General features: G+C 34.2%; 6 protein-coding genes across 7 annotated transcripts in view; 2 read left to right on the top strand and 4 right to left on the bottom strand.

The window, feature by feature from the left end:
- LOC118737420 (homeobox protein slou) overlaps positions 1-8,927 on the top strand; it is a 128,552-nt gene extending 119,625 nt beyond the window's left edge. The window contains exon 4 of the mRNA XM_036467894.1: positions 6,662-8,927. Within this exon, the coding sequence (XP_036323787.1) occupies positions 6,662-7,732 (1,071 nt within the window). The 3' untranslated portion in view covers positions 7,733-8,927. The remainder of the gene's footprint in view (positions 1-6,661) is intronic.
- LOC118737422 (DNA repair protein XRCC3 homolog) lies at positions 8,882-10,728 on the bottom strand. The gene is made up of 4 exons (XM_036467896.1): positions 9,954-10,728; positions 9,543-9,886; positions 9,272-9,475; positions 8,882-9,196 (listed from the first exon to the last, which is right to left on the bottom strand). Exons 1-4 carry the CDS (start codon positions 10,141-10,143, stop codon positions 8,972-8,974), a joined length of 963 nt encoding a protein of 320 aa, XP_036323789.1. The 5' UTR covers positions 10,144-10,728; the 3' UTR covers positions 8,882-8,971.
- A 143-nt stretch (positions 10,729-10,871) lies between these two features.
- On the bottom strand, positions 10,872-11,622 carry LOC118737425 (ATP synthase subunit e, mitochondrial). 2 transcript variants are annotated; one of them, XM_036467899.1, is made up of 2 exons: positions 11,523-11,622; positions 10,872-11,401 (listed from the first exon to the last, which is right to left on the bottom strand). In XM_036467899.1, exon 2 carries the CDS (start codon positions 11,349-11,351, stop codon positions 11,106-11,108), a length of 246 nt encoding a protein of 81 aa, XP_036323792.1. In that variant the 5' UTR covers positions 11,352-11,401; positions 11,523-11,622; the 3' UTR covers positions 10,872-11,105. The 2 variants fall into 2 exon arrangements, with proteins under 2 accessions (XP_036323792.1, XP_036323793.1); XM_036467900.1 differs by having other exon boundaries at positions 10,872-11,414; positions 11,523-11,561.
- Positions 11,623-11,859: 237 nt separating this feature from the next.
- Positions 11,860-12,849, top strand: LOC118737423 (RWD domain-containing protein 1). The gene is made up of 2 exons (XM_036467897.1): positions 11,860-12,043; positions 12,104-12,849. The coding sequence occupies exons 1-2, from the start codon at positions 11,968-11,970 to the stop codon at positions 12,769-12,771; spliced, it is 744 nt and encodes a 247-aa protein (XP_036323790.1). The 5' UTR covers positions 11,860-11,967; the 3' UTR covers positions 12,772-12,849.
- LOC118737421 (cysteine and histidine-rich domain-containing protein) lies at positions 12,830-14,496 on the bottom strand. The gene is made up of 5 exons (XM_036467895.1): positions 14,287-14,496; positions 13,863-14,211; positions 13,590-13,806; positions 13,330-13,524; positions 12,830-13,277 (listed from the first exon to the last, which is right to left on the bottom strand). Exons 1-5 carry the CDS (start codon positions 14,345-14,347, stop codon positions 13,008-13,010), a joined length of 1,092 nt encoding a protein of 363 aa, XP_036323788.1. The 5' UTR covers positions 14,348-14,496; the 3' UTR covers positions 12,830-13,007.
- Positions 14,497-37,627: 23,131 nt separating this feature from the next.
- On the bottom strand, positions 37,628-104,350 carry LOC118737419. Its single transcript, XM_036467893.1, has 4 exons — positions 103,620-104,350; positions 61,118-61,250; positions 57,354-57,455; positions 37,628-37,844 (listed from the first exon to the last, which is right to left on the bottom strand). The coding sequence occupies exons 1-4, from the start codon at positions 103,626-103,628 to the stop codon at positions 37,738-37,740; spliced, it is 351 nt and encodes a 116-aa protein (XP_036323786.1). The 5' UTR covers positions 103,629-104,350; the 3' UTR covers positions 37,628-37,737.
- Positions 104,351-120,527: the final 16,177 nt, after the last annotated feature.

Here is a 120,527-nt window from a genome sequence, read left to right as displayed (position 1 = left end):
AGTATAGTTGGAAAATCCCTCAAGGTTTCGAGGATAATCGTAACAATAATATAGAACTGTGAGCACCCTAATTGTTTTTTTTTTTATTATTTTTTTATTTAACACAAACGGAAAGAGTTGATTCAATAATTAATATGCCGTGTTACGCGTAGTTTGGTTAGAATTTTTTTCAAAATTTTTCATACAATCAATATGAATGTTGATGTTCTGATTACAAGAAAAAAACCTTATGAACTCAATAACGCAAAGAGATACATGCATAAGTGGCCAAACTGTGATACTCATAATTTAATTAACACTTTGCTATTGTGATTTGTTTAGCAGGAATTTCAAAGAATATGCGGTGCATGCCACATGCAATTAACTCAAGTGTTTGGCACACCAACACACTAAACAAATGTTTCTGGAATTAGACCTCACAGATCGCGGGCAAGCAGCCCACAAATTGATGTATTTACGATGACGCACATTAAGCATTTTTATTGCCAATTGAAAACATTTCTTGTAAATGTAAAATGTAAACAACAAGAAAAATGCACGAAGAGCAAATGGTATTGCAACATATTTGAATAGACTCAATTTGTAGTAAATATATAGACATTTTGGTGTGTGCAGTTAGCAAGAAGATTGACTATATATGTAGGTATGTATGTACGCACTTAACTGCCCATTTTAGTTTCGCCCATTCGGCATTGCATAGCTCGTGGCACTTATCTTAATCGTTTCGGTTGGTTGTGCATCCAAATGAAATAAATAAAAGCCTCGAAGCTTCGGCAGACTTACATTGAATTCAGTCAGTGTAAGCAATTTAGTAGAACAAATCATATTCTTAGATACTTGCATACATGCATACAAATTTTTTTTTTGTGTTCTCATTTAAGTTAAACGATGTAGGAATTAGAAAATTTTTCACTATTATTTTCCTTCCTTTTCCTAAATTCTAAGTGAGATTAAATGTAGTCGAAAATAAGAGCTTTACATGTCATACATATTTATGTACATACACACATAAAATCAAAACACCTACACAATATTTTTCTTGTGTGGAAAAATTAGGCAACCCCATTAGAGATATGCCCACGAAAAACATTTCACTCATAATCCATCTTCATCAATCGCGCAAGCCATCGAACAAAATCATCAATCGTTTTCTCTTTGGCTAAGTGGGTGGGTGGGTGTGTGTGTGGGTGTGGGGTTATGTTGTAATTGGCCAGAAATATACATACGTTAAATGTAAACAAAATAATTGCCAGAAAGCTAAAGCGCATTCAATGTCTAACTAAGAGCTTTTGATGAGCCACAAAATTTCAATATTCGACATTTCTTTGCCACCACAAACAAACTGGGCGAGAGGAAGTCGCTACACAAATTGCTTTAGTATGAAATGAAAATGATTAGTTATTAATAAACATCAACTCACCGAAGAACATTAAATGCTAATTATCTTTACACACCCTCTTAAATTTAAAGCAAAAACACGAATTAAAGCGAGCAAAAAGTAGATGAATGTATAGGTGTGCATATGTGTAGAAAAACATTGAACTGTTGTGCCCATGAGAAAAGCACGCGCCCTGAGCTCGGGGGAATTTTTTACTTATACCCAGATTTTTTCTAAGTTATAATTTATTTTTATTTTTTTGAAACATCTTCGATTTAAATTAATTGAAATCTTAAGCTGATGCCAGATAAAACTTTGTAGCTTTGCGTGACATTTATAACTTTGGCAGCAAAGCGCCAGACACAAAAGGTATACCACAATGAACGCCAAGAAAACAATTTTGTACCGCTTTTTTACTCGTCAAAGTTTCTGTGGATTTTATATATTTTGCTTTAAAATTATCAGTAATGTAATTAAGTTTTATGTTATGTGTAGATGTTTTCGTTCCTAAGAGCTTCCTTTATCGTGTTGAGACCGACTTAAAAAAGGGCCCGTGCTATCGGAGTAGAGGCAGCAGCCTGTCCACGCAATTGAATGGTAGTGTTCTCAGCCAGAGCATTAAGCCTCTTTATACACGCCAAGACCACTGAGGATTTGATCTCGTAGGATGAAAGAGCCTTGAGTGTCGCCTGGCTGTCGCCTAAAATTACTATCCTCCCGCTTCGCAGGTTAACCTCTGCGCACAACTGATGGCATATACTTCCGCTTTAAAGATGCTTTGAAAGGTTTCTAGTGGCACCAAGAGTTTCAGCCTGGGGCCGTAAACGTCTGCTTCAATACCCTCAGGAGTTTTGGAGCCATCAGTATACCACTTTAGTGGGCTCGCATGGATGTATCTCTCCATGATAGAGGTACTCCAGGTCGCCTTGCTATGTGTTTCAACCTTTCTTTTGAAAACTACTACTTTATGCGTGCCGGCAGTGTTTCTGGATGGCAAAGCATTACCTTTACCAAAACCCTCTCTCGCAAAATTAAGCAGAGTCCGTTTTGCAGCTAATTAACTTAATTCTCGATAATTCAATATTTATTAAACTGATTCAAAAAAATTTACGAATTTTTTTTCAAACCTCTTCAATACCTCCGGGGGTGTCAAAAGGTACCTGTAAAAAGCGCAACCCTTAATATTAAGTTTAAAAGGTCGCGCAACACGGATTTCTATTTTCCATATACAGTGACGAGCAAAACTGTAACATGGAGTAACACTTTTTATTTCAGCCGTCGCTATCTTTCCAAGTTCTAACGACATTCATACTGTTGTTGTATATTTTTATTGGTACATCTTTGCTTCCTCTGTCATAACGATTTGAAGTCAATTCAACAACATTAACAAAACCAGCAGACAAAAATGTAAATTAAGGCAAATGTTACAGTTTTGCACTCATATATTTTTAACAACTTTTTGACAATTTTTACAAAAAAAAAGAATTATTAACACAATGTTCAGTATTCTTTTGCTTTTTTTAGTTCCTGGTTGCAATTTGGCATACCTAATGGGTATCTCTGTAAAAGTTCTGGAGGTATAGCCTCCCATATATCCTTGGTTTGCTTTCACAGCTCATGTACTCCATTGGACGGACTTGGATATTTAGTAAGCTGCGCTTTTAGCTGATTTCGCAAATTCCCGATGAGATTCATGTCCTCGGATTGTGGAGGTCATTTCAAATTGGCAAATTTTTTCTTTTGTTCCAGTCTTTGCGAACATGTGCAGTGCATTTTGGTTGATTTTTCAGCAGAAACTCTAATTTTTTCGACTACATAGTTCAAATTTTGTTGAAACATGAACAGATACTGTTCCTTACGCATAATGCGTACTAACGGACCAACAAAATTTTTGAAATACAACCCCAAGCAATTAAGATCCTACCACTGTGATTCACAGTTTGCAGTACATGATGCGCTTAGGCTTAATTTGGGTCTTTGATTCAATACCATGCCCGGCTATCTGATTGAAAGCGATTAGTTAAGTCTTGTTAGTCCAAATAACCCTCAATTAAATCTTAAAAATGTGTTTTTTATTGCATTCTGTAAGGCATATCCCAATAGGCAACGGTCCGGTTTTCGTGCGATGCAGCAAAACGCTGCCACACTCGCACATGTATTTTGATCAAATTTGCTTTTTTCTTCTTTTATGATCCATTGCGCTCAATTTGGCAATTTTTCGCCTCACTGTCTACTGATTTGCATTCAATTTTAATACCTTAAGCGCTTCTGTAGTAGTGGCTGCTTCGCTACTTGCTACTAAGTTCACAAGATATCGGACTGTAATATATTTTGACAGACTTCCTTTGTCCTTAGTAACACTTTAGGCTATATTTTTTCTCAGTCTTAACATTTTCATGTGGCAAACTTCGCAATTTTTTGCCACTTTCCCTGCGGTCCCGCCTTTCCGCAGTAAATCTATTATTTGCATTTATGTTTCCTGATTAACCATATTATTTATTGGTGATCACTTCTTGAATAAATTACAATACAGAAAAAAGTCATCTGACTTCCAACTAAGCAAAAGATAACTGTAAAATGCAAAACTGAGAGTGTGTGCAAAACTGTAACATCTGCCTTAATTTACATTTTTGTCTCCAGGTTTTTTTATTGTTGTTGGATTGACCTCAAATCGTTATGAGAGCGGGAGTAGGGGTGTACCAATAAGAATATACAACAAAAGTATGAAAGTCGTTAGAACTTTGAAAGATAGCGGTGGCTGAAATAAAAAGTGTTACATCATGTTACAATTTTGCTCGTCACTGTAAGCATGTGCATAAAATATCTAGAAATAAATTGTTTTCAACTTTGGAATTTGTTTTCTCTTCTTTGAATTATCGTACTGAAAAGTGCGGTACACATTTTTGTAGGAAATTAGACGCTCTACAAAAAGCGCCTCTGATCATCTTTTAATAAACCTACTGATTTATTGGTTTTTCAATCTTAAAATTAAATGTATGTCATTATTACAGTTTCTTCTCTTATTTTAGGTAAAATAATTTAAATTATCATTAAATAGTGAAAAAAGTATAAAACAATCTTCCGAACATAACTCAATACAATAGAAAGGATTTTAATTAATATTTCCTCAAAATAGGGTTTTTTTACTAAAATTAATTTGCAAACTTTACAATTTCAATTTTTAAATGTTTTTTTTTTTTTTTTATAGTTGAAAATAACTTTAATTATTTTACCTAAATTAGGAGAAAAAGTTGTAATAATGACATAAATTTAACAACTTTAAGTTTGAATAGTTGTTAAACCAGTAGGTTTATCAAAAAAATATGAGACTTTTTTGTAGAACATCTAATTTTTTTCTAAGTTATTTGTATGGAAAATAGAAATCCGCAATGCGCGACCTTTTAAACTTAATATTAAGGCTTGCGCTTTTAACAGGTATCTTTTGACTGTTTCTCGTTGATTGTCGTTAATATCTTGGCGGAAATGTCATGTCTAGCAATTGTACGATGTAGGTCTGCCTGCACGTTGTGCCAACAAGTGTGTATATGTTCGGATGCTTCGTGCGGTATCAAACGAGAAGAAATTTAGGCATCTCGTTGCCTCTGCCTTACGGAGTGCGGTGTTCTGACAAGTCGAAAGCTTCACCGACTGCGTCCTCCTAATCTCCGTTGATCAAACAGGCGCGGTGTTATTAAGAATCGGCCGATTATATCGAGCACTAACCGCCAAAATAACGTAAGCGAAATTTTCTTCAAAATTTTCTTTTTGATGCATCAAAGAGAAAATTTTGAAAAAAATGTCGCTTACGTTATTTTGGCGGTCAGGGCTCGATATTGCCAACTACGTTTCTTAGGGTTTTCTGTGCACTTTAAGAAGCCTATATAGATTTTTGACATTCTTCAGGCCGACGAGTATGTGAGATTGAGATTTACATGTTTAGACCCTCTCATCTCACGTCACATTGGTTTTCATTTAATTGCAGCACTTTTCTTGAATTATTCATTTCTGCGCAGTTCTTAATTTTTTTCTTTTTATTTCTTTTATTTTCTCGCCCATAATTTTCCACACGAATGTTTTTCTTGACAGATTTTATTTCCTAACACATTCATACACACATATATCAATGCTGTATGTTCGTGTGTCAACAGGAAATGCTCATCACTTTCAGGTATAACATCTCATACAATTTTGAATTTAGCTTCGTGGTTCATCATTCATTCTTTGTTTATTTATAATTTTTTACTTTACACTGCTGTTTTACAAGCTATTGAGATGTTTGGCAGGAGCTGAAGAAGAATTTTTTATAATTTATTGTGCTTTTTTGCTTAGTTACTTGTTTTTCGTATGAAAAAATGTTCGCACATTTGTAAAATATTTGGGTTATGAAAATACCTAGGCATGAAATATGTATGGCTAGAGGTGTTAAGTATTTCGAAGTATATTTGTATTTATGTACATATATATTTAAATACTTCTTGTTAAAATGTGATTTTTTTGTAAGAGAACTCTTCTGAAATAACTCGGACTTCCAGGAATCAGGCCTTCCTTAAGCGGATTTACTAATGCTTACTGTATAGGTCAGTGACGATCGCCGCGAGTTCATAGTCTTCAAAAAGCTTCTCTCACAAAATACGTTTCAGTCGCCACTGATATAGAACAATGACGACCACAGAAAGCTTTCACCCTGAGCGTCCGTATAAAATATTTAGAAAGCTTTAAAAAGCTTATCCTGCGGTATATGTTTTCATCGTTACTGTCACTATTATCGAAAGCTTTAACTGTTTTGGTCGCAATAAGGAAAGAATAGCTACTGATAGTCAAAACTTGTAATTTCTATATTCTAAACATTATTAAATATGTACATAAACTGTATATGTACATTAGACCACATCAACAAAAAAAAAACAATCCTGCAATGCGACATGGACAAGACTCAAATCTTAGCGTGTGGTATAGTAATGATCCTCCATGCATCTCCCCTCTCTATGAGAATCGTAAGAGGTCCCGCGTCGAGCCTTTAGTTTTCCATTCTAATTACACGTAAGAAAATGAGTGATTTCCTTTTGCGGTCAATATAATTTTCTGAGATCAATGAAAACGCTTGAAACTGAAAGAATTCGTTGATCACATGCCATTTAAGTATTATGCAGACTCAGATTATATAAATTGCTAAATTATCCTATTTTAATCCATTGTCCTAGTTGGGTCAAATCTAATATATACCAAAACATACATATGTATATGTTTAGCTAATCCTAATTTTTGTCTTTCTATTTCCTTTAGGTGAAAATCTGGTTCCAAAATCGTAGAACAAAGTGGAAGAAACAGGATAACATTTCCAATTCCGAGGTCGCCGAACACAAGACCACAAACCCTTCAAAAAATGCACCTGAAAACAACGGTAAAACCCAGAGCAGCACCGCATCAACGAGTTCCAGTGCTACTGCTGCAACAACAGCAATGGAAACGTCGGGAAAAAAATCGCAGCACCACCACAACAACAATACAAATAACAGCGCCCCAAACATTGGTGGCAGCAATGAAAAACATCGCACCACAGCCACGAGCGAATTAAGCGCCAAATTGACTGCAAAACAAGCGACCAAAATCAAAAAACAACTAAATGCGCTACTGGAGAAAACCGCAAAAAATTCAACGGCAGCGAGTGTAAACAGCAACAGCGCAGCACTGGTCAACGGTGGAGGAGGCGACAGCGTAACAACACCGAAAACTGCAGGTACCAGTGGGAAGTCGAGCAACAAAAACGTAGAGAATGCACAACAACATCCGCATAATCACCAACAACAACAACAGCACAACCATCACCCCCACCACCACCATCGTGTTGGCCATCACTCGCATTCGCATGCTCATCATCGACAACACGCCATCCCGCTGACTGTTGAGCCAGCCGCACCTTTGGAGCAGACAGAGAAACTCGAAATCAAATTAGAGGAATCGCCACAGCATCGGGAACTGCAATTAAGCCTGTTGCGCGCTGCCAGCAATCATAGTCCACTGCACTTTAGCGACATGGATTTCGAAAGCAAATTGGCCGCCTCGAAAATATCGAATGCGCTACTCAGTGCCAAATTGAATGTGGATAGAACGGATGCAGCTGGAAGACGAAATGGTAGTAGCCTCGAGAAAGAGTTGCAAAAAGCAACGAGTACAGCAGCAAAGACAAGCGAAGAAAACCAGCTAAAGGTGGAGAAAGAAAGTGGGGCAGATATGGCAAAAGAAGAGATGGTGATGGAACAGGAAACAGATGTAAAGTCGCCAATTATCGATGAACATGATTACGAAGAGCATGAGGAGGACAAGGATGCAGAGATGCGCGATGTTGAAAATTAAAAAGGAAGATTTTGTGAAGCGAACTTCCAGTCAAATTGAACTGTGCCAAAAATTAAATAGAACACAAAAATGAACAAAATATACTTTTTCTTGAATTTAAGTATGTATGTATGTAACTGGCTTACAGAACAAACTGTGGGCGCAGGAAAGAAGCTCAATTAATGAATGGATAGATTAGTACCTTAAGTTAAACTGAATAATGTTGTACGTACACGGATGTGCATACATATTATGTATTACATACATACATAGATGTGTAAGAGTTAAGATAAACAAACATTGAACAATCGAATTAAATTTAAATATATAGTTTTGCTAATACTTTTGCTTATTGAAAAGTAGATGTGTAAACATGTACACACATACTTGTACATAGTATATCATTTTCCCATTTCGCTGCAGTTAATCAACTTAGGTAAGTGTTAAGGAACGCTCAATTGTTGCTTAAGTGTTGCCATAAATCCGCTTAAAAAAGTAAAATATACAAATTTATCTTAATTATTATGTAATTGTAAATATAATATCTAACTAAACTATACACACGAAATTCGAATATGAACACTATAGAAATGCAAGTACATACTATTGAAGATATTGAAGAGGGAAAATGAAAGTAAACGAAATCGATGTTAACTTGGGTGTAATGTGATAAATGAAAATATGTAAAAGAATTAGGAAGACAAAAAAATTTAATGTATACGAAAAAGCTGCAGGAGCATATCACACCCTGAATCAAAAATAGTCACAAATGAAAATTTTTCAAGCTTGACTTATATGCATAAAACAATTCACAGATCATACATCTAAGCCTGCTATAATTTCTTCTTCACCACCTTCTTTATGTGCCTGTTTTTGATTTAGGGTGTGATATGAATGTATGGCAATTTGCATGTACGTATTTATGAACCTACAGGCTGCAGCAACAACACAATTCTTACCCAAGCCGAACTTTGCTTACGTGGGAGTTCATTTTCAATTTATTCGATAAAAATAAAATAAAAAATAGTTTGTAACACACACAGTTGTGTGTGCAATTGTACGTGTTTACAAATATTGAATGTATTAAATTACATTATTCAAACTTTAACTATTTATTGAATGTACAAAACATGAGCATTATAAGCTTAACAATAACTATGCGAATAACAAAATTACATATGCGAAAGGGCAAATAAATATATTAATTAAATACAAATTTTAAGTCTTACTTACAAGTGCATTTGGATGATTGTATTTTGACTATACAGGAACATCGACCACGCCACCGGCAGTTATTAAAAACTCAGCCACTTCATTTGGTGTATCTGGCGAGTATACAATTTCGAATCGGCGTATTGTAAATAAATCATCATTGATTTTTACTTCTTTCGGCACTTTGGATAGTTTTATGCGTGTTCGCCCTAAATGAGCCCAAGCTAAACCCAAGCATGGTGTTTCTTTTGCGGCATCACTCGCAGTGGCGACCTAAAGATTTGATTACAAATTCAAAGTAATTGACAATAATTATTTGATCAGCATACATATTAATTAGGTACATACTTGATTCACACAAACCACCGCACAATTATATTTATCAGCGTAGTGCAGCAGGTGGTTGGCTAGGTTGCGCATGTCACGCGCACGCTTAATGTAGTTGTTGTAAGTGCGAAAAATTGCTGCCACTGAGTCTATTATAATAAGGCCAATGCTTACTGATTCCATTAAATTTGCCAATCGGGCGCCCACACACTGCAATAGGTCATCCTGTGGCATCGAGAGAAAGAGAGAATTGAAACAGGTATAAAAGCATTTAGATATCCACTACTCTTACCGCCTCTAATACATGTTCTATGAAAATATTTCCCATATAGTTGGTTTGGTTTTCGGGGAAACGCTTTTCAAATACTTTGGCCAATTGAAATAGACGCTTTGAAGGAAATGCGTCCTCAGTACAAACGAAGGCAACTGCTTTGCCCAAACCGCCAAGATGAGTAGGTAGTTGTACCGTCAAAGATAATTGCAGAAGCAATTGTGTTTTTCCAACACCCGAAGCCCCGCAAATTTCTGTTATACCACGCGTTACGATACCGCCTCGTAAACAGTTATCCAAAGCGGAACAGCCTGTTGTTAAATGCGACCATTTTGTCGATAAGGGCGAGTGCAGTAAAACCGATGCTACAGCGAAATTATGTAATTGACAAATCAAATTTAAGAAGTGTTATGTACATGGTAAATAGCTTACCAGGTTGGGCAACGACTTTGGCGGCTGCTTCCTTGAGCACACGTATATCCGCTTCCGGACAATCCTGAAAAAGTTTTGACTTTGTGAAGGGCCCTGGCGTTGCATACTGCACAGGCTGCTTAACTTGGTTGTTGCTATTTTTGGTACCTCCTACTGCATTAAAACCACCAAAAAGCGAGCTGTTCGCCATGCTACATGTATTGATTAATTTTGCTCCAAATAAATTAGGCGAAATATACTTTAGTTTTATTGATCCAACAATTTTCACTCAAAACTGCAATTTCGCGGGATTTCAACAAGCAGGTAGTTGAGTATCAGAACGCTGCCAGACTAGTTTTTAAATGTATTTGCATAATTATTTATTTCTACATTTCGAAAAGATATGGCAATACTAAGCTGGAACTTGACTGCATGATTGCAATCAGCTGTGGATATCTTATTGGAAACGAATTTGACAAGTAGTTGCGGGTTTTCTGATTAGAGCATTCGCTTAATTAATAAAACTGCATAACTGCAATTAAGATATTTGATGTAACTAACGCAACACAAAAGTAAAGAAAAATGAACTCTCTCAATAACGGATGACTAAATATTTAATTAAAAACTACTGAAATTGCTGTTTTTTGACCACGATAGCAAGTTAGACTATCATACGCCGTCTCCTAGTTTCATTTAAACAGTACTTATCCGCAGTTGTGGCTATAGCAATAACAAAATCCTTAATCATCCCATTATTGAATTTTAAAACCTCATGAAAATGGTTACATATTTTGTACGCTCATCTACCAAGCAAAATTTCTACAGAACTCTAAAATATTAAATGGCATCTTATTTGAGTGTACAATGGTGTTACGTAGCTAAATCTAGATATTCCTCGGATGATAAACGAAGTACCTTTCACAAATAGTTCACCGACGATTTCTTTAAATCCATCACATACACCATACATATATTTCAAAAATCCGTCTGTTTTAAATAAGAATTAATAAACACCGGTCGCAGTACTGCGAAATATAAGCCTTGAATGTCACGATTTCCAAAAATTGGCATGCACAATCAATTGATGTTATTACATATTTTGTTTATTAACTTCGCATCATTTCGATTGTGGTGAGCATAATCTATACTATAAATCCTTCGGGTGGAAATGGTTTATTTCTTTGGAGTTGGCTTGGAGAGTTCCGCCAGAGCACGAGCTTCCGCATCAGCCGCACGTTTCTTCTCTTCGGCCAATTTAGCATCGCGCACCTCCTTTTGTTGTGCTTCGATTTCGCGCACCTTTACTTCCTTCTTTGATAATCTGTTTTGATGGAAGGCACCATAGCCTACGCCTACAAGTAGTAAAGACCACCGGCCGAATTTAATCAATGGCGATACACGTACTGGAGCTTGGGACATTGTGATGAGTTAGTACTGCGTTATGTAATTTGCGTTCAACCACCAAAAATCTGCAACGGAAACGGATTTGAATGCTTACATTTGTCTTTAAATGGTATCGCATTTGTGGAGTTTTGTTACAAAGGAAATTCTGAAATTCTGTATTTAAATATTAATTTATAGAAAAATTACCTCTTCACGGGGCTATCGAAATCTCCTAGCAGCCAACAATTCCAATCGAAAATCGTAACCTGAAAGTTGACAAATAGTGACAATTGGAAATGTCAAATAGGGTAAAGAAAGTGCGCAATTTTCGAGGTATTGCCATATCTGCGTATGGCTAATTCCATAAAATTTAATTTCCTTTTTTAATTTTATAACGTTCCCGGTAATTATTTGAAGCAATGTACCAAAATTTATGTAATTATACATTTTAAAAAATTAAGAACCCAGTATAAAATTTGTTCATCATTTAGCTCGTGAAGAATCAGCACAACATTGGAAAATATGGCAAGGCAATGTGATGTAAACTAACCTTAAAATAAACAGCTGCAACGTCAATGCACTTATTTCCAATTTTGTTTGTAAAATAACTTGTCCGCTTCATTCAGTAGAGTACTCCTTAAAATTAGCAAAAATGAGCAGAAATCATAAGGAAGATCAATCAAATGAAATTGAAGCGCTGGAGTCTATATATTACAGTGAAATGGAAGGTCTATTGATTAAATTTCAATAAGGTTTTGCAATACTAATTTTGTTTTTGTTTTGGACAGTGCTAGAGACGGATCCTTTTCACAAATTCAGCATCACCATTGGCACAGAGCAGTATAACGCTGAAGAAGAATCGAGTGGAATGGCTTGCAAATTGGTATTTACATATACGCCCTCTTACCCGGATCAGGCGCCCGATGTGTCTATAGAAGACCCAGTAAATATGGAAGAACTTTACGAAACGAAATTATTGGAGCACCTAAAAAATATTATTGATGAAAATATTGGAATGGAAATGATATTTTCACTAGTGAGTAGCGCGCAAGAGTGGTTGAATGAACGTTGGGACGATTACAAATTGCATGAGGAAGAGGAACGCGCTCGCAAACTTTATGAATCGGAAGAGGCTGAGCGAAAGAAATTCGAAGGTACACGCGTTACTGTCGAGTCATTCCTCAAATGGAGGACAGAGTTTGAGGAAAGCACAGGTATAGCAGCGAAACGGGAAAAGAACAGTGACAGCAAAAAATTGACCGGCAGGGAATTGTTCATGCGTGACACTACACTCAACGAGTCCGATATTAAATTCTTGCTTGAAGCTGGCGAATCAATTGAAAATGTCAAAATCGACGAAACCCTGTTTCAGGATATCGGCGATTTGGAGTTGGGTGACGATGACGATGACGACTCAGATGATGAAGACTGGGTGCCCGGCGCCGATGATGATTAAATATAATTGTTAAAGGTACCTTATGGTCATATTCCGAAGGAAATAAAATAAAATTTAATACATTGGCTTACTCATCTATTAAACGGTTTAATGCGGTTTCGGAATAGGTATGTAAATGAAAAATCAACATTCAATAAACTCGAATACATGTAAATGCCTACATATTTAGCGGAAGTTTTTTGGCAAAAATAACTTTAAAGAATATGTTCCAGCAGTCAAGATGAATCGAAATATTTCTAGTCCAAATGGTTTTTGTTATCACTTATATCCGTGAGTCTGATGCCAGTATTCACCGTTTCAATATCATCCAAATTGAAACCATCGTCAGATTCTGAGCTCTTTCTTTGATTGGAAGCATTGATTTTATTTTCATTTGGCTTTAGCACAGGTGGCAATTTTTCACGTGGGAAATCCAATTTCGACCATGAACCAGGTTCCGCTTTTGGCATAGTAATCTCCAACTTGGTGCCATACATATGGGCTGTAGTTTTACTGACATCAATTATCTGAAATTTGTTCATGTTAGAGAGAATACACAACACAAAATAATACACTTACCCCACGCAATTCCAGTTCCAAATCGAACTGTGCGTCTTCCTGTTCAGGAAATACAAGATTCACATGTAATCGTATTGGATTCACTTCGACTTTACTAAGCCTGTAATGATACTTTTTGGCATAAATGGATACAATTACATGGGTAGGAGTTTGATGCCAATCGTAGCGACAATTTACTACTTGCTTGTCGTCATCCTGAAATAAATAAAGGGAAAAAAGTTGTGTACTAAGTTTATGCCAGCTCCAAGTTGCGTAATTACCTCTTTGAACCATTTGTGTTCACCGGATGCACAGCCTTTTTGCGCTATAAATGCAGCAAAATCACTTGTTTTGCGTTGACAGCACGACCAATATTTCATGCCTTCGTGGAAAATAGGAACACCAGGATGATAAACGCACTCGCCATGATCAGCCGCAGTTCCAGTAAACGAGCATGTGCAGCCTTTATTTTTACAAGAAGTACCTATGGGGATGGCGCTAAAGAAGGAAACAATTAAAAATGTGTAACGTGCAAGGTTTAAATTATTTTATACCCAGAGTCCGTGGTGGCTTCGTTAGCAACGCCAACTTTCACTTTCAGTGTATCTATGGCATCTTTTAATGCTTGAGCGACTGTTGGTTGTACAACAATCATTGGAGTTTCAATGGGTGGCCGATCCATTGACTCCTTAATAGGCGATCGCACTTCTATAACTTCATTTTTGTCATCATCGTTCCTTTCGGGTTTCTCCGGCTCAGGCGGTTTGATATTCGAATGCTTTGAGAGCGTGCAGCCTTTGATGCTCAAAAATTCTGTAAAATCTACAGATTTTTTATTGCAGCATGACCAACCTTTGTAGGCGTCATGGAAGTAAGGAGCTCCGGGATGGTGACGACAGGATTCTGTGAGAATGTTGCATACAAAAAAAACTCATATATTTTCTTCCTTTCCAGAATGTTCCTGCTAAAAATATTCACCGTCTGAATTTTTTTCTGGGTCAAACGTTTGTCCGCAGCCACGATTATAGCAATGTTGCATTTTTGGTGTTTTCTTGGTTTTACAAATAAGTTTTAATTGATTGAAGATAATTTGTTTTTAATAAAATTGTTCTTCAATTGCCGTTTTTATGTGCAAAAATTTTGATATATTCCATAAACTGTGAAACAAATTTTCAAAGTTCTGAAATGTCAGCTGGATAAATCAACATATGGTCAATCAGTGATACCAGATTGTGGGTAATTTCCATATTTGAGTGACATTTTGCAGCAAAAATTATAAAAAAGGAAATTATAAATACAAAAGGGATTTTTTTTTAACACAATAATCGATGCATAATTGATCAGTATTAAAGAATAAACGGCACTATTAACCCATTTTCCCACGTCATCCTGAATTAATTTGTTCGGTTCCCCAATAACGATCGCGATTCACCCCATTCCCACGGGCACATTCTTAACATGATACAATGGTGTCATGGTAGAAAAAAGAAACCATGATTCAATAATGAAAGGGTTTGTAGGAAAAACTTTCTCTCACTCTAATTTTATCAATGACACTCCCACACTACTTCTAAAAACAAATACAGTGATATTTCTTTTCCAATTTTCTTTGCAAATATTAGGAACATTTTTAAATTTTTAGTAGTGAAATTTTTACTTATTTAAGCTTAGTATCCAGCTCTTAAGAAAACGGTCAAGAAAAAATTGCCATTATTTCGCGTGTGTGTCCAAGGAATTTTGACATTTTTGATAACGCACAGCCTGTTGCCTCACTCTTTCCTCAAGAAATAATGGAACGGGCATATATTTCTGTTGCAAACCTGGGTTGCCTTGTGCTCTTTTTTCACAAAAAACTTTAGAAAACCGTAGTAGAAAGCGTACTAAATTTCTGAAGAACTGCGTACTGCCTTAAGGAAATTTGACTCAAGAAAATTTCTTAGCCATTTCTTGTACGTAATTTTATATGGAGGTTTTGCTTTTCTTAAGAGCTGGATACTAAGCTTAAATTTGAAGAAATGTTCCACTAGGCAAACGGAATGGTCACTATGCAAACGAAGTTCACTGCCAAAGATTACCTTGGCAGAAGTTTCACCCGTGGTTCCATGCAGTGCTGACCGGTATCCCATCAGGAAGATGCGCAAATGCTCTCCCAGGGTTCGGTGTTGAACCGTTCCACCATGCAATCTAATTGGGGATAAAGAGGCGTTGTTCGAGTTTTTCGGATATCCAGTATCTGGCACATCTCTTGCAACACCGCCGATTCAAAATTTCTTCCCTGGTCAGAGTGTAGTTCTATAGGTACACCGTATCTCGCAACCCAATTGTAGGTGAATACCTCCGCTACTGTCTTAGCTTCCTGGTTTGGAATCGAGTGTAACTCTGGCCATTCGCTAAAGTAGTCCATAACCACAAGGACGTTCTTGAACAGTGGGCACTTTTTAGGACTTAGCTTCAGACCAGCCCCAGCTATCCTACAGAAAACTTCTTCCAAATTATTCAGGTGTTCCTCAAAGCTTTTACCCAATACGATAATGTCGTCTAGATACACCAAACATATTTTCGAATACAGTCCCTTAAGCACATGGTCCATAAGTGGCAGGAGCGTTGCATAATCCAAAAGGCCTCACCGTGAATTGCCAAAGACCATCTCCAACTTTGATAGCTGTCTTCTCCCTGTCCTCGTCATATACCTCCACTTGCCAATAACCGCTGTTAAGGTAGAGTGTTGAGAACAACTTTGTTCCAGTCAACGAGTCTAGAATATCTTCGATCCTGGGAAGTGGATAGCTGTCCTCCTTCGTCACATCATTTAGTTTCCTGTAGTCTACACAGAACCGCTTTTGACCATCCTTCTTCTTCACAAGTACTACCGACGAACTCCATGGACTCTCTGATGGTTCAATCACGCCGCTCTCGCTCATTTCTTTTATGATCAGGATTACAGCGTCACGTTTGGCAAGTGGAACACTTCGAGGAGCTTGACGGATTGGCCTTGCATCGCCAGTTTCCCAACGTGGGTTTGTTGCTATCCTTGTTGAATATGTTGGAGTATCTGTGGTTAAGTTTCCTAGAATTGTGCTGGTATTTTCCTTCCAACCCTTCCGACTGACCAAATCAAATCGAATGATCTAAAGTGATGCGCCCGTATCGGTTGGTACTCGCTCATGCCCGTCCACATATTTACCAACAGTAACGTTGCTCGCTTTTCTGCCAATTCTCGAGACGGAAATTATGCGGCATTCAATTGCGGGAAACAGCGCACGCCCCTTCCTGCTGGCTCGTTTTAGTTTAACGACTGATTGGAGTAGGGTTCGTCTCCTTCAGCTCTGCGTTTTCGTCCTGCAGAATTACGAGCCCAAAGGAACTTGCGCTGCAATCGCGGGCGAAGTGGCCTGGCTAGCCACATTTAAAACATTTGCCAAAGCCGTCTTTCATCGCACCCAGTAGCGTGATTAGATTCTTCAGAATTTCATTTATCTCATCCAGTGTCTCCACTTGCACTCGGGTTTTGTAGGTTGGTCTATTTAGGAGTATAGCCGTTTCACGTGTCTGAGCATACGAGATGGTTTCAGCAAATGTTGGCTTTGGATTTGCATACGTCTCTCGCTTTGTATGTCTCGCATTCCGTTGATGAACCTCTGGATTTTTACCCTTTCGAGGTGCTAACCAACCTCTCGATCTCTAAGGCGAATCCACGTAGACTCCCGATGGCTTTTTGGCAGCGATTCTTCGACTTCATCTGGTACATCTGTCTCCTGTGCTCGCTACAATAACGCCTTTCCACTGCACCCATTAACGCTTCGTAACTGTTCCTTTCACAGTCAGGAATAGATTGCAAGATTTCCGCTGCTGGTCCTTTTAATGCAACGAACAGCTCAGCGGATTTATCCTCCATGTTCCAATAATTTGCTGTATCTGTCTTCTCGAACGAAAGCTTAAAGACCAGGAAAGGAATTGTGCCGTCAAAGGGCGATTGGGATCAAACTATCAAATAACGTTAAATTACGGGCATCTAAATTAATTCACCAGCGGGTGACCAATCAAAGTTTGAGCTCTATGACCTACAATCATCCCAACTGCTCGAACTCTCATTTATTTTCCATGCAAATAGAGATTCGAGTAATAGTTAGGGTGTGTGAAGTAATCATTTTACTTTTAGGAATATTCATTTTGTGAATTTGGTGCCTGTGCCAATTACAGTGGCCCCTGTATTAAAACAGTAATATTATTTTGTAAAAAAAACTCAATATAAAAAGTTATACTTTGGGTTTATTAAAGTAATATATATTTACCTATTTCTTGCTTACAGTGTTTGTCAAATAAAGGATATAATTAGGTAACTTAACAACTTTTTTAACGAGAATTTTGATTAATAATAATAATGATAATAATAATAATAATAATAATAATAATGGATTGGCGCTTACGCATATGTTAGTGTTTGGCCGAGCTTCTCCTCTTTTCATTATAATACTTTAAATTGCAAACTCAAGTTTGCGCTTTCCTTTTGCGAGTCTCTCTATTATCCTTTCAGTGTCAATTTTAATATCTAAGTGTACGTGTAAAGGTACTAGACCTATCAGTCTTTCTTCATTCATAGTATTACGCAACCATGTTTTTAACAGGCGAAGGGTTGAAAAACTTCTTTCTGAAGTAGCGTTACTAGCTGGAAGCGTGGTCAGAATGCGGAGAAATTAGTTAGTCAACGGAAAACTATATTCGTCGTATCTACTAAGACCTTCTGCTGCTAATTTTGGGAATTGCTTTTCGCTTACCTTATTTTTCCATTGATCTGGCCACACTTTAAACTCTCCTTCCAAATTGATAGCGTCTTTTTCTAAACAAATTCTTATCGCGTTCGAAAGCACTATATTTTCATATAGCGTAATATATTCCCAATTTTGGATGGAATCAAAAATGTTTAATGTCTCTTTAATTATTAATATTAATATTATGAAATAGCGGTATAAATATTGCCATTCGGTAAAATTCTTCAATGTTAGATGAACGTTAATTAGGCCGATCCTGATATGAAATAAATATATTGCGTTAATATTAAGTTAATATTATTAAGTGGGCATTCTGCTATAGTTCATCCCTTTAATCACGTTGTACATCGGGGTAATTCTGATTAAGCCGGGACTTATTAATTTATTTTAACCGTTAAGAACAGTACTGAACGGTTATGGAAATAGTTTTAATTTTTTAATATATTTTTCGAGTCATTAAAAATTTTTCTAATAGGCATAAAAATTTCTGGTTACACAGTTGAAAGTGAAATTTTCTACGTTCACCGCGGAAATGGATAAAAATAGTACCAGAAAGCTCGATTCGACATACATATCGGTGGCTGAGTGGAAGATCGACATATCTCAGGAGCCAGTTTGAAACCGCCCAATCTCAGATTTTGGTTGAAGAATGCCCTATCGCCCCTCCCTGAACTGCGGAACTTTTTTAGATTCGTGGAAATTATGCTCAATAAATCCTATATTTAAGTCTGGCGACAGCAATGATAATTGCAATTATAGACCTATAGTTAAACAAAGCGCCCTGGCAAAGATGTTATATAGGTAATAATTACAAAAGTATCAGATTTATACATACATGTGTATGTTTATATATACGTTCGTACATAAGTACATATGTAGATACAAAATCATGGCGTTCACGAATACGACCCAGTTTTAAATAAATTAATATCTTCATATGTACATATGTGCGTATGTATGTATGTATGTCCGTACGCTAGTACATATAGCTACATACTTATATACATATATGTATGTATACATATTAAAATACACAAAACTAATCACATCTCAACACCATTTAGTTAATTCAGCATTAAATGTTTTCGCTGCAGGCAAATCGCTCGTCATTGATCTGCAGCAGCCAAGCATGACTTCGCCTTAATTTACCTTGGCAATGATTTTCTTTAATAAGTCATAAAATAAAATTGTAAATATTAAGAATTGGATAGTGTGGAGCTCATAAATAAAATTACTTACGTACATACTACATACGTATGTATGTATGTATGTATTGATATTACATGTAACTATATTGATTTTTACTTCAATACATGCATGTGTTAATTTTAATTACAAAAGTAGATATGTAGATATATATATCGCTTATTTACTATAAAATACATATGAGAAACCTTTAGCTTCCAACTTGCACTACCCTGCCCACTTTTAGTTCATACACTCTTGGCATTTTTCGCGAAGTGGGCTGGTACTTCTACTCATGTGTGTGTATATACCCAACAGGAGGTCAATTTTCAAAAATCCAAAATAACGAATCTAATGTGACGCCCACGAATTATAAAAAATACTGAATTTTTAAGAAATTTGGTATTTTTAGGTTCAAATTTCGAACTAGTTTTTGCAAATATAAAATGCAAAATCCAACATGGAATCCGAGATATAGATAAGTTTTAGAAATTTCCTGACATTTTTTTGCAATTTTGAGAAAACTGAAATTATGGAAATTGCGAAGTTTGTATAAATCAAAAGAGATCCTAAAAAAAAATATTTGGGCCCGGTCAAATTGTTTGGGCTGAACATATAGCAGATGGTCCCAAGTGTCCCCCATTTATAAAAATAATTACTGCTATCATTTCATAATTGGATCATAACTAAGTAAATATGCTTCCCCGAATACAATAAATCATTAATTTTGTTAAACCAATATATTGTGTTAGTCACTTGAAAATAGCAGTTTATTTGACAGCTGTCAACTGAAAAATTCTGAACTTGATATAGAACTTGAGATCAGTTAGCCAAAAAAACCTATTACGTTTAAGGCTTGGGAAATTTTCCTTATTTCTAGAGAAACTGATACCCCATTCGTGAGCTCTCAACGTTTTGATTTGAGGGAAAATTCGTAACTAGCGTGTGCAAAACTTTTATCAGTAGCATTTTAAAAAATATTTTCTTATATTTAGAAAAACTAACCATTTGACCATTTGGTAGCTGTCAACTCTCAAAGTTTTCATTTGACATAAAATTCGAGACTAGCGTGCCTAAAAACCTTTTCAGTGGTATTTTCTAATAGATTTTCTTAATTTTAGAGAAATTCGCAGTTGATTTGACAGCTGTCAACTGTCAAACTATAAATTTTATGGCATATTCGGATTTAGCATTACAAAAATACTACAATCCTACAGTTTTGTTACAATCGTAACAGTCCTTCTAATTTTTCGAGTAAAACATGGCTTCTCCGACTACTGTGCGTCAGAGTGAAAAACTAAAAAACTCAGTTTTACTGTATTTAGCCAATAGTTTCGTGAGTATATTGGTGGTTTCGTGGGTTTTGATTTTTTTGTTTGTTTTTTTTTCGTCGCATGGTGTAATAACTTCACTTGCATTTTCAATGAAATATTTTAAGCTTCGGGGAATCTTTTTTGGGTACTTTGCTAACAGGCACTCATTGATGTAGGGCAACTTCCAATTAATTTTGTTATTTTACCCATTTTTGGCAAGAAACCATTATGACATGCGTTTATGCTGAACTATGTATAAATATTTACATACATATATATATACATATAAATATGTATTTAAAAAAAAATAACTATGTATAGACAATAATAACTCCTTCGACCCATTGTTAGCCTTACGACTTAGAATGCAGTTATCAACAATTAATTGCTATAATATAAAGTTTACGTTTCACAGGCAGTGTACCTAGGAGGGCATGAATTTACCTAGAAACAAATATACATACATAGGTGTGTGCAGGGTGGGATTAACAAGTGTGGGGGTTTAAAAGCCTCTGCTTAATTTTCGAATTTCCATGACAACGTGGACTCAACACCCCGAGGATATTATTTTACTAGTTTTTGTGCATTAAAGCTCACTTTATATTTAAAGGTTGCAATAAAATTTATAGTTGTGTCTAAAATAAATCAAAAATATAAATTTTAATGCGACCTTTAAATATGAAGTGAGCTCTAAAGTTAAGGGTTACTTGAGAAATCGGCTCTAAATAGGTTTGTTTTGACAATCGCAATAATAATGTTAGCTGCACCGCTATTTTCTTTAAATATCAGAGCTGGAATTATTTTCTATTTGCCGCAAATTATTTACGCATTGTCGTATATGTGACCCCGGAAATTATATATTTATGTCGAAAAACTTTAGCTGAGCATCCGCCATTTCTTGTCCAGTGCGGCCACAAATGGGAAGAAATATTTAAAATCGTTTAATACCTTACATGTATGTATCTTATATTGATGGACAATTGTTCTTAGGAGCTTAGTCGATGAAAGAATGGTACCTCGTTATAATGAACTCCGATAAAACGAAAAACTTTACATATATGGCAAACCTCGTGGTTGCGAAATTTTCCATACAATGCTCCAAGAAATAGCGAAGAAATGAAAACCTTCGAAATGTATTGACGGTTAAATTTCCGTTAGGAAAAGCGAATATGTCACATGTGTACATTTGTACAAATTTGCACATTTTTTATATTGAGCTATTGGTACAAAATAAGAAATTTTAAGACTTATTTTTGTAGTCACACGATTGAACAAATTGTTTGTCGTAATTTGGATAAAGAAAAATATTTGCGCATTCACACTATTGGGATACAATTTGCACCAAATTTTGGGGCAAAGGCCCAATCGTGTGACACTGGCTTTAAAGTGTCGTTAGCAAAAACCTCCTCAGCGGCCATCAAATCAGTGAAAGCGGTAATGCTGAGATCAAAGGTTGCACAAGAATGCCTGGCAGCTCTAAACAATATTAGCACCGTCTTCAAGATATGCCTCATATGAGACCCGGGACACAGAGATATTGGAGAAAAGTGCAGGGCCGATGCGCTAGCCAGGAAAGGTACCAATCTTCCACTGTGTGCTAAAATTGGGATCCACATGGCAACCTGCAAGTTAAGAATTAGAAATAAGAATACTCATGAGGCCAATAGGTCATGGCTAAATGAGGGCACTTGTAGAACAACTAGGCTACGAAGTCGAAAGAACTGCTCAGATGCTTTAGAGAGAATATTTGTGTGTCCGATAATTGGCTATTACGTAGGCACTCTGCGAGATTAGGAATATTCTTCCCATGAATATTGCAGAAGTTGTAGAGATGAAGAAAAGGAAGTAACAGTAGAGCATTTCTTCTGCAGTTGCCCAGCTTTGACCAAGAGCAGAGCAGGCCTTTTAGGTAGGTACTTGTTAGCTAGTGGACCAGTATGTGTTCTAAAGCTCTTCTTTTTTCATAATAAAAAAGTAAAACAACATATGGACCGCTTTTTGTAAATTTTAAAATTGTAAAGAAATAAGATTCTACCAAATATTTTGTTGACACATTTTTTTGGACGCTAAGAATTTCCAAACAATCAATTTTTTTTGAGGCGGCCACTGTAGTGTAGTAGTTTGATGTATGCACTACGATTCTCAGGGGAGTTTCCGACATCAAAACATTAAGTACAAAATAAGAGAAAATCTCCGAGTATATTTCTGCAATGAAAAACAGTTTCTCATAAAAATACATACAATCACCATTCGGTGTCTGCGTTAAGCTGTAGATCCCTCCCTTCCCTGAATGTAGGGCCCCTAGGCCGCGGCTCCATCGGTCCATGCTATAATCCGTCCCTGCATATGTTTGTGCATAAGTATATTCTCGTATTATTATTACCACGCGCATGCATAACAATTACCAGCACGCCAGTATTAGTCTTATTGAATTGGCTAATGGACCGTTGCCACTGCAATACAACGAATGGCTTGCTGCCAGCATCTCGCCCGTTGATACTGCTACCGCCCCTCCATTGCTAACTAACTGAGTAATCGGTCAAGCAGACACAGTTGTGTGCAGTGAGGCTGTCTTGTGTGATGGTCAGATGTTTGGTTAGCTGGTGGTCGGTCTACGTGACCGCCTTGAAGCCGTGAGAGATCTTGAGCAAACTCAACGCCATGGACTGGCACATTGGAACAAAAACAATTAGATAAATACATATTTATAGGTATGTACACACATACATATGTATGCCTTAAATTTACTAAATTCGTATGCACATATTTTCCAGTAGTCAAAGTCGACCATAAATTAAAGAAACAAAAAAACATAAACATAAAAAAAAGAGTTTAACAAGAGAGGCAGCGGCGGTAGCGCCTCCGCTTAACTCTTTGGTAAGGCACTTTTTTTTTTGGTCAGCTGTGTTCCAAAGATGTAATGAATGGCATGTGTCTTCGCGTTGTGGGTTGGATTGTGAATTGTTTGAGCGATGTCTTTGGCTCAACTTTAAGACATTCATTGGTTTTTTTTTTGTTTTGTTTTGTTTGGTGAGTCTCCTTCGCTGTGACCATAAATACAAATAAAACTACATATTATGAGTTAATTTTAGCCATGTTGCTAGTGTTAATTGCCATGTATGTATGTATGTATGGCTGCTTGTACTTTACCACCTGTGCTGTGAGCGTTGCCCGGTTAGCATTTGCATTGAAGAATGCGCCGATATTTAATAACTTAAATGTGTGATTATCTTTTCTGTTACAGTTCTTGTTAGCATGTTGGTATGTTGGCCTCTTGCTTAACCACATTTTTAAGTCAATTTATACCTAACACTTATACTAGTTATCATACAAATATGTATATGTATGTACTGTGATAGAAAAAAAGTGCATTTATTTACATTGAATAATAAATTTTCCATAACTAACAGTGCCAAAACGGTATTAATTGTTTGAAATCATATGCCATTAAAATGTGCGGTGAAAATGTATAAAAATTAAAATGTAATTCATTTATGTATTATAAACCAAACCAAATGTTAATAAAGTTAATTAAATAATAAATAAAAAAATTTACATATGTATAATATTTACATACATACAGTGGTCGAAAAAACTTTAGTCGACCCAAATTTGGACCAATTTTCTCAATTATTATTTGTTTTTGTTATTTAATTTGAGTTATTTCTTTAATATAGTTCGTTTTTTAACAAAACTCGTATAAATTCAAGTTTCAAGCTTTGTGCAATATTTAACAAAAAAATCAAAAAGCTTTCGTAAGAATTTCGTGCTTTTTAATTTGATTTTCTAGAATAATTTTTAAAGGTTTTGTAGTCCACTCATTTCTATTATAATAAAGTGCAAGTTTCAAGTGGCTTAAACTTTTCGTTTTAGAATATTTTTTCCGAAGTCGGTTTTCTTCTACATAAAAATAAATTGTCTTTATTCGTTATATGAAAGAAAATGCGACAAAGAAATTTCTAAAAGCTCAACGGTAATTTCCATAATTTGCAGGGTTGCATAATCAGTACTTTTAGTTGCAGTTGCATTTCTTATGCAACTTTTTTAACGCATTATGAAATTATGAAAAAATTAGTGAACATCTAATTCCTCACAAAAATCGGTCCTTTCCCCCATTCCCCACGTAAACTCAAAGTTTCCCGCAAGTCGGGGAATTCCCAACGAGTTGGATTCCCTCTCATTTTTAGGTAACACTCACTTGTCATGCTACTCATTACGTAGCTATGTTTATGATTCGTTTTCTATAAATGATAAGAAGTTTTGTTTCAATCATTTTACATGTTTATTCATCTAGTAGATGTGCCGTACCAAAAGCACCAATATTTCAAATAATTGTCACCCCCAAGTCAATGCATGAATGTTTACATAAGTATGTAAGTATATGTCCATGCTGAAAAGTATTGTTTGAGTTAAACTGCGATTTAATTTGTATTTTTTTTTGTACTAACAACTTAACACGTGCTTATCATTATACATGAACATATATATATTTATATATCTATGTATGTGTATATTATTATTATAAAAAATCGCCAATACGTATTCATATTTACAATCTCTCGATTTTGTGGTCCCCTTCGTATTAACTAATTGAAATTGGGGCATAAAAAGCTTGCTTCCGTTGTCTAATTTTAAGTTTGAAACTGTTATTATTTCTATGTAGATAAGTGCATACTTTTTGCTCTTTTTTACTTATCGCTTTCCGCCTTTTTGGTGGTTCAATAAATTGAATGGCAAATTTTTGTTTCGTTTCGGTTTTATTTTTTTGGTTTAATATATTTGTTTTTTTTTGCACAAATTTAACTACATACATACATACATCCGTACATATTTCCTTTTGTACAATTATACAGGTCTCTGAACTTTCAGCAGGAACTCGTTCGAACAAGCGCAAGCTCGTAAAAACATACACACAGTCATACACAAATGAAAGTACACGAATCAATCACTTAAACTTAAAGCAAATGAAACCGGAATCACTGTGCGAACTTTTTATTTCATTTGAATATTTTCGGTTGAATTGTCTTGTCTTTTCTTATGCCTTCCTTTATCCGCAAGAAGGCATTTAAATAGATTAGTTCAAGGGCAATGTTAGCCGGCAAGCGGAAAGGCAACACTAGGAAAGGTTAATCAAAGCCATAAGAATGCAGAAGTTTGTTGTTTGTTTTTTTTTTTGCTCATAATTATTGATAATTAAAAGTGAAAGCTATTCATTTTCAAAGGTGTTGGAAAGTCAAGGCAAAAGTATTTGTATGCACATATTTTAAGCGCAACTAATCGCCCAAAATTAGACCACCTAGAATGCGTTAAAGTGCATTATTCAGTACAATGCAATTACAATAAAAAATAAATAAAATAATGTTTTTTTTTTTTGGACAACACAACCACAGCTTATTCTCTTGTATTATGCTAGACAAAATATTGCTCAACATTTGACTAACAAATAATATATTGTGCAGCCCAAAATTTTTCCCAAAAAAAATGCGCCAAGAATGACATTGCGCAACCGTTGAACAATGAGCGCAGAATTAACCTCCATAACGGCACACTAATTCAGTAAACAACAGCTTGTTGACACTGGCCATGCAACAATCGCTGTTAAATTGAACTGTTTTCTGTCGGAGATCATGTCATAATTTGTTTTAATTTGAGTTTGAATACCAAGAGTAATGGCAATGCGACATTGGCTAAATGATTTCGAGACAAATTAAGCAACAACCGCTTCAAGAAAGAATAAAGATAAAAGTGACATTTAGCAGTAAACAATTGCTTATTACACAATTTAAAAAAGTATGTACAATTCGAAATGCAACGATAACCTCGCTGACCACAAACCGATCACACGAAACCGCATTACGTTGAGACAAAAAAAAATATATAAATATATATATATTGGAAACCCAAACTTTTTGGCAGTGAAGCATACGGTGAGAAATTGAATACTGTATGTATTTAGTATTTAACGGGTCACTGTGAACAGTTACAAGTTTGAAAAAGTAGATGCGTTTATTTATTTAGAAACCAGAATCAACACCAATAATAATGTCAGCTTTGAAATCCAACGGAAATCACTCTCGGCAACAAGTACTACTTTAGACTGAGTAGGCAATTGAGAAGTGTAAGGTCCTCCCTCCCACCTAGTACAAAAATCACAATCTGTTAGCAATGCTGAATTTGCACTAGGTGCTCTCGGAGCAATGGCACATGGCGGCAGATTTTGGAAGGCGGCAAATTTTGGAACATAAATTCAGACATGTAATTGCATATTTATTTAATTAATGAATTAGTTATTCCAAAGATAAACAGTGCATATGAACTAGCATTTTTACATCTCTAAGCAAATTTGGTGATATAATGAAGCAGACATTCGCACAAAAAAATCTAAACAAAATTACTTGATTTTGAATATATGTAGTATGTACGTGTACATATATATTTTTTATTTGCAGTCAAAGGTAAAAGGGCGACTTTTTTCATATGGCACTGGGCGGCATTTAAAGAAAAATCTCTAGCAATCTATAAGTCAGTCATCATGCCCGTGGTAGGGTATGGCGTGGAGGCATGAACAATGAAAATATCTGATGAAGTGGCTCTTGTAGTTTTCGAGAGAAATACGCGTTGTCGATGGCAAATATCGCAGATGATTTGACGATGTGCTGTATGAACTTTACAACGATATCTTTGCTAGAATATTCATGGATAGCACTTTCTTATGTATTTATCTTATGCTGTTATCTTCATATGCGTCGATAAATTAGTGTTTATAAACATCATAATCGACATATTTGTTGCTATCGTTATCGATATGTTAAGCGATGTCATTATTGATGTTTTTATTGATCGATATTCTTGTTGTATACATAGTTGTATAGTTGTATTATCGATATATGTATTTATCAAGCGTGCACGTAAATTAAGTTAAGGTTTTGCATAAAAATTCCGAATGAGAGTAATCAATAAGATTAGAGACGCGCATTAGCCGATATTGAGTTTCTCGATTTTTATTCAAATATTTACCATTTCTGCACTTAAAAATATGTTGATACGCATGTTGAGGCCTATTCTCAACCATTGCCTTGCCTTTTTACCAAGCCTTCGGCATTTTCTTTGTAATTGTTTGTTTTTCTTAATCTAATACATATGTACATACATTCATCCGGAAGCTAGCGCATTGCAAAAGCAACTATTGTTCAATATACGTAGATTTGAACAACATTCGCTCGGCACTCGGCTAGTTATGAGCGCAAATCACTTCGCTTCAAATAATTTTGATCATATATTACTGCCATTGGCAGCAACAAGACAACAACAAATCGCCTAGCAATCACACAGCCATAAAACGAAGTGGCGTCACGGCCGCCCTCTCACATTAAACTGTTCTAAACTGTCGATTTAACAATTGTTTTGGCGTTTGCTTGTTTTTTTTTTTTTTGGTGTTATTGTTCTTATTGCTGTCCAATGCAAAGTGCTATTATTACGAGCATTATGAATTTGCGGTCTATCGCCTGCAGTGCGCACAGAAGCGCGCAAACGCTCTTAAAACTACACCTCCAATTCATTCGGCAATCGGTTTTTTTTTCTTTTTTTTTTTGTACGTATGAAGTTCTGCGATTTATCATTGATTGACTTGGACACCCAAAGTGTCGTAAATCACTTTTCGCATGGTGCAGTGGTTGGTTTGATTACCTTATGCTGCTACTTTAAAGCGAATATGTTGGTTGGTTCTTTTAATTTTTCTTGATTACCCGTGCGGCATTGATTGCATTGATTCATTTGCAGCAATTAGAATTTCGAGCGTAATTTTTTGTATGGTTGGCTGGCTTGCGGGCTGGTTAATGATTTTGACCAAGTCAAGTATTCAGTGACTCTATGATCATCGACAATTTACATGAGCGCATGGATTACCCAACCAGTCAAAAGTGTTGCAGCATTGTGGTGAACTAAAACAGTACCATATTTAATACAATTATTATCACAGAGCGTTTGTTAACTGTTTTTTTTCTTTCTTTGCACGAACATATTAACATATGTATTAGTATACAATTGAAAACTGTATATTAAGCAATTAGTGTTATATGCTCTCACCTAATGACCTATTTTTTATCCAAATGAATCATAAAAATCAGTCTATTTTATGACTAGCACTTAAAAATTTTGGTGCAACATGCTATGATTCGTGAGTTAGACCGTGCGAATAGAAATCTTATTGTAATATGTCTTCATAAAAAATTTACATAAGTAAGCATGTATGTTGAAATTCTACCTTAGGGTGCATGGCCTTAGGTGAGCGAGAATTGTAAAGTTAAGAGTTCTGCGTTCAAGTTGTAAAAAATAAATTAAAACAACGGCACTGCGGTCCAAAGCATTAACCAACAAATATAAAACATAAATATACAAATGGGTATTTCCAAACTGGTGTGTTGTGACGCTCGTATGAAAAAGGTTAAAAAAAAAAAATAAAAAGTCCAAATTTTAAAAAGCTTTTTCTAAATTTGCAGAGCAATTAAATGTCCCATTATTCAGGGAAAATATTACAACTATTGGTAGTAGCGATTTAAAGATATTAGTAAACATACGCGCTGGCGTGACCTTACGAAAAACAGAAGTGGGTTTTGACTTGGGTTACAAAACTTTGCGAATTGGGCAAGAGTTATTGTATAAAAGTTTTCGTATCTAGTAATATTTTAAATGTTTAAGGTGAATTTTGCAAGTTTTTTTTTGCTTTATTTTTAATCAGCTAAATTATCTGACGTGACGCTACCTGGCATTAAGCTACTAAAATTTCCATTAAAAAAGTTTTGTTAACATTGTTCTTGAGAGAATTTTTAACGGGAAGAGAACATGCATTTTATGTCGAGCGTGCTATTTATTTTGATATCACCACCACCAGTGGCAGTTTTGCAAAACTATGTCTTATTACGTTTAAAAGTATGAAACCAATCAGAGCATAAATACGGCGCCCCCCAACAATTTTTGACAAAAATATGTCTGCTTACATAATCACTACATATATTGTAAATAGCAGCTAAATCGGCCTATAGATAAGCTAGGTAAATCTTTTTTACGCGCAAGACTTTTTGCTAGAATTGCCCATATATATATAAATACCTACAGTGGTCGAACAAATTATAGCCGCACAACATTTTGACAATATTTTATACTTTTTTTGTTGCTATTTAGTTTCGTTTATTTTTTTTACAAAAACATAGTTTATTCTTTAATAAAACCCGAGTAAATTCAAGTTTCAAACTTTGTGCAATATTAAAAAAAAAAAAAAAAAATTAACTCACTTGTGTAAAAATTTAATTAGATTTCCTACCGAAATTCTGAGGTCGCAGTTTTGCAGCTCAATGAAGTACAAGTTTCAAACGGCTAAGAATTATATTGATTTTTAAGAATTTTTTTTTTGTCACATTTGCTTCCATATAACGGAACCCGGGCCCCGTCGTTACAGAGTCTAATGAGGACACACTTCTTGCCTCCAGCCAGGAGACAATCAAAAGTGTTCTCGGTTGTACCAACCATAGTACACCAGAAGCACGATGCCAAACCAGGCATCCCTACAAGCCAAGACCTTCCATTTTACGCCAAAGCTGCCGGCAGTACCACCGTACAACGGCGGCGGGGGCAGAGCGAAAGATGAAGTATCCCCATTGCCGACTAGAAGGAAATTTCAACTGAAAGTTTTTCCTGAAACCTGTCAAAGGAGGTACATATTTACTATATCTGATTGTTTCCCTGATTCGATAAGCTTGACAAGAGTACCACTGTGACCGTGCCGCAGCGCCCTCCAGCAGTATGCCTCTTTGAGTCTTACTGCCGAGGACGCAACAATTTCACGCATGTGAAGTTCTATGGGGTCTAAGTTGATGCAGGATTACATTAAGCGCATCAGATGGACATGACTCCTGCAGCACCTGCACAAGATGTTCTTTGTATACTCCCAATTTCCTGACGTTGTATTGTTTATTTAGTGCTGGCCACAAAACTAGCACCGCGTATGTTATCGGAAATATTGCATTTAGTAAATTTTCCATCATCTTGCACCAAATAAGAAAAGAACAAAAACTAATCTGTTTAACAAAAGTTCGTAACTTAAGTCTTTTGTATATTCATTCAGCTTTTGTGACTATTGAATACGTTACTTTTCTAATTTATTGATTTATCTTAAACATCTTATAAATTTGTTTAAAATAATATAAAAATTAATTAACAAATAAATTTACAATTAATAAGAAATTCATTAAAACTTCTATTTTCAAGTCATTTAAAATTTTAAAACAAGAATTTTTCAAAGAAATTTAAATATTATTAACGTAAACGAGTATGAATAATTTTATATTAACTAAATAAATTAATTAATTTTTATTAACATTTCAACTCTCAAATATTGAATTTATATATGCACCTGTTTTAAATATGTAACTTTTATTATTTAAATTTTTAGTTCAGAGTTTTTTATGTTTTAAATAATGGGGAAATTGTTCCTGGTGTATTAAGAACGAAGAAAAATTTGACACTAGCTATTTGAAAAGTTTCCTTTAAAAAATATAGCCGAATGTCGAGAAAATAAAGCTGTTTTATTACTTCATCTGTTTATAATTTCGGCGGCCGCAGGCCCCCGGTTCAAGCCCTGTTCGACCCAACCTAAAAAAAAAATATATAAAAAGTTGTTTCATAAAGCGGCGGCACACCTCCGAGTATATTTCTGCCATTAAAAACAGCTTTTCATAAAAATACAATCGCCGTTCGGAGTCGACGCAAACCTATTGGTCCCTCCTCTTTGTGTGACAACATCAAGGCGCACACCACAAATCGGAGGAGAAGCTCGGCCAAACACTAACATACATATATTATTATAATCCTTTTAATAGGGTGTCGCTACCTCTGAAAAGAATACATCGAAAAACACGCTGGTATAACGTTTGAGTATTTTGAATGATCATTATTCGTAAGTAAAAAAAATAAAACTCAATCTTTTTATGAAAAAATAAAAACCATCAAATAATCATTATTTTTGAAAGAAAAAATAAAAATTAAGTAATAATGATTTGCTTTGAGCGAAAAAAATAAAACTCAAATATGTTTTATTATTTTTAAACTTTATTGATTAAACTCGAAAAATAAAAATATTGTTTTACGACGATTGCAATTTGTTGATTTTTTTGTTTAAAATTTAAAAATAATGATTATTTTTCAGCCCTGGTTTGCAGAATTCAAAAAAAAATCATTTGTGAAATACCGAACGATAGCGGAGTATTACCCGGATTTTTTTTTTTTTAACGATATGTTTTTATGTTTATTCTGACAGTGTGTTTAGTCTGAATAGTGTACAGATACCCGGATATTCGAATACAAAAATTAACAACAAAATAACAATTGTTTGTGTATTAATTACTAATTTTGCAATTGGATAGATTTAGAAATGTGTAAAAAAAATTTACGAATCCGTTGGAATACTCTTTGGAAAATCCGGATATACGGCTAACCCTTGAGTGGCTATTAAGCGGATATCCGCATTTTAAACGTATACACTAATATCCAAACAGATATCCCCGTTACGGATAGTACCAGCCCTAGTATTCAATCACAAAAAATTTCTAACAAAAATGTGTTGAAAGTAAAAAGTTTCTGTTTCAAAGAACGACATTACATATTAATGTTTAATTTTTTCCTCATTGTGTCTATACAGTCCAAATACGCTTTACTATTTGACCTAAGTACTTTTGTACTTACATTTTCTCTTAAATCCTATTCGTTTCTGAAGTATTCACTAATAATTGGGTTAAGGTAAAAAACTGCAACTGCGCTTATTTAAGGTAAACTTTATTACCTAAAATTATTTTAAATGCTTTCACAAGCAACCAAGGCCACTAAATCGGCTTGACTAATAAATACTTAAGTTGTATGCAATTTTTTACACTTTCAAAGTAAATATTTCACACTTTTCGTTTCATTATTTATGCCACTCTTCAAATACTTAATTACACATTACCTTCTTTTGGTAGCAACACTCTTAACCTACCGCTTCATCGCAGCTTAACATTCTACATAATACTGTTTTGATTTTGTAATTTATTAAGCTACATAGATACACACACACAAAAATTCACACGTACTCCATCTCGCACAAAGCCATGTTTAGTTGTCGGAAAATGCAAAAATTTCACAGCATTCATTTTTTGTTTGTTTCTTAATTTTCCTCTACTGCCACTACATACATCTTTTCTGTTGTGTTGTGTTGTGTTGTTGCTTTTAGCTCGGGCTTTGTTCGCTCTTCATTACCATGCTACGTAATGCAATGTGATATCGACATGACAGTACTCGCTGTGCGCACTGCACTGGCGCTTCACATGCATGCTGTTCAACTTCTATGCATTTAACTTTGTACTATGTATTTAGTATACTCATATGTAGGCACATGCACCGTATGTATGTAGCTATGTGCGTGACAGCTGTTGCGCATGCACTTCTTTCTGTCTGCGTCCGAAACATTTTTCGCATACGAGTATGTATGTAAATGTAAGTAGTCCCAGCGTGGCTGGCATGGCATGTGTTGTGGCTTGTGTAAATATGCGCCAGCTCATTCACAGCTACCAACTGAACGAGTGCCGCAATTGCCACTCAGCTCCGGCTGCATTGAGGCACACGTGATGCGGGGGAGCTAGCCCACCCTCACCGTCTCTACCCAATTCCTTAGCTTCCGTCGATATTGTGTGGCGCGCACATGATCATCATCGTGCGTTCATTATAGCCGCGAAATCAGCAGCTGTTAAATGCTCACTCCACTAGCCGAGTGTAGCCACTTTGGTAGTCTTCTGTGTTTGGCCACAGGGTTCAAAATGTGCAATTTCATGCTACATATTTTTGTGTCGCTAGTAATTTTGTTTTTGTTTTTTTTTATTGTTACGGTTATGGCCGACAATTTTCTTTATCGCAATTGAATGATATTTATGTATTTGTGTACTTATAAGTATCTAGCCATCCGCAGTGCAATTTGCTGACCATTTATGGAAATTACACTTATTTACTTATCTGCATTTTCCCATTTGGTTTGATGACATGAATAAATAATTGGAGAGGAAACCGGAGTATGGTAGTGAAGTGTAGAGTAGCTACATAAGTGAAGCTAATCAATTTGATAAAAAGTAGGTACTTACAGTTAACTTTTTAACGCTTTTAAGGGGCGGAAATTTTGGAAAATGTATATTGAAAAACTGCCAGAATAAGGTGCTGATTTCAAAGATTTTTAACCGACTTAAAAAATAGGTGGTTATTAATTCGTCTGAATATTTTTTTGCATGTGAACCGTTTTAGATACTTTTTTTTTATCATAAAGGTGGTACCTAGAACGCAATTGTGGCCATTTTTTAATACAAATTTTTTTTTTTCTTATGTAATTAACTATAATAAAAAATAAATGTTTTATGCAAAAGATAAACAATAATTTACGAAATATAACCTTTTGAAAATATTGAAAATTAAAAAAGAAAAAATACCGACTCGGTACTAAGTCAGTATTTTCCGACCAGTCTCCCGAAAATTTTCCTATGAATCGTTTGTTAAAATCCAGATAAGCGACAAACGTCACTGTATATGTTTTTGGGGTCGCTGAGACCGAATCCGGGACCAGTTTGGTCTGACGAGGTCTGTAGTAAGGTCAGTTGAAGGCCAAAAAGAAACAGGTAGTTACGGTAGAAGCCTCTAAATCTAAATTGTTCCTATTCACCGCATTATCTTGCTAATGGAAAGCAGTGAAATATGTAGATAGTGCTGCACACTCTCGATTTCATCTACACTCTCGTGACATCTACTACAGAAGTCATTAGACTGCACACCGTTTCTTTTTACGTTTGTCGCCATCAATTAGCGGCCTGTAATAATCCCGACTGCTGCCTAAGTCAGAGAAGTGGGGTAGATATACGAAGGCCAATTTGAAAAGTCAGTCACTTTTTGAATAAAAATACATTTTTCGACAAACAAGCATTCATATTTTCCACGCCTGTTACTACACGAATTCATAACAAAATGAAATAAATTTTCTTATTATAAAATTACCCACTTTTCCGGCGTATCGTAATCCATTGCTGTGGTATATCTATATATTAATACGCTAACATAAATTTTGTCTCCGTTCGTTTGGCAATTCTACCGAACCGATTTCAAAACCAAGAACACCGTTGGAAAAGCATTTTTCCGTAGATGAGCAGAGTTTTATGGTTTCACAATTGGTTGAAAATTACGGCCAAAACCGTTGTTTAAACATTTTCGAAATGTGTATAGATGTTGCTGCAACATGTTCAATTTGACATGTTTCGCCTGTTGTTTCACTACACATTTGAAATTAAGCTTTGAAATAAAGATAAATATGAAGATGAAGAAATAAATGAGAACGATGAAGTAAAAAAAAAGCAAAAGTGAAGATAAAGACGGAAATGGAGACAATGACAGATACGTAAGAATTAGGGTAACTAAAAGGGTAAGATCATTTCTTGAATTTATGAAGTAAACTTCTTTAGCGGCAGTTGGTTGATTGGGAGTAAATTGTCAAATTCAAGGGGAATAATGCACATGGAAGTGGTTCTCAGCGGTTTAGCGGTTTGAGAATAAAAAAAAAAAACAAAGATGCCTAGAGATACAGGCAAAAGAGAAGATCAAGGTAAATTTAAACACTTTAAGGTAAAGGAGAAGAGGAATATGCAAAGATATATATGGAGAAAAGGATGAGGATGAAGATCGATACTGTTAGCGATATAAAACCAGATATTGTTATCGACATGAAACTCGATATTGTTATCGATATAATAATCGATATGTATAATAACACTGTTAGACAAATGGTAGGGTTCAGTGATCGGGAAGGGTTCAAACTACCGAGGAAAGTTATATCGGTAAAAAAGAAGTTAAACGTGTCCCGGCGTTTTGCTGGGTCACGTCTAGGAATCGAGATATATCGATTTGAAGTTAGTAACTATCATATAGGGGAAATTGTCACCTTTGGTGGTCTTTTTTTTGACATAAATCGAGAACCACTAGTCCGATTTTGCTCAAACAAATAAAAAAAAATTAAAAATTACAATTCCTTTAATCTGTTCACATAACGTTTTTCTATATAATCAACAGTTTTGCCGGTAAAAATAAATGTATGAAGAAAAAAAATATTTTTTGCCTAAAATATTAAATTTTTTTATTTTTTAAATTCATAAAAAATCCAAAACGGAAAAAAAGGCAAGTCGTATTGCTTTCACGCAAAGTCACATAACATTTTTAGGCAAAAATAATTTTTTTTCTTCATACATTTATTTTTACCGGCAAAACTGTTGAGTATATAGAAAAACTATATATTAACAGATTAAAGGAATTGTAAATATTAAATCACATGATAAGATCACATGATATTACATCATATAATATGATATCACATCACACGATATCACCTGGCATGACATCATATGTCATATCATATAATATCGCATGACATCACATGATATGAAATCACATAACTTGACATCACATGATATGACATCGTATGACATGATGGCATTACATGACGTGGCATCACATGATATGACATCATATGACATGACATGACACATAAAATCACGTCACATCTTATTACGTCTTCGCACCTCACCTCATCTACGTGAATAGATAAAGAAAAGGATAAAAGCAAAGATATGAAAGATAAAAACAAAGATGAAGACCAAGGTAAATTTAAACACTTTACTTTTCAAAGGACAGAGGGGTATGTATGCATGTATATGAAAGATAAACAAGATAAATTTCTGGATAAAGGAAAGTATAAAAATTAAGATAATGGAAAACTGATTAAGATAAATGTAATAATGATGAAAAGGGTATATGTAGGTAGGTAGGGATAGAGGTAGAAAAAAGATAAAATTCACCTTAAGCTTATAACGTTATAAAAACTAGCCTGTCGTTATACTCACTTATTTTTTATTGAACGCTTTCTCAGCAGAGTTATTAAAGGACTGAGAAAGCGCTTAGATGTATTGAAATAAATTCTGTTAACGAAAATTATCAAGTTAGCGAAATTTATCGAATCATCAAAGTTTATAATTATCGAAATTTATCGGCTGGAATGTATCGGTTATATTCCAAGTCCTGCCAAAGACCTTCAAAGATATAAAAAATTTAAGTCAAGGTTTAGTTCCAAAGCAGGAGATTTTCCGGCAAGTAACATTATACACATTATAAGTTAAACGTTAAGAATTAGAAGAACGGTCGAATTTCGACAGTAGCTGGCACTCTAGTTTTATTTAAAAGAAATCCCGTCTGTTGCAATGGCGGTCAAAAAGAACAATTAAAATGTAAACAAAGAACAGCTGTTTCACTATAGAGGAACTTTCGCCGCAATTGGCAAATAAAACGAGCTTTTCGCTTGTCATTATTGACTGTGCATACCTATGGCAACAGTTGATGACACGATAATGACAATTGAACTGTGACAATTGACGACTGTGACAACGCGCGAATAGGGCTGTAATTTTTTAATTTTGTCATACATTTTGTCATAAAATATAACTGTCAATAACTTGCACAAATATATGCATTTAACAAAATATTTGTATGCTACCATAGGGAATTTAAATACTTTTCAATGTCAAACTTGTTTCAAAAACCCGTGATTTGGTGAAATTTTTGAGATAGATACAGTTCACGTGGCAGCACTGTAATACTTTCTGTTAAAAAGTAGACACGTTCTTGGAACTGGTAGGTTGTGCATTTTATATAATCATCAACTAATTGGATTACTAACTAAAAATCAATACAACATATTCTCTCGAGTACCCCACTTCCGACTTTTTCCTTATCTCAAACCTGTAGAAACTCCTCGCAGTTAAGAGGCCTTGAGAAACCCTATTTTTTGAAGCGGAAAGTCTTTTGACTAAGTGTTTATGTGTAAAACGAATTTTGCAAAATAAAATGCACGAAAAAAATGTGCTTATTCAAAAAGTCATTGATTTATTAAACTGTTCTCGAATTATACAACTTTTTAGGTAATTATAAAAATTTTAATAAAACGTCATCTTCTCTGGCGTTATAAATTTTTTATTCATTTTATATTTTTAAATAATATTTTTTAACTACAACTCTTAGCGTATAACTACATATAACTATGACTGGTTCCGTTTATGCATTCAAAACAAACTAAATTGATGCGAATATGGATTGCTGAAGTAGTTGAACGCTGTGTATGAGGTGGCCGGTACTCGATAGGCGGTGCTGTAGTACACCTCCGCGGAGTCTGAAAAGAAAGATAGTAAAAACAAAAGCAATAACGTCACTTTTTTATTATTCATTCTGCGAACTTTAAGCATGGCAATTAATTAAGCAAACAACTTAATTTTAAGTGTCAATAAATGCTAGTGACCCAATACAAAATGCATAATTAATTTACATATAAAAGCAGAAGTGCAGTCATGCAACACGGATAAGCCAATAATTATTTCATGCATTTACTTAGTAATGTTAGAAACGTGTAGGTACTCGTATGAGTTAACAAACTGGTAACGTTAATTACAGCACAAGCGGAATTAACTGCATACCCGTTTGATGTGCACTTACATATATATGTAAATATAAATACCAGCGTATGTGTGTATGTACATATAGTAGTTTTATGATAATATTATTGCACTTGCAATTCTAGCATCTGTTGCACTTAAATATCTGTTAAGCTAGGTGAATGAATATAAATTTTCTCTATAACATTTTTAATTTGCTTTATTTTCTGCTGCTGCACCTGTCGCTAGCAACATTTACGGCACAGATGTTTGATTGTCGGTGGTCAGAGTGGGCGTAACACTCATAGCAGATTGTTGCTCTTAGCAACAAGGCAATTATAAACTACATTATTTTCTTGTTGTTGTTGTTGTTGTTGTAAAAGCAATCAATAATTAGCAAACACTCTATTAGCCCAGCTTTTGGTATTAAAAATAAAACATAGCGAGCTGTCATCTATGACAATTAACTCTGTACAACCAGGAACACATAAGCACAGATGCCAATTAAAAATGTATGCCTGTATAGAGACGGCAAAGCAAAGGGCATAAAAGAAAACAGGTTCTGCGACGCGAGTTATTACTGATTATTAAATACATATTTATATTAAAAAATTATATTTGACATGGCTTAACTTTTACTTCTAATATTCTTAAGTAATTAGCCGATTAGTTAGTATTGACGTATAATGAAGGGATTACGCGACTTTCTCTATCAATTATAAACAATTTAATTATCATGAATTAATTGCCAATTTGATACATAATTTGTGGTATAACCTTTGAAATATATAGTATAATCGCGTCAAAGAATTTTCGCTTATCGATTTAATGCAACGTGAATGCAGCACTGAGTATGAATAAATCTTTATTGATGCCTGGTTAAAATCATTGAATTAGAGACTATCAATATTTTCAAACTTGATAGCATTTCTGAATGTATTCGGCGCCATTGATGAATCCATCGTACATTCGATTTTCGTGACATCTCGCTCGAATATAATTATTAACCAATTCAAATGCTCGCATAATAACACTTATCGAAGGAGAAATAAAGTAGCAGGCGAAGGTTAATCGATGCAATGCGTTGTTAGTTGCTCTCAGTGGGAAACCCTTATCGATGTAAAATAAAAATTCTTCTCAGCCAAGGAGGAATATAAAAGAGAAATCTACATCTACATACATATATGCTTATAAATACGCCACAATAAAATTTTGAACGAACTTTTTTGAGGGAACCATACACCGATTTAAGGGATATAACTTCCTCTCCGTTATGTAGGGGGCATGACATCAGACATACAGACTAAAAATGAAAGCCGATATATCTATAAAACCAATTACGCTGGGTAACTGAAACTTGGCAAGGGTGCATAAATTGTAAATACCCTACATGCGGTGAAAGATGGCGAATAATGGAAAACGAGGCGTGGCACCTCCCCACAAACTGAAATTCTCATATCGCTTTATCCTGGAACCATTTATGGTAATGTCCTGAAATTTGACACAGCTACATATGTTATCAATATCGTATTTATGGTGAAACGTGATAGGTATTGGAAAAAGGGGGGCGTGGCACTTCCTAATCAAATTGAAATTTGCATACACTGCGGTGCATAACTATAAACGCATTCATTCTTTCGAGCTTACGGCGCATTAAAGAAATTTAGGAAAAAATCGGTTATGCCGAGTTAAGGGCCTTTTACATTGATCAACTTAAAAGAATAAATCTATTTTATAAAGCCTTTCATTAACAAAGTGCAACCAAAAATGTTATGGCGATTTCGTTTTTACAAAAAATGTTGCCTTCTCATCGGGCTCTTCTTAGTGTTTGTATGTAGAGGGCAAAGAGAAGGTTGCGTTCTTCGGTAGAAACGAAATCGGAATTATTTTTTACTGGTGCATAAACATAAACGCATTATTTCTGAGTGCATATATAAGTTTCTTATCTTTCAAGTGTTGATTAGAAGATAACGATTGATTATTGACATCGGAAGGCAAGGATCAGACTCTGAAAAGGATTTTAGTTTACGTTTTGCGGAGTTAACGCCGAAATTCGCGAAGTAATTCGAAGATTTGCGCGATTGAAAAAAATAGCGCGACTTTTTTTTTTAAATATTGAGTCAATTATTTACCGAAAAAAGAAACAAAAGGAAAAATTAGATCCCAATATACGATTAACGTACTCAGATAAAGATAAGCTGGGTGCCCGCACAAAATACCCCTATCCAAATTTATTTTTTTTTAATTTTTAGGGAAATTTCTTTTCCTTCAAAATCGAATTCTTTGCTTTGGCACCATCCTAGGGACTTGATATTTAAGTTACTACCTTCTTATTCTTCTTATTTGGCGCTGTAACCGTCTAAGCCATTTTGGCCGAGTTCAACAAAGCACGCCAGTCGTTTCTATTCTGTGCCAACTGACGCCAATTGGAAATTCCAAGTGAAGCCAAATCCTTCTCCACTTGGGTTCTCCATTGCAGTGGGGGCGTCCCTCTTCCTCTGCTACCACCAGCGGTTTCCGAGATGAATACTCTCAGAGCTGTACATTCGAACGATATGACCAAGCCAGCGGAGCCGCTGAATTTTAATTCGCTGCACTATATCCATGTCGTTGTAAAGCTCATACAGGTCATAGTCGCCATCGCCAACGCGTAAAGGCCCGTAAATCTTCTGCAAAATGTTTCTCTCTAATACTCCAAGAGCCGCTTCATAGAATGTTGTCGTTGTCCGTGCTTCTGCGCCATATACCAGCACAGGCATGATGAGTGACTTATAAAGTGTGGGCTACTTCCTTCATTTTGAACTAAAATACAAGTTTTCAAACTGCATACTGTATACATTCAAACAAAAAAGATTACTTCAGAGTGCCCACAGAGCCCATGATAATCATAAATATAAATACTTCGCTCACTTAAACAACCGTTTTAAGCTTAAGCAAAATAAGTTATCATAAAATCGTTTAACTACCAATTCAAACTTAAATTTTATACTTAGCTTAGCGCTTAAGACAAAACATCTGGAAAAAACAAAATCCACCAACCGCACCTAATCATAAAATTCAATATTGATTTATTATTTGCCTAACATGAACAGAAGGTTGTCATATTAAAAGAACACAATCATCTAAGTAATTTATGTGACTACTTAGATATGCATGTAAGCATTCGCTTACCAACAAAAAAACCACATGTTTTGCCAATATTTATTGGCACTTTAAAACATCAACAACACCCACAACATACAGCTACCATTTAAAATGCTAATAAAAACGATAAAGTGTAGTCAAAACCTAGCTTCAACTCTGAACTGTCATTTTATTAAAACAAGCTGATAAAAAAATAAACAGCAAGCAGCTGTTTCGTTTTAGCTGCCCTCTGGTAAGTACAATCAGAAACGCATATAAAAAATTCAGCGAGTTCGTAGCTTAAGTCTTTCGTTGCTAAGGCTGATAGATAACTACTCTACTTACGCTTGCATATACATACATACGTATATATGTGTGCACTAGGATGGTTCAAAATAAGTAAAGTCGGAACTTTAATGCTCTCACCCCCTAGGATTGTTCTGTAGAGAAATATGCCCCCATTATTTTATTTTCAAGTCAAAAAATATTTAGAGGTCACGCGAAGCGCTCAAAGTTTTCCATGTATTTTATATGGGGGAAAACATAACTTTTCGAAGAAAACGTATAGAACTTTAGAATAGAATAAATATTTTTCGATGGGAAAAACTCTTTTTCTCTTCAGGAGACGTCCAGTAACAATATCCATTGTTTATTCAACCATTTTTTAATACTAAATATTTTTTATTATCCCCCATTTAATTTTTTAGCATTTCTGGATTTGGTGGATCTATGAAATATAGTTACTATATGATAATATAATAATATAATATAATAGAGATACGATTTCTACGAAAAGTGATATTTTTACAATATAAAATACATGGAAAACTTTGAGCACTTTGACCGACCTTTAAATATTTTTTTTTTTCAAAATAAAAAATAGGGGTACATTTTTTCGGTATGGAACAAGCCTAGGCGATGTGAGCATAAAAATTCCGGCTTTTTCCCCCCACATGCTTTTTTTTGGACCACCCTAGTATGCACGAGCAAGTAATGTAAATTTGAAGTTTTCTGGTTAACTGCATTTTTGCGTTGTGTTATTGTAATTGGCTAATTTCATTTACATAAAAAGTGAAGTATTTGATAACGATGCCAACAGGCTGAAATGAAACCACAAAACTATGGCATGAGTAAGCTGGAAATTGGGTGGTGGCAATTGTTGGCTCTCAGAGTAAAAGCATAAAAAAAAGATGAACTTGTGTTGCTTTAAATTATAATCGCTGCTAGCGAATCAGTGTGTGCGACTACTGTGATGTTTACAGCCTCCCCATAATGGGTTTGGGCCAGGTTTGGGGCTATTCCAGGAATCCTTTTAGCGCCATTTTGCGTCCAATGGCGTATCACATACATACATATATATAAGGACGATCAAACGAATGGTCAAATGTACAGCACAAATTAATCTCCTTACAGTGGTCATTCCGGCATTCAACCAGCGACTAGCGCAATTGCCTAGTCGCATAGATAAGTACATATGTACTTGAATTCATAGCCACCCACAGCAGTACTCCAATTACCGGGTTGAGCTGCTGAACACATTTGAATTGCACACACATGTGCTCGCATGCAAATCACTTGCACATTTAAAAACTTTCTGCAGCCAATAGTTGCAAAATAATTTTTTTTTTTTGTTTTGTGTTAATTGTGTCTTAGTTTACCTACCTGTTGCCTACGCTGTGTCAGTCATTAGGTCAGTATGTGCACGCGCAGTCACAAAAAATTAAACGAACAGTGCTTGCAATTTGTATGCTGATGAAAGAGCCGTGATAAGCACATTTTAGCATTCTTGTGCCGCAAAAGTTACACAATTGGCCGAAAAAAAACGAAAATAGTCAATAGCAAGCGCAATGAAATGCTAAAATGCCAGCCAAGCAAAAAACGCATTAATTTTTTAGACACAAGTTTTAAATAAGTAACAACTGTCAATGGCTGCTTTAAAGTTGCAGTAAACAAAAAAAACTTTAAAATAAAAAATCACTAATCAGCCAATGAACAATTGACACACTCGACACTACGCCCAGTCAGTTTTGATTGTGATTGGATTTCTTTTGTTTGACACTCTGTCTTTAAAATGCTTTATGCTACAAAATATTTGTTTACTTAGCCAAAGCGCTCTGCTACTTAGCATACTTATAAAAACCTGACAAATAACAAAATTGAATTTAAACAGGTGCATAAGGAATCTAAAAGTAATTTGAAGCATTGACAAGGTTAATAGTGGTCAATTTGTTAGATATTGATTTTCAGTTCAGCTCACGAAAAAAATACATCACTGGCCGCTCAGATCATTTCTAAGTGCTTTTTCCAAGATTTGCCATTACCTGCCGAGAGGGGAAAACATTTTTTTGACGTAGAATACGTCTTACCTTACGATAAGGAGGCTATGCTGAAATGTTATAGTTGTAATTTTTAGAGCTTCACTAAAACGCTTATTTCACGAGAACTAATGAAGCAAATTCAAAGAAAAGTATGGCGTTTCAAATGTAAAATTCCAAACCCATCAACAGATTCACTTTTGTAAGGAATCAATTCGGTTTCTGTCGTAAAAATAACGGTAAACATTGCCTTATTTTGGGGTAAATTTTGAGCTTTAAAGTGCTCCAGCAACTTATGGTTGGCAAATATAACTTTCATTTTCGGGATGTAGGTTCCTGGAGCAGCGGAAATATTATCGTGTACAAATTTTATATAAATTCAACATATATTGAGCATTTTAAGGCAAAAAATTTTTGAAAAAATTTGCAAATTTTTTTCATTATCAAAATGCTCCAAAACCGCTCGAATGATTTCTGTTTGCTTTAGTCAAAAATTCAAGAGTTTTCCTTTCGTTTGGTATATGGAAAGTATTGGTTGATATCTGCTGTATATGTTTATTTTATTCAAATATATGGGCATAAATGATTTTTCGTCATCATTTTGCAAACATGTGCATGCATTGGAAGTGAGAGAAGGAGACAAAAAGTATGTATGCGTATGTAATGCTGCTTTTGATAAACAGATCGCGCGCTATATATAACCTAATCGCAGCGTATGTACATATGTAAATACATATATACGTACATATGAAAATTGCAGTTAATGTGGATCTGTTTGGTTTTGTTATCGATATTTTTATCGATTTTGTTATCGATTTTGCTATCGGTTTGTTATCGATTTTGCTATCGATTTTGTTATCGATTTTGCTATCGATTTTGTTATCGATATTTTTATAGATTTTGTTGCCGATATTTTAATCGATTTTGTCATCGATATTTTTATCGGTTTTGTTATCGATATTTTCATCGATTTTGTTATCGAAATTTGTATCGATGTTGTTATTGATTTTGGTATCGATATTTTCGGAACTTATCGATATAATGATCGATATTTTTATCGATTTTGTTATCGATTTTGTAATCGATTTTGTTATCACTTTGTTATCGATTTTGTTATTGATTTTATTATCGATTATTTATCGGTTTTGTTATCGATATTTTTATCGCTTTTGTCTTTAATATTTTTATCGATTTTTCTATAGATATTGTTATCGCTTTTGTTATCGATAGTTTTATCGAGTTTGTTATCGAATTTATTACCAATTTTGTAATGGATTTTTTGATAGATTTTGTTATCAACTTTGTTATCGACTTTGGAATCGATTTTGTAATCGATTTTTCGATAGATTTTGTAATCGATATTTTAACGATTTTGTAATCGATTTAGTTAACGATTTTGTTATCGATATATTTATCGATTTTGTTATCGATTTTGCTATCGATACTATTATCGCTTTTGTTATCGATATTTTTTTCTTAGTTTGTGCTTTCGTTTTTGACTTGGATATGCTCTTAACCATACCACGTATTCTACGTTTAAATTTAGCGGGTGTTCTCCGATACAGCCTGCAGACCAAGACGAAGGCGCTGGACTGTTACTTTTTTTGATGTTTTTTGGAGCGGGAATCAATCAAGAAAAATCTTGCCATAAAAATATTATATCTATTATATTTTACTTTTTGCAAAAGCCCGACGTTTAACATCTTACCAAATATATCTTAATATAAGTTTTCGAAAAAAAAATTACAAAAAATTGTCGATTCTCACAAAATAAACCATCTCGTCGTAAAGAAAAATGTTTTAAAAATAGTTCTTGAAACCCCCCCATTTTTTTGAACCACGTTTTTTATAGAGAATTAAACGAGGATTACGATGGTATAATTTTAAATCCCTAATTTATTGGTCTTCACTATGCAAAGCAACTTCAAAAAGTTCAACTGTTAATAGCTAAGTTAGCTTCAGGACAATTATGTTAAGCCCATTTCTTAGCTTTAAAAAAACGTTAAGATGAAGTCTCTACGGTCAGCAGAACCCGATATATAACGATTTTAAGAAGTACATGATTAGTCAGAATCACGAAAAAATGCAAACTTCGACAGATCACAACTCCGAATAAAAAAAGAAGAAAAAAATTCCTCGAACACTTATTTCATGTATAGAACCCACAAAAAAAAAATTGAAGCGAATTGGAGACATGACATAATTTTTTTTACGAAATCCATCCGACTTAAAAAAGAATGGCTCATATGTATATAATTTAGACTCTAACGTGAATTTTTCCCTGTACGTTTGGCGATCCTACTGGACCGATTTTGAAGCCAAAAGCACAATTCGTAAGTTATTTTTCTGCAAAAGACGAGAGTTCCTATGGTTTCAAAATTGGTTGTTTTGTTTTTAAGTTTTATTTAACTGCTCATCCCGCGGAAACTTCCAATCGATTTTAAAATATATTCCCGACAATATAGAGACTCGAAACTTTAAGCATAGTTACAATCACGATCACAATGTTATTTCAAATATAAATTTGTTTGTTATGGCTAACAGGGTGTAATTTGCCAAAGACAGTAAAAAATGCTCTTCCTCTTTATTGACGCTGTAACCGCCTATGTGATTTTTGCCGAGCCCCAAACAGCACCAGTCCTTTCTCTTCTGAACCAACGGACGCCAATTTGAAATTCCAAGTGAAGTCAAACTATTCTCCACCTGGTCTTTCCAATGCAGAGGAGGCTTTCCTTTTGCTCTGTTACCACCAGCGGTTTCCTAGTTGAATACTTTCAGAACCGGGGCGTAGGAGTCCATTCGAACGACATGGCCAAGCCAGCACTATTTCTATGTCTTTGTAAAGCTCATACAACTAATCATTTGTCTGCGGTACTCGCCGTCGCCAACACGCTAAGGCCCGTAAATCTTCCGCAAAATCATTTGCTCGAATGCTCAAAGAGCCGCCCCATCGGCTGTTGTCATTGTCCATGCTTCTACGCCACACACCAGAACAGGCATGGTGAGTGACTTATAGAGTGTGTTTTTCCTACGTCGAGAGAAGACTTTACTCATTAATTGCCTAACTAGTACTAAGTATCACTTGTTGGCAACAATGATTCTCCGTTGAATTTCAAGGCTGACATTTTGATCGGTGTTATTGCTTGTTCCCAAATAAACGAAGTCTACTTTTTCAAACTTGTTACTGTCAACAGTCACGTGGATACTCTCAACGTTTGTTTTACCCAATCAGACCCAATCGCCTTGCTTCCTTATACAACTTAGAAAAATCAGAACAGACTTCGCGGTTCTTGCTACCGATGATGTTAATGATCTCGAGCCAAAAATATTTTATAACTATCACCAGCTCTACGATTTTGTTCTCAGATCTCGTGCCAACTGATTATTGGGATTTTCTGGGAAATCAGCCTTTCGAACTTGTTCATAAAATTATTCAAAATTGTTTAAAATTAGTGTCTAGTTGCCAAAAATGTAAAAAAAAACAAACGCAAAAACCTACATTATTTACAATTTTCTAACACTTCGCTATGGCTTCGGAAGAAAAATTAGGTTCGACAGAAAATTCGATACTCAACGAAATTTTCGACACGGCTTCGATAACTAGCGAAGATCGTAAGGGCCTTAGACTTTGTTGCTTTTTCTGTTTTCCTAACAAACAAATTGTGGTGCAAAACTCAATAAGATTTCTAATAAAATTACCATAGATATTTGGTAAATGGACGTGGCATGTCTCACTTATGACTACAGAAGAGTATATCGGTTGATGCTTTATCGATTTGCAACAAAACTTTATCCAATTGTCTCAATAAGTCTGATACATACAGTACTGTTCGAAATCGGGAAAGAGTCCCATTGTTTTTTTCGTGTAGTCACAGAAAGGTGAAAAAACGATATTTAATACTTGCGCCGGATATACATACATAATTCGGTTTCGGTCGAACTTATACTACTTTAGTTGTTTTCAATTGAAATACATACATACAAAGTATGTATCTAGCTTACGCATTTCCGCAACACGCATCCATTAAAAACTTCATTCTGGGATGTTTTTCCTTTACAGGATAGGTATTAATCATTTCGTTTTGATTTCCATATTCTTCCTATTTTCCTTACCTTTGAAAGCTTTAGCCAAAAAGGTAGTTCTGCCACTGGTAGTGCAACTTCCACATGTTCTCATGAGCAATTCTATGTCAGCAGACCAATTGACAAATATGTATTTTAAATCGGCAGCCTGCACTGCATGCCAAACGAATGCCACAGATTACTACCGTAAAAAATAATAATATATAAAATAATGCAAAAATATCCCTGCAGAAAAAAATTATTGACATAAAATAACCAACTCATAGTAAGGTATTTTGTGTGATCTCGATAAATATCTAACTTTTAATTAACTTTTTACTTTTAGATTACTTTGAATAGAGTAGTTTTCTGCACTTCGCTGATGCTTTCTCGAATTCAAGAGAAATAAAATAAAGATAGAAATTTTATATTATCATTCTGATGTTATGTCTGATAGAATTCAAATATGCGTCCACCAAAAAAATAAAATGTAAACAAATATGTAATGTTAAATAAAGCAATTAGGTAAAAATTAAAAAAAAAAATTAACAAATCGTTTTCATTGATAGCTTATCCAAAAGCAGTAAGCTACAAGTTAGCTGACATCTAATGCAGAGGAAACTAGTTCTCACTTTTTTGCGGCCATAGCCCTTCAAAATTAGTTAGTTACGAACGAAAGAAATAAGTAATAAAAGTCAACTACATAGTTGACTGCTGGGTACTTATAAGTTAGCTATAAACTAGTCCCATTTACTGCAGGGTAAATACGCGTTCACATACATACCCTTGCATGGATGTATTCACTTGAATTCATATAAATCTAGCCATGCATATCAGCGCCATTCACACAACATTTTTTGAATGCCTTTTCTTTATTAGTGCCAATAACCAGAACCAAGAAGGTTTATTTTGTTGGCAATGGCATACCAAACGGTCAGTCAGTAGCTGTTATGTTGTGTAAACAAAAGCGCAAGCGACTTGAAATTTCAAAAACAAACAAAGTGTTAAATAATAAAAGTAATAAGGAATATGTAAAACACTTTGTCTGCTCGACCTTCATGCGAATATGACATATTGCCTGCCATTAATGAATTTGTGTCAGCATTGCCTTCACCTACAACAAACTGAAGCATAGAAGCGTTCGACAACGCACGCAAACTATGCGCGCGAATCAGCTTCCTCGCATTTATTTCGACAACAACAACAAGCAAGCTTCCATTTGCCAAAAAAAAGTGAAATGTATTTGACATCATAGCAGACTGTCGTGCGTCACGTCACTTAACATACATATGATGCGGCTCGTATGGATTGGCGCCACTAGTGTCGCTACCACCGCACAAATACGTCAATTAAATTCGTGCTTCTAAAAACGGACGCGTGACTTCGCTTCAATCACTTTCTTTACAGCCTTCACTGTTCACTCACTTTCTTTCAACAGTTTTGTCAGCAGGTAACGCAAAATCGTGGGCAAATTGTCAAATTAGAAAAATTATCTCAGGCTTAACTGACAACGCATATACATATGTACATATGTATGTAAGTATGGAGTACAAGGCAAAAACATATGAACATACATACTTAGTAGTTATTTTCTTTAAAATTTGCCACAACTCTGAAGCAACCACGATTGACGCTGCCATTGGCATATTGTTGCTTGCAACATGTAAATCTACTAACAAAGCTTGTGTTGTGCATTTTATCAGTGCATTTTTATTATGTCATACAGTGCAAAGCATTTAGCATTTGAAATATTTTGCAAACAAATTTTCATGAAAATTCCCTCACTACGCGATACGAAAAACAAAAAAAACATTGCAAGAAGGTAGACTAGTTATTTGCGCATGCTCGCCAGCGTGTGTTCGTCCACCTGCTACCAGGGTTGCGTGATTTAAAATTAGTTTGGTTTTTAAATCGACATTTAATTGAGAAATCTACTTGATTTCTAATTTGACTCATCAACCAAATGAAAAATAAATTATATTTGTGATTTGATTCGCTAGACAACTAAGAGACAAAATTTGTTTATGATTTATTTTGGCGAACGAATAAAAAATCAAATTTGTTTGTGATTTTATTAACATTGAAAAATCTCGAAAGTTGCACTTGCCTTGCATAAAAAAAAGTATTTTTTTGGCTGGAATACTGCGAATCAAATTGATTTGCTCGGCAAATCAAATCGCAAATAAATTTTATTTCTTATTTGGTTGACGAATCAAATAGCGAATATTTTTTTTTTATCTGTACGACGACTCACAGCACAAGTAAATTGTTTTTTTTTTTTTGGCCCGACGACTCAAATCACAAATGAATTGAATTTTTTATTTGATCGAGGAATTATTTCATGATTTGATTGTTCAAACAAATAATCAATTTATATTTTTTAGGACTTTATAAAACTTTTAAATTTATGACTTAACTAATTCAAAATCACGCAACCCTGCGCGCACAGTTTTCTGAATTTACATATTTTTGTTTTCCATTTTTCTTGCTTTGCCAGCGCATATCCAGCATTCAACTGCTACAGCGCACAGTGGTATTTCGGCGGAAAAAAATACTATTTTTTTTAATATTCCATTTTATATTTGCATGATTTAGCCTAACAAAGCGATATTTGAATAACAAAATGCATTATAACTTTATACGAAAAGGCAACAATACTCAGACAAATTTTATTCAATTAAAACTGATTCAGATTTTTGTTCACTTAAGCAATGTGTCTTTCTTATCATTTTTTGTTTTTATTGTTTGTAGTAATAGAAAACAAATCATGGCAATCGGCCAAATATTTTAATTGATATAAGCAGACAAAAATGGTACTTTATAAATGCTTACTTTGACACTTGATAGACAAACACTATGATTCCTCCGTCTTCCTTTGCCTTCCTACTATAAAAAAAATTAAATATCGGAATATTTCTATCGATTTCTGAAAATAAAAAAAATTGCGCAAATTTGCGACTTTTAGCGTAACCTCATATAGTACTGATGGCATTTATGGTATTTTTAAGGCGTTTTTGGGGTTAAGTTTGCATGGGTGATATGTGTTAAAATAATCCGATTATTCCCATTTTGTTGATGTTAAATTAATAATATAATTACTAATATATGGGCGAAATTTCCGAATGATATATTTAACGGTACGCTTTTTACGGCCTTTTTAAGGCGTTCTGGAGGTTCTGGTTAGGTTTGTATGGGTGGTATGCCTTAACATAAACCGATTACGTCCACTTTTTGAACGTTCACACATAACGTTATTAAAAATATATGGACAAAATTTCGGAGTCATATATTGATTGTTGTGCTGTTTAAGACATTTTACGGTGTTTTTGAGGTTAGGTTTATATGGGAGGTATGCTTTAAAACAAATCGATTACGTTCATTTGTTGGATTTCGAATATAACGTTAAATATAACAAAAGTACGGACAAAATTTCAGACTGATATGTTCATCGAAACCATTTTTATGGCATTTTCAAAACATTTTTGAGGTTAAGATTATATGGAAGGTATGCTTTAAATTAAATTGATCATCCCAATTTTTCCTTTTTTTATTTGTGACTATAAAATTGAGGCTCTAGCTGATTTCTTCTAATTCAAAAAAAAAATGTATGGCGCTGTGCCACTGTGCAGCGCAAGCAAACTAGCAGCTACTACGTGGCTAACAGTGACCATCCAATCTCTGTACGCGTGCTTTTATCCAGTTCAGTGTGTCAGTTCGTTTTCTGGTTGCCGATCAGCTGGTCACCAACTGACCATGTAATGCGACTGAGACGCCGCTCGATGTGAGTTCTTTTGCCAAAACAAATGAGATCTGATCGCCATGCGGAGCGACTCATGAGTGCAGCGGCACGAAGAACCCCATCAATTGCAATTTCAGCTCTGCTGATCTACTTAGACATACATACATGCAAGTATCTGCATATTGTTCATCAGTATCCACATATTTATGCATGAATATCTGTTTGTTAATTTGAATGCATAATGAATGCAACGTACTGCAAATTGACAGGCGGGAAAAATGTTACCGCACAAAAGAAAATTTGTGCCTTACTTGTTGTTTGCAAATTGTCGGCAGATTGGTGCTGTTTTCCCGATGATTGCCTGTTGTTTTTGTTGCTTTATTTTTCAACATTTAGCACATCCATATAAGTGTGCATGTCTGTCTGTGGTTGTGTTTTCATTTACTTTTGTCACATCAACGCCATGCAGTTTGTATTTTGACAGTTTAATTGACTGTTCCTCCATGAAAATAAATTTCCAATGAATCAATTACTGAATTTGTGCCAATCGAAATTTTTTTATAACAATGTCAAATAGTTTTGCAATAAATATGAATGTTTAAATAATAATTTTTCGGAAAAATGGTGCATTTTCTTGGGCCGAGATAAACGTATCCCACCCTAGGCCGTAGTGCGCGATGAAGAATTGCATACTTTAAGAACTGACCCTGTTCCCACCGCACACTGGGAATTTTCCCTCCCCGCCTAATCCAGGGTGTTATGCGCCACCGTGACCACTAAATGGTTTCCAATCACGGGGCTTTCCAGAGGTATTCTAACGGCGCCTCTCGTATAATTGCATGCCCACCTCCGGGAGTAACGGTGGATTACCGCAGCATGGGACTCAGCTCTGGCTGATCGCTTAGTCCCCTTTATTATTCTTCAAGTGTCCAAACGGCTTCGGCTTAGTACGCAGCCAAAGCGAAATGAAAAGCTTTAACGAAGCTTTCGACTCCTTAAGACTAATAATTCCGCCAACGTCAACAGTTATAATAAATGCAAAACTAATTCAGGTACCTCTAAGTCGGTTTCAAGACGGTCTTTGCGTTCATGCTTCGAACGAAGTGGGTGCAGCAACTCACTGCCGCCAGAAGATAGAAATATATAGCTGCCACCGGCAAAAAGCGGGGGAAAGCTAAGAGCAGAGAGACACGATCCATAACTTACCATGGACATAACATTAATAGAGTTCCTAGCTTCGGCTTCTACTCAAAAGAGCAAAGCGGCTCCAAAACTAAAGAAGCAGACCACACTTGAAGTGGGCCTATGGTAACACTAACAGAAGATAGTTTAGACTTAACTTCAGCTAACCTAACTTATAGATCCTATAGCAGGCCCTGGAGTCAACATATTTGTAAAAACCTATTTAAGGTTAAATTTAGCTCATTTTCAAAACATAAATTTTGTGGTCGTCATTTTGCTGTTGCCACACAAATAGAGATGCCTACGTTTTCACGCCGCCTTATAACGACGAAAGGTTTCTATGAACGGTTTTTCATGACAAATTTACACCCGGAGGTTCGCCACTACCTTCGGAGAGAGAGACCGCTAATAGGCAAAAGTTTTTTCTGACATTTCGAACATTTCCCAAAAAATAATATCACTAACTGCAGCTGGAGTCAATATACTCGTATTTGAAAAAATAAAATTTGAAGTAGCCGCGTATTCTGAATTTGTTGTTTTTCTTCGTCTTCTTTATTGACGCTATAACCGCCATAGCGGTTTTGGCCGAGTCCAAAACAGCACGCCAATCTTTTCTCTTCCGTGCCAACTGGCGCCTATTGGAAATACCAAGTGAAGCCAAGTCCTTCTCCCCTTGGTCTCTCGAACGCAGAGGAGGCCTTCCTCTTCCTCTGTTACCAGCATTGCGGCCCGCGTTGAATACTTTCAGAGCAGGAGCGTTTCTGTCCATTCGAACAACCTGACCAAGCCAGCGGAGCCGCTGAATTTTAATTCGCTGCACTTTGTCTATATCGTTGTAAAGCTCATACAGCTCATCGTTAAATCGTCTGCGGTATTCGCCATCGCCAACGCGAAAAGGCCCGTAAATCTTTCGCAGAATCTTTCTATCGAGAACTTCAAGAGCCGCTTCATCAGATGTTTTCATTGTCCATGCCTCCGCGCCATACACCAGCACAAGCATGATGAGTTACTTATAGATGATGACAGCAGATACTTTGTTTTGTCCTCGTTCACCACCAGACCCATTCGCTTTGCCCTTGTTTGTACCGATAATATTGATACCGTTGGCATACGCCAGTAATTGTACGATCTTGCAAATTAGTGTGCCGGGGCGGTTCAGTTCCGCGGCTCTTATTATCTTCTCCAACATCAGGTTAATGAAATCACAGTGAAAGTGTGTCGCCCTGTCTGAAACCCCGTTTAGTGGCGAACGGTTCGGAGATGGCCTTTCCAATTCTGACGGAGCTGATGGTATTGCCCAACGTCATTTTACACAGCCGTATTAGTGACAACTTTTTTTCGTGCTGTCAAAAGCGGCTTTTAAATCGACAAATAGATGGTGTGTGTCGATCCTATTCTCGCGGGTCTTTTCCAAGATTTGGGGTATTGTGAATACCTGGTCTATGGTGGATTTGCCAGGACTAAAGCCACACTAAAAAGATTCAATCAGTTCATTGACGGTGAGCTTCAGTCTTTCACACAATACACTCGATAAGTTGGCGCGTATGGCCTGGTCGCCTTTCTTGTGGATTGGTCAGAGCTCATTTAAATTTCAGTCGTCGGGCATGCGTTCATCTGACCATATTCTGCACAAGAGTTGATGCATACACCTTATCAACTCCTCGCCGCCGTACTTGAATAGCTCAGCTGGTAGGCTCCAGCAGCTTTGTTGTTTTTCAGCCGCATTATTGCTATACGTACCTCGTCATAGTCAGGCGGTGGAACGTCGACTCCGTCATCATCGACTGCGGGCTCGGGTTCGTCTTCACCACTACTTTCAGTACTGTTGGCATTCAATAGGATGGAAAAGTTTTATTTCCATAATTTAAGTACGTTCTTGATATCATGCCAGCATCTCAAGCTCTAGGCGCTCATGTATTTCGGCCTCTATCGCGTTGCGCCCAATCATTACCCTATAGGCGGCAGTTTTTTCTCTGTCGCTTATTGACGCTCCTCATCGTACCAGTTGTTCTTTCGGGCTCGCTGAAATCTGACTATTTCTTCGGCGGCGGTACTTAATCGGGCTGGTTCTGAAATTCACTTCCAAGTGAATTTCAACCTCTGCCCATTTGAATTCAAAGCGAACTTCACTCAAATTCACTCGGAAGTGAATTGCAGAGCCGGAATGAGCTGGAAATGTGGCTCCACTGCTCGCGTACGTCGGTCTGTTGAAGTTTGCTCCCAGATATCAGGTATGTGAGTCTAGGGCGAATAAATTGGTCATCTGTTGTGATTGAAGCATTTCGACATTAAGCTTTCCCTTGCATAGTTGGGCGCACATTTTTTGCTGAACAGAGGCGGGTACGTATCTGGCTGCAACAGGATAGTGGTCCGAGTCGATGTTTGGCCCTTGGAATGTACGTACGTCTAACACACTAGAAGCATGGCGAACAACTGACTTTTTACATTTTTTTAAAGTGTTGCTTAAACAGCTTTCAAGGAAAGTTCAAATTTCTAATGAGGAAATTTATAAAACATTTTTCTATTTGCTGCATTCTAGGCAATAAAAACGATAAGTATTTTTCGTTTCAAGGGCTGTTGATTTCGTGAATAAATTATTGACGTATGCATAACTAAAGTTCATTGCTGTTTTAAAAGATATCAGGAAAGCTCTCAAATATACTTATTCTTAAAACTACATATACATACAAATGTTTATATACGTACCTCTCTTGGTTTTATTACTGTCCATATTTATATGTATGTAATTTTAATATATAGTATATGGTTAAGTAGTTAAACATAAACCTGAAACAACTTTACTAATTAAGTTCAAAGTAGGATTCGGTGAGGCAGTGTTGTGCTATTCAAAGTCTTTGCCAAACGATTTGTGACCTTTTCATTTAATAATTTTTGAATTTTGAAAATATATACTAACCAAAGTATTCCATTCCATGCGTTTAAGTGTGTAACATCAGTTTTAATTGTTGTCTTTACAGCTCGTTAGTGGCTTTTCAAGGCAAAAGTAAGCAGTGCAAAACAAATTGTGCTTTGACAATTATTGCGTAGCTAATGTTTGAATAATCAAAAACAGAAGCCACACAAAAAAGAAAAATATTCGAATTTTTATTGCATTACAAATCTTTATTTTTTTTTTAATAACTATGCTAATAATTTTGCTATACATATACAGTGAAAAAATTATGTGTTAAATAATAAATTAAACGAGCAAAACAAATATAACAAAACCTAAAATTTACAAAGGTGAAATAAAAAATTATAAAAACAAAAAAATAAAAATAAAACAAACAAATTTTAATTTCTATAAATACATCTGACAATTACGATACGAAATTAAAAGAAGCTTTAAAAAAAATTTGCATTTAAATTAGTTAAACATAAAAATTACCAGCTATATACATAACATAATTTTAGATAATTTAAAATTTTATTTAGTTAAAAATAAATTTTGGTTTTATTTTCTGTTTATGTTTAACAATTTTGAATTTTTCAATAACATTACTTCACAACGAAAACTTAAAGAAATTTTTGTATAATAAAATAAAAATGTTGAAATAAAAAATGTTAACATTAGATATTGATGACTAATTTTTAGTAAATATGACTGCTTGTGCATTATTTGCTAAGTGACTGGTGATGTTTGTTTTTGTGCTTATATTAATGCATACGATTATTTAATTTATTAGAAAAAAAATTCATCTATTTTCGCTTCCGCTTGCAGTGAGACATAAGTGTGTTTATTTCTAAATATACTCCTATTTTAAACCAATTATTATTTTAATTCGTATATTCTTTGTTTTTACGAGATTTTTTGCTACACATTTATTTATTCCCAGTGAATATTGTTGACATTCTATGTACGCCCGCCGCTGCTGTCGCTTATGTTTGCTTGCTGTGCTGTGCTGTGCTGTGCATGTTGTTATTGTTATTCTTGCATTGGTGATAGTTTAGCGGTTAATCAGTGCATTAATAATTTATTTAAAACTTAATTAGCAATCAAAAAAAAACTGGCGTACATTCGAAGCAAGGCTTATGCGTATGAATGTTTGTATGTGTGTGTGTGTGTGTGTAGAAGCATTTGCGGTATTTCAATAAACTATCGTATTTGTCTTATTCATATGAATATACGGATATATTTGTGTGTTTGTGTGTGTAAGCGTGTTGCAATGCTGCTAATATTGGCTTTGGCGATGGCTTTTGTGACTCATTCCTACTTTATGCTTAACCGCGTCCGAACCCTGTTTGAAAACAACAAAAACAATGATTGTGAAATATTGATTAATTAATTTAAATTGTATGTTGTGGCAATTAATTGGTTTAAAAATACGGATGTAGATATATATGTAAGTGTATCTGCGTGTATGTGTGCAATTGTTCTTTAAGTAATATTTCGTTTCGTTTCGCACGACTATCCACAAGTGCTCTAATTGCTTTTCATTTCAAATACAATACCCTATTTATGAGCATATACAATGTAGGTAAGCGAATAGAAAAAAAAACAATAATACATACTTATTAATTTGTATATATGTGCATATGTATGTAAGTATGTACATAAGTGTAGTATTTAAAGTAATAAAGCTTTTGTTTTTCTTTGTCCTTAGTGCGACTGCAATTCTCTTTTGCTATAATTGACTTTTAAATTACGAAAAATACTAAATATTTTTATGCATTTGCTATTTCATTTTTGGTAGTGGAGAGGCGGAAAGTTTCTTTGAGGAATATGGTTTTGGTAGGAGAATATGATTGTTAGTTAGAGAGTACCAATATTTATAGCTAGCTATGTATGTACATATGTAAGTATGTAGTTAAATTTTATAAAATTTTACTCTGTGCTTGTGGTGGCACAAAACCGTAGCCGGATGCGCCAACGATCACTCCGCTGCTCTCGTCATAGGGATTTGGTGGCGATTGTGGGAAGAGTACGGGGCCTGTAGGGAAAAAGAAAGAATAAAAAAAATTAAAGAAGAATTATAACTGTAGAGTACATACAAATCAGTGATTTACTTAGTAAACATACAAATTCTTTAATATGGCTTTAGTGGTTTTTTCAATTTAACTACGCGTAATCTAATCTGATGAACCAAACGATGACCTTCCACTACTCCATGTCGCCACACAGGTGTCTAGGCAGCTAACATATTCAATAAAAGGTCATACGAATTTCAGATTCGTAAAAGAGTATTGATTTCTTTATAAATACACGTAGAACGAAGTAAGGAGTGAAAAGTTTGGGCTACAGTGAATGGGTTATATGACTAATCTCAATTTACAAAGCTTTGTTTCCCAAGCTTCTCTGAACTATTCGCGAAGAATGGAAGCGAGAACAACATTTCGTTCATAGCGTTACATTAGTTGGAAATGTTTTAATATTGAAATAAATAAAAAAAGAACGGAAAGATAACTATGCAAATTAAGTGAACGTAAGACTTAGACACGAACTTTTCTTGCACAGAAAATGCAAAATTGTTCCATAAACGAACAGTTCACACTAATGCTAAACGATCTAGAAGTTGAAATTATTCAGCTGTCCTCTGGCTTAGTATTAACAATCATGGTTCTCACTGAAACGATTTTTCATCCCAACACGCAGGCGCCCCTCTCATTGTTAACGTTAAGTTCTCAAAACCTTTGCTCTCTAGCAGAATGTTCCCCCCAGACTTTTCTTCTTGTTTAATCCTCTTTGAAAAAGTTCTCGATACTTTCTTTATCATTTTGTTCTCAATGAAAACGTTACGGAAAGTATCGTTCTCATTCTGTTCTTCTTGAGAAATGTTCCCGAGAGTTTGTGCGCATGCTGTTCTTTACGGAAACGTTCCCGAACCTTTTGTTCTCATTTTGTTCGCGTTCAAACTGCCTTCAATACTTTTGTTCCCGTTTGATGCTTTTGCGAGAATATTCTTGATATTAAATTTTTTTCTTATGCTGAACTAAACCACAACGGGAACGCATTCTCGGTCCCTGGTATAAAGCATAAAATAAGGAAATCAAGCATGCCTGTTAATGTTATTGCCAATACTTATTACACCGCCTGAAACGATTTTGCACCTGATTTTTAAAACTTTATCCACTTCGTATCCTAGGGTTTTCCGGTTTACTGGTCACGAATCTGAAACCACTTTTTTTTTGTTATTTAGGTTATTTGAGTCTCAAAAAATTCAAACTGGCGGATAAAATGTGCTTTGTGGGCTTAAAACAAAAATGTCAAATATCCAAGAGTTTTTAGTGCCGTTGATTAAGACAAAGTGTCCAGAAGTAGATACTCGCATCTAGTCTCAAACGTTGCGATGTCTGATGAAAACGTTCGGTCCTCACTAAAATCGCAAAGATTCGTCTGGAAAAGAGCATGAAGAAAATGAATTTTTTGTGACATCTTAACACCCATGGTATGTATGCAAAAATTATTGCTTTGACAATTTCCTCGTAGTAATCTACCCTTTTGTGGCCGTTTTGAATTTTTGGGAAATGAATTCAATTTTTATAATGCGCAGGTCAACGAAATTTTGAATATCGAATGTAATACAATTAGTACCCTTTTCCCGTTTTAAATTTTTTAAACGGGTCTAAAAAATTTAATTTTGGGGGGCAGTGTTATAGAACTTCTTCCTCTTGCTCGACGAGGCTTAAGCGATTTAGGCCGAGTCTACTAAAATCGCCCTCGTTACTCTTCTGTATCAATCCAAAATGTCCATTGAGGTCAAGTCCATCTCAATCTGATCTTTTAATTCGTTGATGTCAATCCAAAGCTCATCGTTCCATCGTCTGCTGACTGGTAGAATTTTTGTACCGAACGCTCCATCGGCCACATCATCAGCTGTCGTCGATATCCTTGATTTTGCGCCAGAAGAACAACTTCACTTCTCAATGACCTACTCTGTGCAAGGTAGCACTTGAAGACAGGATAATACTCTATTGGCATTAAAGCCTAACAAATGTTACATGAATTCCGATGCGTGATTACGCGGACGTTCATCAAGCAAGATGACAGGAGAAATTTAGTCCTACCATTATTTGTCTTCAGATCCCCTCGATTCTCACTGGTGTAAACCTTGGTTTAAATTTGTGAACTTAGCTACAATTAATCAGATTTATACTAAAATTCGTAAATTAACTCCAAGTTAAAGCTCAGTTATGTAAGACTTAGACAAGTTCAATGCAATGTCGTATAGCAAAAACGAGACGTCCAACGGAGTTACAAAATTGCAAGGAAAGATCATGACATCTGCAGACTAATTGTTCATGCGGCCTATCATTCGAGATCCATAGATAATAAGGCTGTTAGTTAACGGCTCGGAGTTCCTCCCCGATTCGGCAGCAAGAAATGGTATGCGTCGATCGCCCTCTCCCGGATCTTTTCCAACATTTGACGTTCATCCGACCATATTCGACTTAAAATGCCCAGCTGGCAAGCCATCAACTCCAGGAGTTTCTTTTTTTTTCAACCGCGAAATTACGATTCGTACCTCGTTATGGCGATTCGGAGGTACATCGACTCCGCCAGTCGGCTTCATCTGCTCCGCTGGGTGCAGTGTTACTACCATTCAACAGAGTGCAAAATATTCCTTCCATAAATGCTGGACATCAGTCACTAGGTCGCTGTGGAAGGAATGCACTTTGCGAAATTTCAAGCCGTTTTGTCAGTTGGAAAGCATTTGAAGCCCTTCGCACTCGTGTATTTCAGCCTCTCTGTTTTTATTTCGGAAAATATCGACAGCTGAGTGGAAGATCGACCTATCTCGGCAGCCAGTGCAAAAACGCCCTATCTCAAAAAAACTTTTCAAGAACGCCCTATTTCAGAATTTTATTGAAAAATACCCTATCTCAGAATTTAGTTGAAGAACGCCCTATCTCACTTTAAAAGCTATTGAAAATGTGCTGATATAGCGCGTTTTTGAATCGGCATCTGAGATAGGGAGTTTTTGAAACGAATTCGGAAATAGGGCGTTCTTGAAAAGTTTTTTGAGATAGAGCGTATTCGAGCTGGCTGCCGAGATAGGTCGATCTTCCACTCAGCAGTCCATATGTAAATATGGTTTTGTTGACGACTGCTCTCAGAGGACAGGTCTAAGTGTCGATTATGCTGGCAGTCTGTTGTGATTGCAGCTTTTCGACGTTACTTATATTGCAGGGCGTCATTTTTTCTGTACAAAGGCATGCGCGTGTCTTGGCTGCAACAAAATAATGCTCCCAGGCAATTATTTATTGGTTCTCGGATCGTTCGTACGTCCAAGAAATGTGAAGCATGCGATCTGGAAATAGCCGTAGTAGCTCTTTAACGTCTCGGTAGTGATAACGATGTTCAGACATTTAGTTCATAATATTTGAACATATTTTAATTATCAGGTCAATCTAAAATATGTAAAGTTTCTAATAATTGTGCAAGGTATTCGAAGAGTTATCAAAAATTGAGACTTTATGATCCCCAATTAAATGGCACAGAATTTAATCATATTCTTTACTGTAGTTAACTTTAAATATACGGCGAATTAAATATTTATGTCTAAGTTAGTTTAAATTTTTTAACAACAAAAAAAGAGGCATTCATTTACTTGTACTTACAGGAAACTATACTTTCGCTTAATTCAAATCTTACCTCGGTCATTACGCGCATCCCGGATCGCATTTGGTGATCCCAGACCACCAAAGTTGAACTGTCTTGGAAAAGGGAATAACTGTTGGCTAGCGACCAGTGCCAGTGTCATGCAGATGGCAAGAAGTGCTGCAAACTACAAAAGAAAAGTAGAAATATTTAATGTCTTTCGAATATTTTTAGATAAACATCAAGCCTTAAAAATAATTGAATTAAACAATTTTTCATGTGCAATTTGTTGTATGTAAATATTTGAGATATCAATCATTCATTTTTTTTTACACTAAATACCAGAATAACTATTTTTTTTTTGTATTTTTTCGCTGAATTGTTTACCCACAAACTGCCTCAGTTAGATTTGGCTAGAGTATACATAATTGTGGGTTATAGTGTTTACCGAAGCGTTGCCAATTTGTTGGAATAAACGTGGCGAATTTAGTTTTTGATTTATGCGCAAATGTGTGCTTTTATGTGCAAATGTCTTGTTTACTATTTTAATTTTTGTGTGTGCACAGTTAAGCGGCACGTGAAAACTGTGTGTGCCATCTTTTGGTTGGCAGGCAGGCAATTACTTTTATTTACTTGTATATTTAATAATAGTTTGACATAACATTGTTGCACAAAATGTATTTAATTTTATTTATTTAAAGGAATAAAGAAAAAAGAGTTTGAGTGACGCTTATTTAATACTTACGAGGCGCTGATGGGAAGAAGAAAACTAGAAAAAAAATCGCCATGCACAGCTGGATCTAATTTTTTTTTGCACGGCACTTTCGAAAAAAACATTTTTTTGTTGGTCGAACGTAGGGGTCACCTTTTTACATTTTTCGTCATATCTTCGGCATTTACAGTCGGACCCCTTAAAGTATGACGTATCTATCGATATTTTTGTCTAAGGACGAGATCCAGACTTCAAGTGCCCGTTATAGTATTTACTCACCCGATCTAAGTTCCTATCACCAAAACATACCACCCTAACTCTCAGTTTACTAAAGCTCTCTAAATATCATTAAACTTTTGCTAAGAAGGTTCTTTGATTATTAGAGTAGAGCTATTTACACAAATTTTGAATTGCCGTAATTTCAAAATTTTCGAAATTATCTTGAAAAAATCCTGACTAATCCTTGTCTTATCCATGTCTAATCCTTACTACTTACTGTAGTAATCTTTACTAATTACTTTGCTAAGCATTAGACATGGATTACACGAGAATTAGAGACATGATCAACTCAGCAGTAGAGATGGCAGATCGAAATAAAAAAAGTCGATTTTTGAATCGATTCGAATCGAAATAAAAACATGCACACATGCATTGCTCATAACGGTTTCAATATCTAGAGTTAAAGAGGTAGAGAGAAAAGTATGAGATAAGGTTTTCCTATACTAAGACACTAATATGACCATTCAACAGAGACTCCATAAATTCTTAAACCAAATTTCCGCCAGGCAACGAAATGACCAAAAATGTTTGCCAATTTTAAAATTCTATGTGAAACACAATGACACGGGTAGTATTTAATGCCCAACATAGTGGTTAAAATTTTTTCATTTAATACCTAGTGAAAACTTATGTAAGTGTAAAAATTTTTCGATTTATTTTTTTTTTTAACAGTGAGAAAAAATTTTACGTTTTGCTTCAAAATTAACCACTATTTTAAGAAGTCTAATGGAACTAACGTACAAGTATTTTTGTACAATGCGGACGTTTTTTAGTTTACATATTTCATTTCTTAATTGCCGTTATTAAAAAAATATAAAAAGAGTAATTAAGGGATGAAAGTTTTTTATAAAAATTTGCATAAAGTTGAGAGTTACAATTTTTGGAGTCTTTGTTGGAGTTTTGTTGGAGCTCTATAGTCGGAGGTCATCGAATTCTTTGGTCTATGCTCTCTCATGGTATGTTTTTTTTTTGTACCAGCCCCAAATTCGAATTTCTTTAAATTTTTATAAACCGTATAAAACCGTAGTTCAATATGCATGAAATGAGTAAAAATGGAATGTCGATTCTCGAATTTTTTAAATCGATTCACGGATGGACAAAAAACCTGCAAAAAATCGAATCGGAAGAGCTCAATTAATCGATATACGGTTTAATCGATTTAAAAAGAGCATCTGCACTTAGATGTAGAAAAGGATTTTATTTTTTGAATTTTTAATCGTGCCGTTATGACAGAGGACCATCGAAATGCAATCAACATTCTGCCACTGGTTTTAATTAGTCATCGAGAGGAAGTTCTCGCTGCTTTTCGTTTAAGAAGCACTCATTCTATATACAGATCACAATTAAGGTGGACTGGAGAGAAAGCCATCCAGTGCGACTCATCACCCCACAGTCATATGTAAATGTTAATAACCCATATTAAAAATTTCATTTTCACATAATTTTTATCTTAACTTTTTCTGCATTGTATACATTTTCTTTGTCAAACAAAAACTTTTAACTTTATAACATTTTTCGTTAATTTTTCGCTAGCTTTTTAAATGCAAAAAGCCGCACGTATTATTTACAATCAATTGCGTTTATATGTTAGCATACTATGTAATTTTTGTGGGTGTTTTCGCACGACTTCCACAATTTGCTCAGTGGGAGGAAAAAATCACACAAAAAAGGAGTGAATTAATCAATAAAATATGTGTATATTGTACTTATATGCAGGCGTGGATTGCAAATGCCTCCAAGGCATGACTTACAGTATATATACTTACTATATATGTATGTACAAATATTTATTTTTTCCTGCTATCAATAAGTTGTAAACCTATCGACATCTAAAGAGAATATGCATACATATGTACATATTAATTCAGTCATTCGTTCGTGTTTGTTTATATGTGTGTATGTTTGCATTTATCGCCAATCTGATCGAAAATACCACTATGCAGTAGTTTCCTCAACTTGTTTTCGTAACAACAATTTAAGAATTCTTTGACAATGAACATTTAATTGTTGGCTGCCATAAAATCACGCCACTGCAGTGGAGTAATATTCACTTACTTACATATTTCCACTTGATATTTTGTGATTATTTTTATTACTTATTTTGGTTGCCATGTGATTTCAAATAGACTTGTTAACATGTATGCCAATGACAAAATTAAAAGAGCAGAACTCGTTATTTTATAGTAGTCATTTTAGCAATAGTAATAATAACAAAATCGACAGACAGCAAACACGAGACATTGCGAGTTAAATGCACATATGTTCATAAATATGTATGTATATTTACGTGTTATTGTGCGCCAACTGTGAATTTGAAATTTAAAAAATTAAATATGTATATATATAAAAAAAGGAAATCGTACACTTGCATTTGTATGACTGAAAAAATCAAAAAAAAAAAAAGAAATACTATTTTTTACGTGTGTGTATGTTAAAAAGAAAATTTTTATATGACTTTGGCCAAGAACAATGACACACATAGTGTGCGCAATGTCTTTTCAAATGTGCAGCATTTTCTAAAAGCGTCATCATGCGGCAACAAGGTCTAATTGTGGCAAATGGCGCGAATTTCTGCCAGCAGTCATAAATTTACCGCCATATGTTAAAAATTTCAAGCAGTATATCGGTGGATAAAAAAAAAACGACAAACTTGAAGACAGTAATTGCGGTTAAGTATTTGTGTGCGTGTGCACTTGGGCGCATTTGTTGGTCCGACAACAGGCAGGTTAAAAGTTATAATTACCGGTGCTATTTAATAGAATCGAAAATCGCGTGCTTACCTCTGCATACATATTTATGTACATATGTAAATACATATGTAAATACATTTGTTATACCGGCACCGGCAATGCAATAAATAAAAATAATGCTCATACGCCTCGGTGACCGACGTAATTGCCTGTTGCCTGTCATTCGCCACCGGCACAACGCACAATCCACAAAAAGTTTCTAATTATTGTCGTTTACGATTTATTTGCCTTTGTAATAAGCGGTGTTCACAACATTCAATTAAAGAAAACATAATTGTCAACACTTAGAGGAAGCTTATAAATGCTTGTGGCCTCTAAAAGAATGCAAATACACAAACTTCTAGTTGAAGATATATGTATATGTATTGACTGTTATATATTGACATTTAACATGCATAGATCATAGAGATATGTTCATATACATACATTTGCGTGTATGCATGCACTTACTTACATACATGCATATATATATGTATATACCAGAAGTAGTTCAAGTACACCCCTATACTTTACACATTTAGCTAAATGGCAGTGCTGCGCAAGTGAGCTTGTTTAGAGGGACGGAGAGCAATTATAATAAATAGCATACATATATGCATACAAGTTTCAATCAACATATGTATGTACATAATACAGACGCACAGAAAACCATGCTGTGATATGTACTTAAATAGATATATGTGTGTATACCTGCATACATATGTATATACATATCGCACACCGTCTTCAAAAGAGTCACAACTCAAAATAATACGTTTGTCAGAAATTGCGAATAACTATTTCTTAGCACATGATAATCACATGTGCAAGGGAGAATTTAACTTAGGTTTTTTTTTTAACAAATTATAACAAAAATTTGCTCCTGCTTTTGCTGTAAGGTAAATAAAAGCTATGTGTACATTTTTACCGCATAATCCCAAAAATGTCAAATTTTGAGTTGTGACTCTTTTGAGGACGGTGTGCGATATGTACATTCATAGCAGGTGCACCAATTATGTGGGTAGAGTCTGATAATTTTTTTTTCTGTTTTCAAATATGCCACTGGAACTATTTTTTCACTGATTTCTAGTTTTTTATTCGTAAATTAGTTTAAAAGTATACGTGTCGAATAGAGAACCTACTTCTTTTTTTTTTAATTCGTTAAAAAAAGAAATCAGTTTCGGTAATTACACCTAGAATCATATCGATAACATTGTCGATAATATTATCGATAAAAGTATGAAGATGAAAGTATTCGGCAATACGCATAAACATCTAAAATCTATGAATATACCATTGACGATAATCGATAATAACATTTTCGAAAAACACCAATTTTTTTTTTGAACAAATACATAACGGTATCAAAAGGAGTAAGGTGTAGAGGTGCTCAGTCCATATTTTGAAATTGTTTCTCCGTTATGGCTATAGTTCACTCGTAAATTATCCTCTGTAGATCTCAAATCGCTGATCTGCATTTCTGCACCGAAATTAGCCATGTCAATGGCTATTCGCTTGCCTCTGATATCGCTTTGTCCAGTTATAAGTTTATTCAAGATCGCTGCATTGATTCGCCCTAACCTAAGTGCCCCTTTTGCGGTTAGGTCAGCTATGAAGACTAGTGGCGGCCATAAGCGAAGGATCAAATTCAAGCCTTCTTGAAGAATACGTCTGGTATACCGAGGCCAGCGAGTTGCTGGTCGCTTACGATAATTTTGTTTTTCCTTTTCTTTTATCTAGTGTTTTTTGTCGGACTAGAGCTCCGTCAGTTATAATTGATCGGATGACTGTGATGCACATATAATGTATGAAGCGCGAGTACAATGCCGCCTAGTTTATCCCGAATGTACTTTGGGGTGTCTAATTCTTCTGCTCTAATAAATATTTACACAAATCAGTTATTGTAAAATTTTGGCTGAATGTCTAGTTTTCTGTGGAGATGTCTGTGGGCGAAAAATATATCCGGCCTCTTTTTAGCTCAAACATACAGATGTCAATATTATTTGAAGCTGTTTCGCTCTCACTTTACCATTTTGTGTTTCTTACTATTTTTTTTTTTTTTTAATATTTATTTAATTTTTTACACCATTTTTATAATTATTTTTTGTTTGCATTACAAATAAGTTGCATGACGCAAGCTGGTTGCGTGACGCTAAACTATTTTCGCTTTTAACTATTACAGAGCAGCATTCACTTGGCAAAATTTGCATGTTGCAAGTACACTTTTGAGTATTTAAATCAATTTAAATACCTCAGCATGTTATGAAACGATTTTGTTATAGTTAAACGTTATAATTTGCTTAAAATATGAAACAGTTAAATAACTCACTATCCCATTGCAGTATTCAAAGTGTGGAATTTGCTTGGGCAAAATTAGCTACGATTTAACGCGATTTAAATATTATACTCAAAACTGAAATTTAGCTATTAATCAGTAAATTTATTTCATTTAATTTACAATAATATAAATTAAGATAAATATGTAAGTGGGTTAATATTATCGCAAAGTAATTTAGTGTTTCGGTTGTTCCTTCGATGGAAAGTTGAAATATTTTATTAAAATTCCAAATTTGCAATATATCCATGTACAAATGTGCTTGAGTGGCCCCCACACAAGGAAAAATAACTTTTAATTATGTACAACACCAAAGTATGCCAAAAAATCTAGTTGAGTGGGTTTAGTAAATATCTTCGCCTCAAAATGTGGCTGCACCGAGTACTACATATGAAACATGGTGTTAATTTTTCAGTTTTTTCCGATCCCGGGATTTTTGGAATGACGTTATCACAAACCCGGCATCCCGGGATTTAAATATTCATTACTTTTCAGCAACTTAAATCAAACAAATTTCTGCTATATTGTTTGAGAAGCTCTCCTACCATAAAATAAGTAATAAATAAATTTTTTGAAAAGTAATTTTTCATTTAAAGTGGCGTTTTTATTTGTTCTCTCTGCGGTCGGGATTTATTTTAAAGGACTTTATAATTTAAAGGTATGATTAAGTCCAAAAATTATTTAAAAAATTCAATGCAATGAAAATAAAAATATGGATATCAAATGCAAGAGAAAATTTCTTTAGAATTTCCCGAATAGGTAATTTTTTAAGCTGATAAAGTTAGAAGGACGAAATTTGAGGATGTTATCGAGTTTATATAAGTTCTTAAGATATAATTTTTTCAAAAACAAATATTTCGAAACTTCAAGGATAAAATTTTAAAAGGACATTTTCGATACTTACCAGTCCTTCTGCACTAAAAAGTTGAATCTGTTTAAATTCGAAAGGACTTGCTCTTTAATTTGATACCCATACTTCTTCTCTAAGCACATTTCTCTGAATTTTTTAAATCATTTTTGAATTGCTGACGTCAGAGTGAAAAACTAGAATGCAGTTTTACTATATTTGGCCCATGATTTCGCGAATATATTGATATTTATGTTTAAAATTTACTCGCGGTGTTATATGTAAAATGAGCTAGACTTTTATAAAAAAATATTAATTATTAAATAAAAACAAGTAAGAGCAGCGCTGTCTTCGGCTATGCCGAAGGCTTCATACCTTTCATGAACATCTGCAAAATTTTACTTTGACAGATTACTGCTTTTGAATACATCTGCATACATCGATAGAGGAGTTACATACTTATATAAAAAATCGCATCTAAACAATCAGAGGTATGGAAGATATACTTTATATGGCACCAATCTAAGTGATTTTCACTGCTATGTGATCGGTATGTAAACCGGTAACACAATTTATTGGGTTTAGTTTCCTACATAAAGGAGATATATCGCAAAAACTGGTATCTGAACAATCAGTGCTATAGGAGATAAAGCTTATACAGCATAGATTTTGACGATTTTCTCAGTAGACTTTGTATTATTATTTATAAAATATCTTACGAAATTTATCGGTTTTAGCTGTTCAAATAAAGGAGTTTTACCGTAAAATCCCATATCTGAACAATCAGATGTATGGAAGATATATGTTGTAGTCATCCGATCCTTGTTATATTCACTGTAAGTATTCTGTAAATAATGAGTGAAAGTGGTGCGAAATTTCATGTTCCTAGCTGCATAAATGGAGGAGTTATGATAAAAGACCTCATATCTGAACAATCAGTTGTATGGGGTCTGCAGGTTATAGTGACCCGATCTTTGTTATTTTCACTGTAAGTATTCTGTTGATAATGGGTGCAAGTACTGCAAAATTTCATGTTCGTAGGTGCATAAATGGAGAAGTTATAACGAAAAATCTCATATCTGAACAATCAGTTGTATGGGAGCTATATGTTATAGTGGTCCGATTCTTCCGGTTCCGACAAATGATTAATACATTATAAAAATACAACCACATACCAAATTTTATACGGATATCTCGAAAACTGAGAGACTAGATTGCATACAAACAGACAGACAGACGGACAGACGGACAGACGGACAGACGGACATGGTTAAATCAACTCAGCTCGACGTTCTGATCATATAAGTATACATTTTAATGGGTCTATCTCTTTTTGTTCTGGTACTTACAAACATCGGACCAAAGTTATAATACCATTTCATGCTCATGAAAGGTATAAAAATATAGCCAATACTGGTTAAGAAAAGGAGTTTCTATTATTGTCATCAGTGCAAATTAGAAAACCTTAAAAGGGCCGGGATTAGCATTCCAAATATGAACACAAGGGTGGTCCACAAAAAGTAAAGTCGGAATCTTAATGCTCGCAACCACTAGGGTTGTTCTATACCGAAAAAATGTATGCCCCTGTTTTTATTTTGAAATCAAAAAAAAAAACATAGAGGTCGCTCAGAGCGCTCAAAGTTGTACATGTGTTTTATATGGGGAAAACAAGCTCTTGTAGAAATGGTATAGAATTCTTAAAAATTTATATTTTTCGAACGGAAAACTTTGCTCTCTTCCAATAACAATTATTAATTTATATTATTAACTATTTTTTATAGGACCACTAAAAACCTCAAAAAATGCAATGGGGGGGGAGGGCATAAAATATCGACAGTATTAAAAAATTGTATAATATAAAATTGGGTATTATAACTGGCAGTCTCCTGAAGAGAAACACAGATTTCCGATCAAAAAATATTGATTTTCAAACGCGATTTCCACGAAACCTTTTTTCCCCATATAAAATATGTATATGGAAAACTTTCAGCGCTTTGAGGGACGTCTAAATATTTATTTAGTTCAAAATACAAAAAAAAACAAATTTTTTCCGGTATAGATCACTCCTAGGGGGTGATAGCATTCAAATTCCGATTTGACTTTTTCACATGCATTTTTGGACCACCCTAGTTTAGTACATACGTACTATGAATATTTGAAAAATTCAGAAACCAAATATCTTCAACCTCGCTATGCATAAAAAATCACAATCGTCAATTTGTTGATTGTATTTGGTGTTGTTATTGCAGTAAACTCAATTTGCATTACTCATTTCGAACAGTAGCTGTCACAGTGGCCAACAAACGAATATCTATCTACCTGCAATCAAACACGACTAACTACAAAGCTACTGCTGTTATATTGCTGTTGTGTTACTGTCGTTGCTTCTATGTACATACATACATACATACATGTACATTTATAGCATTTGGTAGACGCATTGTTGTAAGCGCACTCAACGGCACAATACTCATAATGTTGCTGACGCAGTTGATGCGCGTGATAATGTTGCCGGAAATGTTGTTACTAAACTTTATTAGTTATTTTTTCGAACAGTTGATTTATTGCACACTTTGAACATAATTTGTGTCTGGCTGTATAGCAACATTCGTGATTTTCTGATGCGATGATAAGGCTCAAAGAGGCGCTCTTGTGTAAATTTGTTCTGTACTAATTAATCTACCTGCAATCGAACGCAACTATGATTAAAGATTGTAAGAGAGAGCAGCAATTTAAAAAAAGCTTTTTTTTCACTTATTTTTTTTATTAAAACTAATTTTTTACTGCTGTACTATTCTCATGTATGTATGTATGTATGTAAGTCGCCCTTCCTTCTAATATAAACTAACTAACTAAAAACACAAATTTTATATTTTCTGCACTAAAATTGCTCAACGTTGTCACGTAATCGAAATCGCTTGCCATATATTTTTTTTCTTCTTTTTTGAGATTTTTTCTCGCGTGAAAAATTAGATGGTATTTGTTAAAACATGTGCTGCACAAGTTGTCATTACAAATTTCATTCAACTTCTTTGACTTTTACTTTGTTTTTAATTTTATCTTTATTTTTTTCTTTCTGTTCGATGACTTGTAGCTTGTGATGATGTTATTATCGCTCTTGTTTGTGTCAATTTTTTGTGTTTGTTAAATTTTGTAAATTGTCAGCAGTTGTAAACGTGTCTTGTTAAATGAGTTCAACTTAATGTTGTACAGTTGTTAAATTTTCACTAAAGATTTTAATGACTTTTCGTGGTGCTCGTGGTTTAATGTTTGAAATGTTGTTCCTTTTGTCTTTATAATTTGATTGGTTGGATGCTTTGTGGCATTGATGGCAAAAATTTTCATTAAATACTTACACAAAGCCCAATTTGTAAAAAGGAGTCGCTGTAGTACTTCGTATCCTATGCATGTCTTGCATTTAACAGCAGAACAACTTTATTGATTACGATATGCAGAGGCGGCATATCCAGAAGCTTCTCGAGAGCTGCGGTGGATTTTCTTCTCATTGCACTGGTAATGCCCACGAGAGCAAGTCTTTTGACTTCTCGGCCGCGGCGTATGTTGAAATGGGTATCGTACTTCCAGATAGTCAATTAAGGTCTGATGTTCCACTTTCTCTCCAGTAACTTCTGCCAGGTCCAAAAAGACGTGCTGCTCTTTTGTATAGATAGCTTTATAAAAGTATGGGATTCATGAGAGCTGCTCATCAAATATGACGCCTTAATATTTAAGTTCTTTAAAGAATTGTTTCTTTTCTGGTGCTAACAGTTTGTCCTTTTCCTTTTTATTGTAGAAAGCAACCACGCTATGTATTTTCCTTTGGGTTGCCGTTCAACCTGTTTCTGTTTTTTCTTGAGAGCTTAACCTTAAGATTGGCTAATTCGTGAAATCTAACCTAGACCATTATTTGGCCTTTGGTGTTACAAATCCAATTTGATCTTAAGACAAAAAAATCAAAACGTGTTTTCAAGAAGAAAATTGTCACCTTCTAAAACTTTTCCAAAATAAATACTAAAGTAAACCCATTTAACTTTATTTTTTCTACTTCTAATCTAACTACATTTAATCGCTATCTATCACTCTTATCTCTAAATTAATTGTCCAGCTATGGCAATCATTTCATTTCTACTCGACGCATACTATCAATTTCATGCGCACCAACGCCTACAACAACTGCTAATCGATCTAATTTGCAAATACACACGGAAATGTACATATGTATGTACATAGATGTAGAAGAGTTAGAGCTGCTTAAAATGAATTGGCATGGCAAATTGTGGCGCCAATTCGACTGAATTTAACACAAAAACCAAAGTAACGAAAACAACACCCGGGCGTATGAGTAATCCACAATTAATTGTTTTCACACTCTGTACAAGTAACAAATGAAATGGTTTAAAGTTAATAAAAGAAAAAATTGAAAATGTAATAAGTGCAACTGGGCATTTATTATGTGAAAGGCCAAGCGCGGACCGCCAGCCCACTAAGCAGTTTAGCAAAAGCAGCAAGTCACCGAAATTCAAAAAAAAAAAATATATCATCCAAAGCAGTCATTCAACTCGGCAGCCAGCCAGCGGCAAAGTTAGCCAGCTGCGCCACTCTCGTAAAAGCCGCAATCAAAGCATTTCTTGAGTCGCCTTTACAATTTGCACTTAAATCTGCAGAATAAACTACTAGGCTTGAAATCGTATATCCCTGGCAGTGATAGTGACTAAGCTATATCTCCGACTGCATTTCTGGCAACTATTTACTTGGAGTAAGACCAAGCCAAGTCATTGTGGTTAGGCGCATGCTAATTTGCGCATTTGATATGCGAAGCACTCATTCATTTTACGTGCACTCACTCATTTCTATGATTTGTACGTATTTTGTTTCATTTTTGTTGTTGTTAGTGTGTGCCGAGAAAACATTTTGTTTGATGTTCTTCGCTATCGTTGCGGTCGCATCGGCAAGTGGCTTTGCTGTGGTGGTCTCCATGCTTGTTTGTTTGTTGATGGATATTTACTGATATCGGCGTGCATTTTGTTGGTAAAAATACAGTAGACGCCAACGCTGCACGGTGTACTCTTTTGGCGGTGTGAGTGATCAAAATTAAGTAAAAACATAAATAAATTTTATGAAATTTTTTGAATTGTGCCAAGGGCTTAAATATGGAAAACTCTGAATTTTCCAAATCTGGTTTCAGTTTTGCTCTGTCTACTTTGGTTCGAAAGATATTTGATTTAAAACTCAGCTTAGTCAAAATCAAAAAACGGCTTTCGTGATGAACATTTTTCAATTGTGGAGACGTAAATTTTATAAATCTTGTTATTGTTTGTAATATACATTAATCGTTTATGTAAAGTAAGTTTTTTCTTAAATTTGTATTAATCTAATTTCATAAATTTTTTGCCTTTACCTAAGCTTTTGAATACTAATCCAGAACTATGAGTTATCCCATATAAATTAGCTGCGAGAAAGTGCGGGTTTTTATGAAAAAAGCCTTTAAAGTTGGTTTAATTTTACCTTAAAAATCAAATTAATCAAGAATCCGTGAGATTTAAATTATAAAATATTTAGTGCGTATTAATACGTTAATATTTGTATGTTTCACCAAAATACTGATTTAATGAAAATGTGTTCGATATCTTCCGATCCTCTTATCACGTCACTTCGACACAATGTAAAAAAAAACGGGAAAAGTTGCGGCAGATCTTAAAGATCTTTAGGTATAAATATTTTTAAACCACATTCTATTGCTTTTCAAAGACAAATTATACAATTAATATTTTTGTATTTTTACTTATAGTTGAAAAAATGCAAGCTGGGCAAAAAGAAAAATTTGGAAGATCTTGAAGTTTGAATAAAAATTGTATTATTTTAAAATCTTTTTCGGATCACATTACAAAGTCTATGTTTATTTATTCTTTTTACTGCTGTTGATAATTACATAAGTCTCCTCCAACACCAACAAAAAAAAAACGGTAAAATATTGTTATATAATGATGAGGGGAAAAATATGCACAAAAAACTTTATTATATGGATCATTAAAATGACGCGAAAATATTAAAAATATACTTGATATATGCCCTACATACAACGAAAATTTTTCCGATTTTCGAATAAAAAGTTTTTGTACATATATAAATTTATATATATTTGTATTGAAAATGCACGCTCTACGTCGCAAGACTTTGTTCGACACATATTAAAAGATGACAATTCTCCAGGTGAAAATATTGCAACATTGTATTGAACTATATTTTTGAAATATATACGAAATATTTTTGTTGCTGATCTTGAGCAGTTACAGCAGATGCAGAATGAAACTCGCTGATCAGTTCGCAACGCATCCGGAAACTGTTAAACAGCTTTCGCTAAAAACGAAAAATTTTCATTGAATTTTTCAACCACCAAAACCGGTTTAGCGCGAAACATCACTATTGGAAAACAACAGTCGAAATATTTTTACGAGTTTATTAAAATTATTCACTTGAAAATAACAGGACTCTCAGTTGTTTGTCAGCCATTTCCTTTTGTCAATTAAACAAACCTCATCAGAAACCCTGGCTATCTCCGCAAAAGTATTGCCACATGAAATTATGCGAAAATTAATTAACTTATGTATTACCAAAATAATCCATTCTATGCCTTTTCACAAAAAAAAAAGTATAGACGGAAAATTGACATTTCCTAGGACACCGCCACGATAAATACACTAGTCGCTAGCATGGAATACAAACTAGTAGAGCTAAAAGGCTAACTGGTAGAATTCTAGTTCACAACCAAGTATCAGCTGTACATGCAGGTATTATGTAAATATGTAAGTATGTATTGCAGTCCAAGCGGTGAAATGAATTTCAATGAAGCAGACAAATTTAAAGATGTGGGCATGTGCTAATAAGCAAACATGTATGTAAATATTTTTTTTTAAATGCATTTATAAATATACCCTATAGGAAAGAAACTAGCTAAGTTTCATATTTTTCTATTGAATCGATTTTTAATAGTTGGTAGTTGTTATGTATTTAAAAAATTTTCAATATTTTTCACCAAAAACCTACCTCGATACTAAGAAATTTATTGTTTTTGTCTTCAAACTACTGAAATATTAATGTATTCCATTCGCACATGTTAGTCCTTTCAACTAACCGAGAAACATCTTAACCAGTTACTGCTTTCGTGGCTGCAAGGAAACCTATTAGTAAATATTAAAATTTCCAACATACCACTCTCGTTTATATTTAGTTTGATAATGCCTTAGTGCCCGCAGATGGTTGCACTTATTATTATTGCACATTTTACTGTTTTTTTTCTCTTTTTAATTGTATTCGCTTTTTCTTTTGTAGTTGATGGTGTTGTTTTTTTTTTTTTTTTTGCTACAACTCCAACTCCAACTCCAACCCCAACTAAAATTTGCTACACATTTCTTTTAGCGATTTTGCATATTTTTTTAGCTACTAGCGTACAAGTAATGTACATATTTTTAGATTTATAGATCCTATTAGCATTTTAAGCCGTATTATGTTTCACTCTGTGGTTAGCCCGCTGGTCACCGCCAATTGGGTTGCTTACAATCTTTCCTATTGCTTTTTTGGCCACATTTAATGCTTTAGCTTTTTGCAACTTTTTTAATGCATATAAAGATATTGCCTATGTTAGTTTTGCTGTGTAGTAAATAAATTTGTAAATATGGTTGTTATTATTTTGACAACAGCGTTAATATTTAATTATGCTAGTTAAAAGCTGCATATACTTCGAATGTCAGCATCATTGGCCACATGCAGAATAATTGCATATAGTTTTAAAAATAACGATATGACTTGTGCACATATTTTGTTGCTTATATAATTCTTCATGAATATTATTTAGTATTTTCACGTTCTGCATAAAAGTATTAACTCAAAATTTTTCGTTTGCCACAAAATACCAAAAAAAAAACCACAAATATTGCTTCAACTTTAGCTGGAAGATATGTAAATATAGAATCTGCGAATATTTTTAGCGCATGAAATCAAGAGTTACAAATTTTGAGTCAATACCATTTCTCTGTACGTTCGGGTCAATACCTGCCAGCTTAATGAAAATAGGGTGAAAAACAAGGGTATTTGGTTTGGGTTGCTTACGTCTTTAGGGGTGTTTTAAGCCCTGCTTCGAACTTAAGGCTGCATCTTCTTCATGTGCTACTTGCCAATTTAGTTTTCAAATCAAAAACGGCTAATATGAAAAATTATAAATTTTTAATTAACATACGTTTGCCTAAAGTAGGTTTCTTACCTCTTGGTAGGTTAGTAGGTTTAAATAAGATTTGGTAGGTAGACTTGACAACTCGTCCATGCATTCTGAACCAACCAAAAATATCCTTACAAAAACCCGAGCCTTTGTCTTTGGTTTTACCACCGCAATGTGCACACATATATATGTATGTGCATGCGACAATCTTGGGCTCCAGGCCCAACTTTTTGCCTCTACCTCTTGTGCAAGAGATAAATACTTAGACTTAGATGAGATTAATTTTTCTTCAAAATTGTTTGAACAGCAATAAAATCTACATTCGAATTTGTATTTTTTCTGCTAGTATACGTTTGAAAGTCTCTAGGCATAATTGAGTGAATTACAAAAGCAACCGAAAATTCGCTAATGTTATCAAATTCAAACTTGAAAAGGAATCAAAGTGAGTTTTGTTTAATATTAACAATGCCATGGTTGATATTTTCAGCAATGATTTGGTAATATTAACCACACTTTTGTTTACATTAAACACATTATTTTGGTTTGAAAACGCTTTTGTTCTGCTCTACACAGATGCTTTTTCATAATACAGAGATACCAAACCAAAATTTGTATTATCATTTGAACACGCGGCTGGAACCCGGGACTTTTCGAGAGTTAGCAAGTAACAGCAAGCATCTCTGCACACCCGTTCTTTAAATTTACCCTCAAATGTGATACTTGAATAAATTTCCTTCGTCGTTTGATCGTTTTCTGCACTTCACAGATGCTTTTTGGTAATTAAGAAAAAACAAAAAAAAAATTACATGTCGCCTCTGACGGCATTCAAAACCGAGCTTGCTGGAAGCTATCAAATAACAGCAAGCTTCGCTGTGCGTTTAGCTACACCCAGCCATACAAATGTGTTTTCAAATGTCCAACTTGAATCACATTTAATGAAATTAGCTTATTTTCCATGAAAGATCAAACAATAACTTGGTTGAAAAACCCATTGTGCTTTTGGCTCAGTGTACAGTCTTAGGTCGAAGACAACAGTTATTAGCTGCCTAACTTTTAAAGTTTATTTATATAATTTAATTATGTAAATAAATTTTTATAAATAAATAAATAATGCATTACAGTATAATTTTATATTATTTAATACGATGTTTCCACGGTTCGTAATTTAAGTAATTCGCTAAGTAATTAGTGAATTACCCCATTTCCGCGACACAAATTAGTAATTCGTTTGGCAGCTCTAGTTCTTGTTCTTGTTCTTCGCTATTTATTATTATTTTTATGTACTGCAAATATCGAAGAAGCTAAATATTAAGTTATCATCAACAGTTTCAATTTATATAGAGAATATTTTATGAATATTATTCTATAACTATCTTTACTTGAACTTATCTTTAAATTGACCTAAAAAATCGAATTCTAATCTGTAATATCATTTCAGCCGCTGCCAACTAGGGGTGAAACGATATCATGCAGATATCGATACTTTTACTTGGAAGTAGTATCGAAAAAAAGTATTGATACCTTCAAAATATCGGATCTAAAGTATCGATGGGCTTTGAAGGTGTTCCTTATGAACTCAATTAATTAATTTTTTTTTGTCATTAGTTAACTATTATCCGGGAATCCTAAACTCCAAACTATATGCTTAAAGATGAATGGTATTTAACACAGACAATTCATTGGAAAAGATTACCAGAAAGTTAAACTCGTTTAAGTAACAAATTTTCTCTTAAAATGTTTCTGAGAAAAAGTCGTATTTTATTGTAGTTCCCAGGAAAAAAAGATTTTCCAAAGGTTTCAGTGCAATGAGAATATACTATTATGTAAAAAAAAATTTAAATACGTATAATAATAGTTTTAAAATTGTCTCTTTACTACTTCACCTGTTAGTGTGAAGAGCATAGAAACAAAATGATACGGATGAAATTTTACTAAAAGAAATTCTTAAAAGCATTTAAAATATGAAATATTTCAACCAGACTAGATGCGAAGATAGCGTTTAAATTAAATCTAGAATATTACAGTTTTTTCCAAGAATTTTTTAATCAAATCTTTGTACCTTACAATTTGTCTTTTGTTTATTTTCTTCAATAACACATTTTCATCAAAAACTATTTCCTTCACATTCGGCACAGTGGAGGAAAAATTTCCGAAGAAAAATTTCCGAAGAAAAATTTGCCTTAGTATCGGGTTTCGATACGAGTATTTTATTTTCAATACCTACTCAGTACTTGGTACAAAAGTATCGTTATCAAAATTACTTGGTATCTATCGAAAATCATCGAGTATGTACTCTTTACATATGTACGTGTATGTATGTATGTATGTATGTATGTAAGTACACTAGACTGTGTCAAATAAAAGGACTAATTTTTTTCTTTCGGTTGGTCCCATATGATAATTTCATTGTCGTTCACAAAAAAAAATATTTTTAGCAAATTTTCAGCCTCTTATCTTCAATTAACGCTCGCAAAAATACGATTTTTTAATCATACAATTTTTTCCAATATTTTTTAAATTAAAAAATTAAATATAACAAATAAGAACAAATTACCTGGTAGACCACTCAATTTTGGTATAATAAACGAAGGCTTGAAGTAATTAAGGCGTACCGTTGATTTTTGGCAATTTTTTTTTTTTTGTTGAAGGTCTTCCTTAATTTTTTCAATGTAAGCAAGTCGTCGAACCAACTGCGTATGGAAGAAAATTACTGACACCGCCAACATAAAAATTGCTAAAAATCAACGCCCTAGCTACTTCAAACTTACGCTTGTTATACTAGAAATGAATGGGCTACAAGATTGTTTCTTTTTTTTGTGTTACATACATTTAATTAATTATTAAAAAAAGGAACAGTCCAGCGCCTTCGTCTTGGTCTGCAGGCTGTATCGGAGATACACCCACTAAATTTAAACGTAGAATACGTGGTATGGTTAAGAGCATATCCAAGTCAAAAACGAAAGCACAAACTAAGAAAAAAATATCGATAACAAAAGCGATAATAAAATCGATAACAAAATCGATAAAAATATCGATAACAAAATCGTTAACTAAATCGATTACAAAATCGATAAAAAATCGATTACAAAATCTATCGAAAAATCGATTACAAAATCGATAACAAAATCGATTCCAAAGTCAATAACAAAATTGATAACAAAATCTATCAAAAAATCCATTACAAAATCGGTAATAAATTCGATAAAAAAATCGATAAAACTATCGACAACAAAAGCGATAACAATATCTATAGAAAAATCGATAAAAATATTGATGACAAAAGCGACAAAAATATCGATAACAAAAGCGATAACAATATCGATAGCAAAATTGTTAAAACAATCAAGAAAAATATCGATAACAAAACCGATAAATAATCAATAATAAAATCAATAACAGAATCGATTACAAAATCGATAACAAAATCGATAAAAATATCGATCATTATATCGATAAGTTCCGAAAATATCAATAGCAAAATCAATAACAACATCGATACAAATTTCGATAACAAAATCGGTGAAAATATCGGTAACAAAACCGATAAAAATATCGATGGCAAAATCGATTAAAATATCGGCAACAAAATCTATAAAAATATCGATAACAAAATCGATAGCAAAATCGATAACAAAATCGATAAAAATATCGACAACAAAACCAAACAGATCCACATTAACTGAAACTTTCATATGTACGTATATATGCATTTACATATGTACATACGCTGCGATCAAAAGCCGCATTACATACGCATACATACTTTTGGTCTCCTTCCCACACTTCCAACATATGCACGTGTTTGCAAAATGATGACGAGGTGATTTTGTATGGAAAATCATTTATGCCCATATATTTGAATAAAATAAACATATATAGAAGATATCAATCAATACTTCCCATATACCAAACGAAAGGAAAACTCTTGAATTTTTGATTAAAGAAAACAAAAACAAAATCATTTGAGCGGTTTTCGAGCATTTTGGTAATAAAAAATTTGCAAATTTTTGCCTTAAAATGCTCAATATTTGTTAAATTTATATAAAATTTGTACCCGATAATATTTCTACTGCTCCAAAGAACCTATATCCCGAAAATGAAAGTTATATATGCCAACAATAAGTTGCTAGAGCACTTTAAAGGCTCAAAATTGACCCCAAGATAAGGCAATGTTTACCGTTGTTTTTACGACAGAAACCGAACTGGTTATTTACAAAAATGAATCTGTCGACAGGTTTGGAATTTTATCTTTGAAACGCCACACTTTTCTTTGAAATCGCTTTATTAGTTCTCGTGCAATAAGCGTTTTTGTGAAGCTCTAAAAATTACAACTCCAACATTTGAACATAGCCCCCATACCTTAAGGTAAGACGTATTCTACGTCAAAATCATTAAAAATACTTCTTTTTGCGTTCGCTAACTGAAACTTGGATAGAGGGCTGAAGACATACAATTTTTATTTTTGTTTTTATGGCCAAAAGCAAAATTTTCATAAGGCACCGAAAGGAAACATAACATTCGTTTTAAATATTTGACAGAGTCTAACGTAAATACATACATATATATCTAAAAACTAAATGACTCAGCAAAGCAATTTCGAATATGTATGCATAATTGAACACCAACACCAAACTTATATATCAAACTCACAGCTCACCAAGAGTTCAACGAATGTGTAACACCTGCACCTGTTACCTATAAATAAATAAATTTCGGTAATGGCAAGCCAATCACCAAACCAAAACTAAACTCTAAGCAAAAAGGAAAACACTAAAACTGAACAACATTCACTACCCAATGCAACGCAACGTGATCACCTCGGGAGCAAAACTGCAAAGCAAACGCCAACATCTCCTAGAGCGTACAGCTGACACTCACCTGTTGAACATTTTGAGCGGCTTCCGCAATGAAAGTTAAGCCTTGAAATATTTATTTTTAATAGCAATTGTTGGTGGGCGAAAACTTCACTACTGGCGTTGTTAGTTCAGATACGGCAAGGAGGCCGAGTGTATCAGCGGACGTCGGACTGTAATGTAAGTTAACAACTGGAAAGTGGGAAAAGAAACAAGCAACCGGGCACACAAGGGTAAGTACGTACAATCCAGCTGAATAAGCAGATAAGCGGAGAACATATATGTAAATTTTTATTTGCACTCATTTGAAGCGGTGAAGTAAGGCGGCGTGAAGTAGTTGAGTTATATTTTACAAACATACACACATACATACATATGTAGTGGTCAGCGCGGGTGAAGGTGGGCGAGTGGTCTCCGTCGTGGAGAGTAGTTTCAGCTTTTTAACGCCAAACATTGTTAATAAATTTGCAATTTACAAAAGCGACAATGATCAGGTGCTGTATCAATTTTATCAGTGTCTTTTATGCACTTTTCTTCGCAACTATTCCAGTACATATTTAGCTTTGCTTTAACTCTGGCTTTGTAAATGTAAGCGCATTGCAGCAGTCAACAAATACATTGTTGTTGATTTGCCAATATTATTAATGGCCAATCAGCGCTTTGATTGATTGAAAAATTGAGACAAAACTGTTTAATAAATGTACGTTCATACATACATACATACATATCTATGTATGTACATATGCACTACTATAATTGAGTGCTCGCAACAGCAATGTTGAGTGAACGACATTCACTTTCGGTGCAATGTGCATGCATGCGCAAACGGAGATGCGGGCACTGAGCGCCACACTTGGCCAACACAAACACTTCCTTGTCATTTGCTGGCTGTTAACTTACGGTTTCAGTGCTTGGTTGGTTGGTCAGCTGGTGACTCAACATGGTGGGGGTTTTCACGTGTAGCAAGCGCCGCAAACCAATGAATTTACCTAAGCAGAGCGAGTGTAAGTGAATTTGTGGAAAGATTTGTAAAAATCTAGGCCGTGGGAGAATAGTAAGAACAGTTTCTTTATGTACATATGTATATGTTTGTTTGTATATGCATAAGCGTTGGACATTTCCACGGCACGGAAGTTTAATAAAGATTGAGTTTGCAAGACCGCAAAAGATGTAAAACTAAAAATTGTAAACGTTTTCTTATTGCATGTACTTATGTATGTATGTACATATGTATGTATGTATGTACATATGTATGTATGTATAAATATATATGAACATAAGAAGAACACAATATGAGGGCGATTTAAATTTTTAATGATTGAGGAAATATGTCGTACGTACATACACATGAGTGGCTGCTAGCGAATTTTTCACCATTAACAACTAACGTCCCGCATATTTTATATCCATGATGCCAAAAAAAAAATCGATACAAATGGTATGGCTTATGCATATGTCGACATTTGCATATACACATGTAAACACATACATACTATGTTCATTTGTTTATATATTCCACACTTTACATAAATTACGTTTGCTCAAAAGCCATTAAAAATAAATATGAGCGCTCGCTACATGTAAACGATTGCAATCAACAATCATGTCAACTCAGTAGAAAACATTTTTTGTTTTTGTCAAAAAAAAAAAACCTCAAAAAAGTAGGGAATATTGAGCGACCATAAAGTTTTGAAATTTGTAAATTGGCACTAGAAACTCCCGCACTGGCGTGGACATTGTTGAACAAGTTGTACGTATGTACATACATTAATGTGGTCCAATTTTGTGTGGGAAACAAATTTTCCGCAAAATTCGCAGAACAGCCGGTCGCTCAACGGCCTAAAAATATTTCTTTCGTCCTTTTACATACATAGCTAACTAAACCAGGAATCGCAAATAACCGTTAAATATCAAGATTTCTATTTTTAGAATATTGCAAAACCGTTATTATTTGATTTTTATTTTTTCGATCAAAAATAATCGTTATTTTGGATATTTTTATTCGATTATTATTAAGTAATGCTTTAGTTTATATCTTTTATGATCTATAAACTTAAATCTGAAAATACCGGTTATAAGATGATCGAAAGCAATAAAAATCATAAAATAACGGTTAAATTTGAACGGAAAAATATAAATCCAATTTAATCGGTTCATCTATATATTATATTTTTTTTTTTGTATAAAGATGACAACGGTTACGGCCCTTGAACTTATAAACTAATCTCCACAACGTACTGCAAAAATAGCAGCGAGCTTTTATATGTATGAGTCAAATTTTCACAGAAACGACGCTAAGTATATCCTTTGGCCAAGCAAAAACACATCACCGCCAGAAACTCAACACCCTGTTCGATTTGTTCGCTGAGGCTGTTCAAACTTACGCTCGCCTCGTTTACCAATATATCTGTAGCTGACTGTTTGGATAATAATTGTAATGGCACAAGTACAAGCGCTCGTAATTGTAGTTGTTGTTGTTGCAGTTAAAGTGTACTTAATCATGATGTGGGTGGGTGCCTCAAGCAACCAAGCACATAAAAAAAAACTACCGATTCATACAGACCGCCAACAATAAGCAGCCAGACAAGCGCAGTACATCCACTCTAACAGACAATCAAATTGCTTGTGCACTGACCAAGCAGACAACCGTTGAGCCAAGCTAAGTAATTTACCAAGCGCAATTGTCAGATCAAATTGGCAGCTAGCAACTGGCACTCAGCAGTGCTTTGAGACGCAATCAAAGCAAGCAAGCGATGGACTTCACTGCGAACTTTTTGGGTGTGGGGTGGGCGCGGTAGAGAACCGGAAGCTGTGAACTAGGTATGTAAAAGCAGCGCCACTTGCCACACAAAACGATAACACACAGCAATCAGCAGGCAGCAGGCAGCTGCGAGGAGGGTGGAGCGGTGTGGATATTCTTATATATGTATGTAGCAGCACTTATGCCACACTATGCAACTATATCTAAGGTCATTTGTTTAAGTAATTTGCTGCGCCGACTACTTGTTATGCTGCGACACAGAGCGCGGGTGCTTGCACGTAAAAATTCTTACTGGATTTTTGTAATTTTTAAATTACACATACACACACACACACCTGCGCAGCTACACGGTGTTTTTGTTGCTGAACATGTGTCAGCATGTTGGCTGATGAAATGCATTTTACGCTCGCCAAATTGTCCATTTAAAATAACTTTGAAGCGGTTTGAATGCGGCAGCCGCACGTATGTTTAAACATAAATACTTATGTATGTATGTGTGTATGTATATTCACATGTTTATAAAGGATTAATGAAGGCTTGTGTTCAAATGTGGTCTGTTAAACTACTCGTGCCTGATAATCGCGCATTGTTGAGTCAACAGCTAAATATGTATTTTCGCTTTAAAGTCGCCACCACCCAATTACAAGATCGTAAATTTGTATACACTGAAAGGTGGTATGTATGTATGTCTGTATGGGAGTTAATTTTTTGTATATAAAGTGCATACAATGTAGAATCTGGAGGGGATTTGCGAATATACAATTTATTTTTGCACTAAACACTTTTTTAATTGTTCAACTTAATATTAATTTCTAAAAAACTATTATAATAAAATGATAAAAAAAAAATAATAAATTTATCTATAACCATTGAGTTGAGCATTCCATTCAAAATGAAAAATAATCTTGCTCATTGTCCACATTGTACATAAAAGGAAAAAAAGTGTATAACCACCTTGTCCAAAAGCTTGATGCAGAATACATTTTTATTTAAATACTAGCAAATGCCCGACTAGCTTCGCGGCGCCTGATAAGAACTTGTGTTTTGATCAATACAAAAAATATGGTGAAATGCAAAAACGGTTGGTAATGTAAAAATTATTAGTTTAGGTTGAATGAACTCATAAGCAGAACTTTCCTTATTCATAGGCCAAGAATAATAGCGCTGAGATAACATATGAAATAAGCCGCAATTTTTTTTACTCCCATCTCGAAATTTCGTGGGAAATACCTAAAAAACAAGTTCCCTGAAAATTTGCGCTCTCAATATTAATACTAAGTACTCGACCAAGGCATTCAAAAATAGCCCGTGCAAACTTTGATTTTTTTCTTCAAAATTCTTTAGCTCAGAGGCATTTTGGGGTATAATATTGGTCAATGATAGAGTTTCTTTAGAATTTAATGCTCTACAAAAGTGTCCATGGCGGCGTAACCCTAACTCCCACCTGCGAGTTAGTACGGGTCTCTAAACGCAATCTTTTCATGAAATTCTCGTTTTTGTTTGCCCTATCTCGTAAATAACAGGAGCTACCGAAAAATTTTAAATTACATACTCATAGGACATTTAATTTCGGTTATTCATTTAAAAAAGCTTAAAACTTGCACTTTATTGTACTAAATTTTAATGTGCTACAAAACTGCATACTCAAAAAATTCTAAAAAAAATTGAATAAATTTTTAAATTTGTAATCTACTCATTTTACCCAACTTCGGTGTAAAAAAAAAATTCATAACTCAAATTATTTTAGAGTGCACCCCGTAATACTATACTTAAATATTGCGCAATACTCAGAGCTAAAATTGTGATCGTTTTCAATTTTATTTTGAGATGGCATATTTTCAAAAACTAATTTTTTTTATAAAAAAATTTGTATGAGAAAAATTACAAAAAAAAATTTAAAAATAATTATTTTCAATTTTATTTTCATAGAGAATTTTGATCTCGAGATATTTGGAAAACTATTATGTCGATTTGTTTTTGTTTTTGTGCTGTAAAGTTTTTTAAAAATGTATTAATCAAGCTCAAATTTAATATTTGTTAATTATTTATGCTTGTCCATCCCTTGAAACAAATCAAACACATGAAGTGCGAACCCCTTCCATTTTGGTATGGAACGCCCCATATACTGGTTTGCTTTTATAGAAAACAAAAAAAAAACCATTGTGATTAGGAAAAACATGTGTAAAATTTTAATTGAAAATTAAAACATATGAAATGTATGTATGAACGTCGATAAAAGTTGTTCGAAAAGCAGATCAAACGGCACCCACCAACTTGCAACACAAGCAATGAGAAAATGAAAGACTTAAGCAACGAACTTGCATAAAAGTAGCATTAAGTAAAGTTTTAGATATGTATATGTATGTATGTGTGAAAATTAAAAGCAATTCTTAAATATAAAAAATTAGTTGAAACTGTTAAACCTGTGCAAAGAGAAGTTTAGGTAAAAATTTGAAAAGTGGTATTTGAATTATTGTTGTAGCTATTTCACGGTAGCTACGGTTAATAAAGTCGTGGAAAATAATTGTATTAATATATATGTTCCTATTTAGATAGTTTTTAAATCTTATGGAAAGTTAAAAACAAAGTTTTTTAGTCTATTTTTATTTAAGTGCTTCAATAATACTCCCAGTACCGCTTTGATTTGGCGCTTACGTGGTAATTATGTAGTTTTATTTTTTCACACATGACAATGAGCAATAAGGCAAATAAAAATATTCTTGCAAATTAACAGTGCCAACAATATATATTTATGTATTTATGTTTATAGAACGCCAAGTACTGCCAGTATAGTGCGAATATAGCACATACTCATACATACAGCGCACATGTGCACATGCATGCAACTACTTGCATTTAGAATGTTGGTCAAGTTTAACAAATTGCAGCAATATGTAAAGTAGCAAAAAAATTAAATACCTACAACAAAAACTATCATAGTGACGTAAATCAACTCTTATAAAGAGTAATAAAGAAAACGTTTGTGCATTTTTTTCAAGTTGTTATAAATAAGTACCAAAGTTGGCATGAAGCAAAAGAGCAGCAGTTTTTTGTGGGTTTAGAATGTTTTGCGAATACTTCAACTACTAACACTCGTAATGAAGTACATATGTGTACTTGTATGTGTGTATGTGTATGCATTAGGCCGCACCAGTAAAAATTTCGCCATACACCTTCGAATCTACAGAATTTTTGCAAAGGAGATTTCGAAAACAGAAATTATACCGAAATTAGGGTCACCTATTGACATTTTTCGTCACATCTTCGGCATTTACTGCCGGATCTTGAAGTACGATATATTTGTCTCCAGTGGGCAATATCTTGATTCCAAAGTTCATTGACCTTAAGTATCCCGTTAAGCACCAGATCTCAGTTCTCATCACCCTAACGTAAACCTCCTGATGGCAGTAAAGTAAAGCTCACCAAAAATCTTTAAACTTTTGCTAAGTAAATATTTTGATTATTCCAGTAGAACAACTAATAAAAAAAATATCATTGCCGAATGTAGGCATCTCCGAAAAATACTACGGCGCCAAACGTAAACCGAAATTCTAAACTAACTAAGAACGTTTTATTTCAAAAATATTTTTTTTAAAAATAGATTTATTTTACAAAGTACTACTACATATTTTGAAATTGTGGAAATTATCGATGGTCAAAATTTAAAAAATTAAGGGAAATATGTTTTTTTTTATTTTTCCCGATGAAAAATCCCAATAAGCCACGTCCGGCAATTGATTATTATATACCACTTAAAAGGCCTATATATCCTCTTTTCAGCTGATATTCGGTCTTTGAAATCGAATCAAAAATACTCATTCAAAAACTCATAAATCTACAAAATCTTATTTTCTGACCTAAACCGCAGGTCGCGACCTCTAAATGAGCTTTAAACAAGTAAGAGCAGCGCTGTCTTCGGCTATGCCGAAGGCTTCATACCTTTCATGAACATCTGCAAATTTTACTTTGACAGATTACTGCTTTTGAATACGTCTGCATACATCGATAGAGGAGTTACATACTTATATAAAAAATCGCATCTAAACAATCAGAGGTATGGAAGATATACTTTATATGACACCAATCTAAGTGATTTTCACCGCTATGTGATCGGTATGTAAACCGGTAACACAATTTATTGGGTTTAGTTTCGTACATAAAGGAGATATATGGTAAAAACTGGTATCTATAGTGCTATAGGAGATAAAGCTTATACAGCAGTGCTATAGGAGATAAAGCTTATACAGCATAGATTTTGACGATTTTCTCAGTAGACTTTGTATTATTATTTATAAAATATCTTACGAAATTTATCGGTTTTAGCTGTTCTTATTTGAAGTTTGGAGTTTTACAGTAAAATCCCATATCTGAACAATCAGATGTATGGAAGATATATGTTGTAGTCATCCGATCCTTGTTATTTTCACTGTAAGTATTCTGTTAATAATGAGTGAAAATGGTGCGAAATTTCATGTTCATAGCTGCATAAATGGAGGAGTTATGATAAAAGACCTCTTATCTGAACAATCAGTTGTATGGGGGCTGCAGGTTATAGTGACCCGATCTTTGTTATTTTCGCTGGAAGTCTTCTGTTGATAATGAGTGAAAACAGCGCGAAATTTCATGGTCCTAGCTACATAAATGGATGAATTATAACGAAAAATCTCATATCTGAACAATCAGTTGTATGGGAGCTATAGGTTTTAGTTACCCGATCTTTTTAATTTTCACTGTAAGTTTTCTGTTTATAATTATTGAAAACAGTGCGGAATTTCATGTTCCTAGCTATATAAATGGAGGAGTTATAACGCAAAATTTTATATCTGAACAATCAGTTGTATGGGAGCTATAGGTTATAGTGACCCGATCTTTGTAATTTTCGCTGTAAGTATTCTGTTGATAATGGGTGCAAGTATTGCAAAATTTCATGTTCGTAGCTGCATAAATGGAGAAGTTATAATGAAAAATCTCATATCTGAACAATCAGTTGTATGGGAGCTATATGTTATAGTGGTCCGATTCTTCCGGTTCCGACAAATGATTAATACATTATAAAAATACACCCACCTACCAAATTTGATCCGGATATCTCGAAAACTGAGAGACTAGATTGCATACAAACAGACAGACAGACGGACAGACGGACAGACGGACAGACGGACATGGCTAAATCAACTCAGCTCGACGTTCTGATCATATAAGTATACATTTTCATGGGTCTATCTCTTTTTGTTCTGGTACTTACAAACATCGGACCAAAGTTATAATACCATTTCATGCTCATGAAAGGTATAAAAATCTATAAAAAAACAAATAGTATTTCTTATAAAAACGATTAAAGTTAGGGGGTAGGGTCTTGAAATTTCCAAAAAACAAACATTTTCGATGGGCACCCTAACATACATACATTCGCACCGTTTGACGCAGCAGTGCATTAGCATGTTCGTGTTCGAGAATATAACTAAAAAAATCAAAATGTAAATGAAAATAAAAATTAAACAATAGCCATGCAATAAAATCGCAATCACAAATTTGCCAAGTTCCCAACAAATTAGTGTGTGTATGTGAGTGTTCAACACACGTGATGCAAGTGAGACTGTGATTGCTGCAATTGATTGCAAACAACAGCGAAGTGACAAAAGCCAATTATTTATAATCTAGATGTTAACTAATTATTAATAAGATACTTTTTATATGATTAAGTACATTTTAGAATAAAGGTGAGAAGCACATAAATTCAAATAATAAATATCGATGAATATTCTATGATTTATGCTCGGCATGCTTGGTTGCTTGAAATATTTAGTAGGGTCATATTGTGTGCGCAAAGCAGTAATCAAAACAAACCGCTTAAAGTATCTAAATACTTTACCTGAATAAAAGATTTCTCTTATTGGTTGCCAAGTTCCCATTCTTACAAAGGAATGCACTGCTTCTGATACCATATGAATATATTTACGTAAAGAAGTACAGAGGCTCTAGCAACATGTATGTAGAAAACTATGAGAGCTAAACATTGAAAAATAAGCGGCCCACGATATATAGATTTATGTTTGTATGAATCTCAATAGAAATGTATGAATGTGCTTAGTTTTAATGAGAGATACACTGGTAATAGCCAAATAACCAAAAAGAGAGATTTCTTTCATCAGGGTAACATTATCCACACAATTTTTGAATTAATTATCGATATTTTTTGTAATTTTTACTGATAAAATTTATATATTTTTTAATTTTTATCGATAAAACTGTCGACATTTTCGATAAATTTATAAATATTTTTTACCGATCAAATTATTAAAATAGAGATTATTTATCGCTATTTTTAAATTTTTGATATAGACAAATTTTTCGATAACCCGTTTAAATGTTATCGATATCCATAAAATTTTTTTAATTAATTATCGATACTTTTATAAACTTTATTATTATAATTTTTATATATTTTTCAATTTTTATCGATAAAACTGTCGACATTTTCGGTAAATTTATCAATATTTTTATCGATCAAATTATTAAAATAGAGATTATTTATCGATATTTGTCTATTTTTGCTGTCGACTAGGTTTTCGATATCCCGTTTAAATGTTATCGATATTTGTAAACGGACATACATACATACAAATGTTTGTGCTTACGTAAATATTAGATATCAACAGCGATAACTAGTTATTATTTATAAATATATTGCAGTTTGCCAAATGGTTAGAGTTCATCAAAATATATTCGATTGTAAGCCTTCCTAAAGTACCATATTGCAGTATCTAGTTTATCTTACTACTTTAATTAAATACAAATCTTCAACAAGTTTCCTTTATCTTATCAATTTATTTAAAGTTATTGAACGGTAGAGGCGTTTCAGGTTTATTCAAAGAATTTTTCCCTTCTTGACCTTCAAATGACCTCGAACCTGACGCGATGGAGACTAACAGATCTCGGGTTCGCATTCAGCGCGTCGAGTAACATAGGGATATAGAGGTTTGGTTCAATATGCTGAAACTTTTCTTTTGGAAAAATGTTTAATTATTCAAATCGGTAGAGCTGTTTTCCAGTTTTTGCCTGCCGAACAAACGAATTTAACATTTACATTTGCATATATGTATACATATAAATAAAAAATGTTGTGTCCTGCATCTTCTAATCCGCTTAACCGATTGGAATAATTTATATATGACGACCTTCTAGTTTTCCTTCCTTACAATCTTTTAAAATTCCGTTTATATCGGTTCAGATTTTTCCATTTGCTGAAGCAAGTTTAAAACACACAAAATTATAAATAAATAAAATTAAAAAAAACAAGTTTTTTAATATACCATACTTTTATAAATGTACTAAAATTTAGAAAATATTTCTCAGCCCCATAGAATTTGTTTTGATAACTTTTGTTTTTGAAATTTTAGCAAAAGTCATTATAAACAATTTATGAGATTGAAAACGAAAAGCATGGAGCACATGCAATACAAAGCATTAGATTTAATTGACAATAATCAAACTACATAACACAGACCTAAAATTTCTACAGAGAAAGTACAAATTTGAGATCCATTTTAAGCGGTCATTATTCATATGTCCACATTCATGCATATATTACCCTTCATATCAATACAGGTCTATTATATTTTTATTTATTTTACACTATTTAGTCTTTATAGAATTTTTCAATATTAAAATAATTCAACTTGCCGTGAAAAAACAACAGAAGACTATGCAAGCAAAATGTTTTGTGCATACATATGTACATACATACATATATCAGCAATTTATTTGATTTATAGAAATGGTGTGTCGTCCCTTTCCGCTGCGGCGTATGTAGTGCATATTTTTAGGCGCAATATTTAACTTATTCTAGCGGGGTGACATCTAGAGTCTTCTAATTGTATGTGTTTATTATGATACCTACGACGAGGTTGATATCTAGACTAGGTTGATATCTAGACTTTGCCATAAATACCTTTGCTATATTTATAGTATAAATGGTAATCTGGGCATACAACATTGCAAGTTGATAAAAGCGTTGTAAAAAAATTAAACCAGCACGCGTTTGAGTGACTCCCTTTCGATTTGCCACCCAGTAACTGACACACATTTCCTAACATTTGAACAACATGCACCGCTGTGTGGCGCTGGGCCTACGCACTGCAAGTACCTTAACAACATTAAATCCACCTTCAGCAGCCAAAAAATTTGCGCAATAATTGCTTGTACGCTAACCAACGCAAAGCGGTAAATTAAAAAAACCAGCAAAACAAACCACGAAAACCCACACACAGTTCATCGCAAACGCACAAGAAAAACCTGCCAGCACGCCCCAAGTAACGGCAGCAATCAATGACCGACCTCTCGCAACGCCCATAGCGTATACGCAACATGCGAGTGGCAAGAGCCGAATTGCACAAGTGCACACACCGTCAATAGTTATCTGTTGGGAAAATCACGTTTAATGACAGAGCAATGCAAATAAACTGCGCAACAACAAAAATGGGGAAAAAATCAGCATATTTAGACAACAGTACAAAAAAAAATGCAATTAACTCAACTAGGTACGCATAGCAAGTATGCATTTTCAAGTTCATGTTGAAGGTCGTCGCGCAACGCAACACTAAACACTACAAACCAAAGATCAAACGCAACCGGTGCGCAGTCAGACAGACAAATGCAGGTAGCGGCGAGTCAACTTGGCACGCGTACGAGAGATATGTACATACATATGTACGACAAACAGCAAACGAGCGCAACGAGTGGCGTTAGCGTCAAACGCATGCAATCGAGTAGTAATTCAACTTTTCAATTGCTGCGTTACAACGCGTACTCGAACGCGCATTCAAAAAACCGATCTTGTGTATATTACAAATTGCATTTTATTACTATTTAAGTGCCAATGTTGCAAAGTTGCTGGCGCTGTCGCTGTCGCTATCGCTGCCGCAGCCGATATCGCTTGGCATTGCATGGTGGTGCGCGGCAAGTGTGGCCAATACCTGCGCCTACCCGCAATGTCGATTGCGTGAATGAATCAGTTAAGCTGCAGCAATGAAGCAAACAAAAAAAATTATCAAAATAAGTAACGTTGCAAAAGCCATAAAAATAGCTACAGGCGCATTCGAATACGTACATACATATATCTATGTATGTATATGGATTTATCTGCATACATATGTATGTATGTAAGTAAGTGAAGCGGACAAGCCTACCATGATTTTGTATTGGCGTACCGGCACAGACACTTTGGCGACGGCACCGTTATTGTATAGCCGGATCGAGCAACACGCATCGACGTCGACGTAAACTTGGACTTGGACTTCTAGTTGTGCAAATAAAATTATAAAATGTGCCTATTTTTTGCATTGACTTACTGCACTCGAAATCCAGTTAATGCGAATGTGACATTTTAAGGCACGCATGTGCGAATATTGTTTTGTTTTGTTATTTTTTTTTTTATTCACTCGTCATTTCTAGGCATTTGGCTTTTTCATTCATAACTGGCGCGTCAGCAATTGAGGGATATATATATTTTGATGTTTGTCAGTCCAAGGTTAAATTCTAAATATTGTATGCAACAAATGTCAATTTTTGCTAAACAAAAAAGTCTCCAAATGATGAAAAGAAAGTTTGTTCGACATCAACATTGGCAGAATTTTAAGTGGCTAATTAACAAAATAAAAGATTATAAATAACTAGGAGAGCCAGTTAATGTGAAAATCCGACCGTTTTTCTAGTTTTTTAAAAGCCTTGGAAAGGTTTTCTAACTTAGCAAGTTATTTAACTTATACGGCATAAAGTTACTTACCTGCAAATCTCCTGATTTGGAACTAAAACGTGACTACAATTTGGTCTTTAACACGACGTAGAATTGGCCCGATACATTACAGTTTGTCGATAGATTTCAACAATTTGATACATATTGATAGTTCGATGAAAAAGACTAAAGTCTGATGACTCAACAAAATTCTATAACTCGACCAATTTCGATAATCGTGCATTTCCAGGGTTCGCTAAATCTCGATAACTAAAAATATGTATATATTTCAATATAAATCGATTACTCGATAAACTTTGGATATCTCTATAAATTTCGGTTAATTTTGATACTCCATATTCTTCTAAAGCTTTCGACAAATTTCGATAACTGCTTACACTATGGTAACACGATAAAATTCGATAAGCAGTGATGACGTCATAAATTTGTATAACCTTGAAATTTCGATAACTCGATATATTTTGAAAATTCCAAAAGCTTCGAATCGATAAATCGACGAATTTCAGTAAATCGAAAAATATCGATAACTCGATGAGTTTAAGGAACTCAGTGCATTATGATAACTCGATAAATTTCGTTAACTCTATAAATAATGATAATTCAATAAATATTGTTAACTAGATAAATTTCATTAACTTGGCAACTTTGGATAATCCCATAAATGTTTATAGCTCAATAACTATCCGTAAATTCCAACAAATAAATTTCTACGTCTATAAATTTCGACAACTCAATAAACATTGATCAATTTGAATAATTCCATACGTTGCGATAACTCAATAAATTTCAATAACTGTGAACTTCGATGATACGATACATTTCGGTAACTTGACAACTTTCGATAATTATATTTTTTATGACTGAATTTATTTCTATTCCTATCGACAAATTTCAATAAACGCACTTACCCTTTCAGTTAACCTAATTTTTATGTATTTCTCATTGTTTCCGCTGTCGTCTTTATCTACAACGTTGAATTCACTTTTTTGTCTTAATCGTTTTTATCTCTTTTATTTCTTCATCATCACATTTATCTTTATTACAAAATTTTATTTCAAATGAATGAAGTAAAACAAAATGCAAACACAACTCAAATTTAATTTTAATAATTTTTGACCAATTTTGAAACCATAAAAAATTTTCTTATCTACAGAAAATTATACTAAAAATGTTTCTCTTGGTTTTGAAATCGGTTCGCCGAACGAACGGTGAATGCATTTTGTGTTTACAGATTATCTCAACTAAATACATATATGATTTAACTGTGGTCACTTTCTGGAAATCAGGCTATGGTTTCACAAAAGAGGGAGAGACTTCCTCGAAGGGAATATGAGGACCACTATTTCTAGACACAACTGTTTTCTTACTGACTCTGGGTCAGGTTCGGGTATCTTTATCGAAGACAGTAGGGTTGAGCTTTTCACTTAAGGAAGATGCCTCGCTATTCCAAGTCGAGGTTTACGTCTCTGTAGTGATACTTCCGTTAATACTAGTTACTAGTTCGGCAATGCTAGTCTCGACTAAATTATGTTGAAAAACATAACAACGTTGTCTTACTCTGGGTCGCAGGTCACTCGGGAGTAGAAGTTAATGAGCCATCTGACCAATTAGCTAGAGAAGACTTGGATGAGGTATTCCTCGGACCGCAAGAATTTATAGCCCGCCCACCTTCGCCCATTGAGACCAACGTTCGAAACGTGAGGGAAAACAATCTCAAAATATTTAACTCTTTTACAATCCTACACCGCAATTCGCTTAGTGGCCGTCTCATTTTAAACGACGTATGCGTATTATTGACCAACTTAGAGAGAGTGTAATTGCGCATACATACATACATATATTTGCTAGTAGATATCTTGTGCAACTGGCGCTATTTGGTTTCACTTGTCTCGAAGTCGTTGCCACCAAAGGAATAGTAAATGTCAAAAATATCCAAAGCAAACAAAAAAGAGAGCGTTGCATAGCACCATTCATTACCACCGACTACTACATTGTTGTCGGCCAAATGAAGAGCCAAAAGGTGTCTGCAATCACACCTACTGCGCTCGTGACTGTGGCTATTCGTTATTGACTTTTGTTTTATTGTTCTTAGTTTGCGTTTATTTTAATATTAAATTACACAAGCTTGAGTTTAATAATTGAAAGATGATGCGCTTGCGAAATCGAAACTAAATAATATAAAATATGTAATATTATTTTTAGTTTAGTAAAGAAAAGTTATTATTATTATTATTTGTTATTATTAAAGTATAAAAAATCGATAAAAAACCATAGCAATAATAACAGCGACAACGATGAATGTAAACATGATATCGATAAATTTGTCGCTATTATTAGCAATAACTTTTGCAAATTTAACTATAGCATTGGGGTTTTATATTTATGGAAGTATGAGCGATTACTGAATATTTCGAAATTAATGGCGAGAAATATGCGCATAATTATTTCTCGATAATTTTTAATACCATTTCGATAACAAAAGCGATAACCTATAAAAGTACCCCAAAAATGGTCGATTACTGTACATTACCGTTAATCTACTTACACATAGGTTTGTGTGTCAAAGTAAAACCTATAATTTCATCGACAGATTTTGATGAATTGGTAAAGTTTTTTCAACAACGTCATCATTTAATATATCGAAATTGGTAACAGTAAATACATATATTTATTCTTGACGTTTTTTTGAGAAACTTCGATACAATATCAATAAGTGTGTCAAAACAATAGAAATAACTTATAAAACTACATCGATAGTTATCGATTACTGTATACAAAACCCCCAAAATTATTGATCTATATATGCACAATATCGATAGATATATTATTTACTTTTACACAGTATCAAAGTAAAATCGATAACTTCATCGATAAATTTCAATGAAAGTACAGTGCTTTTAGAAATAATACATAAAGGGGAAAATTTTCCCAATGAATCCATTTTAGCTTCATGTTTTTCTACTTCCATGTTTGTTCATAGCACGGATGCCATTCCATCGCTATTATGGAAAATATTCATATGTTAATACATATACGTATATATATGTGTATGTACATATGTATGCTGGTGCCACCAACTGGTCTTCTCATGCAATAAAGCAATCAATTTTAATAAAAATTGTCTTCTATTTTTTCCACAACTAACGCTACACCACTACGCTACGAAAAATTAACACTTAAGTTTAAAGTTGACACTTTAAATGCTGTGCACAGGCGCATGCGCGTTCGCACTCATTGACATCGCACTAAATTAACCCGGTGGCGATTGAAAAGGCACGTACATAAATACTATACGTAGAAGCATAGGAGTACTTTTTTTATGCGCACAGATTTCCCAGGCAATCAAATTAAGTAGCCGTCAATTGTGTGTGCAGCGGTCAATCGAATGAACTCTGCGTGTATATGGCCGCTTAACTCTGTTTATGTCAGTGCACATGCATGTTGGTGGCAGCTTATGAAAGATTTATGTACATTTTTATAAAATTAACTTTTTTTTTGTAGTTAGACAAAGTAGACAATTAATCGAAAATAGTTTTGAACGCTTGTTAGCGATCAAAGAGAGAAAGATAGTTTTAATTGAATGATGTTGAAATGAAAAGAGATTTTATATATTTTTCGGGTCGGGAATCATCCTCACTCACTGTAATCGAATTGATAGGGATTAATGTAAGATTGTTTTTACCAGCATTTTAATCTTATGTCTCCCTCCTAATGATCCAACCAAAGTATTAAGTATTGTTTTAGTCTTTCTTCACTTTGCTACCATACAAAGATTATAAATCGTTATTTTATTAAATAAATAAAAAATTGAATAAAACTAAAAATCAAAATTATCAAAATCTTATGGCCACATCACATTAAATCCACCGATATTTATTTCAAGTGAAAACTCCGTATACTGATTAAAGTTCTTTGGTAGCAAAGTGAAAAATGTAAAATTAAATAAATGTTTATAGCAGGTAAAGGACTAATAATATTGGTGAAAACAATCTTAGATGAATGCCTATCAATTAGATTGCAGTGAGTGAGGAAAAAACTTTAACGGAGACTCAACTAAATACATACTATTTTGTATTTTAAATTTTTAGTGTAACTTCATAACTTCTTGACATTTCGGGACTCCATCTCAGAAAAATAATCATCTCAAAGGTAACTGTTTTCTCTTTTCGTCTCATAAAGTTTGATCAAAACAATTTTGAGAACATGAAATGTATATTTTGAAATAAAAAAAACAAAGTCTTTTAACAAAATTTTGTATGTATATGAAAAAATTTTAATCCTTTCTTTATAAGCCTTTCCAAAAAAACCAAATTTTTGTAAATTGATTAACTATTAGCAAACTTATGAAAAATTTGTTTGAGCCATGTTGGTAATCTTTTAACATTTTGCCACACCCATAATTCTAGGAAAAAATTTCTTAAAAATGTTAGGTCCATTTCCGTAAGTTTTAGTATGAAATTAAACTATGTGCAAAATTTGAGCCAAATCTAAGCCCATCGCGCAGACGACTACGAAAATGCTTAACAAATTTGCGATAACAATACTAATATCGATAACGATAAGAAAGTAAAAGAAATAATCATTTTTGTCCATTGATTATTTTATATTTCAAATTCAATTTTTTCCATTTTTTAACTTTGGTGAACTTTTTCTTCTGATTTTTTATTGTATCATACCTACATATGTATGTATGCTGTACATATGCATGTATGTATGTAACACTAGTGAAATCAAAGTAACATTTACATAATTTTTGAATATTTATTTTGTATGTTATTATCATTGGTATTTTAATCAAAAGGCTAAACCAAAGACGCGACTTGGCGAGTCGCCTTTAAAATCGCAGCATTTCTATTGAAAGAGAAACGTATTTCGTTTTTTATGATATTCATAATTCAATTAACTAATTAGCGCATAATACTAAATATTAATATTTCGAAAATCTATGCAACTTCGATTTAGCTGTGAGTTAAGATTATAAAATCGCGTATTTTAACGCGGCATACCACAAAAATGATTCAGGCATAGGCTTACATGCGGTAAAAATGACTTATGTAATATAAAAAAAAAATCTTTTAAAAATAAATTCAATCAGCTGCTAGATTTGAGAATAACGACCTAAATATTTTATTGAGTACCAGCTAATATGTACGAAATTTTCGTTAACATTGTTTGTTATTTTTTGGAGATTTTTATACGCCGAAGATTTAGTGATACTCCTCACTGGCAAATTCCTGTCAACGATAAGTGAACTAATGTAGAGTGCACTAGGTGATATATTTCAGTTGATCAAAAAGAATGGATTGCGGGTTAACCCCTAGTATAGGTATTTTTTATAAGGACAACAAAAGTATCCACGATCTCTCTACCGAAATTAGGGGAAACTACTTTGAAACTGTCCTCCGTTGAAAAGTTCCTCGTACTCTCTAGCAGCATACAACACGTTCAATAGCACCTTTGGAATGCAACGGGGACTATCACCGTAAGTCACCTGTGGGATATACACCACAGTCGTCAGACCAATTGCAACCCACGGGTCCCTAGTATGGTGGTGGGCAGCGCACCTCAGGAATGCCGTAACATAATATTTCACCTGCAACCGCTGGAAATTTTCATCCAAAAGAGCGCCCTCAGGCTGGGAGAGGCCAATACGTGGATGGCAATCAATCTCGGACATGCAACAATGAATGAATGAAATAAAAAGAGGCCTGCTCAATGGAGAATACGGAGCCGGTGTCCACTCGAAAGACCTGCAGATGAACCGGTGCATTCGTCCACCGAATAATTGCAGTGTCTTCCAAGCCGAGATCTACGCTATAGAGAGTTTCAGAAGACAAACCACTATCTCTGTCAACAGTCAAGCAGCACTCGGGAATTGTATAGAAATTACGTATCACGCTGCCGCCACCGAGCCGTATCAACTTCACTCTATGCTGGGCGCCAGGACATAGCAATATTGAAGGGAATGAGTCGGTTGATGAGGTGGCCAATTGCGGCTCAAAGAAGCCAATAGAAGAAGTGGATAGCTTCGTACTACCAACGTTTGGTGATCACGTTAGGAAAATTGACCGCCACTAATGACTTGTGGAACAAACGGGATGACTTTGAGATTACAAGATTATTATGGCCGCAACCTAGTGGGAAAAAACGAAGGACATACTGTAAGTATGCAAGTAAGTAAGAGTTCTTGACGTCCTCATCAACAGTGGCGAATGCCAAAAATCACTCTGTAAAGAAGCTTCCTTGATTAGGTTGAGGAAGAGTCAATTGATCACTTTCTGTTTCGATGTCCAGGTCTACAGACGAAGCGCCCCCAGCACTAGGGGTTCACGCTTCCTCTCAACAGTCTGGGAGGTGGAACTGTTGGATATCCTCGGCATCATTAGGGATTGGTTTAGTAAAATAATGACTTGAAGCTACTCTTTCGATTATGCGTACGCGTTTCCTCCTGTTGACACTCACTTGTGGAGGGCACCCACAATGGACAATTCTGTATCCGAGTGAAAGTATGGAATATACCACACACGCCCTCTTAACCTAACCTAACCTTTTGTTGTTTTCTTATCGACTGAGTAATTCGCCTAAATGTTTTTTTTCCAATAAAATAAAAATAAATTTATTAATGAAAAAAAAAATTATTTTTTTTTATCGGAAAGGTGGTCGGATGGGCGGCCCGATACTATTTGGTTTAGTTCCGATCGTTGGATCATGAAGAAATTGAGGGTACTCTTAAAGTTTTATATGAGCATTGAAATCAGTTGTATATTTTGCTTAAAAATTAGTTGTTTCTTTTTGGTTAATGTTAGTTTTCACTCACAAATGCATGCACAGAACGCGGTGTGCATGATTTTGACATGACATGAATCGGCGCATTTCCGAAACACACAGTGATTGCCATATATGCGAGTGTTACGCCCACATCGTCGGAAAAACACGTACACAAAAGAATAACAATTGACTAAAAGCAACAACAAGTGTATCACATGACAAACTTTGGGTTGGTGCACACAGTCTTATTCTAATTATTTTGTATACATTTGTGTTTTTTTTTGTTTTTGCCACAAATCGACTACACGTCAATTTAACACACGTCACTCGCATATCAAAAGTTATATGTTACACTTAACTGCAATGACCCAAAAAACGCAAACAACAACAAAATTCAAGAAAACAAATTAACAGCTATAAATAAAAGGTATAAGTAACAATGGTTGTGTGTTTTACATTTGCACGTTTTGCTGTGCATTGCCATTGACCTGCGCTCAGAATTTTTGATATTTTACTTTTTCAAATAAATATTGGAATTTATGTTCCAATGTACATATATGTATGAGTGTGTATGTATGTGTAACTCATTAGCATCACAAAACATATTTGCAATACAGTTGCATTCGAAAAATATGCAGGAAGAAATAACCACTTTAACATTTGTCAAGAAAAGCATGTGTAATAAATTTGGTAGCGTGATAAGGGCATTAAAAAATTATGCAAAAGGTAAGAATATTTGCAAGCTTATCGTCATCATAACTCAAAGCAGCACACCCTAATGCGTTGTTTGGAGCTTAACTTCTCGCTTTCTTAGGGGGACACTGAAATGGTTTGGGTCTTGAACCTACAACAAACCTTATTCTACGTTTCTTACATGAGGCTTGGTCTGATACCATACAACTTTTACCAATTTTTTCTCTCCTTTGCAAAGTTACGGCGGACATAGGTAGGATCTCCTATTGTATATCAGATCGTAAGATTGTCGATGGAAACGCAACAGTGGATGAGATTTCCAAAAGCGCTGTTTACTTGTAAATTGAGCATATAAACGCTTAAAGGCCTGTCGAATGAGATCAAGTGTAAAGACAACTATATGTATATATATAGTTTCGAGATTCGACAGTTTAACCAACTGTGACATTTCGATAGTCATAAAGCTCTCCAAAATGTGCTTATGGCAACAAATTTACCAAACCTAACCTAACCTCACTAAATATCGTCGTTCCAAGCATAAAATTTCAATAAATAGATAAATTAAATAAAAAATCTATGAAAATTAAAAAATTTGCAATGAAAATTATACGTCTTTTGCAACGAGATGTTTTACGAACCCAAGGCCATAAGGCAAGAACTTAATCTATTTTAGTTTCAATTTGTTTCAAATATACAGACTAATTATACGAAATAATTATGTAAAAAATTATACCGGTAATTACAAATTTGCTGGGATCGAGATATTTAGAAAATTCGTGTTTACAACCCGATTTAGTTTAAATTTGCGAAATACATTTATGTACATTTTTATCATAGAAATATTTACAGATCATATATTTACTTTGCTACAAAAACTGATTTATTGTAATTTGTTTCTCATACGATTGCCTTTTCCGACAAAGAGTCAATTTCGAGTTGGTACACGCCGGAAAACCGTTCCGATAGGTGGCGCTGGAGATATTTAAAGATATCTAGTGCCGCTTACTCAATTGATGGTTAAAACTAACTGCAGTTTAAACATCGCTATCGACTGCACAACATAGAACAGAGAGTCGATAACGCTGTGTAAACTGTAGTTAGTGTTAAGCAGACATTGAGTAACGGGCCCGTAATAATAAATAAATAATCTTAAATTTTAAGAAAATGCAATTGCTTGGTTTTTATTCATAGGGCCCAATTTTTTTCAAGTAAATTTAGGGGAAAGGTGTGAAATTTTAAGAAAAAGCAATTGTTGAGATTTTTTGTATAAGGCTCACTGTTGATATGCTCTAAGGTTAGGGCGTCTAAAAAGTTGCGACTGGTAGACAATTAGTACTTGTTCGTTCAGACCGACGACCTTTTGCGACAGAACACAGCCTCTTGTATTCTAATTAAGTTAATGTGGAGAAGCGAAAGAGTGGCGAAATGGTTTAGGCGGTTACAGCGCCAATAAAGACGACGCAGAAGAAGTAATAAAAAATCATTCTCGCTGTATTTTCTTGATATCGACCGCTGAGTGGAAGATCGACCTATCTCGGTAGCCAGTTCGAAAACGCCCTATCTCAAAAAACTTTCCAAGAACGCCCTATTTCAGAATTTTTTTTAAACACACCCTATCTCGGAATATGGTTGAAGAGCGCCCTTTGTCGGAATTCGGTAACAAAAAGCCCTACCTTACTTCAAAATGTATTGAAAATGTGCTGATACAGGGCGTTTTTGAATCGGCAGCTGAGATAGGGCGTTGTTGAAACGAATTTTGAAATAGCGCGTTATTCAACCAAATTATGAAATAACGCGTTCTTGAAAAGTTTTTTTGAGAGAGGGCGTTTTCGAACTGGCTGCCGAGATAGGTCCATCTTCCACTCAGCAGTCGCTATAGGCTTTCTTAGAGGAATTTTTAAAGGAATAGCTTTCAAATAATGGTGTGTGAAATCTTTATTCTCGCTATTGTTACTTCACCTGGTATAATTTCACCACGAAAAAAATTTTTTTCGCTTGATAAAGTACTTTGCCGTTGATGTACATTTTTTTTTTAAAGAAAAAATATTCGCGCATTTTTTTTTGGCTTTCAACTGATTAAGCAAGCAAACAGGATGAACCAATTTTTTCTTTTTCAATTCTTGCGCGTTTTTATGTGAATTTTTCGTTTTCTTGCGAGCTGCCTACTATTCTTAGAGAGCAGATTTAACTCCGCCTTTGTATCAAACGGCGAGCCATTTGATTACTCTTGGGATCGTAAAAAATAATTTATTAATTTCTACAATATTTTTTTACAAATATTTCGCATTTCTTTTCCAACTCACATTAAAAAAAAAAAACATGTTACGATGTATAAAATCATAAACATATAAATATACATACATCATATCGCTACCTAAAGGTAAAAAGGTGCCAAGACCACTTTTTTCAAAATTTAGTTTTAGATGCAGAATGACAGCCAATGCCAAACTACATCGATTTTTCGTCTCTCCTGAATAATTTAGAAAAAATCGACTTGGCGCCTTTTTACCTTTAGGTAGCGATATATGTATGGTATGTGTAGTAAGTATCTATGTAATATACATTTACTATCTCTGCATGCAATTTTTTTCATACTTCCTTATTGGTACTTACGAATTTCATATTTGCTGTGTTTTGCTGTTACAAATTTGTGCGAATCCGCGGAGATTGTTGCAAATAAGTGTTTTGAAAATTGCACACTAAAAATGCACAAATCACAAAATAATAGCAACAATAAAACAAAAACTCTTTCCCAAAAGCCCCTGCTACAACAACAACAACTGAAACACTTAAATGCACGTTTTATGCAAATTAGAAACACTTTTTTATTAACACCACAAATTTCTTTGCTATTTGCTGCGAATTATATTTTAGCTCGAATTTTCGCTTTCCACAGCCAAGTTGCACTTTTGAAAAAAATCAAAAAACAAAATGAAGAATATAGCAATATTTTTCCGTTTTTTTCGTATTTGGTTTGGTGGTTTTACGTTTCTTTTATAAATATTATTTTTTTTTTTTTCTTTTTTTAAGCTAACCGCGCGGTGCCTTTTTATCTTTAGCAATCACAATTGGCTTTGCAACTCCTTCAATTCGATTCGTACTTTGGACAAATTTCGATATTTTTGTGTGTTCACTGGGGCGGACGTGCGGTTTTGGTCAGGCGTTCAAACGGTCTGGGCGCTGGGGTATGTTTGTACAGGTAGTCGTCGCGATGTTGGTTGTTTATTTGGTTTGTTGGCTGTCGGTCGGTTGGCTGTGTGTGCTACTGAGGTATTAAGAGACTTGAGGTAAGGCACTTAATGAATTCCAGTGGTTATGCTTAGTTGGTTTTATATTAAACACGAAACACTAAATTTGGCCTGCGTTTCACTCTCGATTTGGAGCATAAATGGCAGCAAAGCGACTCCACTCATTGACGGCGAGAGTGAACGCGAGCATGCATTGCGGCGCGCAACTCAATGAGTGCACGAGTGAATGAGTGAAATTTCCACCGCATGGCATTCTAGGGCTACGTGTTTTCGACTTGCAGTTTTGAGTGCTGGAAAGGTTTTGAGCGCATTTGTTTAATCGTTCGGTTTGTTTTTTCTCCGTCAAGCTTATTTTTTTTATTTTTATTCAGTTTAATGCTCGTTGCTTGCATGCGATAGCTGCCGCACAAGCGTGATAAGCACTCGATTCTGATGTGTCAAGAAATTTCGTTGAATGCATTCTTTTCCTCAATTTATTCTCGTAAAAACAACGACTTTCACTTGCGTTAAGGGTCATTTATCAATACGCGCGGATGTATGTATGCACATTAGACCGTATCACGGAAAAAAAGTTCGCGTACACAACTGAGTCTAAAGTATTTTTGGAAGACAATTTCGAATATATATATATATATATATATTTTTTCGCCAACGTTGGGGTAAGGAAGACAATCGTTTGGCTATAATTTTAAACTGCAATAAAATTAAAAGGTTACAGTGGAATGTAGGGGATGGCGGGGTTGGCTGGGCATGATTAATGTTAAGATTTATATCAAAATTAATTGACTAAAATTTACATTAAGCTTAAGATTTCGATTGAGATTCATACTGAGGTGGGGCTAAGATTGAGATTGGAATTGGGATTAGGATTAATATTGAGATTAAGATTAAGAATCAAATTAAGATTAGGGTTAAGATTAAGATTAAGAATCCAACTAAGATGACGATTAAGATTGAAATTTAGATTAAGATTAAGATCAAAATTAAATTTAAGATTAAGATTAAGATCAAGATTAAAATTATGAACTAAGATTCTTATGTGTAAAAATACCCATATAATATGTATGCAAAATGTAAAAAGACCATCAAAATTTTGGTTTTTTAAAGTGCCTTGAAAAATACTTTAGACTTAGGAGTGTATGGCGAGCTTTTTATTGTGTTGGTGCTTGTAAGGTGTTACGGTCTAATGTACATACATACATATAAAATACAAACATACTACATACAAACATTGCTACCGTTTCTGACTTTCTGGTGCAGGCGATGCGTTCAATGAATCACTAGTAGTTTGCAATTAATGTAATTAAGCTGAAAACACAATTTATAATGACGTATCATTTAGTCACGGAGTCACACAATAAAAAAAAACAAAAAACATCTTATGACACTTCAACACGTTTTTAAGAGTTTAAGGAAATGCATCTAACTTAAATATTGTACTCGTATTACACAATTCCAGAAAAATTAATATTTATTAAAATTAAAAAATATTTTTGCTGACCTTTAAACACATTACTTTTTAGTTATTCACATCTAATTGAATTATTGTAGTAATATTTTCCTAGGAGGCAGCGTAAAAGTGTTGGCTCTACCAGTTGTATGAAAACATAAAGACGCGCACCTTTGTCGGAGGAGAAGCTCTGTTAATAAACTCTTAGCTTCTTCTTTTTATTTGGCACTATGACCATTTGTCGGCTTGGGACGAGACAAAGAACACTTCGCCAATTTTTTCTGTTTTGCAAAGTTCTGTCAATTGTTCACACCAGATGGTAATATGACTAGGAAAGAATGTTACTCATACGCCATGTACTATGAATTATTTGTAATGTCATAGAAACAAATTATTGGGCATTTTAGTTTGACCCTTGATATTTTTGTAAAAGAAAAGGCTTTAAGAATTTATAAAAGAATCTTTTATTTTAAAATTTTTTCTTTGTTAAAATCTTTTTAATCACAATGCAAATTTAAAATGAAAATATAATGCGAAAATTACCTGATCTAGAACACGGTATACAAATGATCTCCAAAGGGATGAGGTTTTCAATTTTTTCCTTTTTTGACCGAAAAAATGTTATGCAGTACAGTTTTTAATATTTTTTAACCACATATTATTGTAGTTCTTGCGTAAAGGAATCCATTTCCATGGTCGCAGGAACGGAAAAAGGCATTTAAATTGTTTTTTATGACTCATAACATGCTTTTTTTAGGTAAAAAAAGACAAAAAAATTAAATTTCTACATTTGAAGGTCAAAGTGATTTTTTATTCAATGTGACCTTCAGAAGTAAAATTTTTTATTTTTTATATTTTTTTGACCTAAACAAGGATGTAGTATCTAAAGAACTCTTAAATTCTCTTTAATCTTTTTTCGGTTGCTGCGACTATGAAAATGGATTCCTTTACGCAAGAAGATCAAAAATGTGTATTTAAAACTTTTTAAAAAGTTCACTTCATACTATTTTCAAATCAAAAAAGGAAACAAATTGAAAAGTCCCTTATTTTGAAGGTCATTTGAAAGGTCAAGGTAATTTTTTTATCCAACGAAACTATTTTTCCTGAATTCTCCATCTTAAGCCTTAAACGCTTTTGAGTTTTTTCGCTAGCGGTTCTCATTCTAGAGATATTAGAATTTGTCATGTAAAAAGTTCAATTTTCACACTGTGTAATTTAAGGTTCGATAAATTGGCAGTTGTCTCTCTCCCACCGCTCCCTTAGCACCGAAACTGTATTGCTACTTTGCAAATTTACTTGGAAAATAGTACCTTACTTCTAAAAGAGTAGTATTAGTTTTCGTATAATGTATTTATTTTTATAAATATATAAATCACATTTAACTGAGTGGAATATAAAAAACTTCAAAATATGATATTTACATTAAACTCGTAACCAGTGCACGGACTTCGAGAAAATTAATATTGGTAGATTTTACTTACAAAAAATAGTAGAAATTTGTAGCTTTTTTAAAAGAGACAATATCAGCTAGTTGTTCCTCATTACGCTAAAACATTGCGAATTCATAAAAGACTGTGTTACCTACCTGAGCAGATGGATTTTGGACTCGGTGGTTCTTAATGTCAAAGTGATTCTGTAATTCCTACGGGCATTGTGCGTAAAATTTTCAGTGTATGCAAGTGGTTAACTCATTCCATCTAGCCCTGAACTGCCTAATAATATTATCGTCTATGCTGTTGTATAAGTGTTGAAGTGGTCGATGAATGTAGTTTGTCTGTTCGAGAGTCAGACTCGTGGTGTTCTGGGCAGTCTCATTTGCTAATTCATTCTGTCGACGGTTAGCCATTTAATGGTTTCGTGGCTTCGAAGGTCGTTTATGAATGAAATTCTATATGAAGTAACTTGCCTTAATTGCGGCCTGACTATCTATGTAGAGGGTTTACTTTTCAGTTGTTTGTCGTGGCCACTACTGCCTGTGCTTCTCGCTCCACTTGAGCTATGCCCAAAGGTTCTTACGGATTTAGCAGCACGGTTTTTTGCAAATAGGTCAATTGGCGGTAAATTGAGGATTATTTCAAAAGCAACCGTTGGAGTGGACCTCAGTGCTCCCGTGAGGCGTTGAACCTACAGGACCACCTGAGGTATGACGACTATTTTGCGGCTTTCCACCTTTACCAAAGCGCCATAAAAAAGTATTGGTCTGACTATTTATACCGCTAACTACACACAACAGGCAGCTACAGTTGGATTTCACAAGAGGAAGTTACCATACGGAGTGCTGTAAAATATAAAATGTATTTTTCAGCTCTTCCGACTATGAAAATGTATTCTATGACGCAAGAACAGCAAACACTTTTTTTTTAAATTCATTGGATACTGTTCAGGTCAAAAAAAAAATTACAAACCTCTAATTTTGAAGGTATGTAATTTAAAGATTAAGGTATGTTTTTATATCCAATCATACAGTATTATTTGAAATCTGAATTTTAAAATTTAAACAATTTTCAGTGACCTTTTTGCTTGTAATCGAACAATCCCTTTTCAACCCCGCCAGCAAAATCATCGTAAACGAACTTGAAAAAACTGGATATTTTCTCAAAGAAAACCCGGCTAAAATGTCGTTTATGATAGTTGTTTATGATTCGGTTTCGAGTACTTTTTCACTTGAAATCGTCGTTCACCTACGAACAGTCGCAAACGGATCGAAAAAGCATTCGTATGCAAATATTATATATTATAAAATATTGTGGTTCAAGAAAAATTTCCAACAGAATGAAAATTTTTTCTTGTGCCTCTTTCTTTTATTTTTATGTAATTGTTATAGCCTGAAGACAATCCCCGGAGGAGATTGAAATATATTGAGAAAATAATATACTTTCATGCGTTTCCAATAAGATAAATACCTGACCTGAAGCCGGCATTAAAAAAGGACTGTTTGGTTGTTTTATTTCGCCTATTCATCCTTTATTAATATTTAAAAAGATTAATTTGACGGACCGATTAAATTTCGCACCAAATCAGCAAAGAAGCCAGTTTTTCACACAATATTTTAAAACAAAAAGTATCCATAAAAAAATGAGTTACATTGGCCGATTTAAATAAGTAATATGTATAAAAAGAAACCCCGGCATTTTTGGTAAAATTTTCAAACGCGAAAATTTAAAAATTTCCCTGAAACCAGAAGAAGACTGTGGGGTCTCTGAAATCAGCGTACTCGAATTATTAGCCTATTCTTGTACTCAGAGTTTTTAAGGTTTTACAGAGAAGCTGTACACCACGCCACATTAAGCTTATAAAAGGCGCAAACAGCTTTTTTTGTAAATTCTGTACAACCGGCAAATCCTGGAGTACGGAAATAGGCTGTATAAATATTTACCACTTATGACCCATAAATGTTCAAACTTTCGGCTATAATGGCAAATATATTTCTGCCAGGAAAAAGCTTCTCAGAAAACCGTTTGCCATTCGGTGCTATCGTAAAACTGTAGGCGCACTACGCAAATTTGATTTTATTACTAAAAAAATGTACTACTTTAATTTCTAAAATGCAAGCTAGAGTGTAAATAAGATCAAGGTTATATACTGCAAAATTGTACTACTTTCATTCAAAGCGCTCTCGAGAATTATTAAAAAATCGCAACCATGTGTGCGATATAAATTGCTTTTCATACATATGTAAATTTCTTTTCCTGCTTATTACAAATGTTAATTTAGTAAGCAAAATAGATGAGAACTGTGAAATATGTATACTTAGCATTAAATAATGTGTATGTAAGATAATAGCGCACGCACGAAATGGCAGCACATGTGTACGTAGATGCACAATTTTATTTACATACTTACATACATACATACATACATATAAATTGTAATGTGTAAAATAAACATTGAAGTATTGTGAAAAATCACAAGCACTACATATGTACATTCACACATACATACATACATACTCAGCACATACAGTTTGTCGCTTAAGTCTTTCGTTGTTTGGCAAGTGCGGAAGTGACAGCTAATTGATTGCTGATTTGCACGCGCTTTCAACTAAGTACATATTTTTGTAGTAGTTGCAGCAACAGCGTTAATGAATTAGTAAAATTTTTAGCAAAATTAAAAATATGCTTACATAGATATTTGTTGAAGTATGCACTGTGGCCAGCAGATCTATTGTGCCCTCCTGTTGCTCGCTCAGTTCTAACTCCCATAATAAATCGAGGAGCTTGTATTCTGAATTTCAGCTGCGTATCTGGGAAACGGCATAAATCATCGGACCACGTACCGAGTTTGTGTAGATGTCTACGTAATATAAAATTAGCTGTTAAAATAATTGTTGGAATTGTAAGTAAGCTTTTTTTCCTGGCGCTACGCAGAGGTAGCTTCTTAGCGCTGTACTCTTTTCTGTGTCAAGCTCTTCTCTGTTGGTGTGTGGTCCTATTGCAAAGAAGGTCCCAGAAAACATTGGTGCCACGGAATGAAGACCCAGGTATTTGTCGCCAAGGTGTTTACTTAGTTTTTCTACACCCTCCAGAACCAATGAAAACCTGAGTCAATGGGAAAGAAAAGCACTAAGTGCGGCCTCCAATCGTATTTTAGCGCTTACAATTTTTTCTTAGTCTATGGCCTCCAATTTTTGGTGTGGTTTGATTAAAATTGTGCTTTGACAGACGTCAGTAATGCGGATTAACGAGCCGCAAGGTCGTGGGTTCGAGTGCCGCGGCCTGTACAATTTTCATTTATTTCGTTTTAATTCATTTTTTTTAGCGTTGCTTTCAGTTAGTTGCTGTTGACTTTTTAATAAAATCCAACTCTAAAAATTTATTTTAACTAATAGTAAAATAAAAAAATGTGATATAAAATAAAGCAAATAAAAATAACATAAAGTAGAATGAAATATATAAATCAAACAAAAAAATAAAATAAAAATAAAAATTTGTCCAACCAAGGAACGAACGTGGCCTCTACAGACTTGTCGCACATAACTCTCACCACTAGACTACCGTGGACGCCAAACTCGCTTGCTTTGTTTGCTTACTTATACAAAAGACAACAGCTGGCCGTTTTTAACAGTGTTGTCATCGTAAATTCCCCTGATCCGAGTTAAAAATTGCGTGCATTTGTTCGACTGTTTATGCGCATTTGAAGGAGGAAAAGGCAGAGTTAATGCAAATAAACGCTGTTTATGCAAATAAGCGAGCGCTTGATATTAGGACAGCTCAGACTAATTGCGATCTTTCTTCTTGATTCAAATTTGCCGGCTGCGATCTCTTCGGGTACTTTAAACCGTTTGTAGTTCAATTATTTAAGTCTTTTTTGTACCTAATAATAATTCTGTGGACATTGGTTCCGGGGGAGCTGATTCCTGCGAATTTCAATATAACGAGATAATTCAACTTCCTGGTGAAGTTTATCGCCCAATTGTGACGATGTTAAACAAAAACGAGAACAGGCAGCGAAATTTAAAGAGTATTTTAAAGCTAAAGTAATGAAGAACTCAGGTAAAATAATTTCGATGGGTAAAAATAAATTCATTAATCTTTAAAATAACCTTCAAAATGCGGCGTTTATAATTTATTTTCTTTTTGACCAGCAAACAATACAATGAACTTTTTACAAGTTTTTTACATGCAGTCAAGGTTTTAAACATACAGTCAGCGCCAAAAATATAAATGCCCTAACATTTTAACGATTTTATTTATTTATATTTTCCGTACCAAATTTTTCTTGTTTTAACATATAAAATATAGCTCATTCAACAGCAAAAACCAGCTGAATCAGTTATTTTTTTATTTTATACAGAACTCGGGAAAATTCAAGATATACCAAAAATTTGCATCAAAATTTTCAACTTTTCAATTAACTTTTCAATCAACGGTAATTTTAGGAGACTTGAAACTTCCACCTTATTTTACTAAAATTGAAAGGGCTAGAAATGTGCATAGTCAAAATTTTTCTAAGAAATCGAATTGAAAAGTACAAAATTTTTTGGTATTTCTTGGATTTTCCCGAGTTCTATATGAAAAAGACAAAAAAAAATTATTCTGCTGGTTATTACTGTTGAATGAACCATGTTTTTACAATTAACCACGAAACATTTGTTATGGAATATATAAATAAATAAAATCTTAAATGTCAAATGTTCCTGATGATGACTTCAGACTGAAGTCGAAATATCGGCAAATAAAAACAAATGTAAAATCAAAAAAATTTTGTTTCGATTTTCATGTGGCCTTGAGCTCGAAAAATATACAATACTCTGTTAAAAACGTCAGGGTATTCAGATTTTTGACGCTAACTGTATATTTTGCTGTTCATTGGTGAAGGAATCTATTTCCATGGTCGCAAAAACCGAAAAACACATTTTAAAATTTTTTAAAAAGTTCGTTGTCAAAAAAGGTAAATAATTTAAAACTTTACTTTTGAGGGTAATTTTTAAGATCTGGGATTTTTTTACTCAAAAACGGCTTGACCAATTAGAATTATTCGTTTTCAAATTTTTTCGATCTAAACTCCAGATGGCTTAAGAGGCAAAGGAAAAAGAACGTTGCCACCTGTTTAAAAATTCGCGATTCATTATATTGATAAAATAAATGAAGTGAAAGTTTAGCCTGGAAAATCTTTTTAAAGAGGATTGTTTTATTAAATTAAATTTATGTGATTAATAACATATCAATAGTTCCGAAAATATTTCTGAAGGGCGTTGCCATCGGTTTGAAAACTTTTGTTCAATGCAATTGTTAACGCAAAAATATTAAAAATACCCCAAGTTTTTCATCTTAAATCTTACAAATTGTTTATAATGACTTTTGATAAAATTGCAAAATCAAAACTTAACAGGACAAATTCTACGTTTAGTGGAACAATTATTTCCTACTACCCTGCAGTGAAAAGCCAAACCAGTTAGAAAAAATACTAGTTCATTAGCGATCAGCGACATCTGCCTTTGAATTGCCATAGCCAAAAATAAAACGCAATTAATTGCTTTTCTGACAAATGTCGGCTGTGGCGTCACGTGAAGACTACTGGTTCTGGTTCTGAAATCGCAGGTTCGAGGCCGCTTGGAGGTGGTTAAGATTTTTAAAGTTAAATAAATGTAAGTAAAAATAATTTATTCAATTTATAAATAAATAACAAATTTGAAAATCTAATTGCATTGCAAAAAAACATTTAGGAAGAAATGCTTGTGCTATAAAAACAAAGAAATTAAACAAAAATATTTTTTTTATTAAATTTAGGAATTATGTACAATAAACAGCCTAAACAAAAAAATAAATTTATAAGAAATAAAAATAAAATAAAAAATAGAAAATAAAAAAATTTTCCCTGCGCCAGGATTTGAACCTGGGACCTCAGGCTTACCACGCGAGTGCTTTGCTCTGTCGGCCATTGTGACTGCTGGAGCGTCGCGAGCAAAAAGGCACACTTATGCTTTTCGAGGGGCATGAATTGGCAGACTATCTCATCAACTGGTATGATGCTACTAGTATTTATACTAGTAGATGCTGATGCATAGCCTGACAATTGACACCTCGTAGGACATCGCAATGTTAAAAATTCCAGTCGCTAACATTGAAAAAGGATAGAACGTGAACTAGTTGGGCTGAAACGCAAACTGGTAGAATTGTAGTTCACAACTAGTAGCTTTCCCTGCAGGGTAGTTAATATATGTATAATATTATAATAAATGATTTTGATTTTTACGTAGTCCTCTTTTTTATATGCATAATATTAACATATAAATCGATTATAATGATTGATTGATTTCATAATACATAATAGCTACAAAGCATTTTAAAAGCATATTTAAATTTAAACTGTAAAATGTTTAGTTTTGTTCGGCATGAACAAAGTTAGTAATTTATTTTCTAATATAATACTTATGAAAATATATTATTAAATCTTATTTGCTCTGTAAGATACCTAAAACCTTTATAACCGTTATTTTGAATTAACAATTTTTACGATTGGGAGTCTCCTAAAGCGTGTGCATGACTTGAGATCTGTTACTTAGCATTAACATATAGGATACCGCTTTCCGATAGGTGAACCAGGCACCGATCTATTCGAATCATATTTATGGTCCGATTTGCCTGGAATTTGGAGGTATGTACATAGATAGCTTATTGTCTGGAATTAACATATGGGATACTATTTTCTGGTAGGGGATCCAGGGACCCATTTTGCTTTTCAGCGCTATTTTTTCAATGGCCAACGTAACAGTTTTTATGAGTCGCCGCGAAACAAGCTAACATTTTCTAGTGTAAATAAAATAAAGGTAATGGCCCAATGCAGGCTTGCTTTGCTTGCTTCGCTTTGAGAACTGACAAAAGTCATTTGGAATATACTAAAACGTATAAGGGGTGGCCAAATGGAAATTTTGCTTCGCTTGCTTTAAGCGCCTCAAAGTTTTAAATAGGCAAATGTTTTATTTGAAAGAGTTTTGTAGGCTTTTGACAAAAGATATGTTCCCGTTCTAAATAAATTCAAACAAATTGCTGCACACTTTTATGTAGAAATTTTACGTAATTAAAAAAGAATATATGAATAATGTATGTAATCCAAAGTTTAAGAAAAATGATTCTATGTTTCCATATCTATATTTAACATGTCGCAGGCTTAAAGTGAAAAATTGCTAAGTGCATTTCTACAAATTTTACATGAACTTTGAATACAGCATTTTGCATGTTTAAAGCAGAGCAAAACTCCATACGAATCAGAAGGATTCGATCTTTGTTAAAAGATTTCGTATTATTTTGGCCTTATCGGATGTTCGAGGTCTCCTTGGACTTAGAAAATTTTTCTTCCATTGAATATAAACGAGAAAAAATAAAACAAGTACTTTAATCCTTAATTTCTCTTGCTTCCTATATAAAAATATGAGGTTTCATAAAATAAAGACTTAGCAACTTTTCACACAAAGCTAGCGATATTTATGATGTCAAACTACTGGTCAGTCGTCTCTTGAAAAATCGATTTTTTTTTTAGTTTGTTGTTTTTAATAAATGTACATATATTTATGTATGTATGTATAATTATTACCATTCCTTTGAATTGCAAAAATTAATTTAAAAATAAATCTGAAAAGATTGTCTGCATTTCTTTTTTTAATTTTCAAGAATTTTGTGGAAAAATTATTCTTAGTGTAAGGGAACAGACCTTGACTTTTTAACTACACAGCTGATTGCTTTGACAGCGTTCCAAGCCGCCATTTGGCCAAACGGGTTTTTGAAGTATATCAAAGCAAATTAAAGTAAGCAAGGCGTGCAAAGCAAGCCTGCATTGGGCCAACGCCTTAAGATATGTAAATAAATAAATTTTTAAAGCATTTTGCCCTTGAAATCGGTAAATTCGCTGGCTATTAAGTTATCAATTTTAAAGAATAATTAAATCGTCAGATAAACTTAAGTACAGAAAATTTCATAGAAATGTCTGTAGTAAATGCAACTAATGATTTAACGATACTTTAAAATAGATAAGTTAACGGACCTAAGTAAGAAAACTTAACTCCAAATGAAAAAAAAAAATAATGTGAATTTAAAAAATTAAATTAAATTTCTACAGTTTGTTTATTAAGTCAAACGTACATAAGTATTTAAAAACGGTGCTTTTAATTTGTGATTGATGAGTCAACAATGTGTACAGCCTTCCAAACAAAATATTTTACATGGGCAGTTGTAACTTCCTTAGCCATTATAAGTAACCACTAAAATGCAGCATTGAATCCAATAACAAACATGAATCCCATTCCAAGGCGGTGATTTACATTTCCGTTTAGATTTTAACACCCACTATTATGTATTAAGTACATATGCATCGGCGTAGCCAGAATGAAATTTAGAGGGGGCGGTGCGGGTTTCTCGACCCTATTAAGCTGGCATTTCAGGGTACTATTTTATATATATATAAGAAAAATTTGAAAGTTAGGGGGGGCGGGCGAGCACCCCCTGCCCCTACCTGGCTACGCCCATGTACATATGTATAAGGCGTTTAAATACGGAAGTATGTATATATTTTCCACCAAATTCTTTGTTCGAATGCAGCAGCTATTATTGCTAATCAGAATATAAATTGCGGGCTGTGCTTTTTAAGAAAAAAAAAGCGAAAAAAATTAAAAATTGATTTTAGTGCGATAAAACTAGTTCAGCAAATAAAATGAATAAATGTAGATACATATATACATATATGCATGAACATATTTCATGCTTTCGTTTATTGCATATTAACGACCTAAATATGTGTTAAATTATGCGATATTTTTTTATCAACTTTTTTATATCAGCTACTTATTGCATATTAATAAATACATATTACAAGTTGTGTGCGTGAATAATTGGAAGCAATAAAAAAAAACTTATTTTCGAAGCCAGTTCATATTTGGCGTCGCGAAAATTTAATAATATGTAAATGCGCTTTCGTAATAAGAGCGAATGTTTACAAAAAAAAAAAAAAACAAATGCATATGCAAGGTTAATGCCTTTAAATTAGTTTATAGAAATTTCTGGTTGTTTGTTGTACATACTTACAAGCTGAACTATTTTTAATAAATTATCAGGTTTTTCATTAATGATGCTTAGTAAAAAGTTTAGAGAAAATAATTTATGTATTTATGAATTTTCACAATTCTGTAAAACGATTTTATTTTAAAAAATTGTTTTGGTAAATATTGATACTAGCCGACGATGCGAGCACAGTGTGATTACTCAGCATATTTTTGAATAAAATTTTTTTTTTTTTTTTTGAAAAACCTCGTTTTATTCCTCAACATGCTGTCATGTTGCCTATATACATTTAGCATAATTTGCTTCGAATTTTTTATCCCTTCTAAAAAGTAGTCACGAGTAAGTCCTGAAACACAGAAAAATATCGGAATAATGCTAAAGCATCCCGAAGAATACTACACGAAGATTCCCGAAAAGTTTAAAAAAAATTAAAAGAGTACCGAAAAAATCTCCAAGATTCTTAACAAACTGTCGAAAATTAACGCACAAAAAATTCCATAAAGCTCGGAAATGAATTTAAAAAAAATTCCGAAAATTACGAAGAATTTAATTGCATTGTCCATTTCTAAAACAAAAAGGTTAATATTAACTTTTTCCTGAACTGGATGGTATTTGGAAATATTCTAAATACCTTATAAATTTAGTATTTAGCACTCTCAAATATTCCAGTGCTGAATACAACACTTCAAATATATTTATTTGAATATTTTGCAACTCCTTTATATTTGGACATCTCTAAATATTGAGTAGGCAAACAAAATACAAAAGAATTAAAATGTGGTCATCACTAACAGAAAGATACCTTGCATACATACGTGCATTTGGGGGGTCCAAAATAAGTAAATAAAGTCGGAATTTTAATGCTCTCACCCCCAAGGATTGCTGTAATCGAAAAATATACCTCTTTTCTATTTTGAAATCACAAAATATTTAAAGGCCGCTCAAAGCGCTCAATGGGAAAAAAAAAACTTTTCGTATGAATGGTATGGAATTCTTGAAAATCAATATTTTTCGATCGGAAAACTATGGTTCTCTTCAGGAGACTTCCAATAACAATACCCTATTTTTTATTTAACCATTTTTTAATGCTAAAAATTTTTTGTTTATCCCCCCTTTTTTGGCATTTTCTGGGGGTTTTGGCGGACCCATAAAGTATAGTTACTGTGAAAAACTTGTTAAATAAATAATTGGGTATTATCACTGGGAATATCGTGAAGACAAACAGATCGAAATATGTATATTGATTTCCAAGAATTCTATACCAGTTCTATGAAAAATGTTTTTCCCCCATATAAAATACATGGAAATTTTTGAGCGCTTTGAGCGACCTCTACATATTTTTTGATTTCAAAATAAAACAAGTAAGAAAGTCTAAGTTCGGGCGGAGCCGAACATTAAATACCCGGCGCAAGTATTAAATATATGTTTTTTCACCTTTCCGAAACCTTCCGCTAGATGGTAAGCCGGGGTGTATCCATTTTGAGTAAATTAGCGTCCTTCAATTTCGAAATATTGAAGTTTCAAGCATTTTTGAAATTTACCGTTATATGAGAATCGGCCGTTGTCCGATTTCAATAACTTTCAACGTTTTGCTTATATGTGGCAAGCACAATAACCATACCGAGTTTGGGTCAAATTGCTCGAACGGTTAGCGAGATACATATATGTGATCATAAGTGGGCGGTGCCAAGCCCATTTTCCAAAATTTTACCATAAACGTATTTCTTGGTAAAGAATTGTGCAAGCATCAATTTTGAATAAATTAGCTTCAATATTTACTGCTTTATCGAAGATTTTGTATTTCTCTAAATTACCGTTATATGGGATGTGGGCGTGGTTATTGTCCGATTTTAAAAAGTTTCGGCGAATTTTTATGCTGTACCAAGGCCAACAACTGTGCCAAGTTTGGAAGAAATTGGTGCAGCGGTTACCAAGATATACACATGTAACCATAAGTGGGCATGGCTACGCCCATTTTCCAAAAATTTATAATATTCTTATTTTTCGTCTAAAAATTATTGTAAATATCAATTTTGAGTGAATTATCTTCGGTAGTTCATAAAATATCGCAGTTTTCGTATTTCTGGAAATTACCGTTATATGGGAAGTGGGCGTGGTTAAAGTCCGATTTCGCCCATACCAACCTACCTTGGATTAAGGGAAACCTACATACCAAATTTCGTTGAGATATCTCAATTTTTGCTCGAGTTATCGTGTACACGGACGGACGGACAGACGGACAGACGGACGGACAGACAGACATGGCTTAATCGATTTCTTTTTTCATCCTGATCATTTATGTATACATTTGTCTATATCTATCTCGATTCGTTTTGGCTGTTACAAACAACCGTTATGTGAACAAAATTAATATACCCTTGTGCACAAGTGCGCTCGGGTATAAAAATACGGGCATACATTTTTCGGTATAGAACAATCGCAGGGGGTGAGAGAATAAAAATTGCGACTTTACTTTATCACATGCTTTTTTGGACCATCCCAATGCACATACATATATCCGCTCGTTAAAGAAACCAATGATAAGTTGCAGCTAATGGCTTGGACCATCCCTGATGATGAACGCATCCGCTAAAAACTTTAAAAGTAAATTTTTTCAAAACCTAGTAGCGACCACTGAAAATGTATATAAAATTTTAAAATTTCATGGATGTCTTTATTTTGCGCGTAGAAGAAAATAAAGGGGTGCCATACAAAACTTAAATGTTGAAATTTTAAGAACCACCGTTACGTAATGTGCATTCGACTATAAGCATACAATTTCTAAAATTTGGAATTTTATCTCAATTGTTGTAAAATAAGATATCGCGTTTCGGAGTACTCTCTTCACAATCATGGAGTGGAAGGAAGCAAAAATCATCCAAATAATTATTAAAGCCATTGGAGCTATCAAAACTAAATTTTTTCATCGTTAAAACCAGTACTTTCTAGTTGAGATTCCGTTTTTAAATCGAAGATCGATTAATCGAGGCCGTTCGATTCGACAATCGACATTCGATTTTGCCTCAATAGATGCATATTGATCTTCGGTTCTGATCTGATAGCTTTTGGATAAATCTGGATATTGAAACCGTTATGAGCAAAGTGTTTTCGAAATTGCTTACAATTAATGTTTGTAATTTCAATGTTGGTAAGACGTTTTTGTTGTAGCGGCACTACCAAGCCCCACCAGTATCGGTTTGGACTTCAATCGTTGTCGCCAAGCTCAACTAACAGTAGGCCCAAGAAACGAGCTGTTCCGACGGGATCGGACCAAAGGTCGGCAAACCCTATTAATGTTGGTCAGGTTTCAGTGTTTTTTTAACTAAGCAAAAAACGTTTTTTGACAATAGCTCTGATCCAATACTTTTCGTGTAAAATCTGTAAAAAAAACCGAACAAGTGGAAGGCAATAAATTAAAAGTTGATTAAACGATTGATTTTGATGATTTCTGCCTGCATAGATTATTTTTATTTCGATTCGAATCAATTCTAAAATCTATATTTTTTATTTCGATCTGGTATCTCTATTTTCTAGTCGTCTATCCAAGGCATGCGAGGCCTACAAAATTCCAATTGTGATTCTGATCGTTGTGCATTTAATTGTGTTCCTGTTTTTTTAATTTTCTGAACAGAAGTTATTTGAGCCGTTCGTAATCTACGCTGTGGCAACATGAATACTATCTTCTATTTTCAAACGATAGATATTTTAGTGAAGCGGGCTGCATACAATGTACTATTACGAAAAAATTTACATGACATTGAAATTAAAGCATAATTGGAGGACTCTAATCCCTTCGCTATCTTAAATAAGTAGGTATACAGCAATTAGCTGGTAATCAGTAGCAGCTTAAGCATAATAAAGGTTACATATAACCAATTGGGTTTACTTTTTAATTATACATATTTGACTTTGTAAACCAGTAATTTACTTTTTATTCTTTTTTCACATTCAAACTGCCCTTAAAACAACTGCAAAACTTAAATGCTTGCAAAGCAAATGTATGTATCAAATGTATAATCAGTAAAAGCCAATCAACTTTGTAACCAATAACCTTATTAATAACTCCATTAGCACGGCAAAGCTTATTAAAAATCAATTTGATTGCTTTCAAACCACAAATTCAAAATGTTTTGCCTTCATGCAACTTTATAGCTTTTTACTCATTTTTTTCTTTTTCGTTTGCAATAAACGTGTACGTAATTTTGTAAGCGCCAACGCTAAGAAAGCCAAAAAAAACACAATAATAAGAATACCAAGCGATCACGAGGAACAATACCCTCACCGCACAAGGTAAGTGATTGAGAGATGTTTTATAGCTACAAATCAATTA

This window comes from Rhagoletis pomonella, unplaced genomic scaffold (assembly GCF_013731165.1).
Source record: "Rhagoletis pomonella isolate Grant_MI unplaced genomic scaffold, Rhpom_1.0 Rhpom_scaffold_00004, whole genome shotgun sequence".
NCBI lineage: Eukaryota > Metazoa > Arthropoda > Insecta > Diptera > Tephritidae > Rhagoletis > Rhagoletis pomonella.
The sequence above is the reverse complement of the archived record's forward strand: the minus strand, read 5'-3'. Positions and strand labels throughout refer to the sequence as shown.

Coding starts and splice junctions, on each gene's coding strand:
- LOC118737422 (XM_036467896.1), bottom strand. CDS start 10,143: ATGGCGAACAGCTCGCTTTTTGGTGGTTTTAATGCAGTAGGAGGTACC. Junction 9,887..9,953: donor CAAAGTCGTTGCCCAACCTG/GTAAGCTATTTA, acceptor ATTTCGCTGTAG/CATCGGTTTTACTGCACTCG. Junction 9,197..9,271: donor CGGTGGTTTGTGTGAATCAA/GTATGTACCTAA, acceptor TCAAATCTTTAG/GTCGCCACTGCGAGTGATGC.
- LOC118737425 (XM_036467899.1), bottom strand. CDS start 11,351: ATGTCCCAAGCTCCAGTACGTGTATCGCCATTGATTAAATTCGGCCGG.
- LOC118737423 (XM_036467897.1), top strand. CDS start 11,968: ATGAGCAGAAATCATAAGGAAGATCAATCAAATGAAATTGAAGCGCTG. Junction 12,044..12,103: donor ATATTACAGTGAAATGGAAG/GTCTATTGATTA, acceptor TGTTTTGGACAG/TGCTAGAGACGGATCCTTTT.
- LOC118737421 (XM_036467895.1), bottom strand. CDS start 14,347: ATGCAACATTGCTATAATCGTGGCTGCGGACAAACGTTTGACCCAGAA. Junction 14,212..14,286: donor CCCAGAAAAAAATTCAGACG/GTGAATATTTTT, acceptor ACATTCTCACAG/AATCCTGTCGTCACCATCCC. Junction 13,278..13,329: donor TGGAACTGGAATTGCGTGGG/GTAAGTGTATTA, acceptor AACAAATTTCAG/ATAATTGATGTCAGTAAAAC.
- LOC118737419 (XM_036467893.1), bottom strand. Junction 57,456..61,117: donor GGATGCGCGTAATGACCGAG/GTAAGATTTGAA, acceptor TTTTCCCTACAG/GCCCCGTACTCTTCCCACAA. Junction 37,845..57,353: donor TGTGCCACCACAAGCACAGA/GTAAAATTTTAT, acceptor CTTTCTTTTCAG/ACTCCGCGGAGGTGTACTAC.